The sequence below is a fragment of the Megalobrama amblycephala genome, linkage group LG1 (assembly GCF_018812025.1).
Source record: "Megalobrama amblycephala isolate DHTTF-2021 linkage group LG1, ASM1881202v1, whole genome shotgun sequence".
NCBI lineage: Eukaryota > Metazoa > Chordata > Actinopteri > Cypriniformes > Xenocyprididae > Megalobrama > Megalobrama amblycephala.
In genome coordinates this window covers 12,990,814-13,134,992 of record NC_063044.1, presented here as the reverse complement: position 1 = coordinate 13,134,992, position 144,179 = coordinate 12,990,814, and the positions used below count along the sequence as shown (strand labels likewise).

At 39.4% G+C, this 144,179-nt stretch overlaps 1 protein-coding gene and 1 pseudogene across 5 annotated transcripts; both read right to left on the bottom strand.

Annotated features, from left to right (window-relative positions):
* Positions 1-41,575: 41,575 nt before the first annotated feature.
* On the bottom strand, positions 41,576-120,848 carry LOC125263195 (NACHT, LRR and PYD domains-containing protein 12-like). Of its 5 annotated transcripts, none has more exons than XM_048182135.1 (11): positions 120,746-120,848; positions 102,212-102,309; positions 102,008-102,136; positions 101,325-101,363; positions 98,882-100,664; positions 98,532-98,705; positions 97,437-97,610; positions 97,175-97,345; positions 85,391-85,564; positions 66,770-66,816; positions 41,576-42,835 (listed from the first exon to the last, which is right to left on the bottom strand). In XM_048182135.1, the coding sequence occupies exons 2-11, from the start codon at positions 102,240-102,242 to the stop codon at positions 42,267-42,269; spliced, it is 3,291 nt and encodes a 1,096-aa protein (XP_048038092.1). In that variant the 5' UTR covers positions 102,243-102,309; positions 120,746-120,848; the 3' UTR covers positions 41,576-42,266. The 5 variants fall into 5 exon arrangements, with proteins under 5 accessions (XP_048038092.1, XP_048038124.1, XP_048038082.1 ...); XM_048182167.1 differs by lacking the exon at positions 120,746-120,848 and adding an exon at positions 120,360-120,731 and having other exon boundaries at positions 98,882-100,622; XM_048182125.1 differs by lacking the exon at positions 120,746-120,848 and adding an exon at positions 120,360-120,730.
* A 1,889-nt stretch (positions 120,849-122,737) lies between these two features.
* Positions 122,738-126,989, bottom strand: LOC125263210 (annotated as a pseudogene).
* Between the last annotated feature and the right edge of the window lie 17,190 nt (positions 126,990-144,179).

Sequence of the window (144,179 nt, the reverse complement as noted above, 5' to 3'; positions counted from 1 at the left end):
GACCACTCCCTCTTGTTTTAGAAGTTCATTTGTCCCAGCTGCTGTTCTTCATTACCCTCCTCAGCTCTTTTCCCCAGTTTCTCTGTCCTCAGTGTCTTTGTGGTTCTCCTGCAGGAGTCCTGACCCATGTTATTTTTGCGGCTGAAGTGTTTGAGAGGACTGTTTTCCCTCACGGGGGAGGTTTTGTCATTGTTCAATAAAGCTCAAGTGCACATGAGTGTCCTCGCCTCATCTCTACCCACATTTATCATGGACCTGTGCTACTTATAAGAATAATAATAATAATAATAATGCATTTTATTTAACGGCGCTTTTCAAAACACCCAAGGTCACATTTATCATGGACCTGTGCTAGCCGAGATATGAAACAGTTTATATTCACACACACACACACACACACACACACACACACACACACACACACACACACACATATATACAGTATATATACAGATTTACAGTTTTAAACTAATTACATGATGTGGCAATTAATCACAATTTAATCAAATCAGTTCTTGCTGAAAAATTAACCCAAAGTTTTTGTGTGTGTGTAAAGCATCAAATAGACATTACAAAAAGTAGCTTGAGAATGAAATATTTTATTTGATTCAACAGAGAATTTTGTGGAGCATGAGGCTGAGTAAATAATTACTGAATTGTCATATTTGTCATGTCCAACAAGTCTTTTATTAATGGTCCGCTGAATCATTGATTTCAATCGATTTGTTCAAAACGCCAATTCAGAATGAAACGCATGGAAACTCCAAGTCGTTCTGAAATATTTCATTGGCAAAATTGAACAAAAACACAAAATTGTGTATAAAATAATTGACCAATACTGTTACTGTTGTATAAAATCAGTATTGCATTTGCTCTGGTTGGGCTATGGGACACTCATAACTTGTGTGATATTGCTGAACTCATCTGATCTAAACTAGGGCTGTCACGATATTAGATTTCACACCACGGTTATTGTGGCCAAAAGAATTCACGATATCGATATATCGCGATATCTATAGAATCCTTGGGGGGGGGAAAATGATCAGTCTAAATAATTTTTACTTTGTTTATTTAGTTTTTCTCTTTCAGTTCAAATATGCAGAAGATGCTGGAAAACTGATGAATCTGCAGGAGCTGGAGGATCTTTCTGAAGAACAGAGCTCAGTTTAACTGCTCAGGACAAACAAGAGACTCATGAACAACCATCACAAATCATCAATAGCACAAACAACACAGCGCTAAAACAACTTCCTTTGCAAATGTTGCTTTCAATTTAAAAGTCTCTTGTGCCTCACTGACTCATTCTCCTGTAAAGTGTTGCCGCCATCTAATGGCCTATTAGTGTAACTTTCACTCAATCCATATTACACACTAATGGACATATTTATATAAAATAATATTTATTGAACAACAAATAAACACAATTGTGCAGTTCAGTCAAATGTAAAGCACTAGTGTGCCTGTGATGGTTGTCAAGTGTGCCGTGGATAATTACCAAAAATAAATAAAATAAAATAAATGCTACACTTCGTATCTCTTTATTTCCAAATGTTTGTTTTATTTCATTAAAAAACAAAACAAAATCTATAGGTCACCCTTTACGCTTGAATGTGGGTTTTACAAATATTTAACGAATGAAAAGGATTTTAAAGAGCATAACTCCGCCTCTCCTCGTGAATGAAGTGTGCACTCAGTTTGGTCATCTCGTCTGTGCAATGCAAAGGTAAATAAAGATCTGACGTTTGGGAAAAAAAGTAAAGCATTTTCTTTACTCAAAAAACACTATGTCTATAAAGTTAAATGTTGTGTGTATTTGAAGAGAGGAGAAGAGTCTTCATCTGATCTAGTCTAGTTGTAGCCAATATGCTATGCTACATGATGTAAGGAAATATTTGACTTGCTCTGGAACAAGTAATAGATTAATAAGGCCAAAGATTGACCGTTTTATGTACTCAAATTGAATTATGTCTCATGTTTAACCACTATAAGAGCCAGCGGTAAATCCCTGAAGCACTGGCCGAGATGAAGCTGTTCTCAGCGGGTACACAAGCACTGAACGTCCGCTGACGCCCTGGAGCTCGTATCTCCGAAAACAACTAAACAAATTGTAAAATAGGCGCTATTATTAAATATCAGTCACAGATTTCAGGTCTAAACAACTACATTCTCGCCTAAAAAACTATTAAAACAACAGTTCGTGGTACAACATGTAGTATTCGCAAAAATTACTGTGCATAATTAAATGTAATTGCAAATTAAAATTGCATTTATCTTTTGACATAAAGGAGGTCATTATAGTATAAAAACATATTTTAAGTTTTTATCTATTATAATCCCTGCTGATAAAAGTACTCTCTTGGAGTTGTGACATCTCAAAGTTAGATTCATCAGTACAAGAAAGAATCAGGTAGTCACACCTGAGCACCGCTCACCTGGTATGTGAAGATGCTAACCAGAACTCACTGGAGGTGTGACCCAAACACTTTCAAACACAGGTACAAATACACCATAGGAAATGGACATGTGTTTCTAAATTATTAACTTTTATTTTTACTAACAATATAAGTGGAGCTCGAGGGTGAAAAAACAAAAAAACAACACAAAAATAAGTCATGACTCCCATTAACATTTATTTCCAAACCCCCACAGACAGTCCTTCAGAAGCCTGTGGATGATGAGGACAGAGACGACTCCACTGCTGCTGAGATCATGAGCGTCATCACGAGCTGTATGAGAAGCTTTACTGAAGAAGGTTTGGCTTTATTTGTTACTTGAGTTAAAAACATCTCCATTTACATAAAGCAGCTAGAATAAATGTTTATAATTAAATGTGTGATAATTATTCTTTCATAGCATCAGCAAACATGCTGAGTGACCTGATGAAGTTCAGGCTGGGACGGGAGGTGTCAGAAGAGAACCTGGATCTCTTCAAATTCCCTGTTGCACACACACACACACACACACACACACACACACACACACACACACACACACCCACACACACACACACAGACACACACACACACACGCTTCCCTGTCACTATCAGAGCTACGCCGCACTCAACATGGATATGGTGATGTTCCTACAATCTGTTCATAGTGGATCTGGTCTCATTGAACTAGAAAGAGTCAACAGGGGGCAGTGTTTGTTCAACTTCTAATACACCTCTTTAAAAGAAAAAAAAGATAAGGCCGTGTTATTTGAACTTTAACTTTTTTAAACTTTTTTACTTACCCTCTTTAAGTTGTGCTATTTCATCGTCTGGTAATGAAATGTCAAGCACAGGAACATGCATCCCGAGGTTTGGCCCTCTGAGTATCCGCTGTCCTCCCATTCAGGGTTTGGTATGGCTGCATCTAAAGAAATTATTTTACTTTTTCTTTTCACATTTAACATTTATTAGCTCTGGATCCATAACTGGATTTTGGAGCACAACTGATTAGGTGTCAGATTTTGTTCTGTCCTCATGGGATGGTGGTCCCACCCCTCTCCAAAGACATCCAAGCTGGCCTGCTTTCAGGAAGACATAATGACAGCTGAATAAGTGCGAGGAGCTGCTAATATCCAGCAGGTGTCTGTCCTCCAGTGTGTGCGGGATGTTGTAGTAGATGCTTGTGACCCCTACAGATACATCACGCCAGAGACGCTCGATTCTGTGGGACAAGAGTATATAGACGAGTACAGTGATCCTGGAGAGTCTGATAAACATTTACCTGCCTACAGCTTTATATCAACCCTTCAGACCTCGATTAGCTTGTTTGTGCAGGTTTGATCAGGGTTGGAGTGTCTCTCCAGGACCGACGTTAGCCACCCTAGACCTAGCAGAACCAGCACTGATGAACCACACTATATATGACTTTAAATCACTCTACTGGCGTCTCTTATGAAACACAACCTGAACAAATGTGTGGATCATGACTTAATGTGAATAATGAATTGATATATTGGTATCTGTAGCTGAAAACTATGATGTTAACTATGATGCCAGGTGTCACTGGAGCTTCTAGACCACATAAAAACACTTGAACATTATGATGAACCCCACTGTATAGTAGGAAAAACCCAGTAGATTAAAAGAGTACTGTATCCATATTTATAGTGTTCATAAAAAAGAGGCTCTGCGATTCACATTTGATGAACACTATCCCATCAGAGAAGATTAATTTATTTAGTTTGTGGTTGGTGTTCTTGGGGTAAGGAACACTATATGTTCTCATCTCAGGTTGGTCATCCTCGAGGGAACACCGACAGGAGCATGGATGCACACACCTATCCCGCTGTACGCCCCTCGAACCATACGATATCCTGCTTCTGTTCTTCACCTCGAGAGCATCAAGCTCTTCATCTGAACATGAGCTGGACAAAGCTCTGACTGATCAATGGCTTTCAGTCATCCTCACGAGACACAGCAAGCAGATGGATATCTATGAACTGTGTTTTGCGCTTGTGAAATGTATTTTATGAATATATAAATGTATTTTGTGCACATGAATTAGGTTTCATGCATGTGTGAATCGTGTTCTTTGTGTGAATTATTTTTGAGGCATTTTTCGCTCCATGTTCTTTGCCCTGAAAGGATCTCTTGGCTTTAAACGATGACAGAACTGTCCCTTTAAGTACAATATTACTGCCATATGTTTGTTCACAGATGACTGAAAGTGTTTAATGTGATTGACAGATGAAATAGAGGCGTTTAAACCCATCTGCCTTTAATCACTCAAGTTTACCTTTTAGTTAAGTGTTTTATATAAAATGGATGTTCTTATGAAATATTAACAACATTAAAAAATCCTAAAGACTTATTTTTAAATGGCCGTTCCAGTAAAGGTTTTGTGGTGAGGTGTAAGTAAATCAGAGGACACTTACTGTGGGAACTAGAAACTTTTATTTTCAAGCTTCAAATGATGACCTTGCTGTTTATGATGTTACTTTAAAATGTCACACATCTTAACCATACTTACATATTATTGTCATATCTACTCAAAACACAGCAAGTGGATCCATCCACAGCCCACAGCAATCTTCAGTGTCCATTTAATGATTCAGTGGTGGCCATAACAAGCTGTGTTATTTACAGGAATGACCATTTCTTTACTGCTGGGATTCAGAGACGTCAGAAAAGACAACACGTTTAGAAAGACTCCAGCTGTCCTCTTGAACCAGCGAGTGTATTAATGTGTGCATCAAGTCGCTCTAGGGCAGCTCTGTCTAACGTGAAGGAACATCTGCTCAAACACTGGTGTCTCCTGCTCTGATTCCTGAAGAACACTTTCATCTGCTGTTCTGACAAACATCTCTTCCATCGCTGTGCTTCTCTGTCCTTCCAGACGGCCTCGGACCAAAATCTGCACGGGTGTCTGGTGTCGGCTCTGTTCTCAAACCATGGCTGTTCCAGTGTCGGGTAAAGGCTGATAAACGCCTGTGAACAGCTGAACCCATCCATACCACCGTCAAGGACAATTCTCCACCTGAAACATGACAGAGAAAACCATCAATGAAGAGAGACATTAAAGACAAAACAAGTCAGTTATTCAAATGCCTTATTTTCAAGAATGGCACTTTATTGAGTTCATAAAAATGAAAACATCCTCATTTTCTCACTTTAATTTTTCTACTGAACAAAGCTCATAAATGACCAGCTTGACACAGTACCGTATTCTCCGCTCCATCAATCCTGCTGTTGAGAGGGGCTCGACCACACGCTGACGAGAGAAGAAGATGTGAACATGCCTCACAGACAGAGAAGACACATTCATTCTGTGTGGAACAAGACGCTCGTGATGACCACTGACCATCTGACCTGTGTGTTTAGACAAAGACAAAGTGAGTGGACCATCATGAGCTGATCAACTGGTTTGTGTCGCCCACAATCCTTTACATCAGCGCTGGCACACACTGGCATGAGAGAAAGAGAAAGTCTTTCACCTGAACAATGGTGCTGATTGATTTGAGCAAAAACACCTTTTTATTCTCTTCATGTGACTTTGAAATCACTCAAGTGACTAACCTAAATTAGTTTCACAAGCGTGTGAATCAGACACTTCTGGGGTTCAACAGGGTCATTTCTGAGTTTCTAAAATGGCCATAAATTATTATGAGGTAAAAGTGATGTGGATGATGGATGAGGACCCAAAGCCCAAAATGTACACTGTTAAAAACTGTCCCTTTTAACTGTAAGCTACAAATATGTTATTATATTGAGAAATGGACTGCTAAGAAAAACAGCTGGAATTATTTTTCTAGATATTTCTTTGATTTTATGAATTACCCCTTAGAAGTCTTGCTTTAAAACCATGTTTTAATACAATGTACAAATATATCCTTTGAAACATGAAACATTTAACACAAACTTCAAAATGTGCTTTATTAAAACTTTGGGGGAAAAAAGCCACTAATCACAAAATATTCTCAAAATTAGTGGCTGATGCAGTTGGGATGACTGAAACTTAAGCTTCAGAATAAAATGTTTAACTGAATAAACAAAACATTTATATAACATTAGACAAAACTAAATGAGTGACTGAATGAAGAAAGAATTCAATGAAGAATGAAGTCAAAATTTAGGTATTCAAGAATGAACACCTGAAACAATTGTGTGACTAACACACTAAAAGCATGTTTTTGTTGTTTTTCGAAGAGTATGTGTAAGGTGTGTGTGTGTGTGTGTGTGTGTGTGTGTGTGTGTGTGTGTGTGTGTGTGTGTGTGTTAGTGAATGAGTGGGTTCACTTATATGAAGTCCCACTCAAAGTCCATTAGCTTCTTAAGTAGACGGGCAACCCGAGTGTTGACTTATTCCCCTTTGTTGGACGACCTTCACTTGTCTTTTTCAGGATTTATTCCAATGAAGCGCCTGAAAAACACTTTCAGGATTAGTGTGGGTAAAAGTGAACATAACGAGAATGTGAATAGAAATTAAGGTAACACGTTTACAATACAGTGTGCGCTAATATGCATTAATTCACGGCTTAACTAATGCACAGATAATCATGAGTTCATGTATGACTCATGAAGAACTAAACCAGTAATTAATGATTATTATTATATATACGTCAAAAACCCGCCAACTTGGACGTTTCTTACAGACTTTGTGCAGAAAGTCCTCGATTCAACCTCTAGAGGATGCTACTATAAAACCAAGCAACTCTATGAAGGTCATTGAGGCGGAGAAGGAGACGGCAGGATTTGACAAACATAACAACAGTTTCAAAACTCCCAGTCTTGCGCTGAAAATAGGACACTCCCTGTTAAAAGTGAGGGACATTATACGTTGTCATGCTCTCATGGCTGGAGACGAGGAACTCATTAAATCATCTGAAGCATTTCAGAAACTTTATCAGGCAAAACGGTCAGAGTACATTTCACACTGTGCTCCGAGTACCATCAGTGATTTGAAGCACAATAAATGTCAGGTAATCTCCCCCTCACTGAAGACATCTGCAGAACTGGCAACCGTACAGAAGTATTCCAGTCTAGCACAAATACGCTGGCTAAAGATCACACCTGGCAGTGTGTGCTTCAAAAAAACACCTATTTTCTTAACAGAATCGACATCAAGACTTTTTCATTTAAACCCTTTTTATTAATATTGTACATTTTCGCCAAATAGCCTGTTGAGTAATGAAATATACGAGTAATTGCTTTATTTCAACCCTAGCAAAAATTTACATGACAATAATGTTGAGTGCATAACACACACTACTGTTCGTAAGTTTGGGCCTGTAAGATTTTTTTTGAAAGAATTCACTTGTACTTTTCAAGGGTACATACATTGTATTTGATTAAAAATACAAAATAAACAGTAATATTTAAATTATTACAATTTAAAATAACTAGTTTTACAATTTATTCCTGTGATCAAAGCTGAATTTTCAGCATCATTACTCCAGTCATTAAAACACGTTTTTAATGATAATGAAATTTTAAACCATAATACTAACCATCAGGACATTTTATCGTGGTTTATCGTGAAACCGGTAATCGTTCCATCCCTACTAATATGTATATAATATGAGAATGTCTTTAATTTTAAGTTAAATAAATATGCATTTACAATTCACAACCGCTAGATGGCAACTGTGGCTCTGCTGAGACATGACTGCTGGCTACCAGATCTCACGATAAACATTTCCGCCATTTTACAACTGTTTGAGAGCAAGCAACAGCAAATTATCTCCTGCTTTTGGTCTTGTAAGTATGTGTGTTTTTCATTTTGACACACGTTCATTATTTATGTACATTATCATGTGTAGGAACCGTGATATTTTAGGATTTAGTAAGGCAAGTTTATTTTGTATAGCAAAGTTCAACAAGGCAATTCAAAGTGCTTTACATAAAATGTTAAGGTCAATATAAAAAGACAATATAAGAAGACATTTGAAAACACTTGAAAAGAGCTAAATAGAAAATAAAAAAGATAAAACAAGAGTAAAAGTTACAGGGCAGTGTAATAATTAATCATTATTGCAGTTAATAAAAGGCAAATGAAATCTGTTCATCATAAAAAAAACAATCTATTCTCTTCAGAAAATGTGTACTAAACCACTTGATTCATATGGGTTATTTTTCTGATCTCTTTATGAAGTTTTTGAAGCATCAAAGTGGTAATTGTAAAGGCAGTGTATGGAAGGAAATCTGACAGCTTCTGTCATCAAAAATATCTTCTTTTGTGTTCTGAAGATGAACAAAAGTCTTAAAGTTTTGGAACGACATGTGAGTAATTAATGCCACAATTTTCATTCTGGGATGAACTAACCCTTTAAATATCTTTATATCTTCATTAGAAACATATGGGGCAGTGACAAAGAAGAGCTTAAAACTGTATAAAAAGCCATTCATTACAAAGGGAATTAGACATAAAATTGCTCTCTGGGAATGCAGTTGTCATTGTGTGTAGTGTGACAGTTAATAATGAATATGCCATTAGCAAAATAGCATAATTGTGAAAGCTTTGTTTTCCACATCAGACAAAATTACTGATGACAAACATTTTGAAGTATTTCCTTTCATTGCGACTGACCATCAGGATTGCTGCTTCGTTATTATTCTACATAAAATGGAAGACATCATAAAGGATTATTTTCAGCGCAGATTTACAATTAAAGAAATGTGTATTTTACTGGAGGAGACACATAACATAAAGATTAGTCTCCGGACATTAGAGAGAACATTATGCAGGAATATGCATATAGCATGTTTCCACGGTAACCTTGTACAAGAGCACAAGGAGAAAAAACAGCTTTTACTGCCATCTAGTGGGCTTAATACTAAAACACCAGTTCCTATCATGATTCATCAACTTTGCAACTCGAGTCTGGTGGCTCCATAAAAGAGGGCATTCAATTCTGCAAATTACAGTGGAAGTATTGGGTGAATAAAAGTTGTTTTTAACAGAATTGGATACACTAATGAATTTGATAAGTTCTGAGCAATTGTGTTGAGATTACACAATAGTAATAATAATAAGAGTCAGCTGTGGCGGAGGCGCAATGAAACAGAAGAAGCTGAAGCGGCACATTTTATACACCAGCAGCTTCAGACATCAGGACGGCTATCGTTGGATGCACCACAAATGTGGGATGTCCGGAATTGTTACAGACAGAGAAACTGACCGTCAGTTAATTGCGAGAAAACAAAAGTCAGATTTCTGATAAAGCAACATATTATACAGTAGTGTTCTATAAATAAAACTTGACTGGATAGTGCTGAATTGTAGAGCTCCACACTGCCATGATCAGATGATTTCGTTATTTCTGATTTATGTTCCTGTTGTTATTGAGAGGAAAGAGCGCAGCACATATTTACAGATTCATCTAAACTGAGCTCTCATGTGGATGTCGGGATGTTTGATAACAGTAAAGCACTGCAAATGTTTTTCAAACTTATTTTTATTCATTAGCAAAACCATGAAAAAGAATTTTTCTGTGATTTACTAAATGAAGCTTTGCTAACTCAAGTCCTTTTACATTTCTTCTCCTTCATTCTTAACTTTAATGTGTGATGTGCATTTAGGCTGTGTATAAGATTCACAACTCCATTAAAACAATATGTGAACTCCATATCATCAGACCTATTGACTGTTTTAAATATTCCTGAACCAGCGTATCACAAAGAGCATTGTGGGTTGAGCGAGCGGCCCTGAGCGAACACTTTAACTGTTACATCATCTATTCTTCTAGAGACATGCAAAAAAGCCTTTAATTAGAATAAACTTTATACGAATATAAAAACAATGTACAACTTTTGAAATTTACTAAATAAATCAGCATGTTGAAAACATTAGCATTGCGAATATTAATGTGCCCAAAGAAATAGTTCACCAAAAATTAAAAACTGCTGTTAACTGTCAGGCCATCCAAGATATGGGTGACTTTCCCCCAGTGAAACATTAAAGATTTCCACCTTAACCGCAGTCCTCATATTAAACAAATCAACAACTATCATGTCTTTGATCATCAAAAAACATACAGACAAAACACATTAAGTCTTTTATTTTACATGTCACAAATACAATAAAACACAAATGTTTCGACTCAATGCCTTCTTCAGTCTATTGTGGTGTAATGCGTTTAACAATAGTTAGTGTTAAATAAGTTTATCTTTCCCACATCCAAGGCCGTTTATACACATATGAGCGCCGGCGTGGATTTAAATGTACACGCTCTCTTAGATCTAATCTGAACTCACACTTTTTATAAATGAGGCCCTTATCTCTTAAAACACTCACATCAAAAATACTTTTGTTCTTTTAATCTGATTCAAAGGAACACTACTGATGATGTGTCCCAAATTCACAGCTTTCCCACGTCTGAGGTACAGCTCTCACGCCACTCTCAACATCAAGGCAAACCTCATGTGCGTACCACCCACTGGCACAAAGGACAGTTTATACCATCACGTCCTGTGTTTCATGACTCTTTTATATGTAGCCTACACTAATCACTGTTCATAATGGTCAATATAAGCTAAACAAGTCTGCACTGACAACGAGGGAAGGAAGGAAGTAAACACATATATGACATTTCTTCGTTGCTTACACTGATAAACAGTCAATGTGCTTTCGTCAGTTTTCAGCACCTTGGTGGTGAACATCTCCCCTCTCCCCTGCACAGAAGGTGGGAGCCCACGCTTATTCTTGTTGATGGTCCCCACCATGCTTGTATTTTTGCGGAGAATCAAGTTGGTAAGTGGGATGGAGGTGAAGAAATTATCGGTGGTGACATTCCTTCCCTTCCCAACAAATGGATCCACCTGCTTCAATACCACATTCCCACCAAGGCGTTGGTGGCTGGTCCGCTGTCATCTTTGCCCAGGTACGGAAAGCCGTTCAACAAGTATTTGGAGTCAACATCTGCTGCCAGACAAAATTTGATTCCAAGTTTATCTGGCTTGTTGGGCATGTACTGTGTGAATCTGCATCCTGCCTTTGTGGGGAACAGTTGCTCATCAACAGTAATGTCTGGCCCTGGTCGGTATCATGCAATGCAGTTCTGGGTGGATTTCTGCCACACCTCAGCCATGAGTGCAAACTTGTCGGTGGTCAAACGGCAGCGCCGGGTTTCCTTCCGATCAAACAGCAGGTAGCGCATGAATTCCCTAAACCGGTTCCTTGACATTGTGGAAACGAAGAACGTGTTGCCCCATTCCTCAGACCAGAAACTTTCAATGTCAATGTTTGGCATAAAGTAGTGCAATGAATGCCTTCAGCTCAGCAAGGGACATATCCCAGGCTGTGTCCTCAGTGGCATCCGGATGTGCTGCAGCATCCCTCGATCACACAAGCACAAAACACCTGTCATCTCATCTTGGATGTTGTGCCTTGCGTGTGGTGTGGGGTCAGCGGACTCGCTGAGAATATTCTGGGCTTGTCTCCCAGTGTCTACACCAGATTTAAGAACAGTCCATTCTGTGCTACCTTTCCCGATTTCTGGTGCTGGTGGCTCTGTGACACACACTAAAATCAGACAGGGGTTCAACAATCATTAATATAATATTAGCCCTCAGGCTACTTTAGCTGCTGGGAAAATGTGTCTTTATAGTTAAGGGTGAAGCTATAGACCACCTATGGCAGTCAGAAAAGTTACAGTCCAAAAGGCATAATAACAAGGCAGTGACTATTTGAACTAAGTGAAAATAGCAGTATTTTTTAGCAAAATGCTATTTAGACTAAGTGAAAATATCCATAATTGTGCGAATTATGGGAGTAACTTCCATTAAGCTGTAAGCAGTGAGTGAAAGACTCGCTCTATGAACACAATAATACGTTTTTTTGGGGTTTTTTTTAAATGGGTACAATTGGGTACATTATTTACTCACCCTTCAACCAATGAACATTAAAAGGACATTTTAAAGTGTAAAAGCATCAGGTACTTTCAACAGGCCATGAAAAAGTGTGATTCTTTCCACAGCAATAAAAGACAGGTTAAACATAACTATAGTGATATATATCTGTATTATGTAATGTTGCCTTAACAATAAGCATTATGTTATCCTCATGATGTCTTTAAAAAAATCATGAAAGAGAAATTGACAGCTCATTCAGTCAAGCTGACGGATAAGCTTTATTTGTAGGGATCCCTTCTGATTTGATACGATTCGTTCCAGTCTTTTTGAATGGAAGTTCCCCAAACCGGAAGTGCAACCCATAATTCAAAACGCATATTACCAGAAAATGGGCTAGTCGACTGTTATAACCCTTTATCATTTAAACAGCAGCATATGATGCTCATAATCAGATTAACCAATAAAAAATTGGTATAATTTAGTTTTCTTTAACCTGAAAACAAATCTATTTAAAGTGTTTGTGACCTGTTCAATTCAGTGTGCACCACATATGCAAATTCCTAGACGATGTATCTTTAATTTGGAAAAAATCAAACAGGTAATTTTTCATTGAATTTTCATGTGCCTGCTTAATAATTAAGAAAATATCGTTTGGAGGAAACATGGAATAGGCCTGTTTAGTGTTATTATAGATTTTATGAAGAGTTATTGAAAGTAAAAAAAAAAAAAAAAGACCACAGCTTCGGAGCAAGATTGTGTCCACCTGACTCCATTGAAAACTTTAAGATGAACCCTCAGCCGCTTCAGATACCATCTTGATTGAAGAAACGAGTCACGGCACCAATGTGACTGTGTGTGTGTGTGTGTGTGTGTGTGTGTGTGTGTGTGTGTGTGTGTTGGATGGAGAAATTCACACTGAGAAATTCACTCATTTTTATCAGTTTTCCTCTAAATTATGCGATGATTGCAATCCGAGGATTTATCCAAGGCGATCTCTCCGTCTCACTATACTGTTATCCTTTCAGCCAGAGCAACAGGGGGAGCTCAAGAGAAGAAAACAAGAGTTATGAGTTATATGAGTTAACCAGAGTGAGTGAATCTGTGAGAGATATGCGTATGCATTGGTCCTGTATCAACAAAGGCACAGGGAAGAGAATCATATAAGAATTGTCTAGTCTCTGGTATTTTCCATGAACGTGTGTGTTTATTATCGCAGTGGTTAACATAAGTAGCCTTTAGCATCGCATATATGACAGTGGAAACGCAGCTGGCTCTATGAAACTATGAAATTGTGTGGTGGAGGCTAAGGGTCTTTCACAGGGTTTTGGCTGCTTTATTTTTTACTAAACACCAGATGGCACTGTTTTCAACACTCTCGAAACCTTTAATCTTTTCTCGGAGCAATGAGGGGAAAGCCTTGGTGCTTCATTTGCCCATCACTAACTTGGCCTTGAAAACAATCCAAACTTAGTTTTTAAGACGGAGCAATCAATGATGCGCCTTACGAGCAGGCATAGCTCCGCCCCACAATGTCTCAACCAATAGCAAGATTTCCCAATTTATGCTGAATTTACATTATTTAAACTCTGTTACATATATATTTAATGAAGCAGCTGCCCGACACTGAGGAAAACCGCACTAGGTAGGATTGTTGAGTTATTGCTGCTATAAAGGTGTTAGTGCACCTGTCACTCATATCTTTATTTTTATTGCAGAACTTACAAAAAAATACAATTTAAAATACAATGATTATAGCTTTAACAATGAACAATCATAATGAGAAAAAATAAATATCATGGGTTTACGTACAATATAGTATGAGATTATGTACACAGAAAAAAACACAATGACAAGGTTAAATATCTGAATAATTCATCATAATGCATTAAAAATTATGTTATTTATAAGCCTGAGGGACGAAATGAACATTTATGTTTTCCTCTTTTTCTTTTTAGATTTAGATTTAAGCCACTTTTTGCAAGTTGTGGATGACATTTTTTGCATATAAAAATCAAGAAATTAACAACATATTCAAGAGATCATGTTTTCATAATAAAAAATAATATTTTTAAGGATACAACTGTGGGTCACATTAGTAGGGTTAAAAGTATAAGAACTTAAATTAACCCAACATTTATTGGTTGTACAATCACAAAATAAATGGGCAGCCGTTTCTTCAACAAGACCACAAAATGATTAATCAAGTTTAATCAATATCAAGATATTTACAGATAGATGAATTAAACCCGTCACTCATATCTTTTTAGTTGTTGCGCTTGTGATGACGTCGTAGGTCACATGATGGTCACACGGATTATGTCCGACATGTTGAATCGGCATCAGAACTGTCGGACCATCTGATCATTCTGATTGGCTGTTCAGCTACTGCCACCTGCTGGTTCAGAAAGGCATTTCATCTCACGCAGGAGCAGAACGGACGTGCTACTTGGCCGTCGGCTGTCTAGCGTTGGTTTGGTGTGTCAGGGCAACTTTGGACGCAGACGCTGCCGATGTGAACCAACCTCGCAATCTGCTTTCGTCGCCACTAGTTCATCGGCATCAGCTTGGCGTGTTCCTGCCTTTAGGCTCGTTAAGTAAATTGCTTATTAAAATGAAGTACCTACTCAGTGAGTAGGCGGTTTTGGACGCCGCTTGAGATTTGTGCTCTGGCCTGACTGGATTGTCAATGTACATATGCAAATATAACATGAAAAAAATGAAACTTTTTACTTTTACATCGTCTGTGTTTTCTTTGTTCTGCGGCTTTTAGTTTGTATTTGTTCTTTCACATTGCATTTTGTTTCTCGTTTCCATGCACACATAAATGTAGCGCTGCAGTTTGACCTTTTCTGAAGAAAGAATGAAGAAGCTCCAGCAGGTGAACAAGCATCAATACCAAAGCTTTTCTAGAGAATAACACTCTCTGACTGAAGACTCTGTGTCAGACCTACCTGAGGATCCATTTATCCAGCTGAAATTCCTCCAGATCTTCTTATAAAAGGAGATCAATCCTCTGATTGGATCAGCTGTACCTCATAAACAATCATATTACAGCCTCGACTCACTGAATCACTTCAAAACAGCATTTTATCATTGGAAACTCCAAAAATAGATCAACCCAAAATCTATGTTTAAAGTCATGGTAATGCCCAAATACATTAGAAAACCGGCTTTGTGTAGTGATTGGAGAAATGAAACATTGAATCAGCAATAATCAGGTTCGTCTCGTGCAACTAAAAGTTGTCTTTGGCGCTTTTAGCACAGTTAGCCAAACATTAACTGTCTGTAGTTTCTGAAGAAAACCAGTGTTGCCAGATTGGAAATGTCCAAGTATCGTACCGTAACATTATGTTTGCAAACTTTGGAAAAGGAATATTTATGGCTCTCAGACAGGTATGTTCTGTGTAACTGAGATGATAGAAAAACACGAGATACATTTCTAGTTTCAACATTATTTGTTCTTCAGATATTCCTCTTTAAAAGAAAAAAGTATCAGCTGTATGTAAAACGAACCACATTTGGTTTTTGACCACTGAAAATGTGTACAATTTACTCATGGAGTCGCATTAAGATCTCTGTATCTCTGGGATTGAACCATTGAGGGCCTTTAAACTGAATTTCAGTCGCGTGTAAATATCATTCGCGAAACTACCGCCAGGTGGCGCAAAGGGACGGATTGGAAAGTGACTGTAATAATAAAATGTTGGTTTGTAAATGGAGATGAAAGGACGAAGTAAAACAACAATAACATTATAATATAACAATTTAACATCCTTAAAAATCATTCGAAAATTTTAAGTGGGAGTTAATTTCAAAACGTGGGATAGTCTTAGGCTACAGTCTATGCATCAAAAATTAAAAGAAAGACCTTTACACAAAGTCTTACTGCATGCTATTGTCATTAAACACTCATTACTATATATATATATATATATATATATATATATATATATATATATATATATATATATATATATATATATATATATATATATCCTTCAAGTTCCATATGCGGAGCGAAATGAGAAAGGTCCAGCATTAAGACCGCATTAAGAGCAATAATTCTTATTAACTGCTATTGTTCTTGATTTTTCCAATTATGCCTTAACTGTGTGAGACTGAGCATGGTCTATTTCAGCTGTTTTATGGGCTGGTGCCTCATATCCATTGGAAACAGCAGCACCGAGCAGTTCAGCATGAGCAGAGGTCTACTGTGGCGTATTTTTGCTCATTATGATATCTAATATACTGTATGTCACTAACTTATATATATACTGTACATCAATTTATTTTATTTACAAGTTTCGTGTTTATCCCATCTTTTTCATTGCATATGAAAATTTAAGAATAAAAAAATCCTCCTACCCCCTAATAATTGTGCATGCACATTCACTTGTGCGCTCTTGCGCAGAAACTTCCTCTCGCTTGCTCAGCTGTGGACGACGTAAAAATGTTTGATATAAAGGTTGCTGTCCCATTTTATACAGGAATTGTTAATTTCTGCATCATCAGTATGTCAGTATGCTCTAGAGTGGGAGGGCAGAAATGGAGATCAGGATGACAACTTCCAGGTGGAGTAGGATTCAGATCCACAGAAGCGATGGAGGGCGTATTTTCACTCCGGTCTGCATCCACACTCAGGTTAGGAGTGACCCGGTCCGAGTCATACAGTCTGCTACTGGAGTGCAGGACAGTAGCGGTGTTCTTTGCTGCTGTCTCTCAACTGCATTACAACCGTCGTGTGGGTCTGAACAAGTTGCTTGTGAGTGTTATTTAAATCAGCAAGGGCTGTATTTGTGCTTGAGCATGCCTGTTTGCATGCATGCAGCTCTTTCCTCAGTGCCTCAATCTCGGAGCGCTGCCTCGCCAGCTCAGGCCTCAAATCCAGGGCCGCGTTATCCTAATGGGCAACATGGGCTGCAGCCCAGGGCCCCGAACGCTGGGGGGGCCCGAGGCAATCCTCTTTTGCGTTTTAAAATGAATCGTCGTCACACACCTGAATCAAGAGTCACGGGCGCAGCGGACACGCACGCAGGAATACAACCAGGACAGTGTCGTGGCGTCTGGGTATGCACGTGCATATGGGCCTGGGTGGATTGGTGCCCCGCTATTACAGGCTTAACACCAAGGTATACTTCGGGCGTTCGCATCGCGTAATTTTCGTCATCAGGAGAGTTCGCGGTCGTCCGAACTCCCCGTCCGCGTGCATCCCAATTTTCGTGATGGCACGGGCCGTGTGTGTACTCTACAACAGCCCATGCGAGAGTGAATTGAGTGATTGAAAACAAAAGTCCACTAGATAGTGCGCAGTGTACACGCCGAACACATCTTTCCGCAGCCACATACTTTTAAAGGCTCGCACGCGCGTCTGTGCGCGACACAGAAGCCGTGTGCGCGTTCATAAAAATGAAGCATAATAGAAATAATGTTGTCAATAACTTGCTAAAGCCTATCTATGTTAAATGTTACTACTAAAATCATTAACCCATTTGTGCCCAAATTTTTCTGAATGGTTTCATGCATATAGTCCTGTTAATATGTTCTGCATTTATTTTTCCCAGGTTTTTGTTTTTTTTTCTTAAAAAACGTGTTTGAATGTGCGGCAACTATAGTTGCCGGTGGGCAAATATGTTGTATGCACCCCTCAATGTAAAATTTGAATAGGAGGAGAACATTTATGCATCTAACTCAAAATAACTGCTTTCAACAGATCAACAGATCAATCAAAGTCGAAGAACATTCAATGTGAACACAAAAAAGTTGCATCTAGCATATAATTTCTTGAATATGAAAACACAACAAACAACAAATCCATTAGTCTTAAAGTGGTGGAACATAGAGCAACTTAATGGCTGGTTCGGCACTAACAGAGCATTGTGAATCAAAAAAGTTAAATTACATCATTCATTAGAAAAAAAAAATTACTCCTATATGTGACCCTGGACCACAAACCCAGTCAGAAGCACGGGTATATTGGTAGCTATAGCCAACAATACATTGTATGGGTCAAAATTATTGCTTTTTTTCTTTTATGGCAAAAATCATTAGGATATAAAGTAAAGATCATGTTCTGTGAAGATATTTTGTAAATTTTCTACTGTAAATATATAAAAAAAATATTTTTGTGAGTGGATATACACTGCTAAGGACTTCATTTGGACAACTTTAAGGCAATTATCTCGTCATTATTTTTTTGCACCTTCAGATTACAGATTTTCAAATAGTTGAGTCTCGGCCAAATGTCCTATCCTAACAAACAATACATCAATGGAAAGCTTATATATATATATTCACCTTTCAGATGATGTATAAATCTTAATTTCAAAGAATTGACCCTTATGAATGGTTTTGTAGTCCAAGGTCACATATGACAAACAAACAAAAAATAAATAAATTAAAAAATAAATTAATTAACAAATAACAATATATAATATATAACAATATAAAATATTATGAAAGCAAAAAGCACTAAACAAAACCAATAACCTTGATTTATTAACCCATTAAACACAGTATACCCCATTTCCCCATTATATATGTACTTACAAGTCATTTGCCCACTGGCAACTATAGTTGCTGCTTGGACTTTTGACTAAGTATACAAAAAACTATAGATCTCTCGTAAGATTTGTTTTGTTTGGATGATTCTAGAGACCCTCATGATTACGTAGATATATATATGTCAACAAAAAATTTCTAATGTTAACATGAAAATTACTTTTCTTTGGGAGGGTTTGCCTTCACTATGCTTCCTGGAAGTAGGGGTAGGAAGTTGACAGCCTCATGTCACAGGAAGGAAGTGAATACCTTTTTTTTTTGTTCTTGAAATCCTTTATTTGGATGTTTTCTTGCATGTCATTGAGAAATTAAACATGGAAAACATCTAGAAAAAAACTTACAAAAGGAAAATCACAACCATACACTGCGGCAACTATAGTTGCCGGTGGGCTAAAATGGGTTAAGAAGCTGAATAAATTGACAAAGAAAGGGTCCATACAATGTCTTAACGATGATCTATTGCATGACCGTCATTTTTAAAGTGGGTTTCTGAAACTTATGCATGCAGTAATGTAAGTAGTACAGAATTTTAAATGAGTCATATTGGTTTTCAGAAAAAGAAAAAGAAAAGACAAAACGCTACATCTGCACATTTTAAGAGACTGTACAAGATGTGAATAAATGTAACTTGTACACTCGTTGGGGTGGATACGTTTAATTCAACGAAATAAAATGCACATAAAATGTGATGGAAACATCAGACCTGCCAACATGTACGCATTTTGCGTACCAAGTACGCATTTTGACATCAAAGTACGCTGGTACGATTTGTCACTCTATGCTACGCAAAAACCCGGTGACTCCTCTGTGCACGCGTACTCAAATCCAGCAAAAGAAAGAGTATGACCAATCATAGCGCTGGGTTCATTTCCCCAAATAGCAAGCGGGGATGATTGACAAATGCATACGGCCTATCATTAAAAAAGAGACTGCAAATCAACAAGTGCGCTCGATCCTCCTTCCGCTCCCGCCGTCTGACACTGACTGAATTCTCAAGCGAGGACAGTACAGCAGTCACGGTACTTCTGACTCCTTAAGGTAAACGGGTACCCTAGTGAAAAAAAAGTATACTGAGTATACTAGCAGCAAGACTAATTATTTATATATTTCAAGTGTGTTAATGATTAGTTCATTTAAAGTGTGCTATTTTGAAACAACTAATTTTGTACTAAGTATATTTAAGTTGAAATTAAGTAGTATTAAAATACAACTTTAAGTATATTTAGTATACTTATGTGTGCTAAATTGGAACAACTTCAAGTATACTTAGTACACTTTAAGTATATGTCTGTGTAGGGACTAATTACATGCTTGATTAGTGATATTAAAGTGTACTTAATTTGTGTTATAAGTATACTTCATTTGTGTTAAAAGTATATTTTTTTGTTATAATATACGTTGTATTATAAGTATACTTTATTTCTGTTATAAGTATACTTTTATTTGTGTTATAAGTATACTTTATTTCTGTTATGAGTACACTTTGTGTTATAAGTACACTTTATTTGTGATTTAAGTACATTACAAAACACAAGCAATATACACTGAATATATTATAGTATATACTGTATGCTCAGTACCTTTGGCTTATTCCAAATATTAAACATTACACACTTTGCAGTCAATAACAATACACTTTGTTATTACTTCTACTTTGTATAATATAGTCAACATTTGAAGCGGATCAAAACCTTTAATCAAAGTTGTCCTAACTTTTTTGATCCACTTCAAATGTTGACTACTGTACTTTGAATTACATAATCTCACACAATACAGTTGTGCTACTATTTAAATACAGTTTAACACATTTTCCCAAAGTTGAATGCATTTGTTTTCAAGGCCACTAAATTAAATAAAATATAAGAACATAATGAAGAGACATATTTCATTGACAAATCCAATAGACCACTTTGGAGCAGACGTCACAATTACGTCACTTGCAGCTGCGCGCGCATACTGGTTGCAGAAAAATAGTTGAAGCTATTGAAGAAAAATGTGAAAAAATCCAAAGAATAAGAGAAAAATGTTTTGTTGTGCCTCTGGATGTTGGAATCGGAATGCAAAAAATATAGTCTTCATTTTTAAAGAAAACCATCGTTGAAAACGTAATTTGAAGATAAACAGAGACGTTTCACAGACTGGATTGATGACACCTGCAAGGATTAGTCTACTATTAAAGCAGGAATTTGATGTAAACAGTAAGTCTCTACATAATATTCACATATGCAGTTCAGAGGACATACATATAGCATGAAACAATTATAATTAAAATAATTTAAACCTATAATATTTTACATAGATAACTTTTAAACATAATAATTTTTATTTCACAATTCTGACTTTTTTTTTCTCTTGCATTTGCGTGTTTATTACTCCCAGTTCGGACTTTATAACTCGCAATTGTGAGTTTATTTCACAATTCTGAGGGGGAAAAGTCAGAATTGCGGGATAAATTGCAATTCAGAAAAGACAGAATAACGAGTATATCTCACAATTCTGTTTTATTTTGTAAGAAATGTGATATGTAAACTCAGATTTGCGAGAAATAAAAGTCAGAATTGTGAGATATAAACTCGAAATTAACTTTTTTTATTCTTTTATTTCGTGGCTTCCATAGACTTCTACTGCTCAACTTTCATTTTCTGCAACCAGCTAGGCTCCGCCCACAAAAAACGTCATCGCTGTTTGCAAACACCAAATTGGTCAATAGTTTTTATTTAAACTTAGATTCAGCAAAACTTACCATGTTTTTCATTAAAGAAAAAAAAATATTGGACCATGGTGACCCTCTATACACAAATACAAATTACACATTATATTCCATTTTCTGATGAGCTTCTCATTGTGTCTGATGGCACAATATGACCGCAGAAACTCGTGAAGAACAGCATCTGTTGACAGAATATACCAAAGATATAAGAAATGTTCAACTCTTTATTCACGTTTACAATAGTCTGTCAAAATCCTACATTGAACCAATACTATTTTTGAACAGTAAATGAGGATTAGCAGCAGGGAACTGTATCAGAATGGCATGTCGATATTGTTTTCGGTACATAGTCAAGCATAAAACACTTTATGAATTAATATCGTACAGAATACGGGCCGATTTGACCAATCATATGAATGTTTTTGTGCTGCATACAAACATGTGCCATAAACCACCACACAAAAACTCAAAAAGGAAATATCAAGCCGAAATATCGCTCTCCGTTTTTATAAAGAAAATAAAATAAAGTTTGTTAACTGGTAGACTACAACTCACCTCCCAATAGCAGCCCTTTTCTCCGGTTCTTTCAGGATCGCGTAGGCCATTAGATTAGCCGGTTGTCGTCGCCATCACGGTCAGGCTGCGATGTCACTTGATTGAACTGGTCAGAATCCCCAAGATTGAGCGATGTATTGCGCTTTCAGTGTTTTATTAAATAAATTATACATTGCGACAATATACTTCACCTGAGTGACTGAGGGGATTCAGACGACGACCGTGATGTCAGCAGCTCTGATTGGCTGAAGGCAGTGAGCAACAAAATCTGATTGGTCACAGACCAAGTTGAAGAGACATTTGAATTCCGATAAGTTTAACCACTCAACATATTTTTTCGCATTACTTGTGCTGCTGGTGTGTTGTTTAATATAGATTTGTGTGTACGATTGTAAAATGATTCTGCCAGTGTAAACTTAATAAACATTTACACATATTTGGAAATTGTATAGGCTACACTGCATTTACTAAATGGGCTTAATGCATTCATACTGAAATAAATAAGCACAAGTAATATAATGAATTCCAAGGATGAATAAGTAAACTTAAAAAATATACTCAAATTTAACATTAGATACACTACAACTTCAGGATATTAAATAATGTATTTTTTAAATATACTTTCAGTGCATTGTTACAATGATCATTTTCAGCACAGTTAAAATATACCTCAAATATATTTTTATAAAGTGCAAATAAATACACTTTTAAAAAATAAACTGAACTTACACTTCAAGTATATTTTTCTAAAATATATTTTTAGAAAATATACTAAAGTACAATTATTTTAAAGTGTGTTAAAAGTTGCATTGTGAAAATATGATACTAATATACTTTTTATATATTTAATGATAGTACATTTTTTGTTAGTATATTTGCAGTGTACTATAGAAAAAGGGAATATATTTAAAATACAATAAAGTATACTTTTTTTTCACTAGGGTATACAATGCTCAAGTAATGTTGAACAACAAATCTAAATAAAATTGAAATCGCTATATGGTTTAGTGATTATGAAAATGTTGTGATGTGTGACTGACAAGCGCGAGTCTGGAGAAACAGGCGTTTATTTATTTATTCTCAGTGTTCAGAAACGTATAGCCTACATGTGTTGCGTTATTGTGTTAATACTAACTAAACTACCTAATTGTGTTACATAGCCTACTTATTTTGTATGAAAACTAGCACTTGCATTTAAAAGTACCGCAGAGGAAAATCATTGTAAAATGAAAATTGACGTTCTAGGTTTAAACTTTGTTCTTCCTTGTGTTATTTTTTTGTCAGAAAACATTTTTAATTATCCACCGGACGCTTTAGTTGACAACCCCCGGCCCTCGTTATATGTCGGGCTAACTTCTAACGTTACTTGATATTCTTGAAAAGGCCTACTCGATGCGTTTTGCTCTTATTGGTCATTTCTATTCATTGTCAGCTGTTTTCTATAAATATGTTTGTATTGGCTAACCTTTAATCGGCGAATGTTTGTCTTGTTCAAAGACAGCTCGTTACAAATAGAAACCTTTTTTTTTTTCCTGTGGGATTTAGTATCATAATTTATTATTCCAATATCCAAATAAGTATTTTAAATGAATCACATGTAAACTCAATGTTTACTGTTTTCTAAGGGTTTCTTAATCTTAGACCTGTATAGATCTAAACCTGTATAAAAGACTGTCAGGTTAGTTGTATGTAAATATAGCCTACTTGAAATTGCAAACAAAATTTTTTAGTCCATATTAAATATATGCGATTCACTTGTGGTTGTCAGTTTGTATAAGCACACATTATGCAATGCAATATTAATCATGAATTAAAAAAATGCTTTTGAGCAGGTGTAGTGAAATTTTTAATTGTGTCATATTATAAAACTTTAACAGTCAAAATTAGATTAACAAAGATGGGTGGGTGTGTGTGCTTTGTGTATAGTATTCTCAAAAATGTAAAAAAAAAAAAAAAATGACCTCCCCAAAAAAAACCCCGTGCCTCGTTCCGTCACACTGGTACTCGAAAAAAATTTCCAAGGTTGGCAGGTCTGAAACATATTTAGAGAAGAAACTAACAGTACATTTATTAGGTATAAAACGTGCATTAAAAAAAGTCTGTGACAATAATTAATCAACTAGCATAATCTTCAGACACATCGCATCTGAAATGATGATATGACCATTCTGAAATTCCAAAGCCAGAGTCGAATCGGTCGAATTCAAACTTGGACTTGTTAAAAAGCCTTTTTTAATTTTAATTTTATTTTTTACATTTTTAGATCAGCAATGCAAAGTCATAATGATGGAGGAGCGTACTGTAGTAGACTACAGTTGTTGTCAATCATAGAAAAGTTTTTACCATTTTTGTCTGCATGTTTTAAATTGATAATATCTTATTCATATTAAAATCGTCCGACTCATTCGCATAAGACGCGCGATTATGGATGTCGAGGGGGAGGGGGGCCTTTGCGATCGTTAGCCCAGGGCCCCGCGAAGGCTTAACGCGGCACTGCTCAAATCCTCCAACACAGTCGGTCTTGCTTGGTGTCCACTGCTTTCGACTGTCACCGCACTAAACAGGACATCGGCCAATTGGGAGAAATTACGATACACTATTAATAGGCTACACTTTCGCATCTTTTCCCATTCGCACAAATACAGAATGATGTTTTCAAACAGAAAATAAGCAAATCAAGTAAATTACCGCTTTTTTTAGGACCATGCGCTTCTTCAGCCGTTTCTCTGCTTTTGGCTTTGGTATCTGATTTATGTTCACCGACAAACTTGTCAGCAAAGGCGGAATAATTAAAACATCTCACAATAGGTTAGGCTATATGAAAAATAACCATTTAGAGTACATGACTGTTAAATCAGTAAATTACATATATGTAATATATATATATATATATATAGGGCCTATATTCAGCTTTTTAGTGTTCCTCAGCCTGGAACCGTAAAACGACGAACTATCTCAAACTTGTCAAGTGTTGCAGAGCAAGCAGTGTTAGGTTGGGTGAGTGCTTTTTATACACACAAGATAATGTAAATATTATACATTGATATATAAACACCATCGGTTTGTTGTTTTTCTTTAACATTTTTATTTTATTTCTTTGTCTTTAAGGAACATTGGATGGCAGTAAAGATTCTGTACGGTTATTGTTCTAATAATACAGAGCCATAATGTTACATATCTTGGTCAATTCTTTCCAGCTGCTTTACAGCCTAACCACAGTTTGCAACATCAGCAGTTATTGAAATGAACTGAATCAACACAGATCTGCTGATATAAATAAATAGGCCTAAATAAATAGCAAAAACGTCTCGGTTACGTATGTAACCCTCGTTCCCTGAAGGAGGGAACGGAGACGTACGTCAGTAGTGACCGACGAATTGGGATATCGCTTAGAGAGCCCTATCATCTTCGTGTAAACTAAAACAAGCCAATGGAATTGGCGTGCGATATTTGCATAATGCGCACCGCCCCCGACAGGTGTATATAAATAGGAAGCGGATGCAATCGCACTCTGTTTTTCGCTGAGGAGACAACTGGTGTCCGCACTACAGCGAGGGTACAGAAACTGTGGCGACGGGACGTACGTCTCCATTCCCTCCTTCAGGGAACGAGGGTTACATACGTAACCGAGACGTTCCCTTTCAGTCGGTCACGTTCGACGTACGTCAGTAGTGACCGACGAATTGGGATCCCAACTAAAGCGCCACAGTTACGAAACCCCTTCCAGTGCCCAGCGCAAGCTCAGCCGCCCATAGCACCGGCTGACGGTGAAGGGGGCGAGCTTACACCGAGAGAGTCTACTGCTGTCTAACCACTACCCACTAAGTAACTAGACTACACTGGGGAAGCGAACCCGTAAGGGACGCTGCGGAGACCACTACCTACCCAATGGGGGAGGAGTTTACGTGGGAAGACACATATGGACTGGCCCGGGGGGCAGTACGCATATGGAGTCCCTGGGATGGCTCCACCTGGTTAGGGGGAGACTCATCTGACAGGTGACAGCAGAGCTGGCTCTGCTAAGGGAAAGACACGGACTCGCCGTAGGGAGTTTTAAACCGTGGAACATTACACATATGGGACCGCTCACGTAGAGGGGTCACGACATATGGGCCCCAGCCAACAGACAGCGTCAGTGACGGATGTAGGCCTGGCATCAGACACTCCGCAATGTCCGAGCCGAAGGGGGAGGCGGAGGAGCTCGACAGGGTTCGCCAAGCGGGGAACACGACTGGAGTGAAGTATGCACGTATCCGGCCAGTGGCGGGAATGGCATTGCAAGCCGACACTTAGAGTGGGTACAACACGTCTACCGACTAGTGGATGCGAGTACACGTGAAGATACCGGCTCTACACGTAGGCTATAAAACCTAGCGAACGTGTTTGGTGTCGCCCAGCCCGCAGCTCTACAGATATCTGTCAGCGAGGCGCCACGAGCCAGCGCCCAGGAAGAGGCCACCCCTCTGGTGGAGTGGGCTCTCAACCCGAGCGGGCAAGGCACGCCCTGGGATTCATACGCCAAGGCGATGGCATCCACTATCCAGTGGGCCATCCTCTGCTTGGAGACAGCCTTTCCCTTCTGCTGGCCTCCGTAACAGATGAAGAGCTGATCTGAGGTCCTGAAGCTTCGCGTTCTATCCACGTAAACGCGCAGAGCGCGGACGGGACAGAGCAAAGCTAGGGCTGGGTCTGCCTCCTCCGAGGGCAGCGCTTGCAGGTTCACTACCTGATCTCTGAAGGGAGTGGTAGGAACCTTGGGCACGTATCCAGGCCGGGGTCTCAGGATGACGTGAGAATCACCGGGCCCGAATTCTAGGCACGTTTCGTCGACCGAAAATGCATGCAGATCCCCTACCCTCTTCAGGGAAGCCAATGCAACCAGAAGAACCGTCTTAAGAGACATTAGTTTCAGATCGACTGATTGCAAAGGCTCAAAGGGATGACCCCGGAGAGCTGTGAGAACCAGGGTCAAATCCCAAGAGGGTACGGAGGAAGGGCGAGGAGGATTTAATCTCCTCGCTCCCCTCAGGAATCTGACGATCAGATCGTGTTTCCCCAGGGACTTACCCTCAAGTGCGTGGTGATGTGCGGCGATAGCGGCAACATACACCTTCAGGGTGGAGGGAGACAGCCTTCGCTCCAACCCTTCTTGCAGGAAGGAAAGCACGGATCCGACCGAACATGATCGGGGGTCCTCTCGGCGAGAGGCGCACCATTCGACGAACAGGTTCCACTTCAACGCATAGAGACTCCTAGTGGAAGGAGCTCTAGCGGAAGTGATGGTGTCTACGACCGCTTGTGGGAGATCACTCAGAACCTCCGCATCCCGTCCAGGGACCACACGTGGAGGTTCCATAGATCGGGACGCGGGTGCCACAGGGTGCCCCGTCTCTGAGTCAGGAGGTCCTTCCTCAGAGGAATCGGCCAGGGAGGGGCTGTCGCGAGGAGAATGAGGTCTGAGAACCAGGTCCGAGTGGGCCAATACGGAGCCACTAACAGAACCTGCTCCCCGTCCTCCCTGACCTTGCACAGGAGTTGTGCGAGAAGGCTCACTGGGGGAAACGCATATTTGCGCAGACCCGGGGGCCAGCTGTGTGCCAGGGCATCCGTGCCGAGCGTGCCGCCGGTCAGGGAATAAAACCACTGGCAGTGGGCAGTTTCCGGGGAGGCAAACAGGTCTACCTGGGCCTCGCCGAAATGCTGCCAAATCAGCTGGACCGCCTGGGGGTGGAGCCGCCACTCGCCCGCAAGTGGAGGCTGCCGTGACAGCTCGTCGGCTGCACGGTTGAGCACACCTGGGACATGAGTGGCCCGAAGGGACCTCAGATACTTCTGACTCCACAACAAGAGATGGCGGGCGAGTTGCGACATGCGACGGGAGCGTAGACCACCTTGACGGTTGATGTACGCAACGGCCGCAGTGCTGTCTGAGCGGACTAGAACGTGCTTGCCTGACAACAGCTTCTTGAAGCGGGCCAGCGCAAGACGTACCGCTAGCAACTCGAGGCAATTGATATGCCAATGCAGCTGAGGCCCCGTCCAAAGACCTGCCACTGCATGCCCGTTGTACGTGGCCCCCCATCCCGTGGCAGAGGCATCTGTGGAGACCACAGCGTGCCTGGACACTTGTTCGAGGGGTACTCCGGCCCGCAGGAACGAAGGGTCCGACCACCGGACAAGGGTGCGACGGCAGCTCGGTGTCACGGGGACACGGAGCGTGCCGCACTGCCACGCCCATCTCGGGACCCGGCCGCGGAGCCAGTGTTGAAGCGGTCTCATATGAAGCAATCCGAGCGGCGTGACCGCGGCTGCAGATGCCATATGCCCCAGGAGCCTCTGAAAATCTTTCAGTGGAACCGCTGTCCTGCGCTTGAGCGAACTCAGGCAGTTCAACACCGACTGGACGCGCGCCTCGGTGAGACGCGCCGTCCGTGCAACCGAGTCTAGCTCGAGACCGAGATAAGAGATCCTCTGCCCGGGGGCGAGTTTGCTCTTGTCCCAGTTGACCCGAAGACCCAACCGGCTGAGGTGAGCTAAAACCATGTCCCTGTGTTCGCACAACTGCTCTCGCGAGCTGGCCAGGATCAGCCAGTCGTCGAGATAGTTGAGAATACGAACGCCCTGTTCCTTGAGGGGAACAATGGCCGCCTCCGCAACCTTCGTAAAGACGCGGGGTGACAGGGCCAGCCCGAAGGGTAGGACTTTGTACTGATATGCCCGACCCTCGAACGCAAACCGGAGGAAGGGTCTGTGTCGAGGCAGAATCGAGACATGAAAGTACGCGTCCTTCAGGTCTATTGCTGCAAACCAATCCCGGGGACGGACGCATTCGAAAATGCGCTTCTGCGTGAGCATCTTGAACGGCATCTTGTGAAGATACCGGTTCAGGACGCGCAGATCCAGGATTGGCCGTAGCCCACCGCCCTTTTTTGGTACAATGAAGTAGGGGCTGTAGAACCCCGACTTCATATCGGCTGGAGGGACCGGCTCGATCGCATCCTTCGCCAGGAGGACAGCAATCTCCGCCCGGAGGACAGGTGCACTGTCCAACGACACCTGAGTGAAGTGGACACCCCTGAAAACCGGGGGACGCCGGGCGAACTGAATCGCATAGCCGAGTCTGATAGTGCGAATGAGCCAGCGGGACGGGCTGGGAAGCGTGCTCCACGCCTCCAGACTCCGAACCAGCGGGACCAAAGGCACCACAGACGCACCGGGGGTGGGGCAGCAGGGCAGAGAAGGACCCGACTCGGACGGCTTGTAAGCGGCCCAGAGTGGGGTCGGACTCTGCGAGGCAGCGGTGTGCATGGGAGACTGCGCACGGGACGCGGTCTGCGCCATCACACCGCCGCCTGCTGGCGAATGGGGAGGGTGCTGCCAGCGGCGAGGCGGGGCCTGGCACACTGGCAGACACACCTTGTTGTGACCTGGAGTTTGAGGAAACTGCTCTTTTTGTGAAAAAGTGGGTACCGCTGGACTCCGGAGAGCCAGCGGCGGTGGACAGACAAACACAAATTCCCCCCGGCCCTCCTCCGGGGGTGGGAGAGATGGTGGAAAACTCTCCCGAAGAGCAAGATCCTTCCCCTCCAGGTTGCCCGTCTCAGGGCCGTGACTTCTTTTTCCGCTTGCCACCTGGCTTAGCTGAGACGGGCTGGGCACCACGCCCGCGACCGGCACCCTGCTGCCTGGCTGGTGTAGGCTGCTGCTTTGCCGTTTTAGCAGGGGCGGAGGACGATGCAGGCGGGCGCCCTCGGCGACGAGCGGGCTGAGGCTGAGCCACGGGCGGCTGGGTGGAGGCAGCAGCGGACCGCCGTGGCATGACGTGACTGATAGCCTCAGCCTGCTTCTGTGCAGCGGAGAACTGTTGGGCGAAGCTCTCCACCGCGTCGCCGAATAGGCCGACCGGGGACACGGGGGAATTTAGGAACCGCTGCTTGTCGGTATCCCGCATGTCCGCCAAGGTCAGCCAGAGGTGGCGTTGCTGGACTACCAAGGTAGACATCGCATGACCAACAGCGCGTGCTGTCACCTTCGTTGCCCGGAGGGCAAGGTCAGTGGCAGCGCGCAGCTCCCCCAGCAACTGTTGGTCAGGACCTTCCTGGGGCATCTCCGACAGCGCCTTTGCTTGGTAAACCTGCAAGAGGGCCATCGCGTGCAGGGCGGAGGCAGCCTGCCCACAGGAACTGTAAGCTTTCTCAGTCAGACCGGCTGAGAACTTACAGGCCCGGGATGGGAGACGCGGCTCACCACGCCAGCCAGTGGCCGTTGGACACAACTGCATCGCAACGGACCGCTCGACTGGCGGGATCCTCGCGTACCCCCTGGCTACCCCGCCGTCCAGGGAGGTGAAGGCGGACGCGGGGCCAGGCCTGGTACGGGCACTATACGGTGTCTGCCAAGACCTGGTCACCTCGTCATGTACCTCCGGGAAGAAAGGCATTGGGGCGGGACGCTGGGGCTGACCAGCGCGACCCCCCCCCAAGTACCAATCATCCAGCCGAGATGGGCCGGGACAGGGTGGAGGGTTCCACTCCAGCCCGACGCACAAGGCGGCCCGGGAGAGCACAGCCGAGAGTTCGGGATCCGACTCGGCCAACGCTACCGTCCCGGAGGGCGGCAGCGCGTCCGGATCTTCCTCCCCGAATTCTCAAACTCGCCTTCCGACGCAGCGATCGACATCTGATCCTCCGCCGGCGCACCAAAGGTAACGGCTGGACAGTCCGAAGAGGGCCCAGCGGAAACCAACGGCGGCAAGATGGGCTTCTTTTTTCTTTTCTTTGCAGTGCTGACGAGGGGGCAGGGGCCCGAGGAGCGTTACCGCTCGGCGGGGGAGCCCTGACCGTTATCCTCAGGTCGCCCTCCTATACAGCGCCGTACCGTCATTCCGGTTCCCGGGGCCGGAAAAAACGGTCGTACGCGGCATAGGAGAGGGGACCCCCGCTTCCTGAGACTTCAGGAAGGAGAGCCTCGACCTCAGCACCGCGATGGTCATGTTCCCGCAATGGGAACATGAACCATCCACAAAAGCTGCTTCAGCGTGCTGAACGCCCAAACACGAGATGCAGCGATTGTGCCCATCAGCAGGGACCAGGGAACGACCGCACCCAGTAACGCACAGACGAAATGACATACTGTCAGGGTTCGTCTGTAAAGCTCTTTTAGAAGGGGAAGTCAACTCACTCGTGCTGAAGCACCCAGGGAGCGACGCGATGTGTCAGGTACACCACTCCCTGACACACCGAGGAACCGGCCCAAATCGCTACGCACACACTCTTTGTGTTGCTGTGAAAACAGCAGTTTTAGAGCTTATAGCTCAGCTCCTCGGACACTCGCGACCTCGCTGAACGTGCCCTCTCACCAGCACTGAAGCTCGCTGTAATCCTCTTCTGAGGCAATGTTTTAGAATGAAAACAAACGAAGAAAGGAGTCTTCTAAACAGGACACCAGTGAATGGCTCCGAAGCGAAAGACAGAGTGCGATTGCATCCGCTTCCTATTTATATACACCTGTCGGGGGCGGTGCGCATTATGCAAATATCGCACGCCAATTCCATTGGCTTGTTTTAGTTTACACGAAGATGATAGGGCTCTCTAAGCGATATCCCAATTCGTCGGTCACTACTGACGTACGTCGAACGTGACCGACTGAAAGGGAACCAAGATTGGGTTTGTACGGTTCATTTGAACTATAATTTAATAATTTATGATATGATGTTATAGAGGTTAAATGTACAGATGCCTATATGTTTTGCATAAAGTAAGAATATTTAATAAAGAATCTTAAACTTCCAATGTTAAACATGTTCTCGTCATTTTGATCTTAACTGCAGTCAAAATACAAATAGGCCTATAAAATATTGTGTAGCCCATTGTGGAGAGTCAGATTAGGCGCAAACTATCTATAGCAGAAACTTTTTATCTTAATAGCCTAGCACTTGTTGAATAACAAAATTTGTCTTCTTTGATCAGGACTACACGTCAGACATCCAGAAGAAACGCCAGAAGAACATCAAAGCTCAATCGCCATTTCCTGCCAAGCTGAAAATTCACCTGAAATCTGGAACGAAGACCTTCACGACCCTCGCAGATGCTGCCGCAGCGCTCGGAGAGTTGGGTATCCATGTCCACTTGAACGAACGTGAGACGCTACAGGCGGAACTCTTGAAAAACAAATGGACTGAGGCTTCAACGTCAAACATTCAATGACCAACGCGGATTTGAAGAGCATTCTCCATGGTGGCCATCAGTGATGGGAATAACGGCGTTATAAATAAACGGCGTTACTAACGCCGTTACTTTTTTCAGTAACGAGTAATCAAACGAATTACTTTTTCTCCCGTTACAACGCCGTTACCGTTACTGACCAAAAAAATGCCGCGTTACTATAATTGAGCTCACTGAAGCGGTTTTCATCCGAGTAAGCTCTCTCTCAGCCATAGGAACTGGAAAGTTTTTTTCTCTGGTGTGTGCTGCGTAAGTCATACACAAATATAATTTTAAACTGATAAAAATGTACGAAGCGCGAGCTCAAACCAGAATACCCTTTTTGATGCTTGATCGAAAATATGTGAAATGAGTTTTTTCCTAGTCGACTAGTAGTTGTTCATTTAAGCTATTAGTTGACTAATCACATTTATATTAATTTAATTTCTTAAATACTGGAGAGAATAAACTATAATAAGGAGCGTTTACATAATATAGGCTATATAGCACTCATGCGCACGCATAACGCCTGCCATAAAGAACCGGCAAAAGTAATGATTATGAGTGTGACAAAAACAGCAAGGAGACATTTTAATTGTTTATTAATAAAGTAATGTTTTCTGAATCAGTGTCGGCTGCAAAGATGAAGTTGACATTGCTGATTCTCATTGCTGATCATCTGCTCATATGGACGCGCCTAGAGAGATAACGCACATTTCATTCGGATTAGGCTACATAATCAGAGTAGCCTCTTTCTTTTCGTTTTTAATTACTTCATTTTCGTTAAAGTAGATATTTCAAGCATTCTATAGATATATTTCTCATGTCTGCGAGGCAAGCAGCCTCTGAGTTTCGGTTCATTTAAGACGCGCTCCATTCACGCGCCAGTGATCGCGCCCGTGCCTCCATGTCATGATTTTATTGTCTGCTATATTTGCTTGTTATATATTAAATCAAAGCAATTTGTAGATGAAACATTGATTAAAATTAAGATACAATTTTTACAAAACGAAATTCACTTTAAAGAAAGGCTTTCTACAAAGCAAAACTTAATGATGTGGTCAAAATCTTATCTGACCCACTCCATGTCTCCTGATATATTTGCGCATCTTATGATGCATCTTACTCATGCTGTTCACTAACTTTTCATAATCGAATAAATGGATTTAAAACATAATATAGGACTATTTAAACATAAATGTGAAACTACGTTTTCTTTAATGGCTACCAACACAGTACAGAGAAATTTCATGTCGTGAGCAAGAGCGGATCATGAGTCAGGAGTCGCATCAAGAATAATTTATTCTTAGACTTATATGTAATATTGGGGGCATTCAATTTATTTGGCATATTTTTATTTTATTTTTATTTTTTTTAAAGTAACGCAATAGTTACTTTCCCTGGTAATTAGTTACTTTTATAATGATGTAACTCAGTTACTAACTCCGTTACTATTTGTGAGAAGTAACTAGTAACTATAACTAATTACTTTTTTAAAGCAATGTGACCAACACTGGTGGCCATCGATCGATAAACAAATGAAACTTTATTGAACTGTGAGTAGTGATTTATTAAAAAAAAAAAAAAAAAAAAAAAAAAGACTTATCCTATAACACTTGTTTGGCCAGTTTTATTATTTAAAGTTAATCAAAAAGAAAGGATGGGTTCTCCTCAGCGAGCGGTTTTTATTTTTTCTCTCTATTTATTTATTTATTTTTTTTTAGTTTCCGTTGGCGTTTACAATAGGCCATACTATAGGCAACATATCACGCTAAGGCTATAGTTGCGATAGCACTGTGTGCACATCCCCAGAGAGACTGGTCACAACTCTCTGTCCTTGTTGAGACTGAGTTTATGCTTGTTAGAACAGTCGGGTTTTTGGAAGTTTGTTTTTTTCTTGTTCCATTTGTGAGTTCTTGTTCTCCACAATGGTGGAAGTTATATGTTATTCTTACAATTAAGCAGTCACATAAGATGCTTTGTAAACACGGGTATGGGTCTACATTTGGAAAATTAATGTTAACTCTAAAGATCAAAATCATGGGATATTGTTATCCACATGGATAAACTGACTGTAGTAAGCTATAATGTCCATGGATTAAACCATCCTGTCAAAAGGAAGAAAATATTCAATCAGTTAAAAAAAATGCAATGTTCAATTGCATTACTACAAGAAACCCACTTATCAGAGAGTGAGCATATAAAATTAAGAAGGGATGGGTGAATTTAGTATATAGTGCCTCAAACGGAAAAAAAAGAGGGGTGGCTATTTTAATCAACAGAAACTTGGCCTTTAATGCAGAGAAGGTGATACAGGATAAATCAGGTCGGTATGTCATGGTGGTTGGGAGTCCTGGAGGAACCGAGGTATCCATATTGAATGTATATGCCCCAAACGAATATGACCCAGTGTTCTTTAGAGAGATCGCCAACATCATTGCAGGCAATTCAAAAGGGTTATTAATAATAGGAGGGGACTTTAATGCAGTGCAGGATGGGAAGCTGGATAGGATACCCACTGAGAGGGGATCTCAGTGCTCCAAAACAAAAACCTTAAATAACTTTATGTCCGAACTGGGTCTTATAGACCCATGGAGAGCTAAAAACTGTTTCATTGAACCTATAACCTTGAGTGATCATGCACCTATTGTGCTGAAAGTAGACCTAGGCATGCACTCTTTTTTTTAGATATTGGAGGTTAAACGTATCACTGCTGAATAAGTCTGAAATAGTAGAAGACTTAAGTAAAACCTTAAAAGAATACTTTGAGATCAATGATAATGATGAAGTTAATCCTTCAATTCTATGGGAGGGAGCAAAAGCAGTTATAAGAGGAAAAATAATACAGATATCATCAAAAATAAAGAAACAGCGACTCAAGGAACAACTAAACCTGGAAAATAAAATAAAGCTTTTAGAGACACAACACAAATCCACAAGAACGAGTAACATTGATACAGAACTTAAGGAGACAAGAAAAACCTTGGACAAACTCCTGTCATATAAAGCAGAAGGGGCTTTAAGATTTTCGAAACAGAGATATTACGAGATGGGTAATAAAGCTAGCCGCCTTCTAGCATTTCAACTTCGTTAAGCTCAAGCTAATCGTACTGTGTCCAAGGTTTGTCATCCTGCACTGAGTAGAACAGTATCTCAACCCAAAGAGGTAGCAGATGCTTTTGCATCATTCTACCAAAACTTATACAAAGAACCAAGATTACAAACATCGGGAAAGGATACTGATACTTTCCTCACTGCTTTGAATCTCCCCACATTATCAGAAGAAATGTCTAAACAGATGATAACACCAATTACAGAAACAGAAATAAGAGAGGCTATAAAAAGATTGAAAAACAACAAATCTCCAGGGGTCGATGGGCTTCCTGGAGAATTTTACAAATGCTTCATAAATGACCTCGCGCCCATATTAACTAAGGTGTTTAGATACTCCCTCTCCAAGAACAACCCTCCGGAGACATGGTCACAAGCCATTATCTCTGTGATTCATAAAGAAGGGAAAGACCCAACACTCTGCCAAGGATATAGACCCATCAGCCTGATATGCAACGATCAAAAAATACTGACAAGTATTTTAGCACATAGAGTTCAAAGACATATTACTACTCTGATTAAGCCAGATCAAACAGGATTCATTCCTATTGGACAGGGTGCTAATAATATAAGAAGAACCCTAAACATAATTACTTGCGCTAAAAGAGACAAACAAACATCAATGTTAATAAGTTTTGATGCACAGAATGCATTCGACACTGTAAATTGGGATTTTTTGTACAAAACGCTATCAGTAATGGGATTCCACCCAAAATTTGTAGACTGGGTCAGAGTTATTTACAGAAATCCAAAATCTCGTGTCAGAGTAAACGGATGCTGTTCTGAGTTTTTTAACCTACAGAGGGGGGTGAGGCAAGGGGACTGTCTTAGCCCTTTGCTCTTTGCTATAAATATTGAACCCTTGGCAGCATCTATAAGACAGAATGAGGAAATAAAAGGTATAAAAGACATGGGAGATAAGGAGCACAAGATATCTCTTTATGCAGATGATATCCTGACCTATATAAGGGATCCAGTCCTTTCTGTCCCTGCACTGCTAGACACCTTAAAAAAATATGGAGAACTCTCAGGTTATCAAATCAACCCATCAAAGTCTGAGGCAATGATGCTAGTTGAAAATTGGCCAATCCAATTATCAGAAAGGCTTGATTTCCACTGGTCGCAAGGATTTAGATATCTGGGAATTATAATAACAACAGACCTATCAAAACTGTTTAAAGCCAACTACGGGAAATTGATGGACCACATAAAAGCAGACCTTATAAGATGGGAAATTCTGCCACTCTCCCTGATAGGAAGAATAGAAACTATAAGAATGAACATTTTACCAAGGTTGCTCTTTCTCTTCCAATCACTACCTATCTATGTTCCTGCCGCCACCTTTACCACATTAGATAAATGGCTATCCAAGTTTATTTGGCAGCGAAAGCGACCCAGACTTAAATTTAAAAGACTACTTTGCCCAAAGGAAAATGGAGGCTTGGACTTGACTAGCCTTAAAACATACTATTGGTCAGCTCAATTGAGATCCATGGTTGCGTGGATGTCCCAAGATATTGACACTATATGGGTTGGAATGGAGCAGAGTGAATGCCCAAATTTGCCATTGGATTCAATCCAATTCCTAAACCAAGACATATGGGGGAAAAAGAAGATTACTAATATATGGAGTAAGAACACCTTAAAAATATGGTCAATTGTGAGGAAAAAACTTCAACTTCCCATGACTATTTCCAGAGCTATAAGGATAGCAAATAATTGTGAGTTTCCCCCAGCTAGGCTGGACAAGGGTTTCCTGAAATGGACAGAAAGGGGTCTAGTGGTTTTGGACCAGCTGTTTGACGGAGCAGCCTTGAAATCATTTGAACAGCTCAAAGAGAAATATGATTTACCAAATCAAGACTTCTTTAGGTACTTACAAATTAGACATTACCTCCAAAATCATCAAGAATGGGAAAAGCTCTGCTCTCTGCCAACAAAAATAGAACGTTTCTTCATATCAATAACAGAAGGAATAGTGAAGTCAAAATTCATTTCACATATTTACAAAATATTGCGGGAAGAATTTAAAGAAAATAATTTAGACATTAAAGAAAAATGGGAATTAGAAATGAATACAATAATTACAGATAAGCAGTGGGAGATTTCATGCAGTCAAGGACACAGGGTAACCAGTAGTCCTAACTGGAAAGAATTTGGATGGAAAATTAAAATGAGATATTTTAGGACTCCATTCATAACATCAAAATGGAGCAACACTTCAGACGGTTGTTGGAGGGGTTGTGGCTTAGTGGGAGACCACACGCATATATTTTGGGACTGCCCGAAGATATCGGAATACTGGCAAAATGTACAAAAAGAAATAAAAAAATGTCTCCGTATAGATCTACCTCTTGAACCATCATACTTCGTGCTAGGGGGTACTTCCAGCTGACTTTGATGAGAATAGCCAAACATGTTTGCTGAGAATCCTTCTTTTAATAGCAAATAAGGTAATCACAGCCTCCTGGCTGAAGCCACACCCTCCAACGGTTGCACAATGGAGGGAAAGAATCCAAGACGTTTATAATATGGAGCATATAACAGCAATATTACAACTGAAAGCAGATGTATTCCTAAATAAATGGTCTTCCATTGCCCAACATTTTCATTTGATATGACTATTATGCAGACTATATTTTTCTTACTTCTATTATTATTTTATTTACTTATCTATTTGTCATTTATTTATCAATGGTCATTTGCATTTTAAAAATTATTGTTATTATTTACAAAATATATATGTGGTACTGCAGAGATAAGGATCTTACCTCACATACATTATTGTTAGGATGGAAGACATCTATGGACTGCTATTCTATTTGTGGACTTGCCCTGGACACTTTATTGTATCATCAATATCGTACCATCAAAAAGTTCATTTGTGACATACTGTATGACTGCACTTGATAAAATAAAATAAAAGTTCAAAAAAAAAAATAAAAGAAGAAATTTCAAGCTTTGTGTAGATATATTTCTCATGAATGTGAGGCATCCCAATTTTAAGTTATTTAATAATTATCAGGAAAAAAATTGAGTGATCACTGGGGCGCCTCCCTGTCATGCATGTACATTAATAATTTTCCGCACAAACACTTGAATATGAATAGTAATAAAGCACATTTCTTTATCACAAATTCATTTTTATTTATCTTTTAAATATAGGCCTAATATGTGAGAAAATTGACATTTTGCATAAAGATAAATGTGCTTTGATGCATTTGTTGGATAACGTGGTTAAAGCGCCACTCAGTGGTCAAAAGCTGCAAATGCACTTTGCCGATGTGGCGGCGGCGGTAGAAACACCGTTTTGGATGGCCACCTACTGTAGCTAAACGTTATAACTTGTCAAAAGTCATTAGTGCATTAAGTAAATAATACACATAATAAGCATGTGCGTGAGTTTCAGATGAATTTACAGGTTTAAATATAAATACTAGGTTTACATATGAATCATTAAAGCCCTGACATTCGGTTCTATTTATTTAATGAATCATAATGCGATCGTATTATTCATTATGTTTGAGAGATCAACCACTGGTCGATGACCATAATGTTTGTATAAACTGTAGGTAACAACTGGTAAAATGTACTCCTAGGTCATAAAAACCGTAATGATACCTACACTTAAATATTTTCTTCATGTCATCAATTTGAGCAAAATCTCCTCCCATCCGTCGTCTGATTGGAATTTCGCAAGGATTCCTGGGTAGTTAAAGTGTGCGGAGCCTGCATCTATGCGGGCTACGCGGAAGACCGCTTCAAGGGTACAAAGGGGGCGCTGCTGAGCACACTTCAGAGCGTTAAAATGCTGAATGGGACGGCCTACGGACTCGTAGACTCGGCGAGCACGCACAATTTAAGTCCACAAGACCCAAAGTCCAAATGAAGTGCGCCATTTGGGACAGGCCCATTATAAAGGGAGTGCAGATGATGAAGTCCAGGTGCTGGAGATCCGTGAAGAGCGGGAGAGATGATGAGGAAGTGAGTGCAGGTGTGGAACAGGGAGGATCATGGGAGATGGAGTCCAGGAGAGACGTGAACTGTAACAGTTGCTATAACTAGCATAAATTATTCACATTGAATTAATGAAGCGTCTACAAGCATTTTTCTTTGTTTAGAATTAAACTGTAACAACAATCACCTATTATGATCCTCAGTGCGTAATAGATGTAGTAGCAACATTCGTCCCCATAGAGATGATGATGATGATGATGAGTAAGTTATATACAGTAAGTTTCTGTAAATAAGTATCTAAATCAATATTTCTGTATATGCTGCTTCGGCACCTGCACAAGATGAAATCGTAAATCTTCGTTCGATTGAAGGGGCGGGACGATGATGATGATGATGATGACTATAATACATTTCCTCGTGCAATACATACACATTTTCCATCATTGCAAGTTTAACAGGAGGGTTTTGCGTACCAAATATACGCCGAATATGACTTTGGAGTGAATGAAAACGCAAACTCGTAGTACAGATGCGCAGTAGCAGGAGACTGGGTTGGTCCAGAGACACAAAGGCCCGGTTTCACAGACAGAGCTTAGACTAAACCAGGATTAGTTCAGTTAGGATATTTAAGAAAGTTTAATAAACGTACCCCTGAAAAAACTAAAATGATTACTGCTTATTTTTATGTGACCAGTCAGTTTATAAAGTCGTGCTATATGATCCATTCTATAGCTTGTGAATAAATGTTCAACCGTGTGATCCAGGTTGTATTTCAGAGCAGAAGGACAGCAGCTGGACAGAAGGAGATCAGTTACACTGATGTTGGAGGTCAACATGTCTGTGTTCAGCAGTCCTATGGGTAATTCCACACATTTAACTGCTTATTTTCTAATTCAAATATGGGGTGTTAAACTACGTCAAGAGGCTTCTTGGCCTACTAGGCCTCTGCTGGAGGAGGACCTGGACATCAGCATTTTTTGCCAACATTCAACTATACAAGTGATAATGGAGGGAACAAATATGAGACTGGATGGTGTTATACAGGATGTACAGGAATTGAAGACAAGTCTGGAATTTACACAACATATGATGGAGGAGATGAAATCAGGACATAAAGAAATTGAAGCCAAAATAAAATCTTTTGAAAACGATATAATAAATTCAAAACGTGACATTGATGAAATGTTTACTAAGCTCGATTACATTGAAAAATCAACATAAAAGGAAAAATTTAGTCATTGACGGTAATAAGCAAGAAAGTTGGAGTGGTTTGGAGCAGAGGGTCCAACACATGTTCTCCACTAATCTTGGACTGGATGGGAAGGTTGAAATAGAGCGTGTCCAGAGGATGGGTCAGTACCAGGAGGGTGGAAGGCCCAGGAGAATTATGGTAAATCTGCTGCGCCTCAAAGACAAACGCATTCTTTCCTCTGCTAAAAAGCTCAAGGGGACTAACATCTACATAAATGAAGATTCCTCCGGGGCTGTGCTTCAGAGAAGAAAGGAACTGTGGCCCAAACTTAAAGCTGCTAGAGCCCAAGGTGAAAAGGCAATACTAAGGTATGATAAATTGGTATTTTTGCCTAGAGAGGAAAGCATCCAGAACTAAGACACATTTCAGTGTAAAAGTAATGTTTCTGACGTGTTTGAAGTTATATTCCTTATATCGCTAATGTGTACAACCAAAACTAGTAAAGGTTTGGATTTGGCACATCTAAACATTTGTAGTATAAAGAACAAAATACAAGACATTAATAATTTGATCCTGATCTGATCTCGACAGAATAAAAGCATGTTTGACAACAAGAAATGCTTTATTCATTATGATCTTAACCAGAAAAAGGCAGTACATTTTGTGATTAAATCTTTTTCATTCATAGAATTGAGTACATTTATTTGTGAGACAACATAAGTCATCTGTTAAAGAAAACAAAACTTGTGAAGTGACCAGATTTCTGAAATGGAAACCGGGGATATTTCCTATTTGAGTGCTCAAAATATCACCAAAATCTCATTTGTTATTAATCTATTAATTAATTAAAAACTGGGGACAATACAGTTTTGAATGTTTTATATATATATATATCAGTCAAGCAATGAATTAATGCATGAATTAATACAATTATTATATTTTATTAACTGACAACAATAGGAATAAAAGTAAGCATCACAATAAATAAACACACACACACAAGTCAACGAACACATGAAACAACGCTTTATTCAAACTTATTGATCAACAATCACGTGTTCACAGTCCTGCTGCATCTCAACACGTCACAATCTGGCGAGAATCAGTACGTCACTCGGGTAATTCTCGCTACTCTTTTATGATCACTGAGGTTTCTGACACACTTATTCTCTCGCCTGCTGTATAGTAGAGAAGTAGACGGTTTGAGACTCTTTCAGTCAGAGTGTCTCAACTCTCATATTTAATGAATGAATAGTTGTTCTCACTGTCCAATGACAGCGCGTGTTACATTCACAGTGACAGAGGATTGGCTCTTCACACTGAGGTGAAAGCTGATTGAGGTGAAAGCCAATGCTTTTTAAAAAGAGATTTAAAATGATTTATTAATATACGTTTAAAACATGAATCAAATAAACAGTTTTAAATGTGTATATTTATTGATGCGTGTAAAAATGTCCATTTGTGTGTGAATGATTAAATTGATGAATTGATTGTTGATGTTATTTTTCAGTGGGTTAGTGGATCTAAATCTGTAAGTGTCACTCCTGCTCCTCATAACGACACCACATGACACAATATACATGAACACTGAGTTCAACATTTATTACAATATTTCAACATTTACTTCATCATGTGACTTTGAGTCATTAACACACATTTATTGTGTCCTGATATTTCAGTGTTAATGTCATGAAGAGACTCTACAACAGTTTCACTGATGATCCAGGATAATAAAAACGAAAGCCAATCCCAGGATAGAGCGGTTGAGTGAATGTGGTCTGGACTGTGTGGATGAGGATCATTGTGTCTCCAGAGACGCTGTAGAAGGACAGAGTTCCTGCACTGTGATCCACATACACTCCTACTCTATAGTGATTCTCCTCATTCACTGTTCTGCTGATGATGGACTTTACAGTGAGATCAGTCTGTATGTTATTGTGTCTGAATGAGTATCTGGAGGGAAAGCAGAACAAACTCCAGGACTGATCATTATATCCAAACACACACTCTTTACCTGTTCCCTTCCTGCTGATGCTCTTATATGACACTGATATAAACACACCACGTCCTCTCCACTCAATCTCCCAGTAACAGCGTCGATCACACACACTCTCTCTACACAACACCTGATGATTATACACACCATCAAATCTGTCTGGATGATCAGGATACGACTGTGGTGTGTGAGTGACAGTAATCACTGTGTTCCTCTCAGACAGACGGAGGAGTTTATTCACTGTGTTCAGATCCAGAGTGATCCGATGGGAATCTGATGGAGATAAAACACATCACAATCAGGAATCATCAATCTGTCCATCTTTTAATCTACACTGTAAACATGATTTCTGCTGCTTGTTAAATGAACTTCATTAAAATGAGTTAAAGCACACAATTACTGCACATTCTGTCCTGATTTAATGGAGTAAATCCACTTAAACACGTCAAACTGAAGTTGACTTCATCATTATTGGTGTTGAACGAACTGAAACTGGGCAGTTCCCAGCATGCTTTGCTCTGGTCTGGAGACTTTAAAAATAAAAATTATAATGTTACTTGATTTGTGACACCATTAGTATTGTGATACTTTTGTTTTTTCTCTCTTTTTCATTTCAATTATGGTGTATACAGTGTTTGATATAGAATGATACGTAATCTTTAAATTCTTTCACTCCTGTTTCCCTGAAGTAGCATAACCAGGTGATTGTTATTAGACTAATTAACTGCTGCTCAAGATGAACTTTCAATGTACAAAATAGAGTGAAAAACAGTAATATTGTGAAATATTATTACTTGAATTTAAAACAGCTGTTTTCTTGTATGTGAATATACAGTAAAGTGTAATTCAGTATAGTTAGTCTCATTTTACATAAACTGATGAAAAATAAACTTAAGTAATAAATTAACTTTTGCTATTGTTAAATAAATGTTCAGTGATATCTTCCAAAGATTTCTGAATTTTGGTGCATTTTTTTCTCTGTATTTTGTCTATATGGCTACTAGTAAATAAGTTTGTTCATGCTAGCTGTGTTGAAGTTTTTAACACGTGTCAACTAACCCCGCATTACATGATTAACGAACAACAAAGCCTCACTTTCTTTCCAGTCACGTGAATCACTTTGTGCATTGAATGTTTGAACCCAGACCACTACCAAGTTCAAAACCCTTTACTAACATTTTAAATACGAACAATTACACTGCTGCTCAAGTTTTAAAAGAAGTTATCATTTATTGTGCACAGATGTACAAAATATTTGTGTATAATATTTTTTTTTCAGGATTCTTTGATGAATAGAAAGTTCAAACAAACAGCGTTTATTTGAAATATAATCTGTTGTTACATTTTAAATGTCTTTACTGTCACTTTGATTGATTTAATGCATCCTTGCTGAAAAAAATATTAATTTCTTTAAATTCTTCTCAAAAAAATAAAAATATAAATTCTTATATCTATCTATATATTACATTGTCATATGTTCTGTCATATAACCGGTAAAACAATAAAATCACAGCAAAATTTACTTGCCTTTAAACAACTCAGTAGGAATTATTAGTATTATTGTAATTATTGTTTTTGCTGTTACATTTATTGCCAGACTTTAATATGTGAATTATTTTATCAGAAAACTGAACTCATTTAGCGTCGTCAGGCTTTTATTTGTGCTTAACGGATTAACCCTCAGGGGTCTGAGGCTGATTTGGGGCTTGGAGAAGTTTTGACATGCCCTGACATTTGTGCTTTTTTCAGTTGTTCATAAACATATTAATGGAAAAAGTGTCATTACACTGTATTCAGCACAAACTAGGCTACAATAATATGTGAGGAACATGTATGTACATGTTTGTGTTTTTGAAGGAATAACGTTTATGCGTGGTTATTGAAAAAACAAAAAACTTAAGTCACTGAAATAAGGCCAAAAAAAGTATATTAAATCTGTGTTCATAAGACTTCTAGGTATTGGAGGTTGTAGACTAGAGTTTTTGCTTCAGAATGAAGTAAAAATTATCCTTCCTAATCCTTCATATAAAACAATAGAGAGATTTAAATTTTCTAAGACACTTTTGGTCAAGAAACACAGTATGCATGGAGGCATGAATCCTCATGTATAATGGGTGATTCTCACCTGAGAAGACAAAAGAATTGAATAATAATGACCTGAAATGACTTGCATATTAATGAGGCCTTTCAGTCAGGTAGGCTGTGAAAAAACCCTCTGTGATCATGCTGATAACAGGATTAAAGTCCACTCAGGACAAAAAAAACATGATTTTTGTGATCTCATGCATGCACGTATTATTGCACATGATATGAAGAAAATTTTGTATAGGCCTATGTTAAATTACACTACCAGTCAAAAGATTGAACACATTATAATGCCATTATAATGTTTTTAAAAGAAGTCTCAAGTCTCTAACCAAATAATGGTTTTCTATTTTAATATACTTTAAAATATAATGTATTTCTGTGATGCAAAGCGTCTGAACATTCCTACCTCTAGGGCATTTCATATAGGCTACTATATTTGTTATATTATATAGCCTAAATGTTGATGTGCAGTTGACAAACTATACATCATTAAAAAGATCTAAGACTCAAGCTTCATATTTTGACTCTTAAAATCTTATATTGACCATAATTTCTTAATATGCTTAAAAGCATACACATTTGGAGAAATATTGATGGATTCTCATATGTTTATATCAATTTTCTATACAGAGAAGTAATATTTATTATTCTATATTTATTGTCATTACTATGAGTGCTGGATACTGTGTTTTCATCATTCATACTTGCAGCCGGAGGGCGCTCTGCCCTTTTGTCCACAAATGCCTCAGTAAAAGAAGAGGAATATCATGTGACAATCAAGGAACTAACAGAGGCAAGAGATCGCTAAATATGGCTATTCAAAACACTTTTCAAGACAATAAATACATGATTGAGATTATGAATGCATGTATTGCCTCTGAATTTGCGTCTGAATAGCGCTGGCTCCGTGGGCGTGGCCGCATTAGCGGATAATGAGCTGAATCACAGACTTCTGACATGGCTCTCTTTTCATACAGATTACATAAACACAGAAGGTTTGTTTTCGATTTGACTTACATGTTTTAAAACCTGACATCTTAACGTTTTTTTAGACATAAGTGTAATTTTTTTGTCATTAGTATTCACTAAGTTACAGTTCATTTTCTAAGAACTATCAGATTGGAGTTCGTTCAGAGGGAGACGAGAGATCACGCATCATGTTAGTTTTCTTTATTTTACAAAAAGCACAACATTTTGTTTTTACTCTGAGTGTACACAAATAAAAGAAGATATTCCACAGATTAAAATGGTGTATAACTCTTAATTGTATGTGCAACATTGACGGAGTATTTTGAGTCTCTTTCACACTGATAAGAAAAAACCACGGTGGTATCGCCGGCGATACCTTCAGACCTCAGAGTGTTAAACAGTGGAGCTGCGCACGCAGGTTTATGGCTGCTGTAAATGTTACCTGACACAAGATGGCACTGTTTTCAACACTCTTGATGCTCAAACTTTTTTCCTGAAACATTCAGAGAAAAGCTTCAAAGATTTAAGAGCTTATTTCTCCATCCCTACTCTAGTTTAGGCCTTTTGCAAATGTTTCAATCAAGTTTAGCTGTTTTAGAGAGCGTTTAAACATGTTGAGCTTGTTTTGTTAAATCTGTAATGTCATTTTTTTATGTGTGGAAAAAGCGACGAAACTAAACTATCCAATCAGATGCATCCAGCCATGCACACACATACACACTTTTGACTTTACAACACACGAACACACACCTTTATTTATTCTCATTCTCTCTTGATATGTCATGAGTGTACGCAGACAGATTTTAATAATCAATTTAAAAAATAAAAACGGCATTAATTAGCGTCTCTCAGTGCGTACAGCTGCAGGCGCCACTGCATCATGTGACCCTTACAAAGCTGGATGTTGGTATTCAGATACTCAGATGTTCAGCCACAAATCTTTTCATCATTTATTATTTAAAGCGTTATTAAAGTGAAAACCATTAGAATAATTTAACACCACAGTGTGTGTTACTGGTTCACAGGGAGTGTGTTTCTATAAACACATTTTGACTTTAGTTTTTGTCTTGTGATGATTCAAGACGAGTAATTAGAAACCTTTATTGTCTTTAGAGCTGAATCAGCACTTGATTCATATCTGAAGAAATAAAGTCATTAGGGGTCAAAGTTCATCATGCTGAATTCAACCATAAAGCATCATAAAGCACAACTGTGTCATCATTCAGATCAGCTCAGTTCAGTTCAGTTCAGTGTGAAATCACTGAATGATCCTCAAAGTTCATCAATGATCAGCTTCATTCAGCTGTGAGCAGCTCTACAGAAAGAAACTGTGTCATCATTCAGCTCAGTTCAGAGTTCATTCAGTTCAAGATCAGGACTGATGGAGTTCATCAGTTATCAATCAAACCTGAATAAGCTCTTATGAAGCGTCACTGATATCACTCAGATCAATATAAGAGTCTTTTAAACTCCAGCCGAGCTCAAGATCACAGTGGCATTGAGAAAAAGATGTTCTGATGCTGGTTTAAGAGTCAAAAGTGATGCTGAAGATGTTACTGAAACTCAACTATAGTGAGAAATCTCTCAAAGCCTCCTAAAGAGTGTGTGTGTTACTGCCCCCTAGAGGAACATGATGAAGCTGATCTGACTGAGACTGATACTCAAACATTAATACATTCATACAGTGTTCAATCTCATCTTCACAGGGAGTGTCTTGATACTTGCACCTGAAAGATCATCTACATTCATATATTTATGTCGTTTGTAACTCAGGATTAACCCTAAACCATGTGACGTGAGTGACACAAACATTTGAGAGGCTGTGGGGAGAGGCAGGGGAAGTTTGGCTCTCATTTCTCGGTTTCATGTTGAAACTTGTGAATATTTAGATATATTGACTTTGTTCATAAATGTGTTCATCTTACGGGCAGCATTTAAAACAGCATGAAGTGTGAAATCTACTGACCTTCTCATAAAAGTTGATATATTTCACATATTTACCATATCTGGAGGGGACTTACATGTTTAAAAGCTGTTGTTGAGTGTTATCTTATTACGTTTATGTTGAAGTTTCATGAATTTAAAATGATTAGCCTGTAAATGTTTGTTTCACCCGCGTCACGTTGCCCGTTTGGGGTATAAATCAGCTGAAAACACAACGCTTGTTTGGCAATGCGTGTCACAACATTATTGCCAGATTTATTCTCTCATAACTTTAAACATTGAACAATAAGTATAATGCCTATTTATGAATATATTGTATAATATCTAATACGCAAGTTTCTAGGCCCTATAAATGATCAATATGACCAAAACTTTGCTGAAAAACCTGTTGTTCATGTAGTGATATGAACTCAAGTATTGTTGATCATTAATATCATTAGTTCTCATTTGTTAAATATGGTTCTTGTGTTAAATGAATATGAAAATATATTTGTATATAGTGCTGTGCAATGATGCCAAACATCACTTAGACCTGCAGACGCTGGCGGGTGACGCTAGAGGGCGATCGAGAGCCGCAGGACAGGAGCTTCATTTACAGATGAAGAAGTCCCTGAATAACTCATTCCTTGCTCTGTTTGTGTGTTTTTACAGGTAAGATGAGCGATGTGGCATCACAGTGTCTGTTTATACGATAGTTATATGTCTTAGTTTGATGAACTTGCATATTAAATCGATAAATTTAGCTGCATCAGCGGTTGAGATGCGGTCGGCGGCGTGAGGCATTACGACATAATAGCGTGCTTAAAGGGTCATGAAACCCCAGAACACATTTTGAGCTGTGAACAGATATGTATAGGCCGTGCATCATTGAAAACACTAAAGATACTCATTAATTTCATTTATCATTTGAAATTAGTTATTTTTGCATTTTTCAGAGCGATTTCTGTCTTCCCGTTTGAAAAGCAAAGTCGCAGCAACATCACAAAATCTGACGTCATCGTGTGCTACCCATAGACTGTAAAAAAATATGGACGAAGTGTCCGTGACGTCACCCATAGAGTTCTGAACAGCAGTTTTGACGCGTAAACGAGGCCGCGGCCATCTTAGCTGCGCATCACCGCACGTCACTCCCGGATAACTGAAAATGGGCAAAGAGGCGGGGAGGTGGTTTGAGCTGATGTGACTGGTTGCTGAAACCACGCCCGCCTAGCTTGACGTGACCATGTTAGCAAGCAAAGAAGCTATCTGAGTTTCTCTATGCGTTGCTTGCCGGTTCCGCCCCGCAAGCCGCATTCATTGAGAAATATAACATGTCGCTCTCCCCCTGTCTCGGGCGAGACATATGTTATATATATACAGGTCCTTCTCAAAAAATTAGCATATTGTGATAAAAGTTCATTATTTTCCATAATGTAATGATAAAAATTAAACTTTCATATATTTTAGATTCATTGCACACCAACTGAAATATTTCAGGTCTTTTATTGTTTTAATACTGATGATTTTGGCATACAGCTCATGAAAACCCAAAATCTCAAAAAAATTAGCATATCATGAAAAGGTTCTCTAAACGAGCTATTAACCTAATCATCTGAATCAACTAATTAACTCTAAACACCTGCAAAAGATTCCTGAGGCTTTTAAAAACTCCCAGCCTGGTTCATTACTCAAAACCGCAATCATGGGTAAGACTGCCGACCTGACTGCTGTCCAGAAGGCCATCATTGACACCCTCAAGCGAGAGGGTAAGACACAGAAAGAAATTTCTGAACGAATAGGCTGTTCCCAGAGTGCTGTATCAAGGCACCTCAGTGGGAAGTCTGTGGGAAGGAAAAAGTGTGGCAAAAAACGCTGCACAACGAGAAGAGGTGACCGGACCCTGAGGAAGATTGTGGAGAAGGACCGATTCCAGACCTTGGGGGACCTGCGGAAGCAGTGGACTGAGTCTGGAGTAGAAACATCCAGAGCCACCGTGCACAGGCGTGTGCAGGAAATGGGCTACAGGTGCCGCATTCCCCAGGTCAAGCCACTTTTGAACCAGAAACAGCGGCAGAAGCGCCTGACCTGGGCTACAGAGAAGCAGCACTGGACTGTTGCTCAGTTTTGCATGTCATTCGGAAATCAAGGTGCCAGAGTCTGGAGGAAGACTGGGGAGAAGGAAATGCCAAAATGCCTGAAGTCCAGTGTCAAGTACCCACAGTCAGTGATGGTCTGGGGTGCCATGTCAGCTGCTGGTGTTGGTCCACTGTGTTTTATCAAGGGCAGGGTCAATGCAGCTAGCTATCAGGAGATTTTGGAGCACTTCATGCTTCCATCTGCTGAAAAGCTTTATGGAGATGAAGATTTCGTTTTTCAGCACGACCTGGCACCTGCTCACAGTGCCAAAACCACTGGTAAATGGTTTACTGACCATGGTATTACTGTGCTCAATTGGCCTGCCAACTCTCCTGACCTGAACCCCATAGAGAATCTGTGGGATATTGTGAAGAGAAAGTTGAGAGACGCAAGACCCAACACTCTGGATGAGCTTAAGGCCGCTATCGAAGCATCCTGGGCCTCCATAACACCTCAGCAGTGCCACAGGCTGATTGCCTCCATGCCACGCCGCATTGAAGCAGTCATTTCTGCAAAAGGATTCCCGACCAAGTATTGAGTGCATAACTGAACATAATTATTTGAAGGTTGACTTTTTTTTGTATTAAAAATACTTTTCTTTTATTGGTCGGATGAAATATGCTAATTTTTTGGGAATTTTGGGTTTTCATGAGCTGTATGCCAAAATCATCAGTATTAAAACAATAAAAGACCTGAAATATTTCAGTTGGTGTGCAATGAATCTAAAATATATGAAAGTTTAATTTTCATCATTACATTATGAAAATAATGAACTTTTATCACAATATGCTAATTTTTTGAGAAGGACCTGTATATATATATATATATATATATATATATATATATATATATATATATATATATATATATATATATATATTTCAGTTTATAGTGTATTTCTGCCGAGTTTGCTGAATTTCTCAGCGCGTTGCTTGCCGGTTCTGCCCTGCAAACCGCGTTCTTTGAGAAATATAACGACACTCTCACCCGTCTCAGGTGAGACCTGTTATTTATATATTCAGTATATCAGTCGATGTAGCGTATTTATTCCAGTCTCTCTGCGTGTCGTTTGCCGGCCCTGCCCCTGCAAGCCACGTTCATGAGGGTGTATGCGCTCACTGAAAGCGAGCTCAATGCTCATTTGTGCTTGGTGGAACTAGCATGCTCATTATGCTGGACCTCTGTTCATGTGACTTGCTGGCTCTGCCCTGCAAGCCATGTTCATTGAGGAAGAGCGGTCTCACTTCCGACACCGCTCTGCTGAATATATCTTGATGCTCTCCCTTGACTCAGGTGGAACACATGATGTATATTTTTTCCAAGAAGCATATATCTGTTTGCTGAGTTTCTCAGCGTGTCGTTTGCCGGTTTCACCCCGCAAACCACGTTCATGAGGATGCGTGAGCATTTCTAAAAACTAGCCGGTGTGCAGGCCCCATCCCAGCAGCCCGCCACCCGGCGCCATTCAACCCCTTGTCACGCCGGGCCTGGCAGGCCATCCCCGGAGTATCAAGTGGGTTCTGGGGATAATATCTCAAGGCTACTCGCTCCAGTTTGCTCGCAGACCCCCGAGTTTTGGCGGGGTGCTTCCCACTTCAGTAAACACGGACGACGCTCACGTCCTCCGAGCCGAAGTGAAGGGGCCTATAGAAATAGTCTTTCCCTCAGAGAGCGATTACAGCCATTACTTCCTCATTCCCTAGGGTGATGGTGGTCTCAGACCCATCAAGATTAGACCTCAGACTCCTGAACTTTTTCCTCATGCGACGGAAGTTCAAGAGGTTAACGCTGAAGCAGATCCTCGCGCAGGTTTGCCCCGGGGACTGGTTCTGCTTGCTGGACCTAAAAGATGCATACTTTCACATCCAGATAGCCCCCCATCACAGGTGATTCTTGAGATTCGCATTTGAGGGTGTGGCTTACCAATATACGGTCCTTCCATTTGGGCTGTCCCTAGCTCCTCGCACTTTTATCAAGTGCATGAACGCGGCGCTTTCCCCACTGAGACAGTTGGGAATCCGGGTTCTCAATTATCTCGATGACTGGCTTATCCTAGCCCAGTCACATGGAGTGCCTGGGTATCAGAGTCAACTTTGCCAAGAGCTCACTGCTCCCCAGCCAACGTGTAATGTTCCTGGGTGCAGTCTTCGACTCAGCCTTTATGACGGCTGTAGTATCGCCAGAGCGCGCTCTGGCCATTCAGCAGCTTGTGGCATTGGTCAGGAACAGAGCCTATCTTCCTCTGAAGTACTTCCTCTGAAGATGCTAGGGCTGATGGCTTCCGCCTTCCCGGTTCTGCAGCTCGGCCTTCTTCGGATGCGGCCTCTGCAATACTGGTTGAAGTTCCGGGTCCCTCCTCACGGGGTCAGTCAGGCCTGTTTGACAGCTCTGAAACACTGGATGAACCCTGTATGGTTCAGTCAAGGTGTACCCCTACAGGCGGTGTCCAGAAGGACGGTGCTCTCAACAGATGCATCCAACACAGGTTGGGGTGCTCTTTGAAAGGGCAGACCGGCCTTCGGCTCGTGGTCTCACGAAGAAAGCCATCTGCACATCAACTGCCTCGAGACGCTGGCAGTGATTCGAGCCCTTCACGCGTTTAGGCACACCTGACGGGATGCCACATCCAAGTCCAGTCAGACAGCATGACAGTGGTGTCATACATAAATCACCGGGGGGGTCTTTCGTCCAGCCGCTTATGCGCTCTGGCGAAGCATCTTCTGGAATGGGCACTACCAAGGTTTGTCACTCAGAGTGACTCGCATACCCGAGAGAACAAACTTGGGAGCAGATATGCTATCTCGGAGCAATGTCCCCTCAGATGAGTGGATGCTCCACCCCCAGACTGTTCTCACAATCTGGGAGTCCTTCGGGAAGGCAGAGGTAGACCTCTTCGCCTCAGAAGACAACTCTAACTGCCCAATTTATTTCTCAAAGGAGGACGATGCGCTGGCTCACGTCTGGCCCAGCACCCTCCTTTATGCTTTTCCCCCGATTGCTCTGATCTCGCAGATCATCAGACGAATCAGGGAAGACAAGCACAGAGTCCTCCTGGTGGCCCTGCTCTAGAGGAGCCAAGTTGGTCCTCAGAGCTGTTCAGGGTTTCCACGAAAGCTCCGTGGCCGATCCCCCTGAGATGGGACCTCCTCTCTCAGGCAAACAGGACGATTTGGCATCCCCAGCCAGAACTCTGGGCTCTGCACTTCTGGTCCCTCGATGGGAGCCTGCTAACCTCCCCAGGGACGTGCTGAATACCATCTCTCAGGCAAGAGCTCAGTCCACGAGACGCCTCTACGCCCAGAAATGGTCGGTCTTTGTTAGCCGGTGTTCTGCACACAACATAGACCCAGTGGAGTGTGATGTATCTCCGATACTGTCTTCCTCCAGGAGCGTCTAGAACTGGGTCGCACCCCTTCAACGCTCAAAGTTTACGTAGCAGCCATCACAGCGTTTCACGCTCCCATCGCTGGCCAGTCAGTGGGACGAAACAACCTTGTGGTGCGTTTCTTGAGAGGTTCTAGGCGATTGAATCCACCTCATCCTCTCACCGTTCCCACCTGGGACCTCTTTTTGGTCCTCAGAGCTCTTAAAGGGCCTCCCTTTGAGCCACTGTGTTCAGCTGACCTCAGACCCCTGATGCTCAAAACCACTCTGCTACTTGCACTAGCATCGGTTAAGCATGTTGGTGACTTGCAGGCCCTCTCCGTGAGCCCTGCATGCCCAACGACTTCGGGCCCAACGACTCCAAGGTCGTTTTGAAACCTAGGCATGGCTACGTCCCTAAGGTGCTCTTGACTCCATTCAGAGCACAGGTAATTTCCCTCTCAGCGCTTCCTCCCTCGTCGGACGAGCGAGAGCTGGAATTGCTCTGCCCTGTCAGGGCATTAAGGACCTACGTTGAGCGATCACAGCCTTTCCGGCAATCTGCTTTAGAGACCGCACCAAAGGGTCTTCGGTCTCAAAGCAACGTCTTGTGCGTCAGGTAGTCAATGCTATTACTCTTGTTACTCTTCTATGGGCCTCAACTGCCCCATAGGAGTTAGAGCCCACTCCACTAGAGGAATGGCTTCCTCTTGGGCCTGGTCTAGTGGAGTTTCGATTAAAGACATCTGTGAGGCGGCCGGCTGGTCCTCGCCGTCCACTTTTGTCAGATTTTATCATTTGGACGTCCCGACCTTACAAGCTCGGGTCCTCTCGGTATGATCCAGCGGCCTCTATCAAGCTCCGCTTCATGCCACTCTGGGAGTTACTTCCCTTTTGGTAGTGTAACGAGGGTTCGATGGTTCCGGCCTTCTCACTTGTTCTCTGGTTCCCTCGCGGTGTCCAAGACAAGTCCAGTCGTTCCCTGCCGTGGCACGGCGCGGTTGAATTCGTTCCCCATACGCAGTACGAGTGAAGTATCGAAAGGGAACGTACTCGGTTACTAACGTAACCTCGGTTCCCTGAGATACAGAACGAGTACTGCGTTACATGCCGTGCCACGAGGCTGCGGCTTCAGTGTCGTCGCTTCAGTCGAATGACCTGAAATCCTATGGCGAAGCACCTGCTTATTTAGCCCTAAACCCCGCCCATTTCGGCGGGAATATTCGCGCGCTCTGTCGCCATAGGTCGCGCAGCTATGCCGCGCCGTCATTGGTTCAACAACTTGTCTATGAGTGAACCAGTGCCCAAGGAAGTCGACCGGAAGTTGAAGTCGGCCGCGTGCCGCCATCTTGTAGCAGAACTTCACTTGCGTTAGCCATCCCATTGACTCCCATTCATTTTGGCGTCACTTTGACAGCAAATAACTTTACATCTGAGGCGTTTAAAGACTCAATTTGTCCATTATTTATTTCTAAAGATACACGACAATGTATAAAGGGCTCCATTACCTTCTATGTTACATTATGGCCCCGTAGAAACAGTTTTGGTAAAATAGGCTAACGATTGCGTCATAACCACTCGACTCTCTGTCGCACAGTAGAGAAATTACCGTACAGACAGGAGGAGAAGCTCGCAGGCAATAGTATGCATTAACTTAATATGGCGTACTGGCGTTACATTTTAAAATACTATACAAAATAATTAATCAGAATAATTACTCCTGCTCACTCACGCCAAAGAACTCCCCGCTCAAGCTCGCCGTCTCTGCAAGATTAACGATGGCAGTTTGCACGCACAGCTACTAGAAGATTTACATCTGTCAGACAGGTTGCTGACGTCATCAAGCTTAGTTTGAGTCTGCGCGTCAGAAACGGAAGTGCTAAAAATCGCTAAAAATGGGCTTCACTTGTCTCAATTGAGTTCCAATGGGGTCGCTGTGTCCATTTCTTTTACTGTCTATGGAGTGAACCAATGACGATGCAGTTACACTGCGTTATTGAAAAAGGCTTCAGTAACGGGGAAAAAGGAGACCTTTCCCCATACGCAGTACTCGTTCCGTATCTCAGGGAACCGAGGTTACGTTAGTAACCGAGTACGTTTTATCATCAGAACGTTCTAAAGGTTTACTGTCAATCTACTGTGTTTTTTTAAGATATAGATAATTTGTGTTGGGTGTGCAAATAACCAGTAATTTGCGCAAATAACCAATAATTTGTGTTGGGTGTGCAAATAACAACATGGAAAATTAAAATGGGACTTCATACCTTTATAATAGAGATCGCGAGATGAATCCAATCTGTGGCACTTGGGTAAAATATAAATGTCCATTGCAAAACAAAAAACAGTACTTTTTAGCCATGAAATATTGATATATTATCCATTGTTTGCATAACATTTCTTCTGAATGATCTGCTCTCTGTCATCGTTCTTCAATAAATAATGCAATCTGAGCAGCGTTTATGTTGTAAAACTGTATACGATCGTATCTAACAAACAAATGTGCCTGTGTCCAAAGTATATTTTTTCAAAATAGTGCAGCAGTTTTAGTTATATCCAAGCAGTGCTGTCAGATTTTGATTGTCACGATCACGTCTGTTCCTGTCACATCCCGGACTACATTTCCCATGATCCTCCATTGCTCATCACCTGCACTCACTTCACAATCACTCCACACTAATCACCACACCCAGCTGCCACACATTACCTGGACTATAAAAGACTCATACACACACCACCTCACCGCGAAGTCTTGTTTCCTCAGTGTACAATTCCAAGCGTTATTTCCCTGTTTACCTGTTTGTTACTGTTCCTGCCTGATTCCTGTTTTATGACCCATTGCTGCCTGCCTTGATCCTTGCCTGTACCCTGACTACGACTCTGCCTGTTCCTTATTGCTCCTGTTTGTTCCTGTTTGACCCTGCCTGTACGACCACGCTCACTTCAAATAAAACGCTGCATTTGGATCTTACTCTGAGTCCTGCCTTCGTTACAGAAGACTTCGCCACACCAAGATCCAGCAGCTACCGTGAGTGTTTCCGTCACATTCAGCATCAGCATGGACCCAGCTATATGTCTCATCCACCTTCGTCAAGGTAATAGTACCCTGGAGGACCATATTCAGAAGTTTCTGGATATTGCCCATTATGCAGACTGGCCTGACTGTGCTCTTATTGACTTTTTTTGTGATGGCATCAACCAACCTCTCCAGAGTAGATTAAGACGAGAGGGACCGCGTTCATCACTCTGCGGTTTTATGGACTATGCTCTGTTGTCAGTTGGTTCTCCATTTACTGTGGGAGTCGCGGAGGAACACGACACCGCAGTGAATCACGTAATGGCCGCCGCACCAGTGGACCCTCACAAAATGGCGGCTACCATTACAACATCACATCACGCCTTCGCTGATCGCCCAGAGCAACGTCACGCCTTCGCTGATCGCCCAGAGCAACGTCACGTCTTCGCTGATCGCCCAGAGCAACGTCACGTCGCCGCTGATCGCCCAGAGCAACGTCACGTCGCCGCTGATCGCCCAGAGCAACGTCACGTCTTCGCTGATCGCCCAGAGCAACGCTACGTCTCCGCTGATCGCCCAGAGCAACGTCACGTCGCCGCTGATCGCCCAGAGCAACGTCACGTCGCCGCTGATCGCCCAGAGCAAAGTCACGTCGCCGCTGATCACCCAGAGTCACGTCACGTCTCTAGATCAGTCCGGGAGCGGAGAGGGTTGCGTTCCAGTGTGGCTGATCCTCCACTGACTACGGTCCGAGCAGCTGGCATCCCCAAGTCCTCGCCGGCCGCTTCGCTCTCAAACCAGTCGGCCGCTTCGCTCTCAAGCCCGGTGGCCGCTTCGCTCTCAAGCCCGCCGGCCGCTTCGCACTCAAGCCCGGTGGCCGCTTCGCTCTCAAGCCAACCGGTTGCAACGCTCTCAAGTACTCCGGTTGCAACGCTCTCAAGTTCGCCTGTGTCTACGGACAAGATGGCCGCATCGCCTGTGTCTACGGACAAGATGGCCGCATCGCCTGTGTCTACGGACAAGATGGCCGCATCGCCTGTGTCTACGGACAAGATGGCCGCATCGCCTGTGTCTACGGACAAGAGGGCCACATCGCCTGTTTCTACGGACAAGATGGCCGCATCGCCTCATCCTCGGAAGAGGAGGAGGAGGAGGAGGAGGAAGGCTTCTTCCGTTCTTCCCCCTCTTACGCCCAAGCTGCTTGCTCGGCCGGCGCCACCTGCGCTTCTTGCCCTGCCAGCGCCACCTGCGCTTCTTGCCCTGCCGGCGCCACCTGCGCTTCTCGCTCTGCCGGCGCCACCTGAACTCCCTGCCTTGCCAGCACCACCTGAACTCCTTGCCCTGCCAGCACCACCCGAGCTCCTGGCCCTGCCGGCGCCATCCAAGCTCCTAGCCCTGCCAACGCCGCCCAAACTCCTTGCTCTGTCAGCGCCACCCAGGCGTCTCGCCCTGCCGGCACCACCCGAACGCCTGGCCCTGCCGGAACCACCTGAACTCCTTGCCCACGAGGCCGCAACAGACCCCGTTGAAATCCCCAAGAACTTTTTTGGGGGGGCAGTATACCTGAGGGCGGGGAGCTTATGGGTGGGCACTCTGCCTGGCCACTGCCGTCATTGGCCTTTGAACTATTATGGCCGTTTATGGACCCTAACCTGCCGTGGTTACCCAAACCACCTGACCTACCGTGGTTACCCAAACCACCTGACCTACCGTGGTTACCCAGACCACCTGACCTGCTGTGGCTGCCCAAGCCACCTGACCCGCCTGACCTGCCGTGGTTGCTCAAGTCACCTGACCTGCCGAGGTTACCCAAGCCACCTGATCCCCCATGGCCTTCTGACACTCCGGACTCACCATGGCTGCCCGTGGCACCTGACCCGCCATGGCTGCCCGTAGCACCTGACCCGCCATGGCTGCCCGTAGCACCTGACCCGCCATGGCGGCCCGGGAACCTGCATTGGAGACTCCGTTCCTGTCCGCCACTAGAGCTCCAATGCACCCACCCCCCCTCCCTATTGGTGTCATCTACGCCGCGAGGACGCGCCTTCCGGGAGGGGGGCGTTATGTCACGATCACGTCTGTTCCTGTCACATCCCGGACTACATTTCCCATGATCCTCCATTGCTCATCACCTGCACTCACTTCACAATCACTCCACACTAATCACCACACCCAGCTGCCACACATTACCTGGACTATAAAAGACTCATACACACACCACCTCACCGCGAAGTCTTGTTTCCTCAGTGTACAATTCCAAGCGTTATTTCCCTGTTTACCTGTTTGTTACTGTTCCTGCCTGATTCCTGTTTTATGACCCATTGCTGCCTGCCTCGATCCTTGCCTGTACCCTGACTACGACTCTGCCTGTTCCTTATTGCTCCTGTTTGTTCCTGTTTGACCCTGCCTGTACGACCACGCTCACTTCAAATAAAACGCTGCATTTGGATCTTACTCTGAGTCCTGCCTTCGTTACATTGATATCCTCTCGCCATTGTCATTGTAGTAAATCTCACAACCAAAACTTTCAGCCAATGCCACGATCCAACAACGTGTGTTCTGTTTCTTCCGCATGCATGCACATCTACACAGACACACATCAGTCTCGAATATTATGCAGCAAGCCATATTTTATAATTGTATAAAATAATCGAGCACAAATACGGCTGAGATGCCAAATTCAGCGGCTGGAATTAGCTGAGGTAAAGTGACGGCTCACAGACAGCAGCGCAATGTACCTGTCACTCAAGTGACCACGCCCTTAATTATGCAGAACTTTAAGGCTTAATATAATTTAAACAGATGAGTTAGAAAAAAATCCCCCCCCCCTCACAGTTGTCATGAAGGGCAAAATTAGCAGTATAGACCAAAACCACAATTTGAACCAACTTGTAAACATGTTTTTTTCTGCTGTAAACTTGGCCAATTTAACATGGGACTCAATGAGATTCTCTTTTGGAGCCTGTCCCTAGCGGCCAGTCGATGAATCGCAGTTTAAGTCACTTCCGTATTGGCTTCACGAGAGACTTTGGGAGGTTGCCGCTTGTTGCTACCGGAGTTACGAGATTTTTGGTTTCCGGAGACGGAGCTTACATGAATATTAATGTTTGGCAGACATGCACGATTTCACATGAAACTGAGAATTTTAGTTCACATTCAATCTCAAGACATTAGTGGATTATTCAATAAAGATAACTATACTCTCAGCGTCACGGGCGGCTGACTTACGCCTAAACTACAGTTGTTTTCTTCTAGGTAACAGTTTATAATGTTGTCATTAGTATGCTGGATTTGTGCAGTCGTCTGTAACTGAATGACAGATACTTCGTGTAACAGCAGAACACCTTCAGCTATCGTCTACAATAAGTTCAGTTCTCTGTGCTCTTCCTTCGTCTCCTGCGATGTAACCGCTGATAGGCCTGTATAAATGTGTCTGTGTGGACATAATATTGCTGTAACCTACAGACTATGGTGTGATTATACACGTGTTAGCTCACCTGTTCACACTAACATTCTCTGGTTTTCCGGTTGGCATTAAAAAATACTTAAATACAAGCAAGTACATTTGTAGTACATTGTTTATTTTGGTGCTAAATAAAAGTGTCAGAGTTATCCACTATAAATACACTATTTTAAAGTATATTTGTACTTCATTAGTACTTCACTGCACTTGGAAAAGTATACTATATACAACTACTACTTAAATAGATTTTTAGAGCATTGAAATAAAGTATACTACCTCAAAAATATACAGAGGAGTTTTATTAGTGTATTTGTTAAAAGTGTGCTTTGAATGCTTTAAAAATTATTTCAATCTTAGTAGACATTTATGTAGTAATCCTAAGTTTAAATGAAATTCATTTTATTACAAATATATTACTAATGTTCTAGTTATAAGTACATTTTCCCAACTGTGGTACTTAAGTACACTTAATATAAATGCACTAGAACTAACACTTCAAATGATTTTAAGTGTAGTCAGATAAAGTAAACCAAATATACAGTGTTTACTTAAAAGTGCATTACTTAAAAGTGTGCTATGAATGCTTTAAAATTCTACTGGATTTTTATATATACTGTCACTTAATTTTAATGAAGTGTACAAATGTTAATTACAAAAACCCAGGTGAAAAAGACATGTATTAAATGTATTAAAAATATACTAACAAGTTGTTAATAATACATTTGTATTCCCAACATCTTTTATTAAAAGTGCATTAAAAAAAATTTGTCTTTTAATATATTTCTAAACCATACTAGACTTTGGTATATTGCGCAGAGGTCTTAACCGAAAATTATCTGAAGGCCGTGCATCTTACTCATGCTGTTTGTAAGTGTAATTCCCACCCTGTCCATTTGGTGGCGAGTGCGCTCCAATAAGCAGATGCACTGGATCCAGAACAAAAATTAAACTGGCACGAATCTTTTACTATGCGTTTGATAACGCACAGCCGAGTACCCAGAAGCTACAACGATATATCACGCCACATAAAGAGTGCCAAAACGGTATTTATGGCTTGAATTTCTTAATGAAATGGACAGAATTTTAAATCATTTGTTCCAAAAAAGCAACACAAAGCTATGAATTGGGTGGGACGCACTATGTTTTCTCAACTGAAAAAGGCATAATGGGATTTACTAATTGGTCATGAATGTGACCAAAACAGCAAGGAGACATAGTTTATTAATGAAGTAATGTTTTCTGAATCTGTCGGCGGCAAAGATGTTCATTCATGTACGCGCTCCAGTACAGAGCGCCCGCAAATTTCTGCTATGTTCTTATTTATTAAATCCAGTGAATTATTAAAATTAAGATAAAATTTTTACCAATTCAAATTTCTATAAAACAAAACTTAATGTGAACAAAAATAAAAGCAATTAAATGTGTTATTATAATTAAAAGATGAAAATTAAAATGACGGAACAAAAATAAAAGTAATAATAGATTATGACGGATTTTTTACGACCCTGTCCGTCAAAATGACGGACAAAGTTACAATCTAACGCAACCTCTGGCTTAGTTACACTTTTAACATATATTCTGAAAACAAGCATATTTTTTAATAAATTTCTAAACAGTATACTAGAAGTACTTTAATAAATATATGCTTTGATACATTTTTAACATATAATCTGAAAACAAGCATACATTTAATAAATTCCTAAACAGTTTACTAGAAGTACATTGGTAATAAATATATGTTTCGATACACTTTTAAAAAATATGCTAAACACAAGTATACTTTTAGTGAAATTAGTGTATTTACAGAAAACATATAATTATGTTACTCTTACTTAAAGTATTTTTTATATGTACTTGAAAATAGCAAAAGGATTCAGCTTTAAGTGGGTTTAAATGTACTTAACCATGTGTTGGCCTACTGCAATATAGCCTATTTTAATATTTATATATTTAGAATTTTAATATATTTTTCAAAATAAAGATATTTTGAAAAACATTTTAACATTTACAATGTACCAACTTAATGTAATATAAACATTTGTCAACTATTATGAAGCATTGCCATAAGCATATTTAAAATGAATATGTTGTTCAGTTTTACTCATTTGTACTTGTAAACGGTTATGCTGCTTAAAAGGCTGTTGTCCATTACATGATATTACATGATATTAATTCCCACAAGGATTTCAACATCATATTATTTGAAATGCACCATAAATCAATTTTCCAAAGATGCTTAAAAAAAAATCGCTATATATTATGTTTAAATTTAATCAACACCTCTCACCTGTTTACTAGATATGCTGAGCATACGAAGCCTGTGTGGCTTGAATGTTAATGGAAGACTAAATTTAAACTGTTCAATTATATAGGGTGCTTCTCAATATCGCTCCTCGCTCCTCTGTCCTCCATCCTATGACCCGGAGAACAATCGAGCTCAGCCATCTTGAAGGACATCTCAATTCTCTAATTGCACCGCGAGGAGGCGAGGATCGAGGAGTGAGGAGGCTTCCTGAGGAGTCATGAGCGAGGATACACAGCTGCATCCTTTGAGGAAGTCTTTCTCGTCGGGAAACCTGACGCACGCATAAATTCTCCTCCCCCTTCATATCTGTCACAATAATTTAAATTTAAATAAACTTTGTACCTCATATATTTCAACGGGGCTTCTTGCTTTAGTAATATTTATTATAATTTTTTTAAATAACCAAACTTTAATGACATATGGATAGATCCCTGGAATGCAGCTGATGACGCTTTGAAGTGACGCTAAAGGGAGCGAGGATATATCATTTCACTTGATTCAATTCCTCCGTCCTCGCTAAGAAATGTGCAGAATTTTGTGTGAGAAATAATAAAAAGACATTTTATCATTTAAATCTCATTTTGTTAAGAAAAATCATGAGAAAATCGAATCGTGAAACCAGTATCATGAATCGTATCAAATCGTGAATTGAGTGAACTGTTACATCCCTAGTGTTTTGGTTTTCAGATAGCCGATACCAATCAAAATAATGCATGAAACTCTGAGCCATCATCACAGTCTCGCACTCTTCATCTGCCTAACAATCTGGTGGACCTGTCGTCCCGAAACACATAAAGCCGGTCGATTCATTCTCTTGCGCTGCACCGTATGTGAGACATAGTGGGAAGAAATCCGGCGGTCACGTTTCACATTCACCTGGCTTCAGACGGCTGCTAAAGACAACAGATCCCGATACAATTTGCCTTGCCGTAAATACTTTGGCCAGGATGCGCTCCTGAAACTGTATTTTAAAGTTCACGTACAGCTGTCACAGAAGCTTTCTCAGATAACACTTCTGATCTATTGGAGCCCTACATCAGTCTCACCATTCATTTTATTGATGGCTGGAGCTGAAATCCACTTGTCTGCAAACCAGTTAACTTACTCTCTGAATAAACACACCGGGGAGATCATCGCAGATGTTTCTTGGAGTTTGAGAGCTGAGCAACAAGTTTGCATCGCAGCTGATAACAGGAGCAATATTGTCAAAGCGCTGAACTGAATAAGTGCACAAGGCTGCAGTGTTTCAGCGTCGCCTTCATCTTGATCTTGGTGTTTTACTATGATAGGATCATGTGTGGATTTGTCCTGTGTATGTTGCTGTGTACTTTAGTAAATATGCAGGTCAAGGTTGGTTTAGGGTTTTTGGCATCTCCATGTGGTCCTGTTCAGTGTCGCACCTTTACTCGTCTAAAATGTAAACAAGCTCTTTGCTGTTGCACACACTATACACTGTGAATTCTCAAACGTGTTTTACTGTGATTTTTTTTTATGGTGCTTTGAAGCACATTAATGTATAAATAATATGAAGTCATGTAATTTGGTTATTTGGTGTCCTTTTGGAGTCTACAAGTGTCCTTTTTTTTGGAAAGACACCTAAATTTACCTTGAAAACAGCTGAAAAATACAGTTTTGTGAAAATCACACTTCAATCTGATGGTTTGCTTTGCTGGATAAAGGCAATGATGGCAAAATAGACATGTTAAACAGGATAAATGGTGTATGATTAATTTCACCAGAAGTGTGTGGTTAATCGCAATTAATAATAATTTTTTTTAATCTATTGACAGTCCTAATATATATAAATATATATGTGTCTGTGCGTATGTTTATATATATATATATATATATATATATATATATATATATATATATATATATATATGTTGTGAACACCAGTCAAGATGGCATTCCAGGGACCAGTTTACGACAGGGCCCCTCTCTAACTGCTGGTGTGTAGGAAGATGTGCCACACCGTGATTGGATCTTTGGTGAATGAACATTAATAAATGTTCAGCAACATCAGATAAGATGTTGGGACAACTACCAGACACCTCTTCCAGAACAGGAAGGGGGACCTTCTGCACCCACCAAAACCAAGGAGAAGACTTCTCATTGGACGACACATTGACTCTAACCATTAAACTCATTACTAAGGTTTAGGCAAGGACTGCCATAAAAATTCCTTCAGGACCTCCTGGATGGAACAGCAGAGACTGAAATAAAGAGAGACCACAAAGATCTATCTAAATCCATTCATACCTATGTTTGGAGGCCTTAATTTGATCTAAACTGCATCACATCCACTCCATCTTCATGCAAAGCACAGTTTATGTTAATGGTTACTGACTGCTAAACCAACAGGTCATGGGACAGACCTGTTAACAGATAATCAAATGCATGGACGATGATTTAACCATGTCATATCGTGTTTGGTGTCTATCTGTTCCCTACGATGCCTTTAATAATTTGAAAGAGGTTTGGTAAAGAAATAATGCATGGGTAAAATGTTAAAGACACTATTTTAACACTGTACTTTATGCTATGCAAATGAGTTCCACACTAGGGTGGGCAACACCGGGCCTGCTTCAGATAACAGTAGCCAATCACACTCCAGGATCGGCAAGGCGCCACATTTCAATCTCCTCCTCATCAGAAAGGGATAAATATGTCCCCCGGGTAGACACACCCTTGTTCTGCGTTTCCAACTCGAGGGGGAAGGAGACATTAACAGACACTCCACGTCCTGAGTTTCTGACCTGACGAGGAAAGAGACTACAAGACGGTTAAGGTGAAGCTTTCGCGAGCAAAACCTTTTACATTGCTTCCAGCTGCACTCTAGCTGCAAAAAGGGCCCCAGCATTTAGGGACTTCATCTGACCCTTACGGCTCCTACAGCAGCGCAGGCCAGTCCGCAAAGGACCTCTGCATCGGCAGACATTGTCTGTACCACACGGCTCCTCAGCGACGCAGCCAGCCTGCAAAGGAACCTGTGAAGATTCATCTGACCCAGCTGCCCAGTCCATCCTAAAGGACCCTCTTGGCGCAACCGAAGTTCAGCATCCTCCAGCCCAGCGTGGCACGACTACTGGATCGCAACTCCGCGCCCTCCCACTGCACGCAGCCTGCATCATCAGTGGAAGACGTCTCTGCTACCGGATTGATCACCCGACTGTGTGGAACGTAAATATAAACTTACCAAACCTCTTTTCTAGAGACCTTGGCATTAGTTTATACACGCAGCATATGTTACTCTAACCTGTTTAGATAACAGTTATTTGAGGTCAGTTTGTTACAAATAATAGGGATATTATTTGTTGAATGATAAATAAGCAATTATTTATCACCATTTTACCAGAGCCATTAGGTGGCTCCCATAAGCATTCCCATACGATTCTCTTCCATCCTACATTCAGTTCAACAGCATTGCATTTATCCATTCTGTGTTCACTTCATTTATTTGTTTCTTCGATTTAATTCAGTATTCTCCTTTGATTATTATTTTACTATCTCTTAGAAGTGCATATTCATTATTTCATTATTAATTGTTGTGGTATTTACTCTTGCATGTTTATTGTTAATAAATTTCATTGATTTTATTATAACTGTGTCTTCCTTGTGTTGATGATCAAAGATTCTACTAGTTGGCCAGACTCACAAATCCTTCAGATAAATCAGTTGACCGACTCCCTCCATTTTATATTAATTCTGAATTATTGAACAGCTCTTTTGGAGTGTTCTTAAATTATTAAGATAGTATTCTTAACTGGTGCCCCGTATTACAAAAGGGGGAGGGGTCATCTGATACACTCATAACCACACCTTAAGTGACACATGATCAAAAATCACTACGTCACAGGTGAATGGAGTAAAAATCACTACATACATACATATACATATATATATATATATATATATAAAAAAAAAAAATGTAGTTTGATCTAATATTTGATGTTTTTTAAAATGTTGTTGATTTAAGTAGCAAATGAGAATCGATTAAATTAATGTTTGTATTTTCAGACAAAGGTCTTCTTAATGATTTTCAGTTCTGTTCAAGGTAATTCAACCAACAGTTTTTCAATAATGGGTGAATATGTAAAAGTATAGTATTTGGGGTAAAAGGCACCATAATTAACATGATAATGAATAGTTTGCTGCCTTTTTCATTTGTTGTGACATGGAGTAAGATGGTGAATATCATATATCAAATTGGGTATCCATCTTAGAGATAATGCCCATATTTATAATGAAACAGTCATATTTAAAAACTATTATATTAATCATATAATACAATATAATTTATTGTTACTACATTAATTTAATCTGCTTCGACACAATCTGCATTGTAAAAAGCGCTATATAGATAAAGGAGACTTGACTTGACTACTATAAATCTATAGTAATATTATGGGATCTCATTCAATGCTTTACTTTTTAGAGTAATTTTGTTTCTGTATTTTCAAAATATATTTTTATATTAACATTATTAACACTATTTTAATAACAGTATATTTATTGAACAAAAAATAATTATTCTGTTTTTTAAAATAAACAGAAAATAGTACAAACTTTGCTAAAGTGATTCTTTTGAACAAGTATTTACTTTTACATTACTAAAAACATTATTTTAGCTAAAGTATCTGTATGAACACTGTGTGCCTTTTACCCCATGTGTGTCCTCACCACCTCATACATTTATAAGATTTTAAACAAAATGAACCACTTTTATGATTTATTTTCACACAAAATCTGCTGCTCCATCAATGTTCAGTACAAACATATATATTTTTCCTCTAATCATCTACTTTGAGAGTAGTGAAAAACACATTTTTTCTAAAGGTGTGCCTTTAGCCCATTGTACCCTATATATATGTGTAGTGTGTGTGTGTGTGTGTGTGTGTAGTCCATGAATGTGTAGTGAGTGTGTGTATGTGTGTGTAGACATACATTTGTGCAGTCCTGCTGTAATCCTGAACTCTCCTCCATGATCCACACTGCAACAAAAACATAGTGTCAGTAAATACACATTTAATCAGTGAACGCGCACACACACACACACACACACACACACACACACACACACACACACACACACACACACAAAGCATCGTACATTATTATCAGTTTAAAATTATATTTGTGTATGACTAACCCCAACACACAGCAGAGAAAACACTTTTCAGGTCCTATGCTGAGAGAGAGCCTACTAATCTACCGCTTCAGTGAGCTCAATTACAGTAACGCGACATTTTTTTTGTGTCAGTAACGGTAACGCCGCTGTAACAGGAGAAAAAGTAATTTGTTTGATTACTCGTTACTAAAAAAGTAACAGCATTAGTAACGCCGTTTATTTATAACGCAAGTATTCCCATCACTGACCATTATAAAGCTTAGAGGAGCCAGGTTATTTTTAAATATAACTCCAACTGTGTTTGTCTGAATAAAGATAGTCATATACACCTAGGATGGTGTGAAGGGTGAGTAAATCATGGGATAATTTTCATTTTTGAGTGAACTATCCCTTTAATTGACAATAATGACCCTGGAATGAGTTCCTGTAATTTTATAATTAATGAGTAACATTAAACAGTCTGTGTAAATAAACATTTAAATGCTACTTCAAATGCAGCTTCTGTTCCACCTTTGCAGTGTAAAGATGGCTTTTGTCAATGATGAATTTATATTGGTAACAGTCTATAGTCTATAGGATTCTGATTAATTTAAGTAATTGGTTAAATTTAAGTATTTAACATAAAACACAACACAGGTAATCATAAAAATTGGCCCTTATGAAGGTAAGAAAGCCCCTGGAAATCAATTGCAAGCAGCCCCTTAATGGAAAAGTTAATGTATGACCCTGGCATAGGGTAATGTCTGGCAGTAGTAGTTTGTACTCCCACCAGGTTCACACATACTCCGTCTGCAGTGTGTATGCGGCACATATTTCTCCGGTGCCCATATTAACAGCTTAGAGCGCTTGGATGCGGTCCAGCAATGCATTTCAGGAGCGTTGCATCTGCAGCAGTGCAGCGATCATTCACGCACGAGTCTATTTTTGCTGTGCTACACGTGCTGAAATAAAGCGACAGTGCATTGTTCGTGCTCAAAATCAACATAGATTGATATCAGAATGTAGTAACCTCACCATAAATGCATTTAATTCAATTATACTACTGTTTTTCACAGTCATCTTTTTACTTTAAGCCTGGGGTAAAGCAAAGAAAAGCAAAACACTTGCCATGAGTAGGAAAAATAACTAATGTGGTCAAAATTATATTAAAAGTTTTTTTAATGTGAAATGCACTGCACAGTTTGTTATATTATGTCAAGGCGAGGGCCTTACGTCTCTGCAAAAAGTGATAATCACGTGACAGGCTGGTGTCTGAGAACTACATGAAACAAGGGTGTACAATAAATGTCACTCAGTTGATTACTGAAGTATAGAAACAAAGTTCTGCATGACCGGTGGGACTTTTTATATAGCCTAAGATTTAAATGCTAAAGAAAAGGCATGGGAGGCGTGTCATCATCCATTGGTGTGGATGGTAAGTTATTTTGGGGCGGTTTCCTGGACAGAGATTAAGCCTAGTCCAGGAATAAAATGGCTTTTTAAGACAGAATAACAGAAATCTGCTTTCACTGTCATAGTTTAAAATAGTCCTAGACTTAGTCTAGTCCAGAGTTTAATAAGATGATTTCCTGGAGGAAGACTAGAGCTACTCCAGGACTAAACTGAGGCTTAAATTAAACCTACCAGGTTTAACTTCAGATTAACATTGTGTTTCAAAGAAGACTCATGTATTTCTTATATATATATATATATATATCTAAATATATAATTTTTTTTTTTTTTTTGGGTGCTGTTCACTTTATTTAAAGAATTTATTTTGATTTAACACCATTGTTTCTGGTTCAGATGTGATTGCTTCCTGTTAAATTGATTTGAAATGGTTACTAGATCTCACTTGATGTTTTCATTTTGAAATAACATGTTTCAGTCACTAACCCAATCAAACAGGACTTTCACTTCCCATCATGCTTTGCACCGGGCTGAAGTGGGAGAGTAAATGTTGAAAACGTGTTTATGCATTTTTTATAAAAAGATGAGAATATGGAGAGACTTCTTATTGTTTAATGTTCTATTATGCAAAAGTTTTTATGTCGTTAGTGTTTTTTGGAGATTACCGTTGTGGTGAAGTGTTGAGCTTGTGTTTGGGTTGAGGACCTGCTAACAACAATTGTCTTTTTTATATAGTGAAGCATCCAACCAAATCAATTTCTATCAAACCATTTCTAGACCGCCAACACCAATTATCACATGTATAAATAGTTACGTTTAGTTTGTTGCTATGTAAAGGACAAAACAAAAGCATTAATAATCATATGATATATATATATATATATATATATATATATATATATATATATATATATATATATATATATATATATATTATTTCATCTATTTAAATTGAATTCATTACAAATAGATTTCCAGGCATTTCTCTTTTTTTCCTCCTACAGTTGATGTATTTTGCTTGCTTTAAAAGAACTGTCTCTTGTTTAGTAAAGTTTTTTTTATTATTGCAGTCTTCTTCTGCTGCCATAGTTCGGGGCCAAGCACCAAAGGTGCTTAGTCACCTATTGTATCTGTTGGCGTTCTTTTTATTTTCGATTCTTCTTCTTCTTCTTCCGCTCTTGAAGTCTATGGCAGCCCATAGAACCGCTTGCGGGAAAGTTGTGAAATTTGGCACACAGTTAGAGGACAGTCTGACCTTTGTCCATAGCAAATTTGGATTCTCTAACTCAATCCCTCTAGCGCCACCAGCTGTCCAAATTTTCAATTATGTTTATGCTAATAACTTTTGAACTGTAAGGGTTCCTTGGCTCAAGACGAATCGATTGCACCATATGACGTCATTTTCCGTCATGAAAATGTTTCCGCCATTTAGAATTTTCTGAAAAACCTACTTTTTCGAACTCCTCCTAGCCCATAGGAAAGAAAAATCAAAAGTGAGATCTCTTTAACATCTCAAATGTTTCTCCTAGATATAAATGAGGTTACTTCAACATCAAATGGAGACTTTTGCTTGAGTCTCCTGATTCTCACACTTGTCTCCTGAGACAAAAAGTCTAACAATCTCACAATGGTCTCCACTAAAGTTTCATAAGAGATCTCATCATCTTCACATACTGTGCTCAGATCTATCTCATTTCTTAGAGACATTTCTACTCTCACATTTGTCTCCACTAAAGTTTCATAAGAGATCTCATCATCTTCATATACTGTGCTCAGATCTATCTCATTTCTTAGAGACATTTCTACTCTCACATTTGTCTCTTCTAAAGTTTCATAAGAGATCTCATCATCTTCACATACTGTGCTCAGATTTTTCTCAATTCTTAGAGACATTTCTACTCTCACATTTGTCTCTTCTAAAGTTTCATAAGAGATCTCATCATCTTCACATACTGTGCTCAGATCTTTCTCATTTCTTAGAGACAATTCTACTCTCACATTTGTCTCCTCTAAAGTTTCATAAGAGATCTCATCATCTTCACATACTGTGCTCAGATCTTTCTCATTTCTTAGAGACAATTCTACTCTCACATTTGTCTCCTCTAAAGTTTCATAAGAGATCTCATCATCTTCACATACTGTGCTCAGATTTTTCTCATTTCTTAGAGACATTTCTACTCTCACATTTGTCTCCTCTAAAGTTTCATAAGAGATCTCATCATCTTCACACATTGTGCTCAGACTTTTCTCCTTAGATAGAGACTTTGTATCACTCAGATTTATCTCCTGTAAAGATTCAGAAGAGATCTCAACAACATCACACACTGTGCTCATATTTTTCTCCTTAGATAGAGACTTTGGTGGTCTCACATTTGTCTCCTCTAAAGATTCAGAAGAGATCTCAACAGCATCACACACTGTGCTCATATTTTTCTGCTTGGCTATAAAGACATTGAATCACTCATATTTGTCTCCTCTAAAGATTCAGAAGAGATCTCATCATCTTCACACACTGTGCTCAGACTTTTCTCCTTAGATAGAGACTCTGTATCACTCAGATTTATCTCCTGTAAAGATTCAGAAGAGATCTCATTAACATCACACACTGTGCTCATATTTTTCTCCTTAGATAGAGACTTTGTGGTCTCACATTTGTCTCCTCTAAAGATTCAGAAGAGATCTCAACAGCATCACACACTGTGCTCATATTTTTCTCCTTAGATAGAGACTTTGGTGGTCTCACATTTGTCTCCTCTAAAGTTTCATAAGAGATCTCATCATCTTCACATACTGTGCTCAGATTTTTCTCATTTCTTAGAGACATTTCTACTCTCACATTTGTCTCCTCTAAAGTTTCATACGAGATCTCATCATCTTCACATACTGTGCTCAGATCTATCTCATTTCTTAGAGACATTTCTACTCTCACATTTGTCTCCTCTAAAGTTTCATACGAGATCTCATCATCTTCACATACTGTGCTCAGATCTATCTCATTTCTTAGAGACATTTCTACTCTCACATTTGTCTCCTCTAAAGTTTCATAAGAGATCTCATCATCTTCACATACTGTGCTCAGATTTTTCTCATTTCTTAGAGACATTTCTACTCTCACATTTGTCTCCTCTAAAGTTTCATAAGAGATCTCATCATCTTCACATACTGTGCTCAGATCTTTCTCATTTCTTAGAGACAATTCTACTCTCACATTTGTCTCCTCTAAAGTTTCATAAGAGATCTCATCATCTTCACATACTGTGCTCAGATTTTCTCATTTCTTAGAGACATTTCTACTCTCACATTTTTCTCTTCTAAAGTTTCATAAGAGATCTCATCATCTTCACATACTGTGCTCAGATTTTTCTCATTTCTTAGAGACAATTCTACTCTCACATTTGTCTCCTCTAAAGTTTCATAAGAGATCTCATCATCTTCACATACTGTGCTCAGATTTTTCTCATTTCTTAGAGACATTTCTACTCTCACATTTTCTCTTCTAAAGTTTTCATAAGAGATCTCATCATCTTCACATACTGTGCTCAGATCTTTCTCATTTCTTAGAGACAATTCTACTCTCACATTTGTCTCCTCTAAAGTTCATAAGAGATCTCATCATCTTCACACATTGTGCTCAGACTTTTCTCCTTAGATAGAGACTTTGTATCACTCAGATTTATCTCCTGTAAAGATTCAGAAGAGATCTCAACAACATCACACACTGTGCTCATATTTTTCTCCTTAGATAGAGACTTTGGTGGTCTCACATTTGTCTCCTCTAAAGATTCAGAAGAGATCTCAACAGCATCACACACTGTGCTCATATTTTTCTGCTTGGCTATAAAGACCTTGAATCACTCATATTTGTCTCCTCTAAAGATTCAGAAGAGATCTCATCATCTTCACACACTGTGCTCATATTTTTCTCCTTAGATAGAGACTTTGGTGGTCTCACATTTGTCTCCACTAAAGTTTCATAAGAGATCTCATCATCTTCACATACTGTGCTCAGATCTATCTCATTTCTTAGAGACATTTCTACTCTCACATTTGTCTCCTCTAAAGTTTCATAAGAGATCTAATCATCTTCACATACTGTGCTCAGATCTTTCTCATTTCTTAGAGACATTTCTACTCTCACATTTGTCTCCTCTAAAGTTTCATAAGAGATCTCATCATCTTCACACATTGTGCTCAGACTTTTCTCCTTAGATAGAGACTTTGTATCACTCAGATTTATCTCCTGTAAAGATTCAGAAGAGATCTCAACAACATCACACACTGTGCTCATATTTTTCTCCTTAGATAGAGACTTTGGTGGTCTCACATTTGTCTCCTCTAAAGATTCAGAAGAGATCTCAACAGCATCACACACTGTGCTCATATTTTTCTGCTTGGCTATAAAGACCTTGAATCACTCATATTTGTCTCCTCTAAAGATTCAGAAGAGATCTCATCATCTTCACACACTGTGCTCATATTTTTCTCCTTAGATAGAGACTTTGGTGGTCTCACATTTGTCTCCACTAAAGTTTCATAAGAGATCTCATCATCTTCACATACTGTGCTCAGATCTATCTCATTTCTTAGAGACATTTCTACTCTCACATTTGTCTCCTCTAAAGTTTCATAAGAGATCTAATCATCTTCACATACTGTGCTCAGATCTTTCTCATTTCTTAGAGACATTTCTACTCTCACATTTGTCTCCACTAAAGTTTCATAAGAGATCTCATCATCTTCACATACTGTGCTCAGATTTTTCTCATTTCTTAGAGACATTTCTACTCTCACATTTGTCTCCTCTAAAGTTTAAAAGAGATCTCAGTAACATCACACACTATGCTCAGATTTTTCTCCTTACCTAGAGATTTTGGATCACTCATATTTTTCTTTTCTTAAGATTCAGAAGAGATCTCAACAACATCACATATGGTGCTCATATTTTTCTCCTTACATATGACTATGGATCATTCATATTTGTCTCCTGTAAAGATTCAGAAGAGATCTCAGCAACATCACACACGATGCTCAGATTTTTCTGCTATACTAAAGATTCTGGATGACTCACATTTGTCTCCTCTAAAATTTAGAAGAGATCTCAACAACATCACACATTGTACTCAGACTTTTCTCCTCAGCTAGAGACTCAGGATCACTCACACTTGTCTTTTCTAAAGTTTCAAAAGAGATCTCAGCAACATCACACACTATGCTCAGACTTTTCTCCTTAGCTGAAGACTTTGGTGTTCTCACATTTGTCCTCTTTAAATTTTAAAAGTGATCTCATCAACTTTGCAATGTGTATACCAAGTTAAATGTCTCAATGTGAACTCAAACAATTATATCATATACTATGTATTAATAATCAAATTAGTCAAGGATTGGGTCATAAGCCATTTAATGTGCCTTTCAGCAAAGAAAGTGCATGAATACCTAACCGGTAGTAATTTCCTGATAACAGCATCTGGTACATTACTATTTTAAGAAAGTACTACTTTCTTATTATATCTACAATTAAGAGTAATGTTAACCTCATTTCTGCATAATTTCACTCTTAATATAGGCTTAAACGCTGAAATTATGGACTTTTTTTATTTTATTGTTGCACAATTTGTAAAGTTCTTGAGATCTCATCTAAACTTTAAGAGAAGACACATGTGAGAGCTCCCGAGTCTCTAGCTGAGGAGAAAAGTCTGAGCACAGTGTGTGATGTTGCTGAGATCTCTTTAAGAGGAGACACATGTGAGAGCTCCTGAGTCTCTAGATGAGGATAAAAGTCTGAGGACAGTGTGTGATGTTACTGAGATCTCTTTAAGAGGAGACACATGTGAGAGCTCCTGAGTCTCTAGCTGAGGAGAAAAATCTGAGCGTAGTGTGTGATGTTGCTGAGATCTCTTCTAAAACTTTAAGAGGAGACAAATGTGAGAGCTCCTGAGCCAAATGTGAGGAGACAAATGTGAGAGCTCCTGAGCCAAATGTGAGGAGACAAATGTGAGAGCTCCTGAGTCTCTAGCTGAGGAGAAAAGTCTGAGCACAGCGTGTGATGTTACTGAGATCTCTTCTAAAACTTAAAAAAAGAAGGCCATTGTGAGAGTGTAGAGATTTTGTCTCAGGAGACAAGTGTGAGAAGCAGGAGACTAAAGCAAAAGTCTCCATTTGATATTAATTTAACCTCATTTATGTCTAGCAGAAACATTTGAGATGTTAAACTTTTTTTTCTCCCCTTTGGGTAGCTTCTATCTCATTCCATTTCAATCAAGCACAATACACGCATTCTCATATTTGAAGTTTAGTTTTGTTGCACAATTACTTAGAGGAAAACATGACCAATATTTTCATGCATGCAAAATGGGTTGTACAAGGCAAACTTTACAATGTTAAATGAAGAAATGAGGAACTGGTTCATTATTAAATTTGTTTAGAAAGAAAGTATCTATCTTAGCCTAAACATCTCACACTTGTCTAATCCCTTGTTTGGAATATGCACTGCATATACAATGCTGGGTATTGAAGATAAATTTAAATGAGTATCCCTTTATATTCATATTATGTAAGGTATAATGCTATTTGAATAATAGTTTCAGTATTTACAATATTAGTAAAAATTAAAAATTTAACATGTTTCTCCTAAAATAAAATTGAAGACATCTGGGGCTGGTTGCAAAAACTTCTTAGAATAGTCATAAAAAATGAGTCATTTAATTTTTAAAAAAAAACTTCAAGCCTGGTAATAACATTTAAAATAAGTTGCATAAAAAGGTATATCTGTTTAATTTGAATCAGGAAAGTAAGACTGACTGCCCTTTGGTTAACTGCTACTTAGTCAAACTAGTTCCTAAGTTAAAATGCAACTATGCTAAGATAATGCAGCTGGCACCAAAAGACAAAGCTGATACCTAAATGAGACATGTAACAGAATAATCAGCACTTAGTGTCCCAAACTTAGAGAAAGCTCTGTCAGAGCCATAGCCTTGTGGACAGCACATCAGCATTGAGACACAGAAGCTCCTCAGACAGCATGAGTTCGAATCCCAGCTAAAGGTACTTTCCATCTCCTGTTCCCTTCTCACCTCTCCCATCCTACTGTCCTGTCCATTAAAAGGTAAAAAAAAAAAGCAATGTCAAAAAAAAAAAAAAAAAAAAAAACCTTCTGAACATATTTTTACAATAAAGAGATTTCTTATTTCTCATTTTTCTCTCAGAACTTTCTCATGTCTCAGTTGTGTCTACTTTTATTTCTCTTAAGGCATTTTAGGAGAAACATCTGAGACAGTGTTGATACTACAATGAGAGATATTTGAGAATCACAACTAAGTCTCATGAGCTTAAAAAGAGCAACCTCTGAGCAATAAAATAATGGAGTCTTGAAAGAGACTACAGAAAGACAATAATGAGATGTTCTATTTTGTTCCACCAAAATCTCAGTTTTAACTCATTTTCTCTAAGATATTTCTCAGGTCTCATTTGTGTCTATTCTTATTTCTCCTACAGAATTTTAGGAGAAACATCTGAAACAATTTTGATACTAAAATGAGAGATATACGAGAATCACTACTTGGTATCCTGAGGTCAGAAAGAGCAACATCTGAGCAATAAAATGTTTCTCTGATGGAGCCTTGAAAGAGATAACAGAGCGATAATAAAGAGATCTCCCATGTCTCTCACACCAAATTCTCAGTTTTGACTCTTTTCTTTTTGACTCATGTCTCATTTGTGCCTATTTGTATTTCTCCTTAGGAATTTTAGGAGACACATCTGAAACACTGCTGATACTGAAATGAGAGATATATGAGAATTACAGCTAAGTCTCATGAGCTTAGAAAGAGCAACCTCTGAGCAATAAAATGGAGTCTTAAAAGAGACTGCAGCAAGACAATAAAAAGATGTTCTAAGTTTCTTCCACCACACTCTCAGTTTTGACTTTTGTTTCTCTCAGATATTTCTCATGTCTCATTTCTGTCTACTCTTATTTCTCCTAAGGAATTTTAGGAGAAACATCTGAAACTCTGTTGACACTAAAATGAGGGATAAATGAGAATCACAACTAAGTCTCATGAGCTTAGGAAAAGCAACCACTGAGCAATATTTTTTTTCCTATGGGAGGCCGTTACTCTGATTTTCACGAAAATTGAACCAGATCATCTTCAGACCATGCTGACAAAAGTTAAAAGTTATGCAAAAGTTATGGAATTCAAGTCGATTCCTCCAAACGTTTTCGAAAAACACACGAACGAATTGTACGTAGTGTTTGCGAAAATAGACTAGGAGGCTAGGTCCGTGTAACGCTTCACAATTCAATATTCAGACCATGCAATGCAAATGCAAAAATGAAAAATTTAAACCAGACGTTCATTTTTCTTGTTTTTCAGTTACATCATCAATGGATATTTGCCATTTTTTCCCCCTTTTTTCAATTTCACTTTTGCAAAATGATGACTTAAAAAAAACAATCATTTGAATAAATGAAATTAACCGATTTTCTTATTTTCCATTTTTGTCTTGCAATTTGCGCCGTGGGCTGTACCATTAGCACAGGGGTGTGGCCGCGGACTGCTGTCATCTCACTGATGTAACTTCTTTATTTACACTGCATGCATGTTGAGGAGTAGTTTAAAAGACTGAACACACAGGATCATCTTTTCACTCTATAATTTTTATTATTAATATACTAGTAACTGTTCTAAATATAAGGTAGTCTGGACTGGCCATGGCAGGCAGCTGGGAAAAGTGAAATCCCGGTGGCTTGGCTGATTTGGCACATATTGTCTAGTTTGTTTGTATTTACTTATTCGTTATTACTTTATTTTATTAATATACATCATGCCCTTGGTAAGGGGGTGCATTTTACTTGGTAGGCTACAGTACAATCACGAGATCCCAGTTCATTTTCAGAGGGATAGGGCAGGCTTGCAGATCCTTCACGTCAATATATGAAAAATAAAAATACTACCAAGCGAAAATATATATTAAAAAAAATTGAGCATCATTTTAAAAATTGTTAGGTTTTAGCTCTCGTTTTTTAGCCTAGTCTAAAATATTTTATATAGGCTAGCTATAGCGCTGTCAAGATAGGCTTATACGATTTATATCGGTTCATTATCAAATGCTGGATTCTCGCAGTAATCCTTTGGATACACCACAGGCAACAAATAATGCCGAATAAGTCAATAAATAACTACAAACAAGATGGGCAGTGCCAAATCAAAGTATTTGTATTTATTTATTAAAATAATGGAAAATAAATAGTGCTCCCCAGATAGCAAGCACTTTTGGGCCGATTCCGGCAGAAAAGCGGCACTGTCGGCTCACTGTCGACGTCGATGAAAAGATTATGGGCCATAACTCTGCCGACTGTACACAACGCATCTGGCTGACAGACAGCGTTTTATTTATGGGCCGGTCTCGGCTGAAATAGTTGTACTCGCGGCAGGTCCATATAACTCGGTATAGATCTATCGGCCCGAGTTCGTTTCGTAATAGGCGGGCCCCCAAATATCAAGCACTTTTGGGCCGATTCAGGTTTAAGCGCGCCAACATCGACTCAATTTCAGAGTCTGTGAAAAGATAATGGGCCAGATCTGTTTCGACTGTACGGCTGACAGACGGCTTTTTCTGAACGGGCCAATCACGACTGAAAGCTCGTTATCTGTTTTCGGACCGAGTTCGTTTGTCACAGGCGCGCCAGTTACGGAATTCAGCCGCCTGAAAAAGAGTTTTGGCGGTTAAATCCTGAGGAGAATCCTGCATTCACCATTTCATGATCGAGAGAAAGGATCAGCTGCAAAACGGTAAGCAATTTAATTTATTTAATGTTCAGTTTAGTGTTTTTAAATGGATTAATTAATGGTTTTCAATGATAACATAACGTCAGTATCCATTCGGTCCCAGAGAGTGATAGTTTTGAATAACATGTTTAGAACAACTGCTGAGCTCTGGAGCACTGTTGGCTAATGCAATGATATCGAGTTATATTTTGTCTACTAAAATCAGTCAGTCAGTTCATCTTTTCCAACGAGTGATTATTGAATTGAGTCGGAGTATACAGTGGCGCCATATAGGCCTGTATAGCACAAAGTTTCGGGTGGAAGAACTTGCTTTTTCCCCACAAAAACTTTCTATTAATAATTGTTAACATAAGTTAATCCCATACAATATGTTTAAAATCATATATTTTAATGCAAAGGGAATTTCTATGATTTTGTGCAATCATAAACTAAAGTTTAACCTGAACACACTGTTTGGAGTCTGACACCAAATCTTTTTTTTTTTTTTTTTTTTTTTTTTACAGATATTTTAAACTCATGCATAAACTCTGGATGCAATTTATCAAGTATATAGGTGCCAAAGAAAAGTAATGCTTAAGACTTAATAATGACCTAACAATATGTATTCCTTTATTTCAAAGCTGCAGTTCAGAGAAACCCTGCTGAAATGGAGGATGAGGGGACCATGAAGAGGTGGCTGCAACTGGCAGCAAATTGAAAGGGCGGATGCATGGTAAGTCTTCTTAGTGTTGTTCAGGGGCCTCATGTATAAAACTTTCCATAGATTTCATACTAAAAGTGTGCGTACGCATAAAAGCCAGATTTTCACAAATTTTCAAATTTATAAAACCATGCTTCCGGCAGAACCTGCACAAAATTATCTTTATAAAACTCAGTCAGCTGAAGATTGTGCGTACATGAATCTTTTCCCCTGTCTCCTCCATGAAATCACCATATATGGAGCTTACAACACCTTGTTTTATTATGCATTACGTCACCTGCATATAATTTCCATGCATATTCCCATCCACGTGACACTGTGTTTAAATGTACAAGACATAAGGAAAATATGACGATAAATGCCGTCAAATTACATTGCTAAAAATCATTCACTCTCCTTCTCTTGTTTTAGAAAAAAATAAATCGTATAAAATACTTTTCAGAATGGTTTCAGCGAAGAGTTATTTTAAACCGTTGTCTAGTAGCCAAATAGTATTTTTTTTCAAATGTATGCATTTTATTTAAAAATAAAACGTGCTTATCTTACCGTTTCCTTCTAAATCTAGCCTTCAAATACAATGGCGTTTTTCATAATATTGGTAAGACCATGAAATGTGCAGGACACCAGTAGCACACCTGCGTTCAGCAGAGGTTGTACAGTACTGTGTACAGTAGCTACTCATCGGATGATCACCGCGCGACTCCTTCAGTGTCATTATGCCATTATGTTGCTAAGCTATCTCTGCTTAGACGAAGTGCACATCATTGATCATTATTCGTGCAAAAATATTTTCCGAGTTCTGCTATTTAGAGCTTGACTTTTAATTTAAAGCGTAATTATCATGCACCAAGCAATCGTCGCTGTAGTTAAAACATTAAAACACAGCATGCCATAGGAAAAGTATTCTAAAGCAGCACATCCACTACAAATATTTGTACTTTTTTGTGAGTATGCGATGTTTATACATCAGGCCCCAGGTGACAGGCACAATTTGTCTGTTTAAATCTATATTAAAGACCCATCTCTTGTTGAATGTTAGGATTGTCATGTTGCATAAATAAGGTAAACTATAACCAGAAACACTAGCTACAACATACTATATACGTGTTTCATCATACGAAGAATGATATTTATGCTAAAATTAGTCTGTCTGTCTCATTCCATTTCCAGAACAGGTGGTCGAGATGACCACAACAGCCCTGAATGTCAGCAGAGAACATGACAACTAAACAAGCTCTGGAGACCGATCCGCTGTGAAGACCTCGTCGACACAACAGTCTACAGCACAGATCTTCAGCAAAGACCACGAGAACCAGACGAAACCTCTGCAAGGCCACTTCAACTTCTCTTCCCTCTACATATGCCATTGTGCTGTGTTCGATCCTCAAGCTGAATGATATCAGTCCACAATCTAACTTCTGATGCAGCTGAATCATAAACGCACTGTATTTGTTTGGCCAGAGGAAAACTGGCCCTCAACTGAGTCTGGTTTCTCCCAGGGTTTTTCCTTCATTCTGTCATCTGATGGAGTTTGGGTTCTTGTCACTATCGCCTCTGGCTTGCTTAGTTGGACACCTACTTTTCAATAATATTGATCTGACTGCATTGACACTATTGGATGAGAACTCAACAGAGCTGGATTATGACGCTACTGTTTTCTGCAGAACTGCTTTATAGTTGAATTGAACTCATTGAACTGAACTGAAACAACACTGAAATGACTTCAGCTGAACAATCACACTGTCTTTTGCTCCATTACAGAATTTAATTCTGTTTGCATAATTGAATTATTATTTTCCAGTTTATCACTGTAAAGCTTCTTTGAAACAAACTGTAATGTAGGTTATAAAGCACTTTGTGAAGGTGACTTAACTTGAAATTTGGAAATTATTGTTAAAAGAATTTTTATGTGTAAGAAAGGATGTCGTTTATCCATTTAATATACAGTAAATAATTAACTTAGTATTTAGTGGTTTAAAATGTATGTTGTTAATACATGTTTATAATGTATTCATTGTTAATACTTATAGTGTATTTGTTAATTTTATAATAAAATGTCTTCATCTTTTTAAATGGTTGATTGTGTTTCACTTGAATTACATTTAGCAGTTTCTGGACCACATCTGGCCCGGGGACCAAGCCGAATCTCAGCCAGATGTGTTTTACAGTGCCTGGGCCAGACCTGGGCCACATAAAACAATTTAAGTCAATTTTCAATGTGCTGGCCAGATCTGGGCCACATCCATAAATAAGAGTCTTTTTACAGGGTGTGGGCCGCATCTGGGCCAGAGGAAGTTGTTTTTGTCCATTTTCAGTGTGAGGACCGGTTTTGGGCCGGGGACCCAGCCAGAACTGGGCCGGAATTGAAGCAAGGATGTGGCCCAGTAGTGGGCCAGACAAATTTTGCTATCTGGGTCCTGACTTGCAGCATAGATATATTTGATTTGCCTCATCTCCGGCAAAACCGCCTCTACTGTAATGAACAGAGTTAATAACTGTGCTGGATTTAAGGTTATTTTAAGCGAATAAGAAGCGTGTGAAGTGCGGAAGCTCAAGCGGTTGCCGTGGTAACGAACGATGTCCGCTAAAGAAAACATCTGCATTTTTACTGTACAAATATTGTATTACAAACAAGAGCTAAAAACTTAACAATGTTTTGTATATTTTTTATAAATGTTTTGTATATTTTCGCTTGGTAGTCTTTTTTATCTTTCATATTGACGTGAAGGATCTTGGCAAGCGCTGCTGCTTCGAGCTGCCCTCCGTCAGCCTATCCCTCTGAAAATGAACTGGGATCTCGTGGTTGTACTGTAGCCTACCAATTAAAATGCACCCCCTGACAAAGGGTATTGTATATTAATAAAATAAAGTAATAACGAATAAGTAATTGTAAATACAAACAAGCTGGGCAACGTGCCAAATCAGCCAACCCACCGCGATTTTACTTTTCCCAGCTCGCGATGGCCTGTCCGGACTGTCTATATTAAGCACAGTTATTATATTAATAATTAAAAATGATAGCACTTCGGGTGAAAACTTCTTTTAAACTGCTCCTCAACATGCAGTGTAAAGAAAGAAGTTACATCAGTGAGATGACGGCAGTCCGCGGCCACACCCCCGTGCTAATGGTACAGCCCACGGCGCAAATTACAAGACAGAAAATGGAAAAATAGAAAATCGGTTAATTTCTTTTATTCAAATGATTGTTTCTTAAGTCATCATTTTGCAAAAGTGAAATTGAAAAAAGGGAGGAAAAATGGCAAATATCCATTTATGATGTAACTGAAAAAAAAGGAAAAATGAACGTCTAGTTTCAATTTTTCATTTTTGCATTTGCATTGTATGGTCTGAAAATTGAATTGTGAAGCGTTACACGGACCAAGGCTATATCTCCGCAACGCTTTATCGTATTCAGACCAAACTTGGTAAATGTCATCACAAGCATGACCTGAGGCATCATGCAGTGTTTCGGCACAGCGCCACCTACTGGTACGGAGATAGGAAAAATGGATATTTTTGCTTATAACTTCTGATGGGTTTGTCCAAAAATCATAAATTTGGTCTCGTTGGATTCAGGGCATCATGCAGAGTTGAATAATATCCAATTTTGCCATATCGGCCATTTTGGCCGTCGGCCATTTTGAATTTTGTGCTAAAATGCTGTATTTTACGAACGCATTAGCGTATCTTTACGAAACTCGGTATGGGTCATCAGCACAATGCCCTGAAGGAGACTGAGAAGTTTCGGACCGGGTTAGGGTTAGGGTTAGGGTTTGACCACCTTGTGGTCAAAAGTTATAACAAAATTTACAAAAATGCTTATAACTTTTGACTGTATTAACCAATTGTAATGAAACTAGTCTCAGTTGATTCCTTGAATCATGCCGAGAACACAGATATCAAATCTGCCATAGTCGGCTAAACTTCCTGTCCGCCATATTGTTTTTCTTTAAAAACCTACTTTTTCAAACTCCTCCTAGACCGTTTCTCAGATTTGCACCAAAATCGAACTGTATCATCTTCAGACCATGCCGACAAAAAGTTATGGATTTCAATTCGATACGTCAAACCATTTTCGTATACCGGAGCAACGAGTTTGAGGCATGATGCAAAACCCAGTCTTGAAGCTGTATCTCTGCAATGCTTTGACATATTGACACCAAACTTTGCAAGTGTCATTGTCACCTCACTCTGACCATACCACATTAATTTGGTCACAGCACCACCTATTGGAGGAATGTGATAAACCAGTAAATACTCATTTTTGATCATTATTCAGCTATTTTGCCTAAAATCATCTTAATAGGTCTTTAATTGCTCACTGTTGCAATTGGTCTGATGCTCCCAGCCATGTTGGCTGGCTTATTGTGCCGTTTTTATGCTTGGCCCCGTAATTGCTGCTTGCAGCTATATTTTTCCTTGGATTTGCTTCTCAGTTCCATGCAATTTTAAGCTTTTCTTGATTCATTCCATGTTTTACAGGCAACCTCTCTCATGCTAATTCAGATTAGCACAGTTGGTTTTAAATTAATCTGGTTTATTTTAATTCAGGACTCCATAGTCCAGGTTTTAGTAATCTCTACTTAATCAGTGTTTCAGAAAGCCATTTTTTAAGCCACGATTAACTATTCTAGATTAAGGCCTATCCTGGCTTAATTTAAACCCTCTCCGGGAAACCGCCCCTTTAAAATGTTTGTGATATAACAATTTCATGTATGGTCATGTTTAAATGTTTTTTCATGTGCTTGACCATCGTAATATGTAAATCTATGGCTTTATATAATCAATTAAATATTATGTTAATTTTTATTTTTGTGTTTAAATATGAATAAGTCCATGACACAGAAGCTGCAGATCAGTAGCACACTGCAAATGTGTAATATGTGAAAGCACAATGGCGCGTGCTGCTTCTGAAACACATACATACTGCAACACGCAACACATACACACTGCAGAACGGAGTACGTGTGAAGCTGGCGTTAGATGTAAATTTTAGAAAGGAAAAAATAAACTCAAATGTTTTTGGGGATTTTTGTTAATTGGGGGTTAAGGCCCCAATATACTTCAAATGTTCTTTTTCGTTCTACAGTTAGGGGTAAAACAAAGTTTGAAATCTGTGAACAGCGATATACTGTAAACTAACATCTGACACCGCCCACACTGCTGAAAGTGATGGTTAGATGAATATGTAAAATATGTGCTGTGCAATTTCTTCTCAGTAACAAAATAAACTCCACAAAAACGAGAAAACAGCAAGCATTTTTTACATAGAGCATAAGAAAAGCGTCTGATCATAACATGGATATGTTAGCACGAGCTCTGCAAATTAGCACTCCAGTCACGTCATGTTTATATAGCACTTTATTCAGTAGATTGCTTAAAATCAAACAGCTTTACAGTATCAAACATGTAAAAAAAAATGAGGCACTACAATGTTTTTCAAGCACAACTTAATTTTGTACTATAAAGTGGCTATCCAGTTTGTTCATGTTTTCACCCACGGAGCTCTTACCTCGATGAACTCGAACACACGAAATGAGTCAAAGACACGTCCCACGCGAGTGAAGGTGGAGCCTCGGCGCACACCTCCTATTACGTTATCATCACTGACCAATGGTAGTACAAAGGTGTTTTGCAGCTGGAGTGAACTTTCCTGAATGTTCGCTTTGGCAAGCCATTTCAAACTTCCAAAAAGTACACAAAAAGAACTTAATTTTGGCCTGATTTTGTTCGAAATGACGTCACATCAGTTTGTTCTTCGATTTCATTTGAAGTATATTGGGGCCTTTAGGTGCCTAGGGTGCCTCAAGGGTACCTAATTTCCTGCCGGTATTGAAAATCAAACCCTAAAACTTTGGGGTTACCAGTTGTGGCCTAACGGTGGCAAAGCTGGTGAACAATAGCAGAGACGCCACAATCAAGTGAGTAGCCGACTGGAATTAGCAATGTCACTTTAGAGTTTTAATGTTTTATATTTTAACCATTTAATACTTTCCTGCTTCAAATGTTTGTAATTTATTGTCCTATTTGAAAGTTTTAGTTATTTAAATTTACAATTAACATAAACACTATACAACTATATCCAACAGTTAGATGTGGTCCTGGGATCCGATTGGCCAAGAGTCTTGGATACTGGATTCAACTGGGTAAAAATCAGATTTGGACTGACAGTCTGAACGTAGCCTTTGATGAGCAAAAAGATGTTGGATCAATGTTGGTCGGAGATCAACATTGTTTCGATGTGAAACATAGATTTTACTTGAATCTGCAGTGAACAGCAGGAGTTCATCACTAATTCTCAATCCTCACTCAATCATTTAATTATCTTATTAGCTTCAACACTGTTTTAGTGTTACTTTTTTTACTCTCTGTAGACTGGACTCATATAGACTCAGAGCAAGTGATAATTTAACACTGAGGATTTTACTGTGCTCCTTTACTGCCATGCAATTCTCTAATTTATTTTTATGTATTATTATTATTATTATTATTATTATTATTATTATTATTATTATATTACATATATGTTAATTAGATTTATTCACTCTTCATGCTTAACATACTTGAGTTTGTCCAGTCTGTAGTTTGGATGGTTGAGTGTATCAGTGAGCAGCTTCACTCCTGAGTCTCCTGGGTGATTGTAGCTCAGATCCAGCTCTCTCAGGTGTGAGGGGTTTGAATTCAGAGCTGAAGACACATAACCACAGCCTTCCTCTGTCACCATACAGCCAGACAACCTACAAACACACAACAACAATCCACATCACATTAGATTATAAGTTAGATGTCACTAACACAGTCATTTGGGTGGTAGCTGTTATTTTCTGTAGCTTCAGTCACAAAAGTAACACAAAGTGAAGTCAATAGAAACATTTATACTCCAGTAAAGTAGAAATATACTTAAAAACAGTAATAAAGTATTTCAAAATTGTCACTGGACACCAGTGGTCTTATTTAAATGATCTCTCTGTCATTTCATAAAAAAATCATTGTATTCAATTAGCATTATCATGGAAGAAAGAAATATTCCCCCAAACATTGGACATTATATCTTGCATTTAAATGAAAAGTAATAGTGAAAGAAAGAATTAAAAAAAAATTAAAACATTTCTAACTTTGTTACTAAAAATATGAAGGCGCTTGCAGATTCTCACACACACACTTTAAAACATGACAATGAGATGTTCACTTTCAGGTCAAAAACTCACTGTCAATCAAAAACTTGCTGTCAACCCTGCCCACATGAGTGATTTGTACCAGTATGGCACAGTTAATTATTTTTTCCAATTTCAAAGAGTTTTTTCATTAATATTTAATTTATATTTTTATAAGTTTATTGAAAAGTTACAGTCAAAATATTTGGCACAAATCTAATTCCATATTTGTCAAGTAACTGAGTGCATCTGAGAAGCAGTGACTTTACAGGCAGTGTAGGGATGCAGAACATCAACACAGAGCAGAGTATTTGCAGAAAAGGAAACAGGACTGTGCCAGAGATATTGAGACAAAAAAAGAAAACGAAAATGAAAGACAGAAGAGAGCCCAATGCAAGGCATAGAGAGACTGACAGCAAAGATGCAAAGACTCAGAACAGAAATAATAATAATCAGGGGCCGTATTCACAAAACATTTTATCTTACCACTAAGAGTTCTCCTAAATAGCAGTAAAAGTTCTTAGCTAAGAGTTTTCTCTTAAAACCTATTCACAAAGCTGCTGAGACAAACTTTTACTAAGGAATAGACTGAAGTCTTAAGCTTAAGAGTAAGGGCGGGGTTGACCTCGTTGATATGGAGTATAAACACAGTGATTGGCTGATGGGGGAGGAGTCCGTGATTTAATCATAGAAATATTGTAGAATGAGGTGTCATGTTTCCATATGAAAATAAAGGTTTTAAAATACAAATGTTGCCCTATTAAAATAAATATTTTTAATAAAAATGTTGCCATATTCAAAATAAAATGTTGCCATATTTTTGCCATAAGGTTTTTAAAATGTAGGCTAAGTGTCACTAATTAAACTATACACAGACGAGAGCCGACTCGCCTTTAGTTACTTCAACAGTTTTCTGCATCCCTCCACCACCCTGCTCCTCACTCTTGGCTGGGGATATGGGGAGAACTTTGGGTTTGGGCTAAATTCCAAGCTCGGAGCCTTCGATCCTCTTGGACAGTACACCAAATATGCTTTATATATATATATATATATATATATATATATATTCATTCTGTATTATATATTACATCTGTATTATATCTATATCATATCATATCATATCATATTATATCATATTATATTATATTATATTATATATATATATATATATATATATATATATATATATATATATATATATATATATATATATATATATGACCCGTCACGGAAACCAGGGACACAAGTCGGCAGCACAACTATCGAGCAAAATGAGAAAGAAGCGGGTTTTTTTTTTCAAAATTGGTGATTTTCATTTTTTTGCAGAATCTGTTAGTTGAGATCACGAAGAAGCCTCTCCATGTTTGAGATAGCAGTTTTGGTATATTTAAAAGCGTACATTTTGAGGTTGAAATCGGCTGTTTTTTTGGAGATTCTAGCACGCAGTAGGGGCGTGTCATTGTCTGTGAGTATTTCTATACTGGATAGCCGGCTTTTGTTTCTTTTGTTATTGTAACCGCCCTCCGAGGGAAGCGTTGTAACACCTCCTCTTTTTTTGGATGTTACTCTGAGGGGTTCAGCAGATTTGACATGTACTGATAAAATCTCTAAAACAAACAAATGATCTTTGCAACCTATTTTATTGCTCCCACAAGTGCTTATTTACAAGTGCCACAAAGTCAGTGAATGATAGTCTTTTGAATGAGTCAGATAGGTGAAGTAAAACTTAGCGTTAGTCCAGTCTTTTGATGAGTTGATGAAGATGAAATGAGCATTAAATCCAGCAGGTTATTTGAGTGCGATGCAATGTTTGAAGTCCTATTATCCACAATGAGAGACAATCCTTGAGCATCGTTGGAGTTGCCCACCATGTGGGTAAAGGCCTTGATCTGTATCCGCAATACCAGCTTGTCTTAAACTGGAAGTGCTCCTACAATGAACACCATGATGTGACACAAATAAAGTCCTTTCTAGAAATAAAGCAAGCAAATATCTACCATTAGTGATCTTATTTCACAAACAACATGAGGAAATCAATCCATACTTACATTTGAGCAGGAACACAAGAGCTCTCAAAAAAAAAAAAGGACATCAACAAGAAGAGCAAGCAGGTAGCTTGAGTAAAACCATGAGGCTTCCCTCTACCAAACAAGCTAGCTTCTTCTTTGGTGGCCAGGCTTATATGCCGGCTACCTCCAGGCACTAGCACCCTCAAGCTGCTCCTAGTGGTACTACCATTGCTTTACCCACTACACACTAGGAAAACAATAATAATAATGAAGCTAAAATCCAACAATAAAAACAGGTAACACCTTGTCCGTTACAGCGTGGCTACTTATTGTGCACATTGCAGCAAAACGGACTTAAAATACTCCGTCATTTTTTGTCATAGAGAAATTCTATAGTATCGATTGATATATTACTTATGGCTTCTTTTATTTGTGTACACTCAGAGTAAAAACACAATGTTGTGCTTTTTGTAAAATAAAGAAAACTAACATGATGCGTGATCTCTCGTCTCCCTCTGAACGAAGTCCAATCTGATAGTTCTCAGAAAATGAACTGTAACTTAGTGAATACTAATCACAAAAAAAATACACTGTCAGGTTTTAAATCGTGTAAGTCAAATCGAAAACAAACATTCTGTGTTCATGTAATCTGTATGAATGCCATGTCAGAAGTCTGTGATTCAGCTCATTACCCGCTAATGCGGCCACACCCATGGAGCCAGCACTATTCAGAGGCAAATTCAGTCAATACATGTATACATCGTCTCAATCGTGTATTTATTGTCTTGAAAAGTGTTGATCTGTATGTTAAAGCCATGGTTAGCGACCTCTAGAAGACATGCCGTTAGTTCCTGGTTCCTGTTCTTTGGATGAATTTGTGGACTAAATGTGCACAGAGCGCCCTCCGACTGCAAGTATGAATTGAAAACACAGAATCCAGCACTCATAGTGATGACAATAAATATTGAATAAATATTACTCCTCTGTATAGAAAATTGACAAACATATGAGAATCCATCAGTATTTCTCCAAATGTGCATGCTTTTAAGCTAAAAGCCTATATGAAATGCCACAGAGGTAACAAAATTGTTCAGACACTTTGCATCACAGAAATACATTAGGCTATATTTTAAAGTATATAATACCATTATTTGAAATTGTAATAATATTTCACAGTATTGCTGTTTTTTCTGTATGTTTGATATACACCATCACAGAGGGTTTTTTCACAGCCTACCTGACTGAAAGGCCTCATTATTATGCAAGTCATTTCAGGTCATTATTATGTGATTCTTTTGTCTTCTCAGGTGAGAAAATTTCATTTCATGATTATAGTGACCAAAATGATCACGGTTATCACAGAATCCTGTTCAAAAAGTCCTAATGCTACACAATGAAATCAATTCACCAAGTTTTATGTAGAAAACCAGCAAATAACAAATAAAATTAGCATCAATATGTACTTTTTCTTTACATAAACATTAAAATAATAACATTAAAAATGATGGCCAGATTTTAAAGGAGTGTCTTGCAACATGTTATCTCTAAATCATTTTCAGCCTCTAAATCATTTTTATAGAAGTCAAAAAAGATAAATTACTGACATTTACAATGCACATTGTCCTTTATTATTAATAGTATGCGGTCCATGCAGCTTTACAGAGGGGAGCTTTACAGGGGGTATGGCTCATCTAAATGAGATGTAAATGAGCCCTATTGTCACTCCCAGCAGGTGAGAACAGGTGAGAACTGCAGAAACTTTAGAGGTGTTTTTCTGCCCTTAGAGCTTTTTTGAGTGCCTACCTTCAAATGGCCACAACTTCTCCAAATATTATCAGATTTCCATGTGTTACACCTCGTTGGAAAGCTTGGAGATTACACTTTCAGAATCTATGACTCATAATCTAATAACTCAAAATGCCCCAGAACCGACTTGTGTCCCTATATATGTGACTGGTCACATATATAATTTTTTTTTTTTTTTTTTTTTTTTTTAACTCTATTCAGTCATTTGTAAGTGTGAACTCATGAAAACCATTGCCACAGGTAATCAGACAATACTTATTTGTTAAAGATTTATTTTTGGCGTCTCATTGTAGATTCAAATCTATAAATCAAAATGTATTGCATTTATGAAGAAAAAGTTCAGCACCCAAGGCTCTATCGCTATTACCTCAATGGTGTACAGTGTCTTTGGGTGGATCAGCTGAGCCTTTTAAAGTGGCACTGATAGTAGAAAGTAGAAATTATATAAACAGTTTCTTTCATTACATCTATAAACCCCATTTGATATTTGTGCTGGCTACTGTATACAGGCCACCAGGGCACAATACAGAATTTGCTGATTGTCTATGAGAGGTAGTACTGGCTGCAAATAAAGTCTAAATTGATGGTGATTTTAATATCTATGTAGATAATGAAAATGATGCAATGGGATTTACATTTACAGACATTCTAAACTCTACTGGAGTTAGACAACATGTGTCAGGACCCACTCATTGTCATAATCATACTTTACATCTAATATTGTCACATGGAATTGATGTTGATGCCACTGAAATTCTTCAGCAGAGCGATGACATATCAGATAATTTTCTAGTCTTGTGTATACTACATTTAACCAAGGCTGCAAAACCGGCTCCCCATTACAAATATGTTAGAGAATTAGTCAATTGCAGGCTGATCTCAAATCTAAGAGAGAAAGTATTTTTCTCTCAAAAATACTAAAAAAAGGGAGTATCCTCACAACAATGTTCCTTTTTTTAAAAAGAAATAGTATCTGTGAGGATTTCCAGTCAGGATATAGTCCGTACCATCGTACTGAGACTGCTCTCATTAGAGTTACTAATGATTTGCTCTTATCATCAGATCGTGGTTGTATCTCTGTTAGTGTTACTAGATCTTAGTGCCGCATTTGACACTATCGACCACAACATTCTTTTGAATAGACTCGAAAATTATGTTGCATTAGTGGAATTGCATTGGCATGGTTTAAATAATACTTATCTGACCGTTATCAGTTTGTAGTAGTAAACGAAGAGATGTCATATCAATCACAAGTTCAGTATATAGTACCACAAGGTTCATTACTAGGAGCGTTGCTTTTCACCCTATACATGTTATCCTTGGGATATGTCATTATGAAGTATGGTGTTAGTTTTCACTGTTACACTGATAATGTATAATTATCAAAAATGGTAATATAATAAAGTCCTTTCACATCACCATTTTGCATGTTCTTCACATAATAGGCCTGTAAGTGGCACCTGGGCTTCATTGAACCAACTATGATAGTTGGATCAAAATAAAAATAAACAGGAATTTAGCCTAGTTTAGTTTTGTGCACATTATTATTATTTTATTTTATTTTTATTTATTATTTTATTATTTATTTCTTTATTTCACACACTTCATCATTTTAAAGACACAATTAACAATAATTAAGAAAAGTTAATGTGTGTAAAAAGGGGGAAACCCCAGAGAAGCTATTGAAAGCTTTTAAAAGGGGGCCCAATACCCAATCACACCATATAACATATAACATACAAGAACAAAGCTCAATCCATAAACACAAATAAATATAAATACATCAAGACAAGACTACAGCAAACAGACGATCCCAGCACAAATATAACACTTCCAAAATAATCAAGAAATATATGTTGAAAGCAGTTTTTCCTTCAGATTTTTCTTGAAGACGGAGACAGAATGCAACAATTTAAGGTTTTCCTCAAGCTCGTTCCAAATCTGTGGACCTCTACAGACTACACTCAGGCTCGTACATTTCAATCGTCTTATTTTACCAGTAATTAAAAGTTTTCCCCTTGTGTGATATGTATGCTGGGGTCGGCTAATTGGGACAAGTTCACACAACCTATAATTTAACTTATGAACAACCTGGAATATCATACAGGCATTATGAAAAGTATTATATTCAGTAAGTCTTAATAGACCAAGGCGATGAAACAATGGACGCGAAGGGGTATTTGGCTCAACCACGTTAATACCCGTATGATTTTTTTCTGTAAAGACTGTATTTTTTTCAGGTAGCTAGTAAAAGTGTTACACCATATGACATTACAATAATTTATATGGGACTCAAACAAGGTTTTATATAAGATGACAAGTGCTGACTGTGGGAGAAAATTTCTTATTTTGAAAAATAATCCAACGTATTTTGATAATTTTTTTATTAACTGCTCAATATGACATTTAAATTGTAGACATTCATCAATAAAGATTCCAAGAAATTTAGTGGTGTTTACTCTTTCAATAATTTGTTCATTTATTTTAAGACAAAAATGCTTATTTGCCAATTGATTTTGTTTGGAATGAAATACGATGTAGTTTGTCTTGTTTGTATTAAGAGATAATTTATTGCACCGAAACCAGATAGCAACATTTCTTAGCTCTCTATTTATTATTTCTTCCATTTCATTTGGACTCTTATGTGACATAAATAAGTTTGTATCATCAGCAAATAAAACCTTGTGTAAAGCCATTGTGGAATTTTCAAAATCATTTATATATATTAAAAAAAGAAGAGGGCCCAAAATGGATCCCTGAGGGACTCCACATTTAATGGGTTTACTTACTGAAATTTGTTCATTGATACTTACATACTGCTGTCTACCAAACAAATAACTTCTGAACCAGCTAAGGGCTAATCCTCTAACTCCATAATGGTGTAATTTATTCAATAGGATGTCAAAATCAATAGTATCAAACGCCTTAGATAAATCTAAAAAAATACCAATACCGCTATCGCCTTCATCAATGGCATCATTGATTTTTTCAATCAGATCAAGTACCGCCATGCATGTGGTTCTTTTTTTCCTAAAACCATATTGAGAAGAAGCAATAATATTTAATTTATCAAGATAGCCATATAACCTATTGTACACTACTCTCTCTAAAACTTTAGAAATTGTGGGCAAGATTGATATCGGACGATAATTGCACATATCATTTTTATCCCCAGATTTGAACACTGGTATGATTCTGGCAATTTTTGTCCTTTTTGGTACAATTCCAACAAGCAGAGAGAGATTAATACAATAAGTCAATGGCTCCATGATATTGAATGCTATGGCTTTCAGAATTTTACCACAAATTTCATCCTCCCCAGCAGTGTACGAACTTCGTAAATTTGTAATTATTTTATAGACTTCATCACAATTAGTTGGTTTCATAAAAAAAGAATGTGCATAAGAGCCCCGTAAATAATGGTCGAAATTAATACCCTGAGGTTGAACTATTTTGTTAGAAAGTTTTTCCCCAATAGAGTTAAAGTAATTATTAAAATTATTTGCTAAATTAATGTCATGCGTATATTTAATATCCAAATTTATGGGTAAGCCCACGGCATTAGGAAACATCCATCCATCCATTTTCTTCCGCTTTATCCGGGGCCGGGTCGCGGGGGCAGCATTCTAAGCAGAGATGCCCAGACTTCCCTCTCCCCAGACACTTCCTCCAGCTCTTCCGGGGGAATCCCGAGGCGTTCCCAGGCCAGCCGAGAGACACAGTCCCTCCAGCGTGTCCTAGGTCTTCCCCGGGGCCTCCTCCCGGTGGGACATGCCCGGAACACCTCCCCAGGGAGGCGTCCAGGAGGCATCCGGAACAGATGCCCGAGCCACCTCAGCTGGCTCCTCTCGATGTGGAGGAGCAGCGGCTCTACTCCGAGCTCCTCCCGAGTGACAGAGCTCCTCACCCTATCTCTAAGGGAGCGCCCAGCCACCCTACGGAGGAAGCTCATTTCGACCGCCTGTATCCGGGATCTCATTCTTTCGGTCATGACCCAAAGCTCATGCCCATAGGTGAGAGTTGGAACGTAGATTGACCGGTAAAATCGAGAGCTTCGCCTCACGGCTCAGCTCCTTCTTTACCACGACGGACCGGTACATCGACCGCATTACTGCAGAAGCTGCACCGATCCGCCTGTCAATCTCCCGCTCCGTCCTTCCCTCACTCGTGAACAAGACCCCAAGATACTTAAACTCCTCCACTTGAGGCAGGACTACTCCACCAACCTGAAGGGGGCAAGCCACCCTTTTCCGGCTGAGAACCATGGCCTCGGACTTGGAGGTGCTGATTCTCATCCCAGCCAGTTCACACTCGGCTGCAAACCATCCCAGTGCGCGCTGAAGGTCCTGGTTTGATGGAGCCAACAGTACAACATCATCTGCAAAAAGCAGTGACGAAATCCTATGGTCCCCAAACCGGACTCCCTCCGGCCCCTGGCTGCGCCTAGAAATCCTGTCCATAAAAACAATGAACAGGACCGGTGACAAAGGGCAGCCCTGCCGGAGTCCAACACGCACCGGGAACAGGCCTGACTTACTGCCGGCAATGCGAACCAAGCTCCTGCTCTGGTCGTACAGGGACCGGACAGCCCTTAGCAAGGGGCCCCGGACCCCATACTCCCAGAGCACCCCACAGAGTGCCACGAGGGACACGGTCGAATGCCTTCTCCATATCCACAAAGCACATGTGGACTGGTTGGGCAAACTCCCATGAACCCTCCAACACCCTGAAGAGGGTATAGAGCTGGTCCAGTGTTCCACGACCGGGACGAAAACCGCATTGTTCCTCCTGGATCCGATGTTCGACTATCGGCCGAATTCTCCTCTCCAGTACCCTGGCATAGACTTTTCCAGGGAGGCTGAGGAGTGTGATTCCCCTGTAGTTGGAACACACCCTCCGATCCCCCTTCTTATAAAGAGGGATTACCACCCCGGTCCGCCAGTCCATGGGCACTGTCCCCAACCGCCACGCGATGTTGCAGAGGCGTGTCAACCAAGACAGCCCTGCAACATCCAGAGACTTAAGGTACTCAGGGCGGATCTCATCCACCCCCGGTGCCTTGCCACCGAGAAGCTTCTGAACTACCTCGGTGACTTCAGCTTGGGTGATGGACGGGTCCACCTCTGAGCCCTCGGCCTCTGCTTCCTCAGAGGAAGACGTGTCGCTGGGGTTGAGGAGATCCTCGAAGTATTCCTTCCACCGTCCGACGATATCCCCAGTTGAGGTCAACAGCTGCCCACTTCCACTGTAAACAGTGTTGGCAGGGCACTGCTTCCCCTTCCTGAGGCGCCGGATGGTTTGCCAGAATCTCCTCGAGGCCGACCGATAGTCTTTCTCCATGGCCTCACCAAACTCCTCCCAGACCCGAGTTTTTGCCTCCACAACCATCCGGGCTGCAGTCCGCTTGGCCTGCCGGTACCCGTCAGCTGCCTCAGGAGTCCCACAAGCCAGCCAGGCTCGATAGGACTCCTTCTTCAGCTTGACGGCATCCCTTACTTCCGGTGTCCACCACCGGGTTCGGGGATTGCCGCCACGACAGGCCCCGGAGACCTTACGGCCACAGCTCCGAATGGCCGCGTCTACAATGGAGGCTGAGAACATTGTCCACTCGGACTCCATGTCTCCAACCTCCCTCGGGATCCGATCGAAGCTCTGCCGGAGGTGGGAGTTGAAGACCTCTCTGACAGGGGGCTCGGCCAAACGTTCCCAGCAGACCCTCACAACACGTTTGGGTCTGCCGAGTCTGTCCAGCCTCCTCCCTCGCCATCGGATCCAACTCACCACCAGGTGGTGATCAGTTGACAGCTCCGCCCCTCTCTTCACCCGAGTGTCCAAGACATACGGCCGGAGGTCCGATGAAACAACCACAAAGTCGATCATCGATCTCCGGCCTAGGGTGTCCTGGTGCCATGTGCACTGATGGACACCCTTATGCTTGAACATGGTGTTCGTTATGGACAAGCCATGACTAGCACAGAAGTCCAATAACAGAACACCACTCGAGTTCAGATCAGGGGGGCCATTCCTCCCAATCACTCCCTCCATGTGTCACTGTCATTGCCCACGTGAGCGTTGAAATCCCCCAGTAGAACGACGGAGTCCCCAGTCGGAGCACTTTCTAGCACCCCTCCCAGAGACTCCAAGAAGGCCGGGTACTCTGCACTGCAATTCGGCCCATAGGCACAAATTACAGTGAGAGACCTATCCCCGGCCCGAAGGCGCAGGGAAGCGACCCTCTCGTTCACCGGGGTAAACTCCAACACATTTCGGCTAAGCTGGGGGGCTATGAGCAAGCCCACACCAGCCCGCCGCCTCTCACTGCGGGCAACTCCAGAGTAGTGGAGAGTCCAGCCTCTCTCGAGGAGTTGGGTTCCAGAGCCCAAACTGTGCGTGGAGGTGAGCCCAACTATCTCTAGTCGGTACCTCTCAGCCTCCCGCACAAGCTCAGGCTCCTTCCCCCCAGCGAGGTGACATTCCATGTCCCTAGCACAAGATTCCGTGTCCGGGGATTGGGTCGCCGAGGCCCCCGCCTTCGACTGCTGCCCAATCCACAATGCACCGGCCCCTTACGATCCCTCCCGCAGGTGGTGGGCCCACGGGAGGTATTAGGAAACACAACGTTGTTTTTGCTCTTGTTAAGGACTTCATTTAGCACTTTCCAGGACTTCTTAGAGTCTCCCTGTGATGCTTTTATGAGATATGTATAGTAGTTATTTTTACTTTTCCTTATTATATTAGTAAGTTTATTTCTGTAACTAGTATATATGTCCTTGTTCATAACACTTGGGCATTTTAAGAAACGTTTATAAAGCTTATTTTTATGGGTGATAGATTTTAAAATACCCTTTGTGAGCCAGAGGTTGAGACCAGTTGCGCGGTGTCTGGCGTTCTTTTCAGGGATAGTACAACAAATAGAATTAGTAATTTCGTTTATCAAGTTGTCATAAGCAGTATCAGGATTGTTGCAGTCATAGACTGCTTTCCATGTTTTAGCCTGTAAATTTTCCACCAGTAGTTTCAGGGTTCTCTCATTTAGTACTTTAATTTTTTGTTTTTCGCCGTGGTAATTCATTCTTATTTGCAAGATCTAGTAATTAACATTGTCATGTTAATTATAATAAAAAGAATTTTGATTTATTTACCACAAAATTAACATAGATATTTGTTTGAGAGAGGCCTCATGGATTCAATTGCAGAGGACAAATTTGAAGTATGGTTATCAAATAGGCCTTCACATTTGACTCATTACAAAGTGTTCAGATCACCATGTTAACTGTTTGGAGAACAGTGACCTGAGCTTAAACAAATATATCAAATTGATTGAGAAAAACTGTATTATGGTAGCATTTTGTTAATTATTTTAAGGAAAACCATTTACCTCAAAATCTCCAGCTTACAGTTTCTCTTCAGTCCATCAGAAAGAAGCTTCACTCCAGAATCCTGCAGGTCATTGTTACTCAGGTCCAGTTCTCTCAGGACACAGTTTGAGGATTGTAGAACTGATGAAAAACTCTCACAAGACTGAACAGTGAGTCTACAGTGAGTAAGGCTGAAAGAGAGTAGAATACACACATCAACAGACAGATCATCAACAAACACTACGACCGGCTTACTGTAAATTATCATATGTTCTTAAATACCTCAGTATCTGCAGCTGACAGTTTGAACTCTTCAGTCCATCAGAAAGAAGATTCACTCCAGAATCCTGCAGGTCATTGTTACTCAGGTCCAGCTCTTTCAGGACAGACTTTGATGACTGTAGAGCTGAAGACAAACTTTCACAGGACTGACCAGTCAGATTGCACCCACATAGCCTGTGTAGAGAACAAAACAAACAGTGATATCAGTGTGATTATCAGAAAGGGTTTATAATCTGAATTACATGTTTGTGCTAAATTCAGTGTAATGAGACATTAGCCATTAAAATGTAAGGGTTAAGGGTTAAGTTTGTAACTCATCTGTGTATTTGTGCTCAACACTGCAGCAAATTGTACATGAATGCAACTGATACAGTTCAGATCAATTAAATCTCAATGATCCGGTCACAGCGGTTCTCAAGTTATCAACACACTGAAACTGTCCTACTAAAATAAGGCAATTACTGGAAGTAATATGATCAATGACAAACAGTAGAACAAATAAAATATAAGAAACATGAAATTGACAATGAAATTGTGCTTCACTTTTTTATTTCACATCTATTTAAGAAATATTACAGAAATTAAAGGGATAGTTCACCCAAAAATGAAAATTCTGTCATCATTTATTCACCCTCAGGTTGTTCCAAACCTATATAAATTTGTTTGTAACCAGGCTGCTTTGGGCCACCACTGACTTCCATAGTACGAAAAAAAAAAAATACTATGGAAGCCAATGGTGGCCCAAAGCGTATTAAGTGTATTAATTCAGTGAATTAATTATAAATAAACTGATTGTTATTAAAGCTGAAAAAAGTAACTTAAGTCACTTAAGACATAACCGACTATGTTTACAATGAATATTCCTCAAGAGTGAAATATAACACTAAAGAGAACTGAATTTCAGATTGCATTCTGTCTGAGACAGGAGCCTTTTTCTGAAAACCAAAATCAGGTTTTCTGCCTTGTGTGCTTGGATAAAACTCCACTGATACTTTCATACAACAATATAGACAGGAGAAAATATGTGCTAGTCATAGTTATGAAAACAGCTATTTGTCCACATTTTTGAACATAGAAAATGAGTGAATGTCAAACCTCAGAATGTTCAGTTTACAGTCTGAACTCTTCAGTCCATCAGAAAGCAGCTTCACTCCTGAATCCTTCAGGTGATTGCTGCTCAGGTTCAACTCTCTCAGATAGGAGTTTGATGATTGTAGAACTGAAGATACTGTTTCACAGCATGTTTCATTAAGACTACAGCCATCAAATCTGACAAAACAGAACGTTTAACCAGATTAATTTCTGATGTTCAGTGTTTTCCAATAACACATTGTACCCTTCATAATCAGGACAGACAGATATTTCATTATTCAGTATATTTACATTTAGTTGTTTAGTGATAGAACAAAACCTTTAATTAAACAGCGATCAGTGAAATTACTCACAAGACTTTTCTGCAGCATTTCACAGCTGGAACGAGTTTCTTGTAGTCTATCTGTGATGACGTGAACCTCTTTGGGTTGAACTCATCCAGCACCTTCTCTGACATCAGCAGTATGTAGGTCAGCACTGTGCACATTGAAGAAGAGAGTTCTCTTCCTGGATGTTCTTCTGAACTGATGTATCTCTGGATTTCCTCATATAATGAATGATCCTTGAGCTCAAGTAAGCAGTAAAACAGGTTGACTGAAGCTTCATCTGAGATGTACCAGGATAGTTTTTGTTTAATGTGTTCAGTTGTTTTTGTGATGCTCTCTGTGGTGTCTTCAGTGTGTGGGATCAGGCCTTTGAGCAGGGTTTGACTGGATCCCAGTGAATTTCCCATCAGAAACCGCAGGAACAGGTCCAGATGTCCTCTCTCACTCTTCATGGCTTTATCAACAGCCTTCTCTAGAAGCTCCTGCAGGGTGATGTTTTCTTTTGGCATCTCAAAGAAAAACTGAAGCTCCTGCATGTTCTTGTTCAGGTAGCAGAGGAACACATGCACTGCAGCGAGGAACTCTTGAACACTCAGATGCACAAAGCAGAAGATTTTTTCTTCATGAAGTCCATCCTCCTTCTTGAAGATCTCAGCGATCATTCCTGTGAACTCTGTGTCTTCACTCACATCAATACCACATTCTTCCAGATCTTCCTCATAGAACACAATGTTTTCCTTCTTCAACTGTTCAAACGCTAGCTTGGCTAATTTCAAAATCATTTCTTTATTTGACTGTAAGAGCTTTGTACGTTGTCTCTCTGTTTTTCTGTCATATTTCTGGCTCTTGATGTTCATCTGTATCAGTAGGAAGTGACTGTACATTTCAGTGAGTGTTGTGCTGATGTTCTCAGTGTTGTTCTTGATGAGAATATTCTGAAGTACTGTGGCCGTGATCCAGCAGAACACAGGAATGTGACACATGATGTAGAGACTACGAGACGTCTTAATGTGTGAGATGATTCTGGAGGCCTGAGTCTCATCCGTGATTCTCTTTCTGAAGTACTCCTCCTTCTGTTGGTCAGTGAATCCTTGCACCTCAGTGAACAAACCCACATACTCAGGAGGGATCTGATTGGCTGCTGCTGGTCGTGAGGTCACCCAGACGAGAGCTGATGGAAGCAGCTTTCCTTTGACCAGACTTGTGAACAGCACATCTACAGGTGATCTTTCCTCAACATTGTTCAATATTACGCTTTCAAAATTCAAAGGCAGACGACTCTCATCAAGTCCATCAAATATAAAAGCAAGTTTGCATTTCTTATATAACTCTGATTTTTCCAGGTCCTTCAATTGAGGATAAAATTTCAGCAGAAACTCATGGAGATTGAACTCTCTGTCTTTAATGCTGTTAATCTCTCGGAATGGAAGCAGGAACACACAGTGTATATCCTGATTGGCTGTTTCTTCTGCCCAGTCCAGGATGAACTTGTGCACAGAGACAGTTTTTCCAATGCCAGCGACTCCTTTGGTCAACACAATCTTTTCCTCATTGTTTTTCCTCAGTTCAGTAAATATATCATTGCATTTGATTGGTTTGTCCTGTGTTGGTTTTTTCTTGAAAGCATCATCAATCTTCAGAATCTCATGTTCCTGATTGACATCTTTCATATCTCCCTCTGTGATGAACAGTTCTGTGTAAACAGCCTTGAGATCTGCTTCATTTTCTTTCTTGCCTTCAAAAATACGCTCTGCTTTCTTCTTCATGTCTGTTTTGTGAGTTCCCAAGAATTTTTTTATAATCAAGTCCACTGTTATAAAAGATTTGTGTAAATAAATAAAACATATTTAATTTAAAAAAAGCTTTCACATCAGCAGGATCTGATCAGAATTCATTCAACATATAGTAATTAAATTACTGTTGAAAGTATTACAGCTCAAAGGGCTCAGATCTTCAATGGTCATTGCCAGTCACATCCGGTGGTTGATTGGAGTATTTGGTTATTGAAAAGGGTCAGTGGTGCCTGACTTGTCCAACCAATGCATGACAGCGTTTAGATTTAAAAAGTCATAAATAATCTTACACTAACTCTGATTTATCAAGTGAAAAAAAGTTTTGTGTGTTCACAGACATTTAGGATAAAACACAGAGATTTTCTATACATTAGGCCCCTGGGCTAATGTCCTAATTCAAAATACATCTGACATGTTTAAATCACTTCTGAAACACTTTAAAAAAGGCTAGTTCACACTGTATAGACTCACACTGCTCAATCACCAGATCACATTCCTGCTTAAACAATCCACAATCTGACAAACTGTAAATGAACATGCTTAGTTGGTGAAAACAAACAAACCCACACTAACAGGGATAACACTCACAAAACATGGCGTTCATGTCTATTGGTGTTGGTCTATCAGTTGATGCAGTGTGATCTAGCCTTAAGAGAATATGACTGTTAAGACTGTACCTGGCTTTTCTGTGTGTTTATCTGTGATATTCTGTGGTCCTGTGAGGAGAAAAGGAGGAAAATAAAAAATATATTTTTACACACAAAAGAACATGCCTGTGAACAATATGATTAAAATGAACTGTTAGATTTAGAGGCCTCTTACAGCCCTTTTATTCTCTTCCTGAGTGTAATATAAGTCACCATTCACTTCCTTTATATTCAGTCACCATAGAGAATATGCATGAGTGAAGAAATGTCACATAGCCTCTTTTGTATTTTTCCATAACTGAAAAACAACTCCTTATGTTTATTTTCTTCTTATTTCTAGTCACCTTGTTTTTCTTTTTGCAAGGTTATATTCTATATTTGTTATTTCCAACTATGAAATAATTGCGTTAATGGTTTTATCTTTGGGTGTCATTTTTGTTCCTTGGAAAGTATATGTTGTGTAAACCTCTCAATAAAGATTGAAGATTTGGGGCATAATTGTGTGTGATGATTCTTCCCACAACCGCAGACCATCGTTGACTGAGAGGGACTGAAAAACATTGGTACTTGACTGAAGAGTAAGAGATTGAATTTTTACATGAACTTTAATAGAAAAAGGGTTCACAGTCACTGAGCATTATTTCACTTATCAAGCTATTAACAGACAGCTACTAAGCAGTGTGTCTCAGTAATCACAGCTATAGTGATAGTACCTGCAGTGTTGTAGATGTTCACTGGTCCTGTGATGGTGTTTCCAGCGAGTACAGAAGCATTTACAGCTGCTCCCGTCTGAGCATTCAGATCAACACTGACTCCAGTGTGAGCGCTGCTGCTCATCTGGACTGGAACAGAGACAGAGATTAATGACATTTCCTAAATGACAACTTTAACATTACTGATATTGTTTTCTTCATTACCTTCCTTGTGTTTCAGCTTATCTTCTTCCATCTCATCTATTGTGTCACAATGCTGATGCACAAACAGATGCAAAACGGATGCAATCTTCCTTCACTGACTGTTGGACATGAAGAAAAAGAATTGCTCCACTGTTACCAGACACTTTCCAAAAATAAGGCACTAAATTCTAAGTACTATATTAAAAGATGCAAATAATTTTGGTTCTCATCTACTCTCATGCACAACCTTTCCTTTTATCACTGTCTACAGACAGGCTCTCACCTGAGATTCTTGAGCAAAGCCAAGTGTGTCATTCTCAAAACCAGTTAAAACACAATAAACACCATTAATACACACCCAGATTACAGACCTCTGATTAGCCATCTGTACATAGACATGTCGGGAATGTTTAATGGTGAACATGTTGAAGATTAGCAGACAGGCTGTCAGTTCATAGAGTTCACTTCCCTTCACGCCAGAATGTGTTTGCAATCGCATTAAGTTCAACTTGGCAAATTTTAGAAATGCCTGTAGCTGCAAGTCAACAAAGACTGTGAAGATGTTCATGCATTCAATGATCTTCTCACATATCACCTATTGTTTGACAACCTGGTCACAAGCAAGTAACACTTCTCTCAAACCAATACCATCCCTATATAAAAAACAAACTATAAAATAGGAAATCCATCCAATCTATCATCACTGTCATATTAAAAAAAATACAGGGCTGTAAGTAGGGCTGCAAAAAACAATTATTTTGATATTGATTAATCTAGCGATCGTTGGAATAATTAATCGGATAATCATCGATTATTACACTGATTAATCAGTATGCTTTGTTCGATTATTCAACTACAAATTAGTTAAAATATTGGATTATACTTTAACTAATAAATAAAACAAGGAAATCTCTTCAGCTTTTAAAATGACTGGTACTGTTTTATTAAGTCTGGCAACTTTTTAATAAAGTAAAAAATATGCAATATTGTGATATTGTGCATGAATTCTTTCTGTGGTAGAAAATCTGATTGAGTGATTACATTAGAGAAGGATTCATTTCAGTAGGTTTTACTGTATCTTTCAGCATACTTTTGATGTTCATTCATGTTTATTTCGTGCTGTAAAAGAAGAAGAGATAATGACGTGACCTGAGGCGCTACAGTGATCTGTCAAAAACGCAAAAACCACATGTATTGTTTGAATCACGTAGTAAAATTGACAATTTAAAAGCTGAGACTTTGTTTTATCAAATGTAACCTGATCGGTCTCATCTGTCAGTGCGTTTGTCTGTGTCCTCTTTGCTCTGCGATGTATCTTTCATTGCTTGAAAGAATGAATGTGTGGCTTGAAAACAGTGAGTCTGAATGAGAGTTGGTGGCCCTGCATGACAGTATTTTTTGTAGTTATGTTAAATGTTATATTTGTTATGTTTTATACTATGTTAAACGCCCACATTCTACGGGTTCGACTTTGTTTGCACTATGCACTCCGAAGCACCATGTCTTCTATTGTATTCAATCCGGGAGAGCTGTATTACAGGTCAAACCGTGTTATTGCAGGCCCTTAAATAGGTCATACGAGATCAAAAGACTATTCAACAACAAAAATATTTGTTTATAATTTTTTATTGTCGACATTGTCGACTAATCGTTTCAGCCCTACTTTTTATTACCTTTTTGGCTGCGATTAAGCCTACCATTAGAGCGTGCTGATGAGTATGCGGGATAGTATCGATAACATCAGAATAGCCAAAAATAGCCAGATTGTGATCAGGTTGAATGTTAATTCTGTATGCGCTTGAAAACAATTAAAAAATGTTAGACCAAAAATCATACAGAATAGGGCAAAACCAAAATAAATGAGCTAATGTCCCCTCCGCCATCTTGCACCTATCACACTGAGAAGAAATGGAGGGAAATATTTTGTTCAATCTAGTTTTTGAGTAATGAATGTGATGCATAACTTTGAACTGGATTAATTTATATCTTGAATTTACAGAACAGCTCTTTATTCTCGACAGGCCTTCTTTCCAGATCTCATCAGACACGTTGTCATTCACGTCAGTAGACCAGGCTGTTTTAAGGTGTTTGGTGCATATAGGTGTTGCAAAAGCATGAATAAAATGAGATACCAAATGTCTAGTTTCAGGATTAGAAGATAAAAGTTCATGAATAATGTGGTTTTCAGATTTATTTATAAAATGTGGAATTTTTTTCTTAACATAATTTCTAATTTGCAAATAATGGAAGTAGTGAGACTGTGGGAGTACAAATGTATTTTTAAGTTGCAAAAAGGATGCAAATAAATTTTCTATATAGAGATCTCCTTTAACAGCATAAACCTTTTTTTCTCCATCCTGAAAAAGCTCCATCAATCCAAGAAGGCTCAAACGAACAAGGATTGCATAATATTGGTGTATTGATTGAGACTTTTGGTTGTTTATAACATTTTTTTATCCGATTCAAAATCTTCAAAGAATTTCTCAACACAAAATTACTGCTGCCTAATTTACAGATAGATTTACACTCTGTAAAAGGTAAAGTTGGGAGAGAAGACTCTGGCACTGACATAGCCTCTGCACGAACCCATAGAGGAGAAGTCTCAGGTAGCATGTCATCCAGAATACCCCTTTGCCAGAAAGTGAGAGCCCTGGCATTTGCTGCCCAGTAATAATGCTTAAAATTGGGAAGCCCAAGGCCTCCACAATCATTAGGTTTTTGTAAGTGGGCTTTTGCTATGTGAGGCGTTTTACAGTTCCATACAAATGAAAGAATAACTGAATCAAGTTGCTTAAAGGATTAGTTCACTTTTAAATAAACTTTTGCTGATAATTTACTCACCCCCATGTCATCCAAGATGTCCATGTCCTTCTTTCTTCAGTCAAAAAGAAATGAAGGTTTTTGATGAAAACATTCCAGGATTTTTCTCCATATAGTGGGCTTCAATGGGCACCAGACGGTTTAAGGTCCAAATGACAGTTTTTGACAGTTTCAGAAAATTTTATTTCAAAGTGAACTAATCCATTAAAGGTGCCCTAGAATGTTCTTTCACAAGATGTCATGTAGAATCATGTAGAACTACTGAACAAGTGTCTATAGGACTTTACCTGATCTCTGATCAGTTGTATATATTTGTAGATCATTTTAATTAGACATTAGAATAATTAAAATGAATAATGGTAGTTATTAAGTGCTCTTATTGGCCAGCTTAGCTTGAACCATGGAACAAAGAAAACAAGCCCTGAAAAAAATAAATAAATAAATAAATAAACACATATTATACAGACACTCTATATGTAATCTTATTAGATGATTAGTTAATTGCATTTAATTGATTTTACTTTCAGTAAAACTTTTGCAATACATTTGTTAAAGGGTATTTTTAATGCATGTTTGGCCTGAGTTTTGTTACATTTACACTGTTCTGAACACTAGGGGTCACTGTGGAGACTGCCTCGACACATCACGGCACATTTGTTTCAACTGCTTCAGTGTTTCACAAAGCCTCGACCTGCCCATCACTACCATTTAGTATAGAATTATACTCATACTTTAATTTTAAGATTTTATTATAATCAGACTTTGAGAGTGACACTCTATATGCTTGTTCGAGTATTGGCAATGTTTCCTCTATTTTCCGAAGCCTACTATTTAAAGCTTGTTTTTTTAGACAACTCAAATGATATGGCCTCGCATTACGACTTTAACAGTATCCCACAAAATTGAATCTGAAACCTCTCTAATGTCGTTAGTTGCAAAAAACATTTTTCCAGTTGAATATGAAATAAAAGTTGAATCTTTGATTAGAATTGGGTTGAAACGCCACAAGTAATTTCATTTTAGCAAAACACTTTCAATTTGGAACGTAACTGGGCTATGATCAGATATTAATATATTATGATATTTAGTAGGGCTGTCACGCGCATTTCGTCAGTAAAGCCGGTTCCCTGATTACCGCTAAATCGGCATTCCCTGCTTTCAAATGGAGCGGCATTTAATAGACAGAGCCGTAGATCACTGACAAGCCACGCAATATCGCGTTCATTATCGAAGGCGATTCATCTGCGACATGAACGCGATATTGCGTGGCTTTTCAGTGATCTACGGCTCTGTCTATTAAATGCCGCTCCATTTGAAAGTGGTAATCTTTGATTTAGTGGTAATCAGGGATCCGGCTTTACTGACGAAATGCACGTGACAATCTCATGCGATATATCGTGCAGCCCTAATATTTAGTATTTACTAATATTGAAAAACAATTCAGATGTAACCAAAAAGTAGTCTTTTCTAGGGAATAATTCCTATCTGTCAGATGCTGAAGCCTCCAAATGTCAACCATATTTCTAGATTTGATTAGGTTGTTAAGTGTTTGTATGGAAGTAATTGTAGGTGGTGGTTCTTGACGATAGTCTATCCATATAATGATCTAAGTAACAGTTGAAATCTCCACCTACTACTGCACTTAAAGAGTTTGCATCAGGATGTCAGGGTTTGGTGAGGAAGGAGCGATGACTCAAATACGACAAGAAACCAGCACAGGACTGCAAACTCAAGGAGAATAAATAGGAGAGCAATCAAGGCAGGTAATGAGGGAGGACAGGTGGGCCAAATCAACCAATAATGAGGTAACAAGATGGGCAGGGTCAAGGCAATAGATATGAGAGCACATGGCACAAAGAAACACATTACAAGCCTTGTGCTCACACCAAACATAACAAAAACACAAGCACATGACCAACATGTGCTTACACAAAACGAGACATGAACACGCAGCTAATGAGAACTCATAAGCTGTGTGTTCACACAAAACATAACAAGAACATGCAGCCAGCGAGCACACTCAGACTGCACGCTCACACAGAACACGACATGAGAGCACACGGCAGATGTAAATAAACCGTGTGCTACACAGAACATGACAACACAAGAGCATCTGGCCAATAAGAATCAACCAGGCACTCACAAAACACGAGACAAGAGCACACTGCAAGTGACACACAAACTGTGCGCTTACAATGAAGACAAAACAGGAAGTGCGAGTGTCCGAATCCCAGCACAAAACCGAAACCAAACTAGACGCGAGGCCAGTGACGTGAGTGATGACGAGCTTCAGCTGCGAGGCGCACCGGCCTTGAGTCTCTCACGGAGGAGCTCCGGAAGCATAAAAGGAGGAGCGACGACCGTGAAGGAAGAGAGAGGACCAGGCCTGGACTTTATTTTATGTTTTGTTATGTTTATTTTACTTTCGTTTTGTATTTGTTTATTTTATATTAAAGTTATGTTTAACGTTCGCCGGTTCCCGCCTCCTACTTCCCCTATATACAAACTGTGTTACAGTCATCAGTTAGACCCAGTTAATTGTCCTGTTGGTGCAGTACTAGAGTTTCTGCAGGAACGATACACTGCAGGGTTATCCCCCTCTATCTTAATGGTTTATGTGGCGGCCATAGCTCCTTACCATATACCTTTGGGTGGTATGTCTCTAGACCCTCTTAAAACATGTTTCCTCTGGGGCACTTTGAGGCTTAGGCCTGCAGTATGCACAAGGGTACTGGCATGGGATTTGGCTGTGGTGATCCAGGGCCTTTCCATTTCTCCATTTGAGCCTATTGAGGAGGTTCCAATCAAGTTTCTTTGACTTTGAAGATGTTGTTTCTCCTTGCTATTACTTCTCTTAAAAGAATAGGAGATTTACAAGCTCTGTCGGTTGCCCCGTCATGCTTGGAATTTGTGCCTTTTATGGTAAAAGCCTTTCTTCATCCCAGACCAGATTAAATACACTAATGTGGCTAGATCTATTGTGCTGCAAGTCTTCTGTCCTCCTCCCTTCGGGGATCCAGACCAGGAGCGGAACAATCTGTTGTGCCCAGCGTAAGACGGAACAGTTGTTCATTTGTTTTGAGTCTCCTAGCAAGGGGTCCCCAGAATCCATGCAGAAGATGTGTAAGTGAATAGTTGAGGCTATATCACTTGCTTATGAGTAAGTGAATAGTTGAGGCTATATCACTTGCTTATGAGTCGGCCGAACAACTTTCCCCTATGTCAGTTCAAGCCCACTATGCTAGAAGAATGGTGGCCTCTAAAGCTCTTCTCTCCAGAGTATCTTTGCAAGATGTTTGTGATGCGGCAGGCTGGTCCTCACCGCACACATTCGTGAGGTTCTATGACCTTGACCTGAGCTCCACTCCTGGGGCCTGGGTGCTTTCTTTGTAGTGGTGACGAGTCACACTAGACAGACATTGGTCACTATGGCTGCGTTGCTATAAACATTCCCACAGCGTCATTCTCGACGCAACACAAGTTCCCTTGAAAGGGAACATCTCGGTTATGACTGTAATCTTAGTTCCCTGAAGAGGGAACGAAACGTTGCATTGCCCTGCCATATTTCCGGCATGCCTGTCAGCGACTACTTCAGACTTTTTGAAGATAGCGTTTCACTGTTTGAGCGTGCTTTATAGTTTCCTGGTCCTCTCTTTCAGAAACAGCCTTGACTTACCCTGCTTTCTCAGGTTTGACATGCCTCCCATTCTGAAACGGGCCCCTGGACTTAAATCATGTTTATCAGGCATTTTGGGAGACACAAGTGAATAGTGAAAGAAATTATATATCAACATTCCTATTAATTATTAGATATTATGAAAAATGTTGCCAATTATTACACCCATTATTACACTTCTTTTTTTGATGGACAGCAGTGGTCCTAGAGGCAAAGTTGCTCAGAGTGAGAACATCTACCATGTGGTAGGAATGTAGTGGGTGTACGCGAAAAATCGCACGAGACACGATGCTTTACGCACGTGAAAAACACGATGGCGCCCCCGGTGGCTAATTTCTTTAGAATTTCTCACAGAGGCCTCTAGGGCTGCGAGTCAAACAGGCCCAGCGAGTTTCGTTCTGATCGGCCTCCATTAACCTGGTCTGATTGATGCTCAAACTTCAGTGGCCGATGGCATGTTTTTCGAGATGCATCAATGTCCTCATAGACAGTTGTGGCCCCTCGGACGAAGACACTGCACAACAATTTTCAAGTCACTTCGACTAATGGTGAAGTAGTCATAGCTGCTTTCATGTTTTTTTCCCAAGTGGCCAGTTGTCACATCCTTTTTCATGCGACCACAGAACGAGCTCTTACATAGGTGTGCTGAGTTTGGTAAAAAATATCTCATTCCGTTCATGAGTTATAGCCATTTTAGTAAAAGTGGCCCCACCCACCACTTCAAACGTTTTGCCGCCCCTTAGGGACCGTGAATCAGAATTTCATTTTTTTTCTGATAACTAATAACAATCAGACTCCAGAGAATCTCGCTGCACTGGTTTAGGTCAAAAACCTAGGACTAGTTCGCAAAAGTCGTTTTTTCAAAAAATCCAAAAAATACCCGAAAACTTTGAGCCAAGGATTCCAATGATATAACACTTGAGCCTAGGCCTAACGGCTCAGGAGTTATGAGCCATTTCATACTTTTGACCGCTGTAGCGCCCCCGTCAGGCCGATCGAGTGAGCCTTGTTGACATTGTAGACAGTGTGAGAACTACCATCCCTCAAAGTTTCAAGTCTCTGTGACTTATGGTTTGGTCTGTCCTGATCACTTTTAGGGGAGAATGCTGATCCTTGGACAATTTAACAATTACAATAGGGTTTCAGTGCTATGCACTTGAACCCCTAAAAATGCACAATACACAATCTTCCAGCCAGTGGTGAAGTCAGAATGTACATATAATTGTCCTAAATCATTGTACTTTAATGGTAAACTATGTGAGTGACGCTGTGGCACAGCATGATTTTGAACAGCTGGAGTCATATTTGGGTGCTGCGGATGGTGTACCTACAGCCATTCAAATCAATGTGTTGAACTGTAAAGACATGGTACTGCGCAGCGCTTCTCTCAGTATGTGACCCTCTTTACGCTTTGTTTTGCTAATGTTTGAGGCTCATTTTAGGAAAAGTAGTGATTGCATGCAAAGTGACAGAATTTAATTTATGAATCATAAATGGTAGATTTTCACATGTTAATATCTTGTAAAATAAGTAGATTTGCCAAGTTTGTTTAAATTAACAGTTGCAGAAATGAGTAGACCCTTGATTAAATTCAACAAATCTGCAATATTCTACTACCTGAATTCTGGAAATGTTGGGATGTTTTTTTTGTATGATTATTTTTATTCACAATAGAACATAGATAACTGTTTAAACTGAGAAATTTTATACTTTTATCCACTAAATGAGCTCATTTCAAATTTGATGCCTGCTACAGGCAGATGCCAACTAAAGCTTTATCATGCAAAAAGGAAGCCATATGTGAACATGGTTTTGAAAAGAAGAGGAGATGCTACACCATGGTAAACATGCCCCCGTCCCAACAATTTTGAGACCTGTAGAAGGTGTCAAATTTGAAATGAGCTCATTTAGTGGATAAAAGTGTAAAATTTCTCAGTTTAAACATTTGTTATTTTATCTATATTCTATTGTAAATAAAATATTTGCTTGTGTGATTTGAAAGTGTTTTAGTTTTCATTTGATTCAAATTTAAAAATCATCCCAACTTTTCCGGAATTCGGGTTGTAGTACTTAAAGGGTTAGTTCACCCAAAAATTTAAATTCTATAATTAATTACTCAGCCTCATGTCGTTCCAAACCCGTAAGACGTTCATCTTCAGAATACAAATTAAGATGTTTTTGATGAAATCTGAGAGGCTTATTATCTCCCATAGAAAGCAACGTAATTACTGTCATTCAAGGTCCAGAGTAGTAAAAACTTCATTAAAATAGTCAATGTGACTACAGTTGTTCAACCTTAATGTTATGAAGCCACAAGCAGGGGCGGATCTAGAAAATTATTTATAGGGTGGCAAAGGGGTGGCATGAGGTCACAACAAAGCAAGTGCCCATGCTTAGTTTTTGGAGATTTAAGGCCTGACATACACAATTGTGTTCACAAACATTGCATTACCAGAAAGTAGTCCTCTATATACTGTTTAAAATTTAAAAATAAATAACAAGATTTCAATATCCATCATGACACCAAGTCAAGACACTATATGAAAAACATCAACAGTTTCTAAATGAGTCTGAGCTTGTATCGCTAAAGGAGATGAGCAGTTTTATTAATATTACTCAGACTACTTTGATGGTTTAAATCCCATGTTTTAGTGCAAGTTAAAGAGTAACAAAACAATTTTTGAGTTTTTGTTATTAACAGAGGTGGGAATGTCTGTGTGTGTTCACCCAGAACACCCTATCAACCAATATACTCTAGCAACACCCCAGCAACTGCATAGCAAGAGCCTAGCAACCACCCAGAATCTCCTAGCAAACCACCTAGCAACACTTTAGCAATCACCCAGAACATCTATATTCTGGCCTAACTGACCAAAGTTTTTACGTTTTTTAAACAAGACTTTAAGTTGGCTTTATGACAAGCCAGCATAAATTTGTCTTTCAAACATTTCAGGCTAGTTATTGTTTTTCTTGATTGCTAATGCACAATTCATGAATCAATTCAACATTTTCTCACAACTAAACACAATCTCAAAATACACCAACTTGTACAAACCTCAAACTTCCAGGTCAAAATAAAATGTTCTAGTCAAAAACTTATTCTTTTCTGACAAAATCAAACTTTGGCATCAGATGACACACAAAACTTAACAAATACACAGACTACTGCACTGCCCAGTGAACACTAGTGAGATCAATTCATTTAACACTGTAACAAAAATACCTCTTACTGGGATTCAGGAATTATTTTTCAGCTCAATGTCTACTACACCATACAAAAATACATTTACAGATGCAGATACAGTGAATACAGCAATGAACTTTTGGAAGGACTTTTTTCTTTTTTCATTTTACTATTATGAAATTGATCTTGCAGTAGACGAAAAGCATGAGAAAAATAAGAATGAACTTGGTATGCCACACAATACAGTATACTGTCAATTGCAGTAAAAGTAAATTCAGCATCCTCTGCACATTTGGCCAAATTTCATTACAGTATACTATAGCAGTGTATTGGTCTTCTGACACTAGACTAAACCCCTGTAAATTATTCATTCAGCTCTCTCTCAGATTTTGACTGGTGTGTCATCAGTTTTGCTACCAAATGTTGTCATTGTTAAACATTTTGAGAAATGTCTTTGTTTTGAGAACTGGACGAATGGTTTGAGAAACTGGGTTTACAATCACTTATAAGTGATTAACTTATAAGTCACGTTAGCAATCGAGAAAAGCTAAAATACATTTAGATTCTTACCTAACCCTGCTATTAGTTTCTGTGATCGGGATCTTCTTATTGATTTCATGTTACTGTTTCGTGGGATGACAAAAAGAATGTATCCATGATGAAAGTGGAGCGGGCGGTTGGTGAATCAGCTCGCCAAAAATTACAAAAAAATGAATCTCAGACATAATTCAGATGGGATTACATTTCTCACGGGACTTCTGAGTTAACCGGGAAGCAGTCATTTTCCGATTCGCAAACAAATATGGGAAAAAAAATCGTAAGTGAACTTGGCTGCGCTGTGTTTTTGACTGTCAAAGAACCGGTTCATAAGAGTCATTTGTTAATGAAGCGGACTACACTGGGCGCGCAGCGTGTGTGTGCAACCATGCACAGTTTATTGAAAGACGTGTTCTCTTGAAATTATTTTGCGTTATACTGACTTTTTTTTAGGTCATCACATTAAAGCGCCGCTGCTGAAAAGCAGTACTTGAAATACTGCTTACATTTATATTTTATTCTGTGGTAATTTTGGGGTGGCAAAGCTTTTTCTTAGAGTGGCAGATGCCACCCCGTGCCACCCTGGTAGATCCGCCCCTGGCCACAAGAATACTTTTTGTGTGCAAAAACAAAACAAAAATAACTTTATTCAACAATTTCTTCTCATCCCTGTTAATCTCCTACAATGTTTACGTTGTAGAGTATTGGCCAAAGCTGATCATGTGATCAGGATGATGCAAGCATGTGATGCTAACGCAGGAGTCGGCCAATAATAAGCCGGCGTTCTGACGTAGAACCTGGAAGCTCTGGACGTAAACAACGTATGAGAATGACAGAGAAGAGAAGATATTGTTGAATGAAGCCGTTTTATTTTTGCTTTGTTTTTGCCAGGGGCGGATCTAGACCTAGCGGATCCTAGAATTATCACAGAATTAAATATAAATGTAAGCAGTGTTTCAAGTACTGCTTTTCAGCTGTTGCACTTCAATGTGATGACATAAAAAAGACAGCATAATGCAAAATGGCAAGAAAACACGTCAATCAATAAACTGCATGATGGTTGCATGCGCACAGCACGCTCAGTCCGCTTCATTAACAAATGACTCTTATGAACCGGTTCTTTGGGAGTCAAAAACACACAGCGCAGCCAAGTTCACTTACGAATAGTTTTTCCGTTTGTTTGTGACTCTGAAAATGACTGCTTCTCAGCTAACTCAGTAGTCCTCTGAGAAATGTAATCCCATCTGAATATGTCTGAGATTCATTTCATAATTTTTTTTGATGAGCCGATTCTTCGACCGCCCGCTCCACTTTTATTGTCAACATAGTGAAACATAATGAAATGGAAAGAATGAGTACAAATGATCCATGAATATGTTCTTCCTGCTTCTGATATTTCTGTTTACTTTATTTATGAGGGAAGATAAATGTTTCGCTGTGATAGTTAATAACTGGAGATTTTGTAACCACTGCAGAAATATGTTCATCATCAGAACCAGTTAAAGCAGGGCCGTTTCAGGAAAACAAATGAAACCGGTTTGTGCTGAAAGTCTGTTTACAGCTGGAGGGGTTTCCAGAAAGAAGCTTTATGTGTCTGGATCATGTTTCAGGGTTACTTTACTTCAGATAAACGTCTCTGAGATTCAGAGGTTTTCAGCACATGCACAGAAGCACAGATTATGTGTGAATTCATTATAATCATTATTATGATGATATAAAGCTATTCAGCCTTTCCAGTCTCACACTTCATGGATCTAAAACTGAACAACAGTGTTGTAGTCGAGGCCAGCTCATTCCAGTCCGAGTCAAGACTGAGTTTTCAGAGAGGTTGGGGTCCAAGACAAGTCCACATAAGGTTGAGTCTGAGACAAGGCCTGAAGAAATCTTCAAGAATATGTAAAATGATTGGCGGACACAATAAAATTGGCACCATACTCAAACAGCACATCAACTATATGACATGTACATTGTATTTTATTTACTCAATGATACTGGTTTAAAAAGCCACTCTGTGTAGCTGTTTTTATTCTGAAATCTGTTTGGAAGTAGTTTGTTTCAAGTTTGTTCAGTTTTTACAGTTGCTAACATCCTTTTGTCCGATCTGTAGTCACATTTTCAACACTCTAAACTCAATTCGCACCTCATCCGTCTGTTGTGATCATTAACACAATTCATGTTGTTTTCACACAGTAGGTTGTTTGCAATCGCGTGGTTCTGGTGACATGCGAAATTAATGTGGAGGGCAAGCAGTGAAAATTAGAATGGAAGAGATGGAGAAAAGCCCTTTCTGTGCTGGTTTAGAAAGGTATAAACAGAAAATCACAACATGTGTTGGACGTGATCCTTGTGTTATGAAGAGGAATGATTTTCCACTGAATTGAAAGACTTGACTGCCATCGAGGAGGTAGATATAGAGGATGTGAAGCTGCCGTCACGCCGTGTTCAGCTCTAGTCTGGGTTTGTTTATATCTGCTAGTGACGTCAGGGGCAGTATTTTGATTTTCTGTCGTGATTGTGAAAAATGTCGCCATTGTAGGTAATTTATGCTGCATCGAGAACTGCAACAGCAGCTCAGAGAAAAACTGGACACTGTGATACAATTTTCACCTTTTCTACATGTAAAAACACTAAGAGAATCAGATGAGAAGGTGACAGGAAGGCATCGGATAGAAAATCTAGTAATTTCACTGACTGAACCCACTGAATATCACTCAATAAAATAATCACATAGTGTTTTTGAAAGTTTTGTATTTGGTTTGGTTTATAATTCACATAAATAACTATTAATTCTCGATTTCTGTGTTATTTCACACCGACAAAATGAGCTGTTCAGCAGTAAACTGTACTAACTGACCTACAGGATCTGACGGATATCTGAGCTTTTCTCGGTAACGTTAAATGTGGGCTTCATAAGCTAATTAATAAACGTTATTAGTTAAGATAACACACCTAATGTTAACCATGTCGGGAAAAAATACCACCCCTATAAACCAACTGCAGGTGATCGTTATCTGGCAGTTACTAATTATTTTTATGGGTATAAAATAATTAGCAGGATAAAACTAATGATAGCCTACTCTAATTAATTATAGAGCACTCCACAATTTTCACTCCAATACATCCCACCATACGTCTACATTGAGGAGTTTTTTGTTTGTTTGTTTGTTTTTTTTGGCATGGAAGGTTTACAATCTCCAGCCCTGTGTCAGGATGTGCCTCATTCAAGCAATTCACCTTTCAAGAAGATTCTTCCCTCACTGTCTTGCGTGAAAGGACATCGCCTGAGATGTGGATGAAGCGCTATGGCCAGATCCAGCTAGGCCAAGAGATGATGCTTTGGTGTTTTGTCGATCTCCTGTAACGTTAGTTTAAACATTTTATTTAAAATGGCAGGACCGTTTCTGACATTTTAGAGTTTTTTGTTAAATTAATGTAAAGTTTTGAATGAAGTGTTTCTAGAGGCATATTATATTGAGTTCATCTACTGAATTTGCTGTTTCAAAAAGCAGGTGATCGTTATCTGGCAGTTACTAATTATTTTTATGGGTATATATTATTGCTCTAGAAACAGAATAGCCTATTATTTTATAGGTAGAATTTTAAATTGTGTATAATTTATATAGCCTATTTAAAATACATCAATGATGATGCAGTCGTCTGGGCGGAAGTTTGATACCGCGACTCCGCCTCCGGGCTCCACTGACGAGTCTTTCTGTGCGCATGCCCAGGTTCCAAACTTTTTTCTTTCTTTTTTTTGACGTTTTGCGTAACGTGTCAGCGCCCATCGGCATCCGTTTTGTACGGTGGCCCAGTAGTGCACAACACAACAAAATTAAAAAAGCAAACATAAGTTCACAACACAACGAAATAAAGGCACAACACAATGGAAACAAGCCACAACACAACGAAATCGAGCCACAACACAACGGAAATGCTCCCGACCACTAGGGGGCTCTCAGAGCTTGGTAATACTATTCCTTGCCACTGTTCTATAAAGTCGACAGTCTTACAAAGATATCAACACCATGATTAGTTTTAAGTATGTAAACATTGTATATCGACATGAAATATTAATTAAAAATCAACTACGTGCACAATAGCTTCATACATATACTTGTGAATGATTTGACGCGATACAGCGCATGATAAAGGGAACATCCACCAATTCCACCAAGTGGTTAAAACGTATAATTTGTATTCATTACAGTGACTTTGTTTAACATTTAAAAACAGACATGTTCAAATTCCAAAGCTTGTTAGTTCCTGTTGGTAAGACTGACAAGCTTTGGAATTTGAATATGTCTGTTTTTAAATGTTATAAGTAATTTTAATGAATACAAATTATAAGTTTTAACCAGTTGGTGGAATTGGCAGACGTTCCCTTCATGCGCCGTGGTAGCGCGTCAAATCATTCACAGGTATAAATATGAAGCTATTTTAAACTTAGATGATTTTTAATTAATATTTCATGTCGATATACAATGTTTGTTAAAACTAATTGTGGTATTGATATTACTGCCGACTCTATAGAACATTGGCAAGGAAAACTAACTTTACCGAGCTCTGAGAGCCCCCTAGTGGTTGGGAGCATTTCCGTTGTGTTGTGGCTTTATTTCGTTTTGTTGTGGCTTTATTCCGTCACATTGTGGCTCGATTTCGTTGTGTTGTGAACTTATGTTTGCTTTTTTAATTTCGTTGTGTTGTGCACTACTGGGCCACCCTAGTTTTGGCTTCAGTTCAATACAATGGAAGGAAGCGGCGACGCGTCGTCCATCTTTTTTTACAGTCACTGGCTGCATCCCAAATGACGCCCTATACACTATGCACTTATACACTATGTACTTGTGCACTATGCACTCATCCATGTAGTGCGTGAATTGTATAAGGTTATTTTGTCATTTAACAACGGAGTCCGATCCTCCCTTCCCCTCCACTACGTAATTAAAGCTGCGACAGTTGAGTGCACGAAGTGTCCAATATTCCACACTTCGTTTTTTCCGTTAATTTAGTGCATCATCCGGGTATTTAAAGTGCACTTTTTCTTTTTGGAATTTTCTGTGTGAACGCACTACTTGCACTATTTATACTTAAAAACGTCATGGAATAGTGCACAAGTACGCGAATTGGGACGCACCTTATGATTCAGTCCCAAAAAACAAACAGAAACAGTCTGCCAGGCGTGGAATTGTAGCACGCTGCAGCTGGTGAACAAACGCGGACGCGAGCGGCAACAAGGACCAGCTGACACAAATGAAAGAAGAGCAGAGAAGGGAAAAAAAAACAAAAACACAAACACTCAAACCTGGCTCATGACAGGTTGGTTCGTACAAGAAGAAATATTCACATTTTAATATAGGTCAAACTAAATCAAGTGGTTGGTCCTGAAGTCACTGACAGCGGGAACACAAAAGAGTCTGCAGACAGCGTCATCTAAGCTTACACTGATCAACAAACAAACTCACAGATCTGCTGTCTCAAACCACACAATAAACAGCTCAACATCTCGATAACTGGACTTTTTCATGTCTAAAGGCACAGAAGACGAGTGAGGGCCAAAGACAAAACGCTCACTGCAACACCGTCAAACGTATAACAGAATAACCCAAGAATAACTCAAGAGAGAAAAAACAACAAAATACAACACACATGGGACATAATACTTATATTGTAATAAATAAGGTTGTTATTTTAGATATCAGTGAAATTTAACAATTCTCGATTCCATTTGAGACCTAAAACTACTAATATAAATGTCACAGATTATTAAAGACAAGTAAACAGTCATTAATAAAAAGAACAAATAATTAAACTACAAGCAATAGCACAAATAAATGAACTCAACAGAACAAAGAAACAAATGAAATAATCAGTGTGTTTTTCAGTAAGGTCTAACAGTAGAAATTGAACAATCAAATGTAAAATACTGCATATAATCTTCACGGTACAAAATGAATAAAGGTTCATCCGCATTAAAGCTACAAAAGCGTTATTCAGTGAAGATCAGGAGTGATTTTCTCTTTGTCTTTTGTGGTTTGATCAACATTAAAGGGTCAAAGATGAAAAAAATGTGTTGTCCGAAGGCCATTAATTTAACATAAAAAGATAAATATGTGTAAATATAATATTAAATCACTTAACTCTTACCCTTCTTTAGAGCCAGAACTATTTGTGTTGCAAACTAATAAATTAAGGGAGTAATTGAGCTCTAAAGTGTCAAAATGTCATTCAGTGTAAAGGCTCCGGTATACTTCAAACAAACTTCTTTTTTGTTCTTCGTTTAGGGGTAAAACGAAGTTGGAAATGCGTGACCAGCGATATACTGTAAACGAACATCTGACGCCGCCTACACTGCTGAGAGCGACGGTTAGATGAATATGTAAATATGTGCTGTGCACTTTCTTCTCTCAACAAAAATAAACACAACAAAATAGCAAGCATTTATTATAGAAAGCATAAGAAAAGCGTCTGATCGTAACAGCATGGGTATGTTAGCACGGGCTCTGCAAATTAGCACTCACGTCACGTCACGTCTTCATTTATTCAATGGATTGCTTAAAATCAAGCAGCTTTACAGTATCAAACATGAAAAACAGTGTCAGTGCCTCATTTTTACAAGCACAACTTCATTTTGTTCTATAAAGCGGCTGTCCAGTGTGTTCATGTTTTCACCCGCGGAGCTCTTACCTCAACAACTACAGATCAAATGCGTCAGAGACGTGTTCCACACGAGTGAAGGCGGAGCCTCAGCGCACACGTCCTGTTACGTTATCGTCACTGACCAATGGTAGTACGAAGGTGTTTTTGGTGCTGGAACAAACTTTTCCTGAAAGTTTGCTTTGGCAAGCCGTTTCGAACTTCCAAAAAGAACACAAAACGAACTTCGTTTTGGCCTGATTTTGTTCGAAATGACGTCACATCAGTTCGTTCTTCGATTTCGTTTGAAGTACCGGGGCCTTTAAGGTGAACTGATGGACTATTTTAGTTAATATAATATTACATTAAACTTGATTATGAATTATATTAGCTAATATCTGCTTCATATTTGGGGCACTTGAGTCTGTACGAGTTTGGGAGTGTTGGTTTACCTTTTAAACTTTGATTAAGTGTTATAACCTACTACTGATGGACTATTAATAACATTAATGGATGAAATCATATTCTGTTCCAGTGTCATAACTATCAGATTTTCATTTTTTAGTTATTATCAGAGGAGAAAGGATGTCAATCCTGATCATCCACCAATCCACACAAGCACACAATCTGATGCTGAAAACACCTGATGTGAAAGGACCTGTCGTGATGTTACTTTGAGAAAGATATCAATGTTTTGTGATGATTTCAAGGAGGTTTTTTGGCACGATGTTTCTGAATGTTTTGTAATAGCTTTGTTTGCAATGTTCAATGCTGGTTTAATCCTACATACATGAATGAAATTGAACCTCTTGCATCAGATAGAAAATCCATGTTCTTTATGTGTGTGGATCCTGCATGGATCATCTCTCACATTTCTAAACATCTTCTCCAGTTTTTACACAGTTTTATAACTTCAACAGCTAAAGAAAAACACTATTGCTGCTACTAATAACAGTTCATAGGATCAGTGCTGTTATTGCTGAAGGACTCACATTTACAGTAATCAGTATTTTTAGGATTATCGTTATCTTTTTATCGCCCACACAACATTATTTATCGTCTCTTCAGAGGTCAAGTTACATCACCTAAATATAGCTTCAGAAAATATCTTTACGGTTTTGATATAATCTGGATAAAGATTAGAAAAGTGAAGAAGCAGATCCCGTATTATGTTCCTTCATTTCCGGCGTCATCCATTCACGAGCGTCAGTGTTTGTTGTTGTCAGTGAACAAGAGTGTGTCACGATCATATAAACACACAGAACAGCATCATATAACAACATGACACGATATTAAATTAAGCTGATAACTGAACTTACCGTCAAACTCACTGATGTTCGTTCAGCACCGACACTAATTCAAGCTCCAATCAAAACGAAACAGAAACAAACATCTCTCAGTGAAGACCTGAGGGCTGTTTCATAAAAGATGCTAAGAAAAGCGAGGATTAAACTCCAAAACCTGACTTGAATTAACCTAACAAATGAGTTTGGGCTAAAACGGTTTCATAAAAGGTAATTGAAGTTCACGCAGTCCCGCTAATTCGATCCAGGTTCACCTAGTCAAGATAATGTCGCGTGCACGCTTTTCTTAAGCAGCCCTAGAGGTCGATCATGGATCAAATCGATCCACCATAGGAAACGGCATACATTTTGTGCTATTTTATGCATTTGAGACATGATGTTTTCCTTAGTGCATAACTTACTTTTCACAAGTTTATTCTCCATCTGTAAATGTTAGAAAGTAATGCAAATATTTCCATTTTGAGGCTAAACTTCACATTGAACGAGCGCTGTTGCGCGCATGCGCGCTAAACAGACGGGACGCAATAGAAGCGCAGTAATTCTAAAATATACATTTCGCTAAAATATTTGATGTTGGACATTAAATGTGCCTTATGTACACTTTCAAACCTACAAGTAAATGTATTTTTATGATAGTAACTGTAAATGGACTATTGTAATGGGGTAAATCAATATACTTTGGGACAATTACTGAGTTTAGATTCATCTTACCAATTAAAATTTAGTCTGTGCATATTAATTTTAATTTTTAACCATAAAGAGTACTACTGTCAAACAAAACCAGAGAGAAATGTATTCATATATTTTATAACAATCTAATTAAATATTGGGCACAAAACATTTAGCCAGTAAGAAAGGAAAACCTAGGTTGATTAGGACACTTTTTCCCAGTCTTTTCAATAGCAAAAAGTGTCCTAATCAACCTGAATTCCATATATATATATGAGACCAGAGTATAGATTAAATATGGGCCTTGGAAAAGGCTAGCTGACTTTATTGTGCTTTGACTACAGTGGGTAGTTTCAGTGTGGACAACAACCATGCATGCCACTTCAGCAGGCTGCATCTTACTCTGTCACTCTTCTCATAGCTTTTGCTGCTCTGAAACACTCACTTGGTATTTCTCCTGCTCTTTGTCTAGCAAAAAAATCACTCATCACTTAATGAAAGCTTACAAATGAAGGCCTGATTGTTTCAGGGGCCTTGTCAAAGGTTTATTGATTTTGAATTTCTGTGTTACTTTTGCTATATTTTCACACTTAAAACAATGATTTGGTAATCCTCTTGTATTCTTCTGTGCTAAGAAATAAGTCTCCTGACAGTTCTCTCCCAAGTGCTTCCATTGTTGTCAGCATTAAGTCTGAGAATGATTCAGTGGGCTATATAACACTTAATTTTTAAGAAATTACTTCTCTTTAAATGTTTTGTTTCTCATCATACTTACCTTTTAATAAAATATTAAAATAATAAAAATGTCTTAATGTAAAAACTTAACACCAATATATGTTTTTATTTAGCACAATTTAGTAAATGTGTGTATTATATATATATATATATATATATATATATATATATATATATATATATATATACACGCATAATAATATACACATAATACACACACACACACACACACTATATATATATATATATATATATATATATATATGTTAATAAAGTCAAATAATTGTATGTGAGAGAGTCAGTTGTAATATCATTGCGTTCCTATTGGTCAGTGTTAGAGGAGCTCAGCTTAGCCTGGTTGTTAGCCTGCTCCGGAGCAGGCTAGCTGCAAAGTGTAAATCTCCATAGTAACTTAATGTAGATTAATTTAGCCTCCCTTCATGCAACCGAGTCAGGGCTAAATTCAGCCAGGATAACTGGAAAATCCCAGCTTAATCCCTTATCTTGCTTTTGTGCAATACCCCCTGAACCGGAGCTTGATTCGTTTAGACATGACCACGTGATCTGTGATGTCAGAAGCAGTGTTGCCAAGTCCCCGGTTTTCCCGCGGAATTGGGCTGCTTATCACTGTTGCCGCGGGTTGAAACGAACCCAAAAAACATGATATTTAGCCCCTGGAATTTTACCAGGGGAACCCCGCTATAAACGGGATTTTAACTCCTGAGTGCGATTTACCGGGAGACCTCCCTAAAACGCCATTGGGCTGGTTTTGTTGTGAAAACCTGGCAACCCTAGTCCGAAGTTTCGTTTTTGCACACAACCACGTACCTGCTTCATATTCTGTTTCAATAGGCTTGTTTGAGATGCTCCTATGTTGCTATATGAAAATAAACATAATGAACAAGACACCCAAAGTACTTGTCATTTATTTCCATTCAAAAGATGTGTGTATCACTCATTTCAACTTTAATTACAGACATGTTTTTATATATATTTTTTATAAATGACAACAATCACATAACCCACAGAGAGATCACACTGTCAGAGAGTTTGGGAATATTCGCACATTATGTTTACACATAAAAATATGGTTTTAGAGTTTTAAAATCAAACATTTAAAAAAAAGAGATCAATACATCACGGTTACAGTAGAGGCTATGGGCCAGGACAGTATCATGTTATTAACTTAATTCAGACTCACTTTATGTGATTAATTAGTGTAATGGATCCTTCGGGCAGTTGTGGCCTAATGGTTGGTGAGGTTAGAATGGTAACCTGAAGGTTGTGGGTTTGATTCTCAATACCAGCAGGAAATGACTGAGGTGCTCTTGAGCAAGACACAGAACTCAAGTGTGTGTGTGTGTGTGTGTGTGTGTGTGTGTGTGTGTGTGTGTTCACTACTCTCTGATCCTAATGTGTGTGCACTAACTTGTATGGGTTACCATCCCTTTATGTCACTTTCACTATAATATGGTGAAATATAAAACATTAATCACATGTATCTCATAACATCAGTGTATGTCATAGTTTCATGGAGTGTCTTGTCTTAGAAATGGTAATAAGAAAGGCTAAATCTGTGTTTAGTTTATATATGCATCTCTGAGTGATTCATTAACATCTCTGCGTGTTAATGAAAAATGATATAAACTCAGTTATCCCTGATTTAAAGAGAAATAAATGTGTAAAAGAGGAAATCATTATAATCAATCGTAGTCTAGGAAGGTGGGAAAAGCCTATACATAAAAATAAAGTCGCAGAATATTTTCTTCAGTTAGGTTCAGTTAGATGATCCCTAAATCCCAGCCAATGGATGCTCCATTTCTGAGGAGTCTTTGTTTTCCAGAGCGACTGAGCTTCTGCCAGAAGACCCTGGTGTCCTCTCCAGGTTCAGGCCAGCTGAGATAGCTCTTCTTCTGGATTAGTCTCTTCATCCTGTAGTACGGAGACAGCTGATGACTCGGAATATGCTCCAGGAACACCAGGATGAGAACGTCTTTTTTCTCATTAAAGAGACAGAAACTAGCAACCCGGATCTCTCGGGAACACCACTCACTCTCCAGGTAGTGATGGCTAATCACACAGATGGTTTTGCAACTATTATAAATGCTGTTAACAATATTATCCATGATAGGTTTGCCTGGTTCAAAGTCCCTGTGGTGCAGACACAACTTCCAGCCCTGCTCGCCTTCCAGCTGAGGCAACAGTTTCCTCATTACCCACAATTCATCATGAACATTATAGGAAATAAAAGCATCATACTGCAGACCATTGGGCTTTCTCTGCTGTTTGTTATCGTGGAGAAAAGCAAGGAGAAGGTAGTAGGCATAAACAACCTGCCATCTGAGGAAGTGAAAGAGAAAAGAGCCGAGAAGGGTCATTGACACTAGTGTGGCTGTGGAAATGAAGCAGAAGAGCCCCACATCTACGTTACATGAATCCACATCCAGATCCAGGAGTTTGTGTCCTTTGAGTTTGTCTGGGTAATTGCACGTGAGTTCATAAGCACTCTCGACTTCGGTGTCATTGCTGCTGACGGTCCAGTTGACGAACCAGGCGTTGGTACAGTCACACGAAAGATAATTTCCTCGCAGATCAAGGTAAATCAGAGTTGGCAGAGACCGGATCAAGGTCTTGTTAATGACGGATAAGGCGTTCGTGCTTACATGCAACAGATGCAGTTTACTGAGATTTGCGTTAATGAGAAAGTCCAAAGATTGCAAGCCAACTTTGGACAGGTGGAGTGTCTTGAGGACCTGGAGGGGCAGAAATATTCTCGTAGTGAGTGAAAGGAGTTCATTCCTGCTGAGATCCAGCTCCCACAGATAAGGAGTGTAAGTGAATGTGTCTGGATCTAAAGAGTTTATATTGAGATTCTCTGCTTGAAGTTCTTCCAAAGACCTCAGTCCCTTGAAAAGGTTTGAAGGCAGATTACGCATTCCTTTATGACCTTGGCTAAAAATGTTCAGTCTTTAGCTTTCTCAGATTTTGAAAGGGTGGATGATCAAGAGGCTTCTGGTTGTCATATGAGATATAGTTATTGTTCAACAGAAGGGTTTTCAGGTTTGGGAGTCTTTTATTGAACCCCGAGAGAGCTTGTTTGATTGCAAATTCAGGAAAATTAAATTTGTCAATCCATCGAAGGACCCCGCTTCAATAAATGAGATTTGATTGTCTGGATGAGACAAATTCTTCAGGGATTTTAAGGACTCAAAATCTCCCCTACGGACCGAGTCCAGCTTGTTATTCGCTAGATCCAAAATCGTAAGTTTTTGAAGATCTTTTTTAAAATATCCATTGTGAATGAATCTGTTAGATCCAATCAGTAGAGTTTTTAAGCTTTTCAGATCTTTAAAAGAAAAGTCCTCAATAAAAGATATATAATTACTGTACATCTGAAGGGTCTGTAATTGGGTTAAGTTGGCAAAATCAACACGACTTATGCTCTTTATATGGTTGAAGGTGAGGTCCATAAAACTGAAGACCCGGCAGGCTGCTGATGACAGCAGGAACGCTGTTCAGTCTGTTGTTGGACAGGTCCAGCTCGGTTAACTGTGTGCAGAACTGCATCTCGTCTTTGGATATGGATGTAATGTTGTTCCCCTGCAAGCCCAGAAATCTCAGAGAAGAAATCAGACAGACGTTCCTCAAAGCTTTCACCTTTACATCCCCCAGAGAGTGAAGCCTCAGGCTGGCCAGAGAAGAGCTGAAGGTCTGCAGGAGATCTGTGATCTTCTCCACGGGCAGCTGTATTCCACTTAGATTCAGATGTCCACGCTTTGAAGATAGCTTCTGTCCTGCACATCCCATGTCATGTTCTCAGCAATAAAAGCCAAGACCAAATTATCCAGGTGAGGGAAAATATCTGCAGTGACACTGAACACTTCCAAAGGATTCTGAAATAAATCCAGGACTTTCAGTCTCAAAGATATGTTGGACACCTCCGAGGTCTGAAAAGAGCTGAAGTTATTGCTCCCAATGTGCACTTCCTGTAATTGAGGGCATGAAAAGAGCGGCTGAACTTTGCTTATTTGCTTCAGATGATTTCTGGACAGATTTACTTTTCTTAAACTGATCAGGGGTGAAAATGCAGAGATGTTGATATTTGCGATCAAGTTGTCATTTAGATGCAACACAGTGAGATTTCTCAGATCCTGAAACATTCCTCCAGAGATGTCTGTCAGTTTGTTGAAGGCCAGATTCAACTCCTGCAAAGCCACCAAACTGCTGAACGCTCCGTCCTCCACCTCCCGGATCCTGTTGTGTAGTGCAATAAAACTTTTAAGATTAGACAGATGAGAGAAATACTCCTGGTGTATCTTCTGTATGACATTGTCAGAAACGTCCAGATATGTGACTTTGTCCGGTATATTCCTTGGTATAAAATGCAGGTTCCTCTTATTACAGAACACATTTATGTTTTGTGCATATTTCAAAGACCCTCTGATGGTACAGTTCTTTACTGAGTATCCATTGACCAGATTCATGAAAACACAGCAGTGAAGCAGCCATGAAGTCAAGCGAATGAAGCACAAACCAGCCTCTCTCTTCCACATTCTGAGATTTATCCTGTTATTATTCACTTAAATGAGTAAATCATCCAGGTGGAATTCTTGACTTTTCTTCTCTTCAGTGTTCCTAAGAAAGAGAAGACCAGAGTAAGTGCAGTGATGACGGTGTTACGCACAGTGTCAGTGACGCATGGGTAACCCATTTAATCCCACCGATCACAACAGTGACTGCAAAGAAAGATTTCATTTATGAAGCTAAAACTGGTGTTTTTGTGCATTTACTGCAAATATGGAAAAAGTTAAGGGTCTCAATGACATATGTGCAGTTTCTCATGGTTAGTGCAAATGATCACATGACCAGAGCAGTTTAATTCGTGTTTGCACCATCAGTAGATGATGGCTGCATCAAAGCTTCAAAACAAAAGGTTAATAAAGTCTGGTAACTACAGAGCCCTGCACATGATATGCAAGGAAATAAAGTCAATCGTGCAGACAATTAACTAATTAATTCCCCCGATTTGCTGAATTGTGAGCACAATTTACTGGTTTGTTCCCCATTTTTTGATGAATCGTGGGCATTATTTACTAATTTGTTCCCGCTATTTGCAAAATCATAACTATGATTTACCCATTCTTCCTGCTGATGCTTCACGTTTTATTGGTTGTACCAACTTTTGTCTCCTTAAAGGCTGGCTTTTATGGTTCGGTAGCTTATAAAAACTTAGTTATGGGTTTTTTAGCTTGTTAGCTGTACACCATGTCACATAGCAGCTTTTAGGCATTGTTCTGTTTTTGTTATATGTCAGAAATGACAAGGAAGCAGCCTCACACAATACAAAGTCAATGGAGACTGTTGGATTGCCCCCCCCCCGGTGGGCGTGGCCTAAATGCGCTCTGTCTCTATGAGTGAGCGATGGAGAGGAGGAGCCTAAAGGAAAACCCTGCCCTCTATTCAATGTTCCGTTTCACTTGGAAATACGTCACAACACTGGAGAAAACCTCCGGTTCACAGGGACTGTAACTATTTCTTTCAATCAATTTCTAAATTGTGTGCATGATTAACTATTTTGTCTTGCGAATTATTTAGCCTACTATTTTTTTCCTGCATGTGATATAAGGGGCTCCATATTTAACATAAAGATATGACAAAGATGCGGTGACATCATGGTCAGAACAACAGGTTAGAGATGAGGCTCCGTCAGAAAAAAGGTAGAAAACAGTGACAACTGTAGATACATAAAGCTTTCAGGATAAAAAATAGCCAGTGAACAAGATGACTACCACATCGAAAATGAGAAGACAAGGAAAACCAGGACATTTGAAAGAAACTGACAATAAAACACAGAGCACGAACAGCGCTAGCTTAGATGCTACTAGTCGCGAGGAGCAGGTAGCACGTGAGGGTGAAATGTCTTTGATACAAGAAATGAGAAAACTTTGTGAAGAAAACAGTTAGGGACCCTTGAACGCTTGGAAAAGACTGAGAGATATTAAGGAGCAGCTCAGTGACCACCAGCAGAGGATCGGTGAGCTGGAGTGAGCGATGTGGAAGATGTGGGGGCAGAGCAGCACCGTGTGATACGGCACCTGTTTCAACATGAAAAACAACTCACAGCTGTTTGTGATGATTTACAAAACAGGCTGAGGAGAAACAACCTTCGATTATTTCAAATACCAGAGAGGAGTGAACATGGGGACATGGTTGCGTTAAAGTACTGACGTTACCATATCAGGAACATGGCCTAAACAACTAAACGAGATGGTGTCATTTCACTGGTCTAAACAAGGATTTAGGTACTTGGGGATTATTATCACACCTGAAACTACAAGACTTTGAGGCGAACTATAATAAGCTATTTAATCAAATAAGGAATGATCTAGTTCGTTGGGAAGTTCTTCCTTTATCTCTGTTTGGAAGAGTTGAGACCATAAGGATGAACCTGCTCCCACGTTTCCTATTTTTATTCCAGTCGTTACCCATAAGATTTCCAATTTCCACTTTTAATATGTTGAACAAATTAATTTCTCAATTTATATGGCAACACAAAAGACCTAGAATTAAACTTAAAACACTTTATCTGGCTAAAAATAAAGCAGGTTTGGCTTTGCCAAATATAAAATTTTATTATTGTGCAGCTCAACTAGCAGCAATTGTGACTTGGATCAGTGGAGATGAGGAAGCAAAAGTGGACTCAAATGGAGCAAGGGGAAGTTAAGGGCGCACAACTGTCTGCCCTACTCTTTATGGATCTAAAACATGTCAGTAAAATGAAGATTGAAAATGAATGGATAAATCATACAATAAAGGTATGGACAGAAGTGAAGAAAACGCTTAAGGATGTTGGACAATTTCTCGAGCTATGGCCATAGTGGGTAATGTAGATTTTCCACCTTCAGTGAGTGATCATGGTTTTAGGAGATGGGCAGTTAAAGGCCTCTTTATTTTTAGTCAGCTCTTTGAAGAAACACACTTAAAGTCTTTCACACAACTTCAGGAACAATTCGATCTTCCCTCAAGCGATTTTTATAGATATTTGCAAATTAGGCACTACATTACAAACCATAAGGAAAAAGAAAGACTTGGCAAAATCCCAAATGGAATAGAACAATATTTTATTACAATTACAGAAAAACGTCTCCCTGTCGGTGAACATGTTTCTCTTCTTTATAAAAGATTGTTAACAGAACATGGCTGGAAACACTTACAATATTTAGGAAAAGTGGGAAATAGAAGCTAATACAGTAATAGAGGACGAGTTATGGGATAAACTCTGTTATAGGTGCCATAAGGGAATGAACAGTCAACAGTGGAAGGAATTCGACTGGAAAATTAAAATACGTTATTTTCCTCTGGTTATTTCAAATTTTGTAAAAGACCCCTCTGCAGCTTTATGCTGGAGACAATGTGGTAAAACAGGCGACCATACACATATATTTTGGGACTGTCCAGTAATCCTTGCGTATTGGAAAAATATTAAAGAAGAGATGGAGAAAATTGTAAAAAGAGAAGTTCCCTCAAATGTACGATTTTTCTTACTGGGTGTTATATCAGTTGATGTTTTCAATGCTGACCAAAGATATATTTTACGTGTATTACTACTAATTGCCAAAAAAAAAAAAAAAAAAAAAATTACTGCTAACTGGAAGTCTGTGAAATCACCAACTATAACTGAATGGAAACAGAGACTAAAACAGATTTACATGATGGAAAAAATGACTGCATCATTACAGTTGAAAACTGACCTTTTTAATCAGAGACGGCACATGGTTAAAGAATATTTAAATTTATAAATTAAAATAAGTTTGTTATTGTACCACTTGTCTCAGAAAATGTTCTTTTTGTTTTGTTCTGTGAAAAAAATATAAATAAAAAGTTCCAAAAAAAAGATATGACAAAGATTTCTGGTACACATGATCTTTAATGTGTCTATATTAATATATGAATTCACAGTTATTCAGTTTTGTCGAGTGTGGTCATAGAATGAGTAATCATGGTGATGGAAACAGTAGTGACAGGTACGGGATAATACAGGATTTCCAGTTTCAGTTGTTAGGGAAGTAAATACTGTAAATACTGCACTAAATTAAAATCCAGTAAATACTGCACTAAATTAAAAGTTCAAATGCTACAAATTACAGTATTGATGTTTTAAATGCACTTGCACTAATATAATGTAACGGTGTATCACCACAGGCAAGAAGAAAGCAGGTTTCCAAATAACACAAAAGGTTTATTAATAACTCAAAATGATGGTAAGGCACATCCAGCTGAAAATACGTGTCTATTTGTACGTAAAATTTGACCATTGCAAACGTATGCATGTGACGTATAAATGGACACATACAGTATACGTACGATATACACGTATTTGGGATTATAAAAAAACGTAAAGGTTTATACATATTTCACATAAATAACGCATAAATGCTTACCTATCGCCTATACTTTAAAGTGTAGCCTATAGGTGGCCGGATAATGTGTGTGTTTTCTACCAAATTCCATGGATGATTCTCATAACTGCAGCTTATTCGATCAGGTTAGGTGAAGAAAAGCAACGCCTCCCCCCAGATAACCGTCTCACGGCTATCCAGTTTGGGATAGGGAGGATGCAGGAGTGCACGGGCCGGCGCATGTTTTTGATGAGGCTGATCCACCCATAAACGCTTGTTTTACCTTTTCTCTCCAATACTCCATTCCCCTAGTTGTTTTATTATTCAGATTTGAAATCGCAACCCCTTCCCAAGGCTCTTCCCATCCCCCTTCCCATACGGATATCAATGAGCTTCCCAAGATTGTCCCCCCCAGAGATGTCCCAATTGGTCCCAAACTAATTCTTCCTTCAATAAGGAGTAGGTATGTCACCAGCAACCATAAAATCCAAATCATCCCAAAATCTGGGCTACTCCTGTAAGGGGTAGATTTAGGCCTGTTGTCAGCGACGGGTAGGTTTAGGTATGTGTAGATATATGCCAAGTCCAAGAACTAACTCTGCTACCCAGAAGACACGTCATCAGTGGTGTACCTCAGGATCATTGGGTGTTTCGGCTCTTTAAACACCAGACACCCTCCTCTGAGGCGGCCCGCCAAGGTGATCAATCCCGGCGTGTGTCCTCCCTCCATCCCAGTACTACCCATCCCAAAAACTGATACCAGAAGTCCAAAATTACTACCATTTAACCAAAATTACAACCATTTAACCAAATCCAACCCCAACACCTCAACCAACCTAGAATAACCCTCTGATGCTAGTCACCGATAGAAGATTGGATCCCACTCTGCGTGCTGTCCAAGTGGACCCAGAGCGGTCCGTCACTTACCTTCTACAGTACCCCTTAGTTAACACCGCAAGGTCTCCGGGGCACTGCTCGAGGTTCATATTACCTAAGCACCAAGCTTCTACCAACAATCCCCCCTAGGAACCACCCAACCTTATCCAGACATCACACACCTACCGTGCAACCGTAAAGGCGAATGATTCCTAACCATCTCCCATTTTCTCAAGCCTCCTATCCATCTGCACCACTTCTCACACCCATGGTGAACTGAATTAACTCTTTACCCACAATCCTTTGCCACCTTTCTTCGATTTATTTCCACTTCCCACAAGTATCTGACACTCGTCGAATTCTCCTCAGTCACCCATTCGCTTGTTGCCCTGACCAATCACAATCTCAATTTTCCCCTCACCATCTTACCGTTTACCAGCACCTTAACCTAACCTCCCTCCCAACAGCAACCTAATGCTGATCGTCCTCCAGACCAAATACTGGTCCTGGTGCCGGGCTCGAACGCGGGACTCCTTGCTCCCGAGCCGCCCTCACCGACCACCACACCAACCTTCTAGTCCCCTCCACCCCATACTCCCAGACCTATGAACCTCCTCCACCCAGCTGTACTACAATAAAATATTCCTTGCTCCATGCTGGTCTCGAACTCGGGTCCCTCTGCTTCCCAAGCCATTCCTTTAACCACTACCCCATCCCAACTCACTACTCAATACCTCTTCACCCAGCTGTATTGCTATAGACTACTATTCCTACAAGAAAATATTCCTTGCTCCACGCTGGTCTCGAACTCGGGTCTCTTTGTTCCCAAACCATATCCTTTAACCACTACACCATCCCAACTCTTTTATTCAATCCTCCTCAACCCCCCTATTTTGTTATAGACCACCATTTCCATAAGAAATTATTCAGCATCTAGAATCCGGGCTACTCCTGCGAGGGTTAGGTTTAGGCAATGTGCAGGTGCAGGGATAGCCCAATTATCCCCAGCGACGGTTAGGTTTAGGTATGTCGCCGGTGTTCCATCATCTAGAATCCGGGCTACATCATCTAGAATCCGGGCTACTCCTGTGAGGGTTAGGTTAGGTTTAGGTAATGTGCAGGTACAGGGATAGCCCAATTATCCCCAGTGACGGTTAGGTTTAGGTATGTCGCCGGTATTCCAGCATCTAGAATCCGGGTTATTCCTATTAGGGTTAGGTATAGGGTTAGGGTTAGGGTTAGGGTTAGGTATATAGGTAAAAGCGAGTTTCACCCTCATTAATTCGACCCTCATTAGCATATGCGATCTGATTGGCCGAAGCTTACCTGGCCGTATCTTTTGAAGCGGAGGTCCGACGTGCACATAAGTGGTATCGTTGGATTCAGAAATCTGTCTTCTTTCAGGTAGCGTGGATGTCTGGAAGACAGGTATATAGATAAAAGCGAGTTTCACCCTCATTGGTTCCACCTTCATTAGCATATGCGATCTGATTGGCCAAAGCTTACCTGGCCGTATCTTTTGAAGCGGAGGTCCGACGTGCACATAACTGGTATCGTTGGATTCAGAAAGCTGTCTTCTTTCAGGTAGCGTGGATGTCTGGAAGACAGGATTTGTTCAAAACACCAATTCAGAATGAAACACATGGAAACTCCAAGTCATTCTGAAATTTTCATTGGCAAAATTGAACAAAAACACAAAATTGTGTATAAAATAATTAGCCAATACGGTTACTGTTGTATAATCAGTATTGCATTTGCTCTGGTTGGGCTATGGGACACTCATAACTTGTGTGATATTGCTGAACTCATCTGATCTAAACTAGGGCTGTCACGATATTAGATTTCACACCACGGTTATTGTGGCCAAAAGAATTCACAATATCGATATATCGCGATATCTATAGAATCCTTGGGGGGGGGGAATTATCAGTCTGAATAATTTTTACTTTGTTTATTTAGTTTTTCTCTTTCAGTTCAAATATGCAGAAGATGCTGGAAAACTGATGAATCTGCAGGATCTGGAGGATTTTTCTGAAGAACAGAGCTCAGTTTAACTGCTCAGGACAAACAAGAGACTCATGAACAACCATCACAAATCATCAATAGCACAAACAACACAGCGCTAAAACAACTTCCTTTGCAAATGTTGCTTTCAATTTAAAAGTCTCTTGTGCCTCACTGACTCATTCTCATGTAAAGTGTTGCCGCCATCTAATGGCCTATTAGTGTAACTTTCACTCAATCCATATCACGCACTAATGGACATATTTATATAAAATAATATTTATTGAACAACAAATAAACACAATTGTGCAGTTCAGTCAAATGTAAAGCACTAGTGTGCCCGTGACGGTTGTCAAGTGTGCCGTGGATAATTACCAAAAATAAATAAAATAAAATAAATGCTACACTTTGTATCTCTTTATTTCCAAATGTTTGTTTTATTTCATTAAAAAACAAAACAAAATATATAGGTCACCCTTTACGCTTGTATGTGGGTTTTACAAACATTTAACGAATGAAGAGGATTTTAAAGAGCATAACTCTCCTCGTGACTGAAGTGCGCACTCAGTTTGGTCATCTCGTCTGTGCAATGCAAAGGTAAATAAAGATCTGACGTTTGGAAAAAAAAAGTAAAGCGTTTTCTTCACTCAAAAAACACTATGTCTATAAAGTTTAATGTTGTGTGTATTTGAAGAGCGGAGAAGAGTCTTCATCTGATATGTCCCGTCTAGTTGTAGCCAATATGCTATGCTACATGATGTAAGGTAATATTTGACTTGCACAAGTAATAGATTCATAAGACCAAAGATTACTCTTTTAATGTACTCAAACTGAATTATGTCTCATGTTTAACCACTGTAAGAACCAGCGGTAAATCCCCGAAGCACTGGCCGAGATGAAGCTGTTCTCAGCGGGTACACCAGCACTGAACGATATGGTGATGTGTCTACAATCTGTTCACAGTGGATCTGGTCTCATTGAACTAGAAAGAGTCAACAGGGGGCAGTGTTTGTTCATCTTCTAATACGCCTCTTTAAAAGAAAAAAAGATAAGGCCGTGTTATTTGAACTTTAACTTTTTTAAACTTTTTTACTTACCCTCTTTAAGTTGTGCTATTTCATCGTCTGGTAATGAAATGTCAAGCACAGGAACATGCATCCCGAGGTTTGGCCCTCTTGAGTATCTGCTGTCCTCCCATTCAGGGTTTGGTATGGCTGCATCCTAAAGAAATTATTTTACTTTTCTTTTTCTCTTCACATTTAACATTTATTAGCTCTGGATCCATAACTGGATTTTGGAGCACAACTGATTAGGTGTCAGATTTTGTTCTGTCCTCATGGGATGGTGGTCCCACCCCTCTCCAAAGACATCCAAGCTGGCCTGGATGCTTTCAGGAAGACATAATGACAGCTGAATAAGTGTGAGGAGCTGCTAATATCCAGCAGGTGACTGTCCTCCAGTGTGTGCGGGATGTTGTAGTAGATGCTTGTGACCCCTCAAATACATCACGCCAGAGACGCTCGATTCTGTGGGACAAGAGTATATAGACGAGTACAGTGATCCTGGAGAGTCTGATAAACATTTCCCTGCCTACAGCTTTATAGCAACCCTTCAGACCTCGATTAGCTTGTTTGTTCATGTTTGATCAGGGTTGGAGTGTCTCTCCAGGACCGACGTTAGCCACCCTAGACCTAGCAGAACCAGCACTGATGAACCACACTATATATGACTTTAAATCACTCTACTGGCCTCTCTTATGAAACAACCTGAACAAATGTGTGGATCGTGACTTAATGTGAATAATGAATTGACACATTGGTATCTGTAGCTGAAAACTATGATGTTAACTATGATGCCAGGTGTCACTGGAGCTTCTAGACCACATAAAAACACTTGAACATTGTGATGAACCCCACTATATAGTAGGAAAAACCCAGTAGATTAAAAGAGTACTATATCCATATAGTGTTCATAATAAAATGAGTTCTGTGATTCACATTTGATGAACACTATCCCATCAGAGAAGATTGATTTATTTAGTTTGTGGTTGGTGTTCTTGGGGTAAGGAACACTATATGTTCTCATCTCAGGTTGGTCATCCTCGAGGGAACACCGACGGAGCATGGATGCACACACCCTATCCCGCTGTACGCCCCTCGAACCATACGATATCCTGCTTCTGTTCTTCACCTCGAGAGCATCAAGCTCTTCATCTGAACATGAGCTGGACAAAGCTCTGACTGATCAATGGCTTTCAGTCATCCTCACGAGACACAGCAAGCAGATGGATATCTATGAACTGTTTTGCCTTTGTGAAATGTATTTTATGAATATATAAATGTATTTTGTGCACGTGAATTAAGTTCCATGCATGTGTGAATTATTTTTGAGGCATTTTTCACTCCATGTTTTTGCCCTGAAAGATCTCTTGGCTTTAAACGCTGACAGAACTGTCCCTTTAAGTACAATATTACTGCCAAGTGTTCTGAAGAACACTTTCATCTGCTGTTCTGACAAACATCTCTTCCATCGCTGTGCTTCTCTGTCCTTCCAGACGGCCTCGGACCAAAATCTGCACGGGTGTCTGGTGTGGCTCTGTTCTCAAACCATGGCTGTTCCAGTGTCGGGTAAAGGCTGATAAACGCCTGTGAACAGCTGAACCCATCCATACCACCGTCAAGGACAATTCTCCACCTGAAACATGACAGAGAAAACCATCAATGAAGAGAGACATTAAAGACAAAACAAGTCAGTTACTGAAATGCCTCATTTTCAAGAATGGCACTTTATTGAGTTCATAAAAATGAAAACATCCTCATTTTCTCACTTTAATTTTTCTACTGAACAAAGCTCATAGATGACCAGCTTGACACAGTACCGTATTCTCCCCTCCATCAATCCTGCTGTTGAGAGGGGCTCGACCACACACTGACGAGAGAAGAAGACGTGAACATGCCTCACAGACAGAGAAGACACATTCATTCTGTGTGGAACAAGACACTCGTGATGACCACTGACCATCTGACCTGTGTGTTTAGACAAAGACAAAGTGAGTGGACCATCATGAGCTGATCAACTGGTTTGTGTCGCCCACAATCCTTTACATCAGCGCTGGCACACACTGGCATGAGAGAAAAAGAAAGTCTTTCACCTGAACAATGGTGCTGATTGATCTGAGCAAAAACACCTTTTTATTCGCTTCATATGACTTTGAAATCACTCAAGTGACTAACCTAAATTAGTTTCACAAGTGTGTGAATCAGACACTTCTGGGGTTCAACAGGGTGATTTCTGAGTTACTAAAATGGCCATAAATTATTATTATTAGGTTAAAGTGATTTGGATGATGGATCAGGACTCAAAGCCCAAAATGTACACTGTTAAAAACTGTCCCTTTTAACTGTAAGCTACAAATATGTTATTATATTGAGAAATGGACTGCTAAGAAAAACAGGTGGAATTATTTTTCTAGATATTTCTTTGATTTTATGATTTACCCCTTAGAAGTCTTGCTTTAAAACCATGTTTTAATACAATGTACAAATATATCCTTTGAAACATGAAACATTTAACACAATGCAGTGTTACTTCAAAATGTGCTGTATTAAAACTTTGGGGGAAAAAAGCCACTTTAAACACAAAAATTCTCAAAATAGTGGCTGATCAGTTGGAATGACTGAATTAGCTTCAGAATAAAATGTTTAACTGAATAAACAAAACATTTATATAACATGACAAAACTAAATGAGTTGAATTACTGAATGAAGAAGGACAATGAAGAATGAAGTCAAAATTTAACAAGAATGAACACCTGAAACAAAGTGTGACTAACACACTTCAGAATAAAATGCATTTCTATTAATATTTATTTTAATTTGTGGCTGAATAACTTTTGACAAAACATTTATATAACATTAGTATTCACTTGTTATTGTACCCTTATGGTTGTTCTTAACTTTAAGAGAGTATGATTGTTATGTTCAATGTTCTTCAAGTGTTCTGGTGTGACAGACAGGACTCACGTTTGTGGAGAACGCCTGCCAAGTACTGAATGTTTTTCAAGTTAATCATTTAAATTTGATCTGATCAGAATACTGTTATTATTCCTGATGACATTTAAAAGAAAGCAAAATTCCCAAATCAAAACAACTCTTATAATTTTTGAACTGGGTAAAACCATTTAACCTTTTCTTTTAATATAAAAACATCCGTTTGTGTGGGAGTCAATTTCCCTAATGCTCAGTCAAGGTCAATTTAGCTTTTTCCCTCCTTTGCTCTCCTTGGCTTCTACTTCTTGTCTCTTATCTATTCAATTGCTCTTTTTGATCTTCAATGATACAATACTCTAAATTTACAATACTCTAAATTTTATTATTAACTAACTGCTTCTTTATGGATGTTATTTTACCTTTTGGTTTTATTGAAACGATTAAATTGTGCTAAATTTAATTATAATGAATAAATAATTTTTCATCAACTTTACTACTGCCTGGACACAATAAAAGCATGTTTTTGTTGTTTTTCGAAGAGTATGTGTAAGGTCTGTGTGTGTGTGTGTGTGTGTGTGTGTGTGTGTGTGTGTGTGTGTGTGTGAGAATGAGTGCGTTCACTTATATGAAGTCCCACTCAAAGTCCATTAGCTTCTTAAGTAGACGGGCAACCCGAGTGTTGACTGATTCCCCTTTGTTGGCGACCTTCACTTGTCTTTTTCAGGATTTATTCCAATGAAGCGCCTGAAAAACACTTTCAGAATTAGTGTGGGTAAAAGTGAACATAACGAGAATGTGAATAGAAATTAAGGTAACACGTTACCATACGTGTGCGCTAATATGCATTAATTCAGGCTTAACTAATGCACAGATAATCATGAGTTCATGTATGACTCATGAAGAACTAAACCAGTAATTAATGATTATTATTATATATACGTCAAAAACCCGCCGACTTGGACGTTTCTTACAGACTTTGTGCAGAAAGTCCTCAATTCAATCTCTAGAGGATGCTATTATAAAACCAAGCAACTCTATGAAGGTCATTGAGGCGGAGAAGGAGACGGCAGGATTTGACAAACATGACAACAGTTACAAAACTCCCAGTCTTGCGCTGAAAATAGGACACTCCCTGTTAAAAGTGAGGGACATTATACGTTGTCATGCTCTCGTGGCTGGAGACGAGGACCTCAGTAAATCATCTGAAGCATTTCAGAAACTTTATCAGGCAAAACGGTCAGAGTACATTCACACTGTGCTCCGAGTACCATCAGTGATTTGAAGCACAATAAATGTCAGGTAATCTCCCCCTCACTGAAGACATCTGCAGAATTGGCAACCGTACAGAACTATTCCAGTCTAGCACAAATACGGTGGCTAAAGATCACACCTGGCAGTGTGTGCTTCAAAAAAACACCTATTTTCTTAACAGAATCGACATCAAGACTTTTTTTTTTTTAATGTGTGATGTGCATTTAGGCTGAGTATAAGATTCACAACTCCATTAAAACAATATGTGAACTCCATATCATCAGACCTATTGACTGTTTTAAATATTCCTGAACCAGCGTCTCACAAAGAGCATTGTGGGTTGAGCGAGCGGCCCTGAGCTAAAACTTTAACTGTTACATCAACTATTCTTCTAGAGACATGCAAAAAAGCCTTTAATTAGAATAAACTTTATACGAATATAAAAACAATGTACAACATTTGAAATTTACTAAATGAACTGAGTGATAAATCAGCATGTTGAAAACATTAGCATTGCGAATATTAATGTGCCCAAAGAAATAGTTCACCAAAAATGAAAAATTGCTGTTAACTGTCAGGCCATCCAAGATATGGGTGACTTTCCCCCAGTGAAACATTAAAGATTTCCACCTTAACCGTAGTCCTCATATTAAACAAATCAACAACTATCATGTCTTTGATCATCAAAAAAATCACATACAGACAAAACACATTAAGTCTTTTATTTTACATGTCACAAATACAATAAAACACAAATGTTTCGACTAAATGCCTTCTTCATTCTATTGTGGTGTAATGCTTTAGTGTTAGTGTTAAATAAGTTTATCTTTGCCACATCCAAGGCCGTTTATACACATATGAGCGCCGGCGTGGATTTAAATGTACACACTCTCTTAGATATAATCTGGACTCACACTTTTTATAAATGAGGCCCTTATCTCTTAAAACACTCGTATCAAAAAGACTTTTGTTCTTTTAATCTGATTCAAAGGAACACTACTGATGATGTGTCCCAAATTCACAGCTTTCCCACGCCTGAGATACAGCTCTCACGCCATTCTCAAGATCAAGGCAAACCTCATGTGCGTACCACCCACTGGCACAAAGGACAGTTTATACCATCACGTCCTGTGTTTCATGACTCTTTTATATGCAGCCTACACTAATCACTGTTCATAATGGTCAATATAAGCTAAACAAGTCTGCACTGACAACGAGGAAGGAAGGAAGTAAACACATATATGACATTTCTTCGTTGCTTACACTGATAAACAGTCAATGTGCTTTCGTCAGTTTTCAGCACCTTGGTGGTGAACATCTCCCCTCTCCCCTGCACAGAAGGTGGGAGCCCACGCTTATTCTTGTTGATGGTCCCCACCATGCTTGTATTTTTGCGGAGAATCAAGTTGGTAAGTGGGATGGAGGTGAAGAAATTATCAGTGGTGACATTCCTTCCCTTCCCAACAAATGGATCCACCTGCTTCAATACCACATTCCCACCAAGGCGTTGGTGGCTGGTCCGCTGTCATCTTTGCCCAGGTACAGAAAGCCGTTCAACAAGTATTTGGAGTCAACATCTGCTGCCAGACAAAATTTGATTCCAAGTTTATCTGGCTTGTTGGGCATGTACTGTGTGAATCTGCATCCTGCCTTTGTGGGGAACAGTTGCTCATCAACAGTAATGTCTGGCCCTGGTCGGTATCATGCAATGCAGTTCTGGGTGAATTTCTGCCACACCTCAGCCATGAGTGCAAACTTGTCGGTGGTCAAACGGCAGCGCCGGGTTTCCTTCCGATCAAACAGCAGGTAGCGCATGAATTCCCTAACCGGTTCCTTGACATTGTGGAAACGAAGAACGTGTTGCCCCATTCCTCAGACCAGAAACTTTCAATGTCAATGTTTGGCATAAAGTAGTGCAATGAATGCCTTCAGCTCAGCAAGGGACATATCCCAGGCTGTGTCCTCAGTGGCATCCGGATGTGCTGCAGCATCCCTCGATCACACAAGCACAAAACACCTGTCATCTTATCTTGGATGTTGTGCCTTGCGTGTGGTGTGGGGCCAGCGGACTCACTGAGAATATTCTGGGCTTGATGTCTCCCAGTGCCTACACCAGATTTGAGAACAGTCCATTCTGTGCTACCTTTCCCGATTTCTGGTGCTGGTGGCTCCGTGACACACACTAAAATTAGACGGGTTCAACAATCATTAATATAATATTAGCCCTCAGGCTACTTTAGCTGCTGGGAAAATGCATCTTTATAGTTAAGGGTGAAGCTATAGACCACCTATGGCAGTCAGAAAAGTTACAATCCAAAAGGCATAATAACAAGGCAGTGACTATTTGAACTAAGTGAAAATAGCAGTATTTTTAGCAAAATGCTATTTAGACTAAGTGAAAATATCCATAATTGTGCGAATTATGGGAGTAACTTCCATTAAGCTGTAAACAGTGAGTGAAAGACTCGCTCTATGAACGCAATAATACGTCTTTTTTTGGGGGGGGTTTTAAATGGGTACAATTGGGTACATTATTTGCTCACCCTTCAACCAATGAACATTAAAAGGACATTTTAAAGTGTAAAAGCATCAGGTACTTTCAACAGGCCATGAAAAAGTGTGATTCTTTTCACAGCAATAACGGACGGGTTAAACATAACTATAGTGATATATATCTGTATTATGTAATGTTGCCTTAACAATAAGCATTATGTTATCCTCATGATGTCTTTAAAATAAAACATGAAAGAGAAATTGACAGCTCATTCAGTCAAGCTGATGGATAAGCTTTATTTAATTCAAAACTCATATTACCAGAAAATGGGCTAGTGGACTGTTATAACCCTTTATCATTTAAACAGCAGCATATGATGCTCATAATCAGATTAACCAATAAAAAATTGGTATAATTTAGTTTTCTTTAACCTGAAAACAAATCTATTTAAAGTGTTTGTGACCTGTTCAATTCAGTGTGCACCACATATGCAAATTACTAAACGATGTATCTTTAATTTGGAAAAAATCAAACAGGTAATTTTCATTGAATTTTCATGTGCCTGCTTAATAATTAAGAAAATATCGTTTGGAGGAAACATGGAATAGTGTTTAGTGTTATTATAGATTATATGAAGAGTTATTGAAAGTTAAAAAAAAAAAAAAAAAAGACCACAGCTTCGGAGCAAGATTGTGTCCACCTGACTCCATCGAAAACTTTAAGATGAACCCTCAGCCGCTTCAGATACCATCTTGATTGAAGAAACAATGAGTCACGGCACCAATGTGACTGTGTGTGTGTGTTTGTGTTGGATGGAGAAATTCACACTGAGAAATTCACTCATTTTTATCAATTTTCCTCTAAATTATGCGATGCTTGCAATCGGAGGATATATCCGAGGCGATCTCTCCATCTCACTATACTGTTATCCTTTCAGCCAGAGCAACAGGGGGAGCTCAAGAGAAGAAAACAGGAGTTATGAGTTATATGAGTTAACCAGAGTGAGTGAATCTGTGAAAGATATGCGTATGCATTAGTCCCGTATCAACAAAGCATTAAACCAAATAAATACATGATTATAATCATATAAGAATTGTCTAGTCTCTGGTATTTTCCATGAACGTGTGTGTTTATTATCGCAGTGGTTAACATAAGTAGCCTTTAGCATCGCATATATGACAGTGGAAACGCAGCTGGCTCTATGAAACTATGAAATTGTGTGGTGGCGGCTAAGGGTCTTTCACAGGGTTTTGGGTGCTTTATTTTTTACTAAACACCAGATGGCACTGTTTTCAACACTCTCGAAACTTTTAATCTTTTCTCGGAGCAATGAGGGGAAAGCTTTGGTGCTTCATGAGACTTAATTTGCCCATCACTAACTTGGCCTTCAAAACAATCCAAACTTAGTTTTTAAGACGGAGCAATCAATGATGCGCCTTACGAGCAGGCATAGCTCCGCCCCACAGTGTCTCAACCAATAGCAAGATTTCCCAATTTATGCGGAATTTACATTATTTAAACTCTGTTACATATATATATAATGAAGCAGCTGCCCGACACTGAGGAAAACCGCACTAGGTAGGATTGCAGGTATTTATTGCAGAACTTACAAAAAAATACAATTTAAAATACAATGATTATAGCTTTAACAATGAACAATCATAATGAGAAAAAATAAATATCCTGGGTTTACGTACAATATAGTATGAGATCATGTACACAGAAAAAAACACAATGACAAGGTTAAATATCTGAATAATTCATCATAATGCATTAAAATTATGTTATTTATAAACCTGAGGGATGATATGAGCGTTTATGTTTTCCTTTTTCTTGTTGAAGTTTAAATGAGATTTAAGCCACTTTTTGCAAGTTGTGGATGACATTTTTTTGCATATAAAAATCAAGAAATTAACAACATATTCAAGAGATCATGTTTTCATAATAAAAAATAATATTTTTAAGGATACAACTGTGGGTAAGATTAGTAGGGTTAAAAGTATAAGAACTTAAATTAACCCAACATTTATTGGTTGTACAATCACAAAATAAATGGGCAGCCGTTTCTTCAAGACCACAAAATGATTAATCAAGTTTAATCAATATCAAGATATTTACAGATAGATGAATTAAACCCGTCACTCATATCTTTTTAGTTGTTGCGCTTGTGATGACGTCGTAGGTCACATGATGGTCACACGGATTATGTCCGACATGTTGAATTGGTGTCAGAACTGTCGGGCCATCTGATCATTCTGATTGGCTGTTCAGCTACTGCCACCTGCTGGTTCAGAAAGGCATTTCATCTCACGCAGGCGCAGAACGGACGTGCTACTTGGCCGTCGGCTGTCTAGCATTGGTTTGGTGTGTCAGGGCAACTTTGGACGCAGACGCTGCCGACGTGAACCAACCTCGCAATCTGCTTTCGTCAGCACTAGTTCGTCGGCATCGGCTTGGTGTGTTCCTGCCTTTAGGCTCGTTAAGTAAATTGCTTATTAAAATGAAGTACCTACTCGGTGAGTAGGCGGTTTTGGACACAGCCTGAGATTTGTGCTCTAGAAAGTGAACACTGCTTTCCCACACAAAACAGCTGAATGAATCTCCAGCAGGTGAACAAGCATCAATACCAAAGCTTTTCTAGAGAATAACACTCTCTGATTGAAGACTCTGTGTCAGACCTACCTGAGGATCCATTTATCCAGCTGTAATTCCTCCAGACATTCTTATAAAAGGAGATCAATCCTCTGATTGGATCAGCTGTACCTCATAAACAATCACATTACAGCCTCGACTCACTGAATCACTTCAAAACAGCATTTTATCATTGGAAACTCCAAAAATAGATCAGCCCAAAATCCATGTTTAAAGTCATGGTAATGCCCAAATACATTAGAAAACCAGCTTTGTGTAGTGATTGGAGAAACGAAACATTGAATCAGCAATAATCAGGTTCGTCTCGTGCAACTAAAAGTTGTCTTTGGCGCTTTTAGCACAGTTAGCCAAACATTAACTGTCTGTAGTTTCTGAAGAAAACCAGCGTTGCCAGATTGGAAATGTTCAAGTATCGTACCGTAACATTATGTTTGCAAACTTTGGAAAAGGAAAATTTATGGCTCTCAGACAGGTATGTTCTGTGTAACTGAGATGATAGAAAAACACAAGATACATTTCTAGTTTCAACATTATTTGTTCTTCAGATATTCCTCTTTAAAAGAAAAAAGTATCAGCTGTATGTAAAACGAACCACATTTGGTTTTTGACCACTGAAAATGTGTACAATTTACTCATGGAGTCGCATTAAGATCTCTGTATCTCTGGGATTGAACCATTGAGGGCCTTTAAACTGAATTTCAGTCGCGTCTAAATATCATTCGCAAAACTACCGCCAGGTGGCGCAAAGGAACGGATTGGAAAGTGA

What these genes read in the sequence shown, in the direction of transcription:
- LOC125263195 (XM_048182135.1), bottom strand. Translation starts at nt 102,242, where the DNA reads ATGGAAGAAGATAAGCTGAAACACAAGGAAG. An exon ending in TAAGCTGAAACACAAGGAAG is followed by an intron (nt 102,137 to 102,211) that starts GTAATGAAGAAA and finishes TCTCTGTTCCAG; the next exon opens with TCCAGATGAGCAGCAGCGCT. An exon ending in TACAGCAGGACTGCACAAAT is followed by an intron (nt 42,836 to 66,769) that starts GTATGTCTACAC and finishes TATCTCCATCAG; the next exon opens with ATTCCCATCGGATCACTCTG.